The sequence below is a fragment of the Suncus etruscus genome, chromosome 5 (assembly GCF_024139225.1).
Source record: "Suncus etruscus isolate mSunEtr1 chromosome 5, mSunEtr1.pri.cur, whole genome shotgun sequence".
NCBI lineage: Eukaryota > Metazoa > Chordata > Mammalia > Eulipotyphla > Soricidae > Suncus > Suncus etruscus.
In genome coordinates, this window is record NC_064852.1 from 52,892,717 (window position 1) to 53,010,847 (window position 118,131).

General features: G+C 37.1%; 1 protein-coding gene, 1 non-coding gene and 1 pseudogene across 2 annotated transcripts; 1 reads left to right on the forward strand and 2 right to left on the reverse strand.

Annotated features, from left to right (window-relative positions):
• Positions 1 to 5,408: 5,408 nt before the first annotated feature.
• Positions 5,409 to 5,622, reverse strand: LOC126010382 (small nucleolar RNA U3). The gene has a single exon (XR_007496426.1). It is a non-coding gene; the product is annotated as a small nucleolar RNA U3 (small nucleolar RNA).
• Positions 5,623 to 44,399: 38,777 nt separating this feature from the next.
• Positions 44,400 to 87,167, forward strand: LOC126008584 (small nuclear ribonucleoprotein G-like; annotated as a pseudogene).
• Positions 87,168 to 88,043: 876 nt separating this feature from the next.
• Positions 88,044 to 93,450, reverse strand: LOC126008585 (ARL14 effector protein-like). The gene is made up of 2 exons (XM_049772850.1): positions 93,338 to 93,450; positions 88,044 to 88,558 (listed from the first exon to the last, which is right to left on the reverse strand). Exons 1-2 carry the CDS (start codon positions 93,448 to 93,450, stop codon positions 88,096 to 88,098), a joined length of 576 nt encoding a protein of 191 aa, XP_049628807.1. The 3' UTR covers positions 88,044 to 88,095.
• Between the last annotated feature and the right edge of the window lie 24,681 nt (positions 93,451 to 118,131).

A 118,131-nucleotide genomic window follows, 5' to 3' on the forward strand; every position in this document is an offset into this window, starting at 1 on the left:
TCGCATTAAATCTGTATAATGCCTTGGGGAGTATTGCCATTTTAATGATGTCAATCCTGCCAATCCATAAGCAGGGTATGTGTTTCCATTTCCACGTGTCCTCTCTTATTTCTTGGAGCAGAGTTTTATAGTTTTCTTTGTATAGGTTGTTCACAATTTTAGTCAAGTTGATTCCAAGACATTTGAGTTTGTGTGGCACTATTATGAATGGGGTTGTTTTCTTAATGTCCATTTCTTCCTTATTACTATTGGTGTATAGAAAGGCCATTAATTTTTGTGTGTTAATTTTGTAGTCTGCCACCTTGCTATATGAGTCTATTGTTTCTAGAAGCTTTCTGTAGAGTCTTTAGGGTTTTCTAAGTAGAATATCATGTCATCTGCAAACAGTGAAAGCTTGACTTCTTCCTTTCCTATCTGGATTCCCGTAATACCTTTTTCTTGCCTAATCGCTATAGCGAGTACTTCCAGTGCTATATTGAATAGGAGTGGTGAGAGAGGACAACCTTGTCTTGTGCCAGATTTAGAGGGAAGGCTTTTAGTTTTTCTCCATTGAGGACAATATTTTCTCTGGCTTGTGGTAGATGGCCTTAACTATATTCAGAAAGGTTCCTTCCATTCCCATCTTGCTGAGAGTTTTGATCAAGAATGAGTGTTGGACCTTATCAAATGCTTTCTCTGCATCTATTGATTTGACCATGTGATTTATATTTTTCTTGTTGTTGATGTTGTGTATTATGTTGATATATTTACAGATGTTAACCAGCCTTGCATTCCTTGGATGAAACCTACTTGATTGTACTGGATGATCTTCTTAATGAGGCATTGAATCCTATTTGACAGGATTTTGTTGAGGATCTTTGCATCTGTATTTATCAGCAATATTGGTCTGTAATTTTCTGTTTTGGTAACATCTCTGTCTGGTTTAGGTATCAAGGTAATGTTGTTTCGTAAAAGATATTTGAAAGTTTTCCTGTTTTTTCAATTTCATGAAAGAGTCTTGCCAGGATTGGTAGTAGTTCCTCTTGAAAGGGTTGAAAAAATTCATTAGTAAATCCATCTGGGCCTGGGCTTTTGTTTTGGGGCAGACATTTGCTTACTGTCTTAATTTCCTCAATAGTGATGGGTGTGTTTAGATCTGCTACATCCTCTTCATTCAACCGTGGAAGATTATAAGTGTCCAAGAATTTTTCATTTCTTCCAGGTTTTCATTTTTGGTGGCATAGTGTTTTTCAAATTAGTTTCTGATTACCCTTTGAATCTCTGCCATATCAGTAGTGATCTCTCCTTTTCATTCCTAATACGATTTATCAAGTTTCTCTCTCTTACTTTCTTTGTTAGTTTTGCCAGTGGTCTATCAATCTTGTTTATTTTTTCAAAGAACCAACTTCTGCTTTCGTTGATCTTTCGGATTGTTTTTTGAGTTTCCACTTCATTGATTTCTGCTCTCAGCTTTGTTATTTCCTTCTGCCTCCCTATTTTTTGGTCCTTTTGTTGAGCACTTTCTAATTCTATGAGCTGTATCATTAAACTATTCAGGTATGCCCCTTCTTCTTTCCTAATGTGTGCTTGCAAAGCTATTAGTTTTCCTCTCATTACTGCTTTTGCTATATCCCATAGGTTCTGATAGTTTGTGTCTCCATTGTCATTTGTTTTCAGGAAGGTTTTGATTTTCTCTTTGATTTCATCTCGGACCCACTGGTTATTCAGTATTAGGCTGTTTAACTTCCAGGTATTAAAGTTTTTCTTCTGTGTCCCTTTGTAGTTTACATATAAATTCAGGACTTTGTGGTCAGCAAAGGTAGCCTGCAAAATTTCTATCCTCTTGATATTATGGAGGTATGTTTTATGTGCTAACATGTAGTCTATCCTGGAGAATGTCCCATTAGAGAAAAATGTGTATCCAGGCTTCTGGGGGTGGAGTGTCCTGTATATATCTACTAGGCCTCTTTCTTACATTTCTCTGTTCAGGTCTAGTATATTCTTGTTGGGTTTCAGTCTGGTTGACCTGTCAAGTGTTGACAATACTATGTTGAGGTCTCCCACAATTATTGTGTTGTTATTGATATTATTTTTCAGATTTGTCAACAATTTCATTAAATATTTTGCTGGCCCCTCATTCGGTGCATATATGTTTAGGAGAGTGATTTCTTCCTGCTGTATGTATCCCTTGATTAATACAAAATGCCCATTTTTGTCCCTTACAACTTTCTTAAGTATAAAGTTTGAATCATCTGATATTAGTATGGCCACTCCAGCTTTTTTATGTGTGTTGTTTGCTTGGATGCTTTTTCTTCAGCCTTTTATTTTGAGTCTATGTTTGTTCTGACTATTCAGGTGCGTTTCTTGTAGGCAGCAGAATGTTGGATTGAGTTTTTTGATCCATTTAGCCGCTCTGTGTCTCTTAACTGGTGCATTTAGTCCATTGACATTGAGAGAAAGAATTGTCCTGGGAGTTAGTGCCATCTTTATATTGAAGTTTGGTGTGTCTGTTGGTCTGTCTTGTCTTAAAGCAGGACGTTCAGTTTTTCTTTTAAGAATGGTTTTGAGTCTGTAAATTTTCTGAGCTGTTGTTTGTCTGTGAAACCATGTATTGTTCCTTCAAACATGAAAGTGAGTTTTGCTGGGGGCAGTATTCTAGGCGAAGCATTTATTTCATTGAGTTTTGTCACTATGTCCCACCACTACCTTCTGGCCTTGAGTGTTTCCGGTGACAGGTCTGCAGTAAATCTCAAGGATGTTCCCTTGAATGTAATTTCTCTTTTATATCTTGCTGCTTGACAGCTTTCTTGCTGTCTCTATCTGTGGGATTCATCATTGTGACTAGGATGTGTCTTGGGGTGTTTTTTCTGGGGTCCGTTTTAGTTGGTACTCTTCGGGCATGCAGGATTGATTGCATGTATTCATTAGCTCTGGTAGTTTCTCTTTAATGATGTTCTTGACCATTGATTCTTCCTGGAGATTTTCTTCCTGGGTCTCTGGGACTCCAATGATTCTTAAGTTGTTTCTGTTGAGCTTATCATAGACTTCTATTTTCATCTGTTCCCATTCTTTGAGTAATTTTTCCATTGTTTGATCATTTTCTTTGAGGCTTTTTTCCAGTTTCTTCTGCTGTATGGAATTGTTATTCATCTCATCTTCCAGTGTACTAATTCTATCCTCAGCTGCTGTTAACCCATGGGAAAGCTCAACCATGTTTTTCTTCAATTCATCTACTGAGTTTTTCAGACTTGTTATTTGCCCTGAAATTTTAGTTTGGAGTTTTCTGATTTCTATCTTCATATTCTCTTGATTCTTATTATTTTTCTCATCTATATTTTGTTTGAGTTCTTTGAACATCTTCCATATTGCAACTCTAAACTCCTTTCTGAGAGACTGACTAGTTGGTTGGTCATGTTCAAGTCATCAGAGTTGCCATATTCCTTCTCTATGTTTGGTGCTGGCCTGCGTTGTTTCCCCATTGTCACACTTGTATTGTGGGTTTTTCTACGTGTTGTGGTTGTATTCATTGGCTAAATTATGTGCACGGTCGCGAAGTGAAGCAGAGCAGCCATGCTTCTCTGGCTCCTCCCTTTCTGGGCGTATCGGCTCACCTCCATGGCAGGCCATCCACAGATGAGCCACACACAGGATGAAATCAGGCCGAAAATGCAGCACAGCACAGAAGAGAAGCAGATAGAGGTGCTGGCATCTGAGATCCAGCAGAGTCTTCCTTCATTTTTCAGTTTGTCTAATGATTCATTGATATACTCATTTACAATTTGCTTATTAAAGAGATTCCTCACATTACTATCCACAGATATACTGGTGGTTATGTACATGTCTCACTTTTGTGTGGTTCTGAGTTCTATCTCTGGTACCACATTTTATAGGGGAGGGAAACCTACAAAGACTCAGTACTCAGGAGCCTGGGAACCTCACCTGGAACTTAGCAGAAAGTTCTAACAAGAAAATAAAGAGTATGAGAAAAATTAACTCAGAAATCACAAATTGGCTATAGCTAAAAGTCAACTGCATTACTATGTTCATTGCAGCACAATTAACAATTGACAGAATCTTGAAACAACCCAGATAACTGAGAACAAATGAGTGGATGGAATAGTATGCAGCTGTTAGAAAAAATAAAGTAATAAACTTTGCTTATGCATGAATAGCATAGGCAATCATACTGCGTGAAATGAGTCTGAGGGAGAGGAACAGATAGCACTCCTCTGTAGGATATTTAAAAAAAGGTATGATAATAACATCCAAAAAAATAATAGAAATGATGGGCAATAGTTGCAGTTAAGACTAAGACAGAACCACTATGACAATAATAGTTGAAAATAACTGCATAATAACTTGGAATTGAAAGGAAATAAAGTGATATGCATTATAACCCCTTCAATAACAGTATTGCAAACAACAAAATACCTAAAGGCAAAAGTAGATGGGAGGGAGACAGAAAGAGAAGAAAATTGTTTACCATAAAGGCAGACTGAGGGTGGAAAGTGAGAGGTTAACTGGGGATTTGGTAGTGGGAAATGAACACAAGTAAAGGAAGGGTGTTGGAATATTGTATGAACAAAACTCAACTATCAGCAACTTTTTTAACTCTGTTTCTCATGGTGAATAATAAAATTAAATATTTAAAAATGTATACAATAATGGCTGCCGATACTTCCCAGGTAGTCTGATCCTAGCTAACTCCTCTGTGGCATTCTCAGAAAGTGAGAGGGAGAGCAGTTCCCCTTTCTGAATAAACTATAGCAGCCAAGTGCCACACCCTATATCTCTGAGAGAAATGGCCAAGTTTCATGACTTAACCTTAGCAAACTTCCAAGCCACAAAATTTGTTTTCGATCTATAAATCTTGTACTAAGGAACTGTACAATACCTCAATATCTTAATAGTATGTCAGCCCAGTCGTATCACACAAAATTTGATAACTCAGTGAGCCTAGAATGCCACAGAAGACTCAACTAGAATCAATAACAGCCCACTAAACCCTTAGATATTGAGTTAGTAACACCGTGGAGAGATATAATAATCATTTCAAAATGACCTGCATTGATCTAAGTTTTGATCATTCCATTTGTCTTTGTGTTATAAAAAGCAATATGAAGTAAATGTTTCTGCATGGGGGAAGGCTATGGTGGTGGGTGGAAGATTGGGAACACTGGTGAAGGGAGGTCACGCTGGTGGTGAGATTGGTGTTTGAACACTCAAAGCTTGAAATGTCTGTAGTATGAATACCTTGGTAAATTGTAGTATTGTAATAAAAATTAGAATAAATATAAGAAATAAATGAAAACCCAGGACATAGCTGCATATTCCCTTTACATGGATTAAAAATATTAACATTGTTTACATAACCATTATACCCAAATCACTGACATGCCCATAAAAATTCCCACAATATTTTTTTCCAAACCACTCAGATTGCATCCTCTCCCTCTAACCCTTCCAAAGGAAGGGAAGTACTATCAACAATGACAAAAAGCAGTTGCAAAAACAACACCTAGAACTGGCTTCACTTTCAGGAGAGGATACTCTTGACTCCTCATGGTTTTGGGTGCACTACACAATCAGAAGAGAAACTTCTTTAGTCACATACTGTAGAATGATCCCTGAAAATATAGTCTGCCCACACCATTTTTTAAAGAACACAACCAGTTATTATTAAAAATTTATTAGAGTAGGGACCGGAGAGGTGGTGCTAGAGGTAAGGCGTCTGCCTTGCAAGCGCTAGCCTAGGACAGACAGAGGTTCGATCCTCCGGCATCCCATATGATCCCCACAAGCCAGGGGCAATTTCTGAGGGCATAGCCAGGAGTAACCCCTGAGAGTCAAATGGGTATGGCCTCCCAAAAAAATTATTAGAGTAACAAAACTTCCAGGCGAAACAGAAGATCAAAGACTTGTTTTTCCTCGCTTAAAAGGTCTTATTAAACTAAAAAAAAAAATGAGAGCCCAAAAACAAATCTTCAGGTATATTTACAGAAAATATTAAGACAGTTCTTTATGTACTGTTGTGGTGTTTCACCTTTTTCCCCTTCGTCTCTCAAACCAAGGATGAGGACTCCGCCCATTTCTTTTTTTCTTTTTTTTTCTCCAGGCTATTACTTTTCTCTTCTTCAAACAAAACCGCATAACTTGAATCTAGTCCCGCCTCCCAATTGGGGGGGGGGATAAGGGAGGTACCAAGACCAAATAGGTGTAAGACCACTAAGTAGTAAGCTAGGCACAGAGGGGACCACTTATTCTAGCAGCCCCGGGGGTAAGGGAAGAGGATATGGAAAGAAGGACGGGAACGGAGGTGGAGGGAGGACAATTCGGTGATGGGAATTCCCCTGATTTTATGTTAATATGTACCTAAAATATCATTGTCAATGATATGTAAGCCACTATGATTAAAATAAAAATTATATTTAATAAAAAAGAAAATATACACAAAGATATATTTAAAATTGATTAAAGGCTTTAAGGAGCCTGAGCAGTAGAACAGTGGGTAGGGTATTTACTTTGCATAAATCCAAGGTAGGTTTATCCCTTGCCTCCCGGAGCACTCCCTTGATATACATTCTTCTCCAAGATAGACTGCTATGAATATAGAAGTGAGTTACAAACAGAAATGGAGAAATAACTTTAACACCTGGAAATTATATAACTCACTACTGAATCAAAAGATTCCTAGGAACAAATGAGAGAGAAGACACAAATATTTATAATTAATGGAAGACAGCAAAAATCATATTAAGTGGAAATTTTTAACTTTGCAAGCATTCATCAAGAAGGAACAAAAAGCATACATAAATAATTAAATGCCATAGCTTTAAAAATTGGAAAATAACTGACAAAATGTACCAAAATAGGCAGGTGAAAGGAAATAATAAAATTTAAAGCAGAAATTAATTAAGTGAACAACCAAAAAACAATCCAAAATATCAATGAAACAAGAATGGGTTCTTTGAAATAATAAAAAAGATTGATAAACCAATAGTAAAACTCACAAAGAAAGGAAATGAAAGAAACTTCATAAACAGAATCAGAAATGAAAAAGGAAATGTCACTAAAGATGCTACAAAAATTCAAATGGTAATAAAAGATTAATTTGAGAATCTTTATGCCACAAAACAAAAGAACCTGGACGAAATGGAAAATTTTTTGGACTCCTATAGTCTCTCAAGGTTAAACCAAGTTGATCTGGAATACCAGAACTGACATATCAGTATTGAGGAACTTTAAATGGTAATCAAAAGGCTTTCCAAAAACAAAAGAAAGAAACAAACAGAAAACAAACAGAAGATTTCACAAGTGAATACAAAAAGTGAATTCCTTTAAACCTTTAAAGAGGATAAAGAGGACCTACTGTCAATTCTTTTTGAGCTCTTCCAGAAAATTGAAGAAACAGAAACATTCCCAAATAGATTCTGTGAGATTAACATCACTCTGATACCAAAAGCAGACAGAGACACCACACAAAAAAGAGAGAATTACAGACCTATATCTTTGATGGACATAGATGCAAAAAATTCTCAAGAAAATGCTACCAAATAGAATCCAACTATTCACCAAGAAACTTAAACACTATGATCAAATAAAATTTATTCCAAGAATGCAAGGATGGTTTTACATACACACATCTATCAATATTATACACCATATCAATAAAAAAACAAAAATCATATAATCATATTGATAGACTCTGAGAAAGCATTTGACAAGTTCCAGCATTTATTCATGATAAAAAAAAAAAGATGGGAATTGAAGGAAATTTCCTCAATATTTTAAAAGCCATTTACACAAACCCATTGCAAGTATTATATTCAATGAGATAAAACAAAAAGCCTTTTCTCTAAGATCTTGCACAAAACAAGTTTACCCGCCCCACCACTACCACTTCTACTCAATATATACCAGAATAATTTGCCATAGCAATTAGACAAGAAAAATATATCAAGGGCATCTACATAGGAAAAGAAAGAGTGACGCTCTCGCTGTTTGCAGATGACATGATATCTAGACAATTATAAAGACTACAAAAAAGCTTCTAGAAACTAGTAAAGTATCAGACTCCAAAGTTAATATGCAAAAATCCGTGGCTTTACTATACACAAATAATAAAAGGGAAGGAAACAATATTTAAAAGGATATCCCATTCACAATTGAACTTCAGAAAATCAAGTACCTTGGAGTAAATTTAACTAGGAAAGTGGAAGACCTATACAAAGAAAACTACAAAACACTGCTTCAAGAAATAAAAGAGGATACAAGGAAATGGAAACATATACCCTACTCATGAATCAAGAGGATCAACATAATCAAAATGGCAATACTTCTTGAACCATTGTACATATTTAATGCAATCCCTATAAAATTCTCATAATATTTTTCAAAGAAGTGGATCAGATGCTTCTGAAATTCATATGGAGTAAAAATATTCACAAATAGCTAAAGTAAACCTTGACAAACCACTTTTCCCAACTTTAAGTTGTACTACAAATCAGTAGTCATTCAAACATGGCATGGTACTGGAATAAGACAGACCCTCAGATAAATGGGAAAGAGTTGAATATTCAGAGTTGGACCCATTGGTTTACAATCAATTAATCTTTGAAAAAGGAGCAAGATATATAAAGTGATGCAATGAAAGCTTCTTCAACAAGTGGTATTGGGAAAACGGGTCAACTGCTTACAAAAAAGTGAACTCAAACCTCACTTTATTTTTATTTAATTTTTTTTATTTATTTTGGGTTTTGGGCCACACCTGGTGACACTCAGGGATTACACCTGGCTATGTGCTCAGAAATTGCTCCTGGTTCAGGGGACCATATGGGATGCCAGAGATTGAACTGATGTTCCTCCTGGTTCAGCCACATGCAAGGCAAATGCCCTACTGCTGTGCTATCACTCAGCCCCCTCAGACCTTGCTTTAATGTAATTTACAAAATCAAATCAAAATGGATTAGAGGCCTTTATATTAGACCTAAAATCATATGTACATAGTAGAAAATGTAGGCAGAATGTTCCATGACATTGACACTAAAGGAATCTTCAAAGATGAAATACCACTGGCCAAGCAAGTGGAAGAAAAAATGAAGAAAAAAAAATATAGGACTACATTTCCCCCCCCCCCCCCGTGCCTGCCAGGGGCGATTTCTGAGCACAGAGCCAGGTGTAACCTCTGAGCAGTGCCTGGTGTAAACCAAAAAAAAAAAAAAAAAAAAAAGAAAGAAAGAAAGAAAAAAAAGAAAGAGAAAGAATAGGACTAGATTAAACTGACAAGCATCTGTACCTTAAAGAAAACAGTAACATGGATACAAAGATTACCCACAGAATGGGAGAAATAATTCTCCTATACCCTTCAGATAAAGGGTTAATATCTAAGCTATATAAGACATTAATAGGACTTAGCAAGAAAAAATCTAACTCCATCCAAAAATGGAGAGAAGAAAGGAACAGACATTTCCTCAAAGAAGAAATACAAATGGACAAAAGAAACACAAAAAATGCTCCACACTATGGATCATCAGGGACATGCAAATCAAAATAACAATGAGATATCTTCTCACATCACAGAGACTGACACATATTACAAAGACCAATCGCAAGCTATGTTATCAATTATGTGAAAGAAAGTGACTATCACTCATTGCTAATAAGAATTCAGAATGGTTCAGCCTTTTGGGGAAAATAATGTGGATATTACTCAAAACACTAGATATTGCATTTCCATATAAACCAGCAATACCACTCCTTAAGAAATACAAAAAAAAACACAATACAAAATTCCGTCTGCATTCCAACATTCATAGCAGCATTATTTACAATAGTCAGAATAAGGAAACAACCCAGGTTCCCATGGACTAATGAGTATCTAAAGTAACAGTGGTACATATACACAATGAAATATTATGAAGCTGCTAAGAAAATGAAGTCATGAAATTTGTTATACATGGATGGATATGAATATCAGGCAGAGATGCAGAAATTGTGTTCAAAAAATAGCCAGATTATCCCCTTCTTTAGAGCTTTTGTGTCTAGCTTGCAACCTAACATGCCACAGGATGTCTCTCTCATTGGGACTGGCCCTGCTGGACAGATGTCAAAGGTGTCTATTCAATTGGCTCTGTTGTAGTAATTATCTGTTGAGTCTGATACATTTTATATTTGATTTCAGGTCTAAGACAAAATTGTCAATTCCTGACAGAATTTTCAAATGATACCTTATTTCAGATAACTTTCAATTATCTTATTAAGTTTATATTTTTTCTGCTCTTTAATCTGACAATCCATGCTGTAGTGTTACAGATTTAGTACTGGTAACAGTAGAAGCAAATAAAATAAAAATTATTATTTTGACACATTGAAATAGATTAGTCATTTTTATTTAAAAAATGGAGCATTAGCGGCTGGAGCTGTGGTGCAGCAGTAGGGCATTTGCCTTACATGCAGCTGACCTAGGACGAACTGCGCTTTGATCCCCCAGCATCCCATATGGTCCCCCAAGCCAGGAGCAATTTCTGAGTGCATATCCAGGAGCAACCCCTGAGCATCACCTGGTCTGGACCAAAAAAAAAAAAAAAAACGAACAAAAAATGCATTATTATTTGATCAATTGTTCTCAACTATTTTTATTATATGTAAGTGAAGTTATATGTCATCATGCGTTTACCAAAACTTAATTTTGAAAAGATATACCAATCTCATTTATTTGCGCTTTTACATTTCTCCCAAGTTACTTTAAATTTAGAACAGTTATATAAGCAATTTGCTTCTGATTAAAGAAGTATCTTTTAAACATATAGCTGATTTTCTCCACTTATTTTTTCTGTAAAATATTCTTGAATCATTTAAATAAATTACCTCATTTAAATTGCACTGAATTAATCAAAAATTGCTGCCTAATTTTTGATGGTTTTCCACCGAAAGGAATTATATAAAACACTTGTAGACTTAAAAGTTATTTAAAATCATGTATATAAAACCTTGCAAACTATTCATTTTTTTTCTGCCCTGGTATCATATGATTCCTCTTTAAAAAATCTGGCTACATAATATTATTTTTTAAAAAATATGAATAAAACTGATAACTTTGTTAATAAGTGTATATAGTCATAATACTACTATAATTTGTGTTTATCTTAATGCATTGTGAGCCAAACTAATGGTTTTAATAGCTTTATAAAATAGTAAAATGTTAGTGAATTTTCAGACAAATGATGAATAATATTGTGACTGATACCTGTTTTCATTTGAGAAATTCTGTGCCTTTGGTGCCCAGAGCAATCACATGGTGTGTAGGACATTTGTTACTGACTGGGGTTCTTTTATTTTCCAGAAACAGTGGATTTATTTATAGCTTAAGTAATATCTTTATGTAAGCACCATGATTACAAACATGTTTGTAGCTGGGTTTAAGTTATGAAAAAAATAACACCCCCCTTCAACAATGCAACATTTCCACCACTAATGCCCCCATCTTCATCCTCCCCCACTCCTTGCCTGTATTCAAGACAGGCATTTTATTTCTCTCACTCATTACTATTGTCATGATAGTTGTTTGTGTAAATATTTCTCTAACTCACTATTCTTTGTGGTAATCTTCATATCATAGGCCAGTCCTTCCAGCCCTCATCTCTATTGTCTCTGGGTACTATTACAATAATGCCTTTTATTTTTCTTAAACCCCACAGATAAGTGAAACTATTTTGTGTTTATCTCTCTCCTTCTGACTTATTTTACACAGTATAATAGTTTTCATGTCCATTTACGTATAGGAAAATTTCATTACTTTATTTTCCTGATGGCTGCATAGTATTCCATTGTATATATGTACCTCAGTTTCTTTAACCACTCATCTGTTGTCAGGCATCTAGATTGTTTCCAGATTCTGGCCATTGTAAATAGAGCTACAATGAATATAGGTGTGCATAAGGCATTTTTGTACTGCATTTTTGTTTTCCTAGGTTATATATCCATAGGAGTGGCATAGTTGGATCATATGGGAGCTCAATTTCCGATTTCTGAGGCTCTCCATATTGTTTTTCATAAAGACTGTACTAGACAGCATTCCCACCAGCAGGGAATGAGAGTTCCTTTCTCCCCATATCCCCACCAGCAGTGATTGTTCTTGTTCTTTGTGATGTGTACCAATCTCTGGCATGAAATGGTACCACACTGTTGCTTTGGTTTGCATCTCCCTGATGACTAGTGATGTGGAGCATTTTTCCATATGCCTTTTGGCTATTTGTATTTCTTCTTTGAGGAAATGTCTGTTCAATTCCATCAAGTGTTGTTTTAATTTCATTTAAGGAGTCCTAGAGTTGGTATGAGGATGGTGAGGCCTTTCTCTGCTCAGCATGCCTCCTGCTGCCCCTTAAGCCCAAGAGTCTGAAAGCTGCAGGGTAACAGCAGAGAAACTTGCAAAGCAGTCAGGTGAAGTTCCAGGAGTCAGTCAGCTTTATTCCACAGTCCTATCTGCCATGTTCATTTTGCTTCTATGTTAAGCCTTTTCCTAACAGCTACTTTTCTACTCCTTCTGGCTCTCTCGGTCTCTATCTCCCTTTCAATTGTTTTTCCTTTTTTTTTTTTTTTTTTTTTTTTTTTTTGTGGTTTTTGGGTCACACCCGGCAGTGCTCAGGGGTTTTTCCTGGCTCCGTGCTCAGAAATTGCTCCTGGCATGCACGGGGGACCATATGGGACGCCGGGATTCAAACTGATGACCTTCTGCATGAAAGGTAAACGCCTTACCTCCATGCTATCTCTCCAGGCTTCCTTGCTGACTAACTCCCTGTGTTGATACTACTGTTGCTGCTGCTTCATTGCTGATGCTCAACCGATAATGTTGAATCTGATGCTAAATTGCTATACTGAATCTAATGCTGAATCTCTGTTGACTCTCGCTGTTGATTCTCTCTTCTGCTCCACTTCTCTCTCTAACTCCCCTTCTTATCCGCTCTCTCCCCCAGTCAGCCCCTTCTCCTGCCCATTTCAGGGGGGGCAGTTCTGTTCATTCAGGTGAGATAAATAAGAAGTTGGGGGAGGAGATACCCACAAAGTACACCCCTCCCACAGCACAGCTTGGGAAGGCATGACAGCAGAAAGCATCCCCTTAGGGAATGTCATCAAAGGTAGGCTGTATTCATCCATGAATGATGGAGCCTGATTCCTTCCATGTGCTTTGGCACAGGGAAGCCATTTGAACTTTTGCCTCTGCTCTAATGTGTAAAGCTGCTGTCAAGCACCACACCCAGAACAGATTGAGAAGACAGGACAGCAGACAACATCCCCTGAGGGCACATCATCATGGGTAGGCTGTCTATAGAAGGAACCTATCACCAACCCTCCCCCAACTCATCTCTAGCTCAGTCCACAAGCAGGCTGAATCTGAAGCTTTGCAGAGTCAGACGAGATGAGGGAGAGACAGGGCAGGCAAAATCAGGATTCCACTAACAGAAATCTTGGAAACTCTGAGCATCCCTTAGAAACATGATATTAGCATGTAGTTTGGGGGAATCAGGTGTGTTAGGGGCACAACCCAGATAATAACCAATTTTGCCGTAATTTAGGAAACCACAAACTGCAGTTGTTTGGATTCCATACTATTATTTTTATTGAATACTTATCTGGTCTGTATTATTCTTTTAATCTTATTTTATTATTATAATTATTTGGTTTGGGGGGGTTACACTTGTCAGTGCTCCAGGGTTACTCCCGGTTCTGCACTCTATTCACTACTAATGAGACAGAAGGACCATAATATAATGCCAGGATCTAACCTGGGTTATTCTCTATACAAGTGTGGTATCCACTATATAATCTCTGTGGCCTCTCTCATAAGCTTTATTTTTTAAATAATATCTTTATTTAAGTACCATGATTACAAACATGTTTGTAGTTGGGTTTCAGTTATTAAAAAAAAAAAAGAACAACCCCCTTCACCAGTGCAACATTCCCACAACCAATGCTCCCAATCTCCCTCCTACAACACCCTCTCCCTAAATTCAAAACAGGCATACGACTTATATCAATAGCATTGTCATGATAGTCTCTAGCTGAACTCACCACTCTTTGTGATAAGATTTATATCATGGCTGGTCCTTCCAGCCCTCATCTCTATCAGCTCTGATTGTTCATACAATAATTTTTTTTCTTAAATCCCATATATGAGTGCACATATAAAGCCGTATGTTCTATTGCCAGAAGTATATGTGTGTGTGTGTGTGTGTGTGAGAGAGAGAGAGAGAGAGAGAGAGAGAGAGAGAGAGAGAGAGAGATACAGAAAGAAACAGAGACAAAGACAGAGAGAACTTGTCTAATATCTAAACTGCTATTCTGGGGCCAGATTGATAGTGCAGTGGGTTGGGGATTTGCCTTGCACACAGCCCCACACAGCCCACCAAAATTTGATCTCAGATGGTCCCCTGAGCCCACTTGCAAGTGAGTCATACGCACAGTCAGGAGTCACACCTAAGCATTACTAGTTGTGACCGAAAACAAAATAAATAAATACATAAACTTGCTGTTCTGTGAAGCCAGAGAAATAGTAGAGAGGCTAAGATCTTGCCTTGTATGTGGGGCATAGCTGAGTGTAACCCACCATGATCAAATCACCATGGTCAAAAAATAATTGCTCTTCTGGCATTTCTTCAAATCATCTTATTTAGTAGTTAAAATGATAATTATTTGCAGTTTGTATAAGGAAAAGCATAGTTTAAGAAAACATAAAATAAAACCATGCACTTTATTCATAAGTTGCTTTGTCACACAAGTATCTCAATGGTTATTTTTTAGAAATGTCAATTCAATTCACCTCCCTATTTCTGCTCTTTCATTTTTCCTCTGATCAAACATTCTGTTCTTTCTTCACCTAGAAAGTAACTGCTTTCAAAGACATTCCTCCAATACACATCATATATTACAGATCTATCACAAATATCTTACAATATTATTACATATATATTACATGTATATATTATATTACAGATATATCTATGATATAATGGAATTCCAGGCCCATAAATAATCACACTTGTAAAATATTGTCATCTAACATAAATTTTACAGATGATAAATTCAAAAGAGGAATGTGGCATGATGGACTGCAAGCTTAAGTGTAGTTGCCAATTACTTCATGTGGTAACCTGTTTCATTCTAAAAGTACTTATCAAATGTTGTTTGTATTCTCAAACTTTGAAAATAAATAGCTGAAAGTAATAAAAAATTCTCTTCAATTCCAGATATGTTTTATATATTGGCAAAAGACCAAGTGACAAAATCTAAATTATTTCAAATATTTGAAATTTGTATTTGAATAGTGTATTATGATTTAACATACTGAAGGTGACACAAGGACATCAGTGAAGTGTTTGCACTTTGCCATGATGCCATGATGAGGTTTGCACTTTGCCAAGATCTACATAGACAACGCTACAAATGTTAACATTATTATAAGTATATGACATAAACTATAATCAAATTTAATGAGACATAATAAGAGCTTATTATTCCATATATTAAACCTTGAATGTCACATTATTCTTTCAGTATAGATGGAGAAAGAAGATAGGATCCAGTCAGTTCTGAGACCATATTTAATAAGATTACAAATGTATAAATATTTAGAGACAAACAACTTAAATTTTTAACTTGTTAGAAAATTAATCTTTTATTTAGCAATAAAATTTATTATTATTTTTATATGAAATATCATGATTCCTTGGTCTACTATTACCAGGAAATATAAGAGAAAAATCTAATTTATAATGTGTTCTGTGATTAATTTTGTATTCTCACTGGCAAGATAACTACATGTGAGTTTAACTATACAGTGTTACAAAAACTAAGTTTTCTATCTAGATTCTCTTAGGGTTTGTCATTAATGTAATAACCTACAGAGGCTTATGAATTTATGATTCTAGCATGCCTACCTTTATTTTATAGATTCTGGCTCTCTAAGTTTGCTTTCACTACTGATATTACTTCCCCTCTTCATATTTTAAAGTCTTGATTATCAGATTCTGATTAATGCTTCCCTAGATAAACTTAAAAGCATAACTGTCCATCTCAAAGTAAAATATCTGTAACAGTCTCTGGCATTCTCTGACTCATGCATATACTTTCACAGTCACTAAGTTGCTAAGCATGTCAAATTTTTCAGAAAGACAATAATTAAATTCTAGGTATTTCTTGTGCCTTGTGTGTGGTAATATTATCTCTGTATCTTGATTCTGATGTATCAATCCATCATTAATCACAGTGTTAGTAAGAACAAAATACAAGTGCCTTAGGAAAGTTAAAGGAGAAAAAATACATGCCAAAATATACAATATAAAATGTACAGTACTGTCTATGGATAACTCTGATAAAAATTCCTGTTTTGTAGTCACTCCTTAAAGATTTTAAACCAATTAAATTCAATGCAAAATGATGACACATGATATATATTCAATTAATATTTATGTATAACATTTCATTAGATAGAATTTGGTAAAACATGGGGAAATAAATTTTTATTAAAATTATGTTCTGGATTTTTTTTTGGGGGGTCACAACTGTCAGTGCCAAGGATTACTCCTGGCTCTGCTCTTAGAGATCATTCCTGGCTATGCTCAGGGACCATATGGGATGCCAGGATTCAAACCCGAGTGTGCTACTTACAAGGCAAATGCCCTACCACAGTGCTTTTACTCCAACCCCTAAAATTATATTCTCATTTGATATAATTATAGTAAGTTCCTCATGAAAAACTGAACTCAGTTTAATCTATACTTTGATTTACTGATTTATATTGAAATTATCTTTACTCATGAATTTATTATACTTCCTTATCCCTTTATTGTAGACTGGAATTATCTTCCTGAGTTATTCTTTATTTATACTTTCTAGCAGCTCATTAATAAATTTAAGTAGCACTATGAGAAAAATTTTAAAATACTAAGGTATAAATATTTTCATAGTGCTCATAATCATGCCCATAGTTAATAACTTTCAAATATAAACTATCATTTACATGTTAACTATTTAAATTATTTTAATAAAAATATAACTAATAGACTGGACTTAGCATTTTTATTAAAGTTTGTTACTTAAGTAAATTTTAAAAATTATATCCTGGGGTTTTCTGATAAGTTAAAATACAATTTACATATGAATTCTTAGAAATTATTATGAATACTTTAAACAAACAGATAATTAGTCATTATATAGACATTGACATTTATGTAAACATGTTAATATCAAGTAAAAAATCATGCTGCTTATAGAAAAATAATTTAATTTTTTCCTTATCTATGATTTAAGGTTTCACAGGTAGTATGAATAAACTCTATCCTAAAATTTTCTCCTGGAGGCTGATAGGGTAATTGCCTTTTATGCTTAGCCTACCTAGGCTCAGTCCTCGGCAAGCCAAATGGTCCCCAAAGAGCCATCAAGATTAATTGCTGAGTTCATAGCCAGAAGTAAGCTTTGAATAGCACCAGATGTGATTCCCAAAACAGAAAAACTAATCAGTAAATAAATATTTCCTCCATTAGTGCTATGCTAAGTGACATGATTCAGGAAGAAAACAAATACTAAAAACATCATTAATATGTGGCATGTAAAAAATAGGCAAAAAATAGAAGTATTCAATGAGTACAAACTGTAAGACATTACCAAAAGAACAGAAGCCTGACTGAGGCTATGAGAGGAAGCAGTAAGGAACCTCAGGACATTGGTGGAGGCATATTGACAATCTGAGTTGATTGTGAAGCATTGTAAGCATAAAACAACAATATTGGGCCCGGAGAGATAGCACAGCGGTGTTTGCCTTGCAAGCAGCCTATCCAGGACCAAAGGTTGTTGGTTCGAATTCCGGTGTCTCATATGGTCCCCCGTGCCTGCCAGAAGCTATTTCTGAGCAGACGGCCAGGAGTAACCCCTGAGCATCGCCAGGTGTGACCCAAAACAAACAAACAAAAAAAAAAAACAATATTAATCCTATGTAAACTGTGATATCTCAAAAACATTTACCTGCAAAAAAAAGGAGAAATTATTAAACCAATCTACTATATCTCAAGATAAAACCATTCTTTTTAGTTACAAATCATTTGAAAATTTTCTGTGTGGTAGCTATTATATTTCTTTAGGCTTAATAAACACTCTATATTTGTAACTTTCCACTTGAAATTCTTTCTTATTTATTTATTTAATTTTTTTTTTTTTTGGTTTTTCAGGCCACACCCGTTTGATGCTCGGGGGTTATTCCTGGCTAAGTGCTCAGAAATTCCTGGCTTGGGGGGGACCCTATCGGACACCAAGGGATTGAACCATGGTCCCTCTTTGACTAGCGCTTGCAAGGCAGACAGACACCTTGCCTCTAACGCCACCTCGCTGGCCCCAATCCACTTGAAATTCTTATTAAGATCAGTAACAATTCCCACAATCAGAACTGAGTTTTAAATTATGATCCTCTGAGTATTCCATGTTTTGGAAACTATATAGTGGCACTATTAGAGACTTTGCTAGGTATTTTTTTCCTTTCCAGAAAATCTATTATTTACCATTTCACAAACATTTTTGAACATTCTGTACCTCCTTCACTAATTATTGTACTCCAGACATATAAAATCACTAATGTCTAATAAGGCTTTCATTCTGGTCCAACATTTATTAGCTGTAAGTCAAATGGTAGTTTGTAAAAGTTTAACTACTAACATAACTTAATTTTCTAGATTTCAACAGCATTGAGAATTATGTCGGTAATAGTAAATACAATGAAATATTACTGTAGCAATACATTGCAACTTTCAAGCTCCAGAACATAATATAGTCAGATCAAAATAATCTCTGAGTGGAGGGAAGAGAAATCACACAAGGGTTATAATGCTTGCTATGGTCCTTGAGCATTGCCAATAATAATCATTGAGAACAGAGCTAGGAGTAAGTCTGGAAAAACACTGAGTGTGCCCTAACATTTCTCACCAAATATTTGGGGTGAGGAGATAATTCAATAGGTGTAGGGCATACTTTCATACTATCTCCAGTACCACATGCCCCCTGAATATCACTAGAGAACACACCAAGTCAAGGTTAGATTAAGCTGAGTACTGCAGAACATTAACTTCCTCATTCCACTAAGTTTTTGTTGAAGAATGAATGATAAACTGATTTTATACTACTCTATGGCAAATGTTGATTCCTCCTTAGATAATTAATCAATGACCTACCATAAGTATTGCTTATGGTGTTAACATAAAAACTAGAGAAAGGTGAGAATGAGGGGGTATTTCTTCCACAAATTTCCCCTAATCCTAATTTTGATCTCACAAGATTACCATAGATTACTTTATAAAAATCAAGTCCTCTGTAGTATCCATTTCTTTAAAGTTGAGGTGAGGGATCATAGGTCCTCTATACTTGAATATTTCCCTTGTTTATAGGAAAAATAAATTCATCTTTATGACAGGATATATGCTATAATTTGAAGCAAAATTCCAGAGAAGTTAGATTTCTGCTGTCCCACAGAAACTGGTATATAGTGATATCTTTCTTGATAATTATGTTCTGAAAGGATATTTCTCAGGTTTTTAAAAAAGTTCTGAAATATGCAAACTCTCCCCAGGGAAGGCCCTAATATCGCTCTGGCACCAACTTGCTCCAGGGTAGGTTTATATGACACCCTAACAACAAGAAAGCAGCAACAACTTGATAGAAGGGCAGGTTGCCCTACCTCACAACCTAACAATGAGTTGAAATCAGAAGATGCTCGCTCCATTCTAGAATTTGTCAAAAACCAATATCTCTAATTATGGAAGACTGACAACAAAAACAACCATCACTGACCAGAACTTTTCCTGGGACCATAAAGAAAGACCTTGGAGTTTGACAACTAACATGCCCAGAGTCTAGTTGGTCTTATGACAGTATGCTTCAAGGGTAGAGACACCCTGTATATCTTAGGTCAACAGAATTTTCTTTCTAATTTCCCAAGCATTTACTGTGCCTATGCAAGATTAAAAAAAAAAAGCCACATTTGCCCTCTCCTTTTTTCTTCTTTTAATTGTATTTATAGCATCTAGACAGGGGAACCCACCTTTTTTATATAGAACCATAGAACATGAATCATTTTGTTTTACCTCATATTTCTTTGTCCTCCTACAAACTGAGAAAAGAAAAAAAAAGTGGATAGGATCCATTGGCCAAGTGGCCTCAGGAGCATTGAGTGGAAATAAAAAATGGTCAGATCTAAATACCCAAAGTAAAGTCAATGACAATAGAATCAAGAGATCCAAATTATAGCAAGCTAAACACAAAATGGACTTCTTGCACTAGCAGTCCAGGGGGGCTAGGATGGAGGTAAGGGGAACTATGGTGGATCTAGGTCAACACTGGTGGTGGAAATATCCCTTACTCACTGTCACTATGTGTCTGAAATACAACTGTAATTTTTGTAGTATTTGTTTACATTGGCTTCAATAAAAAATTTTTTTTAAATGAAGAAAGTTCTGAGATGTAAACCTTAATACATTTCAGAATCAGTGAAAGAATTCTCAATGTTGATTTCTTTCTGAAAATCTAGGAAAATTCTATAAGAAAACATTAATAATCACTTGGACTAAGTGAGAGGTAGGTCAGAGGCTCAAAAGCAGAAAAAGCAGATCTAAAGTTTAATCAAGCTGAAGATACCACAGAGTGGTTTTGCTGATGATAATTTAGTCATAAGGAAAGTACAACGGAGCTCTCAAGAGAGCGTAATACATAAATTTCATGTACATGCCAATAAAAATGTTCAGATGTTCAGGAAGTCTGAAGCATATAATGTGAGAGCTAGAACTTTGAGAGATAATCCATAGTATTTAGAAATGGACAGTATTAGCATTACCTTAGAATATAATTTTGTCAGTTAATCAAAGGGTAATTTTAAAAACTAATGAAGGCAAAATGTATAACTTAGAAGCAAACCAGAAAAATAATAATATTGCTTCCTGTGTTGGAGAACATGTTATTAATAAAAGTATGGCTAAACAATATAAGTGATTGTGTATAAACTGTATCTGAATGTAATAGTTAAAAGATTATCAATGACCTATTAGAGTAGTAGAAAAAGAAATGAAGTCCAGTGTGTTGGGTCTTTCTTTGAATAGAACTTCCTCAACTTCTGGCTTAAAAAAAAATCTGATAGAAACGTGTATTTTTTTTTGTTTTTGTTTTTTGTTTTTGTTTTTGTTTTGTCTTAACTATGAGCAAGGAGAAGAGTATGTTGAGTACACAATACACAATTCGGCTACCCATAAGTCAACATTTTGGTCTATTCTAAAACTCAAGATAAGTAAAAACTCTTAGAAATATGTAAGGTATTTCCAGACAGAAGAATAAGAGCAGATATGTGAGTAACTTCTTTTACAGGTAGAAAGACTTTTAACAGTATTTTATAAATTTGAAAAATTTTATGTTGAAAACTATAGTCAAAATAAGAACATTTAAACATGACATCTCTATTATTATATGAATAATTTATAGTGAATAAATGACTAAATTTAGACTTAATTAAATCTAGCAAGGTCCATATGCTACATAAATCACTGTTTTAAGATTTAATATATTGAAAGAGTAGTAAAAACTACAGTGCAAATATATAAAGCAAACACAATAGAGAGGCTGGGCTGGGACCAGAACACTCCACATGCCAGGATTTCGTGGGCTTTTGACTGGTATGATGGGGGCTCTGGGCAGGACAGCTAGCCATAGGACCCTGGGCTGACCACTTTGTCCAGGAGAGCATGATTCCCCCCACACCAGGCGGGTCTTCAGGGCCACGCCTGGTTAATCGGGCCCTGGGGGGAGGGGGTGAGAAATACTTCCTAGGCATCCAAAAACCACAGAGGCTCGGCTGGGACCAGAACACCCCACATGCCAGGATTTCGTGGGCTTTTGACTGGTATGATGGGGGCTCTGGGCAGGACAGCTAGCCATAAGACCCTGGGCTGACCACTTTGTCCAGGAGAGCATGATTCCCCCCACACCAGGCGGGTCTTCAGGGCCACGCCTGGTTAATCGGGCCTTGGGGGGAGGGGGGGAGAAATTCCTCCCTAGGCATCCAAAAACTACAGAGGCTTGGCTGGGCCCAGAACACTCCGAATGCCAGGATTTCTTGGTGTGTTTGCCTGGTATGTTGGGGGCTCTGGAAAGGACAGCTAGCCATAGGACCCCTGGGCTGACCACTTAGTCCAGGGGAACAAGATTCCCCCACACCAGGCGGGTCTTCAGGCCACGCCTGGTTAATCGGGCCTTGGGGGGAGGGGGTGAGAAATTCCTCCCTAGGCATCCAAAAAACTACAGAGGCTTGGCTGGGCCCAGAACACTCCGAATGCCAGGATTTCTTGGTGTGTTTGCCTGGTATGTTGGGGGCTCTGGGCAGGACAGCTAGCCATAGGACCCCTGGGCTGACCACTTAGTCCAGGGGAACAAGATTCCCCCACACCAGGCGGGTCTTCAGGGCCACGCCTGGTTAATCGGGCCCTGGGGGGAGGGGGTGAGAAATCCTTCCTAGGCATCCAAAAACCACAGAGGCTCGGCTGGGACCAGAACACTCCACATGCCAGGATTTCGTGGGCTTTTGACTGGTATGATGGGGGCTCTGGGCAGGACAGCTAGCCATAGGACCCTGGGCTGACCACTTTGTCCAGGAGAGCATGATTCCCCCCACACCAGGCGGGTCTTCAGGGCCACGCCTGGTTAATCGGGCCTTGGGGGGAGGGGGTGAGAAATTCCTCCCTAGGCATCCAAAAACTACAGAGGCTTGGCTGGGCCCAGAACACTCTGAATGCCAGGATTTCTTGGTGTGTTTGCCTGGTATGTTGGGGGCTCTGGAAAGGACAGCTAGCCATAGGACCCCTGGGCTGACCACTTAGTCCAGGGGAACAAGATTCCCCCACACCAGGCGGGTCTTCAGGGCCACGCCTGGTTAATCGGGCCTTGGGGGGAGGGGGTGAGAAATTCCTCCCTAGGCATCCAAAAACTACAGAGGCTTGGCTGGGCCCAGAACACTCCGAATGCCAGGATTTCTTGGTGTGTTTGCCTGGTATGTTGGGGGCTCTGGGCAGGACAGCTAGCCATAGGACCCCTGGGCTGACCACTTAGTCCAGGGGAACAAGATTCCCCCACACCAGGCAGGTCTTCAGGGCCACGCCTGGTTAATCGGGCCCTGGGGGCAGGGGGTGAGTAATCCTTCCTAGGCATCCAAAAACCACAGAGGCTCGGCTGGGACCAGAACACCCCACATGCCAGGATTTCGTGGGCTTTTGACTGGTATGATGGGGGCTCTGGGCAGGACAGCTAGCCATAGGACCCTGGGCTGACCACTTTGTCCAGGAGAGCATGATTCCCCCCACACCAGGCGGGTCTTCAGGGCCACGCCTGGTTAATCGGGCCTTGGGGGGAGGGGGTGAGAAATTCCTCCCTAGGCATCCAAAAACTACAGAACCGCGCGGGGGCTTATGCCCCCGCGCGTACTTCATGTATTTCATGTATTCAGAATATCCCTTATTCTTATGTTATGTTTTCCGTATACAGAATGTTTATTTTGTATTCTCCCCTTTCCCACACCCCTACAAAGCTCTTTTTTACTCCTTAACTCTCTAACCCCTTCTCAAACATCACTAATCTAGTTTTCTCTTTTTAACTTCAGTAGTGTAGAATCGTAATCAAAGTCCAAAGCTGTGCATTGCGTATGACAACCCCAAACTGTTTCAAGATACATAAAATGGACACGTATTTCTTTAGAATATTTTGTGTTTTTTCTCTGACAGCTATAATTCTTACTAAATGTTGTCTTATACAGTGATGATTCTAACCACTTTTTATTTTCTCTTTTTGAGCTGTTTAACAAGGAATTTTGGTGGAAGAGTCCCCCAGTTTAATGCTTATGATTGAATCATGTCAATGGAATCATTGTAATTGTTCTTATGGCCCCCATATGCGCCAATAACACCATGTGGCATTGCTTCTTATTTGCATAGGCACATTAAAATGGGAAAATAGTATAAATACAAATAAGATCCTATCTAATAGAGATTAGAACACACAAACCTTGTAGTGCAAAGGGACCTTACACCCTGAACATTGACATAACGACCTGGCACAGACCTCAGAAGAAAGGGCATATTCCATTCTCCCCTGAACCAGGAAAGCCATCCACGAAACATCCAGGCTGGTCTATAACATCACCTGGAAGCAATCCTCTAACATGGAAGACCTACACTGCTCAGACTTCGACCTGCTCAAAAGAGACTTCCCTTAACACTGAGAAGACTTAACAACAACAACGACCGGCTTACAGGACAGGGCTCCCTGCATTGCCCTTTGATTGTGAGGTGAAAGGAGAGGATGCTCCACGTCCTGACTTCAATGTAAGATATGCAGATTCCAGGATCTTTAATACAGAAACATGATACCAACAACAGAGACTGTGTGAAAAATAAAAGTGTGTTGGCACTACAGACAATGTATTGGATTGGACGATCTAGCTTGCTTGGAGCCTAGACTTGGTCTTGTGCCAGGAAACTTCAGGGGTCTGGTCTCTTTGTACTTAGGCCAAGGTTATTTCTTTCCATGTTCCTCATATTTTGGTGGGCCTATGCAAACAACAATTGCCACTCTAATACCATTCTTACTGTGCTCCTTTGACTCTAATCCTTAAAAAGAACTCACTTAAAATTTGAGGTTAACTTAAGCTAATATGCATGTATATGGAAATGTAAGAAAATACTATGCCTGTAATGTTTAAGGAGTTACGTAAGTTTTATGGCTTTAGATTGCCTTGTGTACTGTTAAGAAATATTATAATGTGTTACAATCTGGGGACTTGAGGGACAAAGTAATTGTACATGGATTCTGTCTTATTTATCTTAATGTTCTTTGGCTGAAATTTCAAAGTTAATATATCAGCAAGGGGACTTCTGAGAATTATGTTATGGGTGATTGTCCTTCCACTGTAACTTTACCTTGTCCTCTTACTTTGCACCCTTGTTCTCATAATTAAAAATAAAAATTTAAAAAAAAAAAAAAAAAAAGCAAACACAATAGCACAGCAGTAGGGCATTTGCCTTGCACAGAGCTGATCCAGGGCAGACCTGGTTGGATCCCTGTCCCATATGGTAACCACTAGCCAGGAGCAATTTCTGAGTGCATAGCCAGAGTTACTCCTGAGTATCACTAGGTGTGACCCAAAAACCAATAACAAAAAAAAAAAATCTACAGTGCAAATGTACATACTTTGGTTACCAGAAATAATTTTATAACATAATTTATGTATAGGTTATTATAATTTTAAATTATATGGAAAAATATGATCCAACATAGATAAAGATTTTAGAAATATAAAAATTTCATTATTTTTAAACTTCCACATTATTTTTTTTTCATCTTAAAATATGTGTGTTAGATTTATTTGATATAAAAACACTATTAAATTTGGATTACTCATTTATATACTTATATTTCCAGGTCAGTCTAATCACACCATCCTTTTGTATACAAGGCAAACACCCTGCCTCCATTCTATCTCTCAGGCCCCAATTTTTTTTTTTTTTTGGTTTTTGGTGAATAAAGTTTTTTCAAGGTGAAGGTTAGGTTGAATACGTGTTCATTTGGTGCTTTGAACATGTTGTTCCCTTCTTTTCTTTTTTTTTTTTTTAATTTTTATTTTGATCATAGTGGTTTACATAGTGTTGACAATAATATTTTAGGTACATATTTACATAAAATCAGGGGGGATTCCCATCACCAAATTGTCCTCCCTACACCTCCGTTTCTGTCCTACCTCCCATTTTCTCTTCCCTCACCCCAGGTCGGCTAGAATATGTGGTCCCCTCTGTATCTAACCCACAACTTAGTAGTCTTGCACCTGTTTGGTCTTGATGCCTCCCTTAGTTCCCCCTCTAACTGGAGGCAGGACTAGCTAGTTCAAGTTGCGTGGTTTTGTTTGAAAAAGAGAAAAGTAATAAACTGGGGTAAGGGTCTAATACCCCGAAACTGGGTGGAATCCTTCTAGAGGCTCTCATCATCGATTTGAGAGATGGAGAAAAAGAAGGTGAAACACTCCACCAGTACCAAAAGAAGTGTCAAATATCCAGTGAGGGCTTGAGCTATATCGATAAGCACCACAAAAAAAAAAAAAAAAACAGGCAAACAAACAAACAACAAAAAGCAAAACAAACAAAAACAAACAAACAAAAAAAAACACGCCATGGTCTTGAAATGAGAAACATGGCATAGCACATAACGAAAGAAAAGAAAGGAAGAGAAAATATAAGTATGATTGGGGACAATTTCAATAATCACTCCCAAACAGAGAAATCGACCAAAATAGATAGGTGAATAAAAATAATAATAACAATAATAAATGGAGGTAAAAAAAATATATAGATAATAACCAAGGTTTTGTGCTTTTTGTATTTTTATTTTTTCCCTCCTGCCCAGGCACAGTAAATATTGGGGTCATTCGAAAAGGAATTCACTTGGCCTAAGAGATATGGGGTTTCTCCGTCCTTGGAGCATACTGTCATGGGATCAACACTAGACTTTGCTCAGGAACCTTTACTCTCCCGGTGGTGTTTTTTTTTTTTTTTTTTTTTTTGGTGTGTGGAAGACTTCTGTTCTGTGTTTAGAGGTCTCAGTATCTGCACAGATCCTGAGGTGGGACTTATGATGAAGTCAGTCTTTGTGGTTCTAGAGGTTCTGTTACCTCCGTGTCATTTTAATCCATCTTCTGTGGTTGGTGATCTTGGTCTTTGCACTGATCCTAGGGTGGCACCTAGGATAGCGTCTTTCTTTGTGCTTCCAAAAGTCCCGTTCCGTTACAATTTTCTCTGCCGGACCTTTGGGACTGGGGATCCTGATTATTGTGCAGGTCATAGTTCAAACCCTAAACTAGGGCTTTTTTTTTTTTTTTTTTTTTTTTTTTGGTCCCAAGATGTATACCGTCTGGTCGTAGTTCTAGCAGCCAGTCAACTATAAATCACGATCTTGGCTTTTGGACCTACCAAAGGGTGCCAAGACTTCTGGTTTTGTCTTGTCGTTAGCTGGTAAGGTAGGTTAATCTGCTCTAAGGTCAGGATGCTCGGATTTTCCTCATTGTCAGGAAATCATGTTAGAGTTGGCCCTTGTTGTTGACCCCGCAGTATTAAGGCTGTCCCGGCTGGGATTTGTTTCTTGCCGCTGTTGTGAGGAACTGTGTCGTTTCTATGTCTGGGATCCAGGGTTCAAGGCTGGATGAATGGTATCTAATCACCTGAGGTCTAAGTTGATTCCACATGACATATTTTCAAGGTAGGAGATATCCCTGTATTGTAAACAACTATGAGTTCCCATCTCTAGTAGACAAGAGCTCTTTTTTTTTATATGTAAGATTTCCCCTTTATTTGGTGTGCCTTTGCAGGGGGAAGTGGTGCTACATTATAATGTCTGTGTATTTGTGGGTGGACAGAGGGGATAACAGAAACAGGTCACATACCCAAAAGCGAGGAGAAAAAAAAAAAGGAAACAAAAATGTATGCGCTCACAAATGTATATGTAGGACAAACATTTAAAAAATAAATTAATTAATTTAAAAAAAATTAAAAAAAAATTTAAGGTGAGTTAGTGAGGTTTTTAAAGGACCAAAGTGGTGCAAAAGACTACCTTACATTTGGGGGAGAGTAGGTAAAGAGGTGGTGTATTACCAGTCTTATGCCAATGTTGGAGGTACAGTTTTTCCCATTGTCTTTTGGGTGTTTCTTGTGGTGTGTGGGTTCCCAGGCATCTTCCTATCCCACCCCCTGACCTTCTTCAGATTGGTAAAAATTTGCGGCAGGGAGGTCTTGGAAGAGTTCTTGCGTTGGGGATACTTTTGGACCTAGGTCCGGTTTCAAGAAACAGTCCACGTTAGGGGGAGTTGGTAGGGAAGGCCGCACAGCATGAGTCCGCAGGGAGTTGGCTATCTTTTCTTGCAGGAGACGAGGTGTGGGTTTGACTGGGTGTCCCCTCGCCTGGATGCTGGGTACTGTTTCGTTGGGTAGGAGGTCGGTCTTGATGCCTAATAGATTGAGGATTGAGGGTGAAGAGTTTTAATATGGTGGGAGATCTGGATGGAATTGAGGGGTGAAGGGATAGTTGGATTTCCAGAGGGGAGACAGGGGAAGGTATATGGGAGGGGTATGCAGGGAGAGAAAAGAGAAAATACCTTAGAAAGAAAAGGAGAAGAGAAAGGGGAAAAAGTAAAGAGAAGAATAGAATTAAAAAAAAAAAGTAGTGAGAAGAGAGGAGAGAATAGCAAGGGAATGCTGGTTAGGTTGAATGTGTTCGAAGAATAGAGCCTGTAGTTTAAGTCTGTACATCGCAGGCACTGCTTCGGTGGTCTGACTGGTCACGTGCTTCAATTCCTAAAAGAAGGTATAACCTAGAGATAAAGTATATGTTAGAGAGTTTTCTCGTGGCCCTCTCGTAGTGCATGCTATGTATGGTATCTCGTGTGGTATCCCGAGTTACCATCTTAGTTTGTCCGCCCTTTGTATCCAAGGGCGCCTGTGGGCAGAAAAGCTGAGAGGTTATTTAAAATATAGTAAGATAAAGGCATTAAAACATAGTGTTATGGTATGTTGCCATTGCAGTCGTGATTTCCCTTGGTGTTCTATACTTGTGTTCCTGTATACGAACTCTAAGGGATTATTGTGGGCCTTTGTTTTGGAAGTCTGAATACATACCTGTTCTCTTAATGCTGTTGTTTCTGTTGTTGCTGTTTTCTTTGTGGTATAATGTGTTGTCAAGTGTTTGTGTTGCTCCTTTTTCATGAATTTTGGACACTGCTCCCACGTATATGTTGAGTGTTACAGTGTTCGAAGTTTCTACCCTGTTAAACCCTGTTATTTGATTGTTAGGTATTAGTTGTGTTTAAACTATATGTTCTAGGTGTTTCAGAATAGTGCCACCATTCTGTGTTTATCTTTTGTCTTCTGACTTACTTCATTTAACATAACATGATCTAAGTCCATCCATGTTGCTGCAAAGTCTGTGATTGTATCGTTTCTGACTGCCATGTAATATTCCATTGTGTATATGTACCACATCTTAATGATCCATTCATCTGTTGTTGGACATCGAGGTTGGTTCCACGATTTGGCTATTATACTGAGTGCTGCGATAAATAGTGGGGTGCATACGTATTTTGGAATGAATGCCCTTCCATCTTGTGGGTATATGCCTAGGAGAGCAATTGCTGGGTCAAATGGCAGCTCAATTCTGAGTTCTTTGAGCACTCTCCAGACTTTCCTCCATAGGTGTTGGACTAGGGGGCATTCCCACCAGCAGTGGATGAGAGTTCCTTTCATACCGCATCCCCGCCAACAAAGGTTGTTTCCATTACTTTTGATGTGAGCCATCCTCACTGGTGTAAGGTGGTATCTCATTGTTGTCTTGATTTGGATCTCCCTGATGATGAGTGAAGGTGAGCATGTTTTCATGTGTTTGTTGGCCATCCTTCTGTCTTCCTCAGAGAAGTGTCTATTCATTTCATCTCCCCATTTTTTATGGCTTTATTTGGTTTTGAGGGTCTCAGCTTTCTGAGTGCTTTGTATGTTCTAGATATCAGGCCTTTATCTGATATGTCGAGTGAAAAGATTTTTTCCCATTCTGTTAGCTGTCTTCTTGCATTAAGTAGGGTTTGTTTTGCCATGCAGAAGCTTTTTAGTTTGATGTAGTCCCATTTGTTTATATTACATGCTAAAGTTCTTGCCATTGGTGCTCCACTCTCAAAGACCTTTTTGATATATAGGTCTTCGAGTGTTCTGCCTATTTTATTCTCGATAAACTTTATAGATTCGGGTCTGATTTCAAGGTCTTTGATCCATTTTGAGTTGACTTTTGTATAAGGGGTGAGATATGGGTCGATTTTCACTTTCTTACATGTGGTTTTCCAGTTGTACCAACACCATTTGTTGAATAGGCTTTCTTTGTTCCATTTCAGATTCTTGCCTCTTTTATCAAATATTAGTTGGCTGTATATCTGGGGGTTTATGTCTGGGAATTCTGTTCTGACCCACTGGTCTGAGGTCCTGTCTCTGTTTCAGTACCATGCTGTTTTAATTACTATGGCTTTATAGTATAGTTTCAAGTTAGGTAAGGAGATGCCTCCCAGCTTCTTGTTTTTCAATATGTGTTTGGCTATCCTGGCTCTTTTGTGGTTCCAGATGAATTTTGTGATTGATTGTTCTATTTCTTTAAAGAATTGTGTCTGGATTTGGATAGGGATTGCATTAAATCTATATAGAAGTTTGGGTAAGATAGTCATTTTGACTATGTTAATTCTACCTATCCATGAGCATGGGATGTTCTTCCATTTCTTTAGATCGTCTTCAATTTCTTTCTGAAGTGTTTTGCAGTTTTCCTGGTATAGGTCTTTCACTTCTCTTGTAAGGTTGATTCCTAGATACTTGATATTTTTTGATACTATCTTGAATGGAATTGTATTTTTAATCTCTCTCTCCTCAACTTCATTGTTTGTATATAGAAACGCTACTGTCTTTTGTGTATTTACTTTGTATCCAGCCACTTTGCTGTATTGGTTGATTGTTTCTAGGAGTTTTACTGTGGACTCTTTAGGGTTTTTGATGTAGATCATCATATCGTCAGCAAATAGAGATAGCTTGTGTTCCTCTTTCCCTACTTGAATTCCTTTGATTCCCTTCTCTTGTCGGATTGCTATTGCTAGGACTTCTAAGGTTATATTGAATAAGAGTGGAGAGAGTGGACAGCCTTGTCTAGTTCCTGACCTTAGTGGGAATGCTTCTAGTTTCTCACCATTAAGTATAATGTTGGCTATAGGCTTTTCATATATAGCTGTAACTATCTTGAGGAAGGTTCCTTCTAATCCTATTTTGCTGAGTGTCTTTAGCATGAAAGGATGTTGGATTTTGTCAAACGCCTTCTCTGCGTCTTTTGATATGATCATGTGGTTTTTGTCTTTCATGTTGTTGATGTGATGTATCATGTTGATTGATTTGCGTATGTTGAACCAACCTTGCATTCCTGGTATGAATCCCACTTGGTCGTGATGAATGATCTTTTTGATGAAGTGTTGGATTCGGTTTGCTAAGATTTTGTTGAGAATTTTTGCATCTATGTTCATTAGTGAGATTGGTCTGTAGTTTTCTTTCTTGGTGGTGTCTTTGCCTTCTTTGGGAATGAGTGTGATATTAGCCTCATAAAAGGAGTTGGGGAGGATTCCTGTTTTTTCTATGGTTTGGAAAAGCCTATGGAAAAGTGGTAGTAAGTCTTCTTGAAATGTTTGATAGAATTCACCTGTAAATCCATCTGGGCCTGGGCTTTTGTTCTTAGGGAGTTTTTTAATTACATCTTCAATTTCCTCTGAGGTGATTGGACTGTTTAGACTTTCTAGATCTTCCTTTTCCAGACTGGGAAGAGGGTGTTTGTCCAAGAATCTGTCGATTTCTACTGGGTTCTCTAGCCTAGTTGAGTATAGTTGTTCATAATATGATCTCATGATATGTTGTATTTCTTGGGGTTCTGTTGTAATCTCTCCCCTTTCATTTGTGATCCTACTGATTTGGGTGTTTTCCCTCTTTTTTTTGGTGAGTTTTGCCAATGGTTTGTCTATCTTGTTTATTTTTTCGAAAAACCAACTCCTGGTCTCATTGATTTTTTGTATTGTTTTCTTAGTTTCGATGTTGTTTATTTCTGCTCTGGTTTTTATTATTTCTTGCCTTCTGGTTGTGGTTGGATTTCTCTGTTGCTGTTGCTCCAATTCTTTGAGGTGATCTTTTAAACTGTTGGTTTTGTTATTTTCCTGTTTCTTGACATAGGCCTGTATTGCTATGAGTTTCCCCCTAATTACTGCTTTTGCTGTGTCCCATAAATTTTGACATGTTGTCTCTTCATTGTCATTTGTCTCAAGGAATCTTTTTATTTCTTCCTTGAGTTGTTCTTTGATCCAGGTGTTGTTGAGCAGCATGTTATTTAATCTCCAGGTATTAGTTTTTCTCCATTGCTTCTTCTTGATATCAATTTTAACCTCTGTTGCATAGTGATCTGAAAGGGTACTTCTAATGATCCTTACCTTTGTGGCCTTATATAGGTTGGCTTTGTATCCTAAGACATGGTCTATTCTGGAGAAGGTTCCATGTGGGTTTGAGAAGAATGTGTATTCTGCTTTCTGGAGATGGAGGGCCCTATATAAGTCTCTTAGCCCTAAATCTTCTAATTTTTCATTTAGAGCTCTTATTTCTTTGCTATTTTTCTGTTTGGTGGATCTGTCCAGTGGTGATAGTGGAGTATTCAGGTCCCCTACTATTATCACATTTCCCTTCATGTGTTTCTCCAGGTTTGCCAGTAGTTGCCTCACATATTTTGCTGACTCTAGATTAGGTGCATATATATTGACCAGGGTTAGTGTTTCTTGATCTAATGTTCCCCTGATCAGTAAGTAGTGACCCTCTTTGTCTCTGATCACTTTCTTGAGGTTGAATACAATTTGGTCTGATATAAGAATTGCTGTCCCTGCTCTTTTTTGTTTTCCATTGGCCTGGATGATTACTTTCCATCCTTTTATTCTAAGCCTGTGCTTATCCTGTAACTGTAGGTGTGTTTCTTGTAGACAGCAGAAGTCCGGTTTATTTTTCCTAACCCAGTTCTCTACTATGTGTCTTTTAATTGGAGAGTTTAGTCCGTTAACATTTAGGGAAATTATTGATAGAGAGGACTGTTGTGCAGTTGTATTGTGTGGGGTGGTTGTTGTTACAATCGGGGGTTTGGATTGTGTAATTCGTCTCTGAGTAAGTCGCTTAGGATCGGCTTAGTTTGCACAAATAGTTCAAGTTCATTCATATTTGAGAATGTTTTTAGTCTGCCCTCCCATATGAATGATAGTTTTGCTGGGTATTGGACCCTGGGTTGGAAATTTCTTTCATTCAGTCGTTTAAATATGTCATTCCACTGTCTTCTTGCTTGAATTATTTCAAATGGGAGATCTGGTTTGATTCTTATGTCTTTTCCTTTGTACTTGAGGTTTTTTTTCTCCCTTATTGCTTTCAGGAGTTCCTCTTTCTCTTTGTTTTTTGCCATTTGGATTATTATGTGTCTTGGTGTGGGTTTATTAGGGTCTATTTTATTAGGGACTCTCTTGACTTCCTGGATTTGTCCTGAATTGTCTTTCCAGAGGGTGGGAAAGTTCTCTGTTATTATCTCCCTGACTACCTGTTCTTCCCCCTTCCCTATTTCCTCCCCTTCTGGTATACCCACAATTCTTAGATTGTTTCTTTTGTCTTTGTTCATTAGATATTGGATTTTTCCTTCCAGTGCTTTGCCTTTTATTTCTTTGTTGGTCTCTTGATCATTTTTTGATTGCAGTTTTCCTTCGAGTTCTTCGAAGTGCTTCTCCAACTCTGTGTTTCTGCTCGTAAGGCTTGTTACTTTGTCTTTTAAATTCTTCACTTCTTTTTGTATGGAATCTCTCATGTTCTTTGACATTTCTTCTTTAATTTGGCTGATTCTTTCATCCATGGCTTTCTTATACTCGGTTGCTAGGGTTTCTTTCATCTGTTTTAGTAATTCTTGCATTTCCTTCCTCATGACCGCTTTTAGGTCTTCTTCCCATGGATCTGTGCGTTCTGGTGGACTTGGAAACTTAATAGGGTTTGTCATGTTGTCTCCAGATATTAGGGATCTTCTTGATTTACGCATAATTCTTTGTATTTAATGGTGTGTTTTGGAGTGCTGTGGCTTCTAATTTCGGCCTGCTTTGGTCCCCTTCCTGAAGGTGTTTCTAGAGGGTGCTGTTGGCTGGGCTTGTTGAACCTAGCTCTTTCTCCTCCCCTTTGCTACCTAGAGTTCAGCCTTCCTGCAGTGGATATTATAGCTTTTCTACTCCTTATTTCTGTCAGCGGTGCAGTTCCACTCCTGGCCACACTGGTTGCTGGCGCTATTGAGCCTAGCTCCCAATCCCCCCTCCTTTCTCTGGGAGTCAATGGAGCTCTGCCCCCTCCAAGTTTCCCTTGAAGGAGTTCCCTCAGTCCGACCCTTCAGGCTCTGCCCTCGCCCTTGGGGAGTCCCTGGTCCACTCCAGGGTCCAGGGGGGTGGACTGCTCTAGGTCACCTGCGAGTCCAGAAGGCTGGCCCTATCTCCCCCCGTCTATTCGGGTTGCTCAAGTTGCCATTCCAGGTGCCCACCCGGGGGAAGGGACTTACCCAAATCACTCTCGCAGGCGCTCGTGGTCCCTGGGGGATGTGCTGGGCTAGGCTCCCGCGTGAGGCAGCAGGGACTCACCCAGGCCTCCCAGGCCGGCGTCTGGGGTCTCCGGGGGATGTGGCGGGCTAGGCGCCCGTGTGAAAGGGCAAGGACCCGCGCAGGCCTCCCGGGCCGGCGTCTGGAGTCTCCGCGGGATGTGGCAGGCTAGGCGCCCGTGTAAAGGAGCAGGGACCTGCGCAGGCCTTTCGGGCCGGCGTCTGGGGTCTCCGGGAGATGTGCCCGGCTAGGCGCCTGTGTGAAAGGGCAGGGACCCGCGCAGGCCTCCCAGGCCGGCGTCTGGAGTCTCCGTGGGATGTGGCGGGCTAGGCGCTCGTGTGAAAGGGCAGGGACCCGCGCAGGCCTCCCGGGCCAGCGTCTGGGGTCTCCGGGGGATGTGGCGGGCTAGGCGCCCGTGTGAAAGGGCAAGGACCCGCGCAGGCCTCCCGGGCCAGCGTCTGGGGTCTCCGGGGGATGTGGCGGGCTAGGCGCCCGTGTGAAAGGGCAAGGACCCGCGCAGGCCTCCTGGGCCGGCGTCTGGGGTCTCCGGGGGATGTGGCGGGCTAGGCGCCCGTGTGAAAGGGCAGGGACCCGCGCAGGCCTCCCGGGCCGGCGTCTGGAGTCTCCGCGGGATGAAACTTCCACATTATTATCAAAATTTATAGTATTTTTCTTGATGTCACTCAAATTTGATTTATCTCAAATAATCTAATAAAATATTAAGTCATATATTTCTCTTTTTAACAACACTTAGCAAAAAAATAAGAATGAAGGAAAGGGGCCAAATTATATAAAGGTAAAGTCCTTGCCTTGAGAGACAAAACACTATCTATCCCTGACCCAGTTCAAATTTCACCAACCACATATGTGTTGATCCACAGCAGAGATCACTTCTGAGCATGCAGCTAGGAATAGACCCTACACGTACTGGCTACAGCCATACAGCTCAAAAAATACAACTTTAAGAGCTTAAAATGTACTTAAAGCCGAGATGAAGCTCAGTCATGGCATGCCTCAGGCATATTAAACTCTTAGTTCAAGCGTCAACACCACCAAACAATAAATAGTAATAAATTAAGTAATGCATAATGAATAAATAAATAGCATTAATATTACTTTTATGCCAAGTTAAATTTCTCTTTATTCAATCAAGCTCTCAATATTAGTTGTGTTGAGTTCAAATATTCCATATTGAGTTATTATTATACCTGTTCTATTTATCTTTTCTCCTGCCCACTAAGCCTATCAAGATGTAAATTGCTTTCTTTGACTAAAAGTACAGCAGGAGCAGAGCCTGGCTTCTTTTCACACAAAGCCACCAACAGATATGTTAACAGCTGCTCTTGGGGTCTGTGCACGTAATGGAAATTTCAGAACCAAGCAGGAGCCACAGTATCTCTGTCTGCAAAGCTGGAATCATTTAACAGTAGGTGACACTTTGGCAATGTATAATTAAAGGTCTTGTTTTAGCAAAATTACACACTGTGAAGCATATAATAAAAGAGGGGGGAAAGGTAACAAGCATGAATGTACAATTTAGATGTGGCAGAAATAAGCACAGCAAGGGGTTTGGCAATTTTGGCTGTGGTTCCTGAGGTCAGATTTAGAAAAACAAATCACTATATGCTTCAACCTTATTCAGGTGATGAATGGATCAATAATTAAATTTTTTCTTTTTTTCTTATCCTGCTAATTGTAACTAGAGGAAATCATAGACAGGTCCCAAAACTGCCAACCAAGAGACTAATATTTAATTTGGATGCTGGAATCACTTTTCCAAAGTAGATAAGGGAATGAAATCAGAGAATTTAAGTAATTCAGGCTTGCATTATTCTAAAAAGCTCAAATTCATAAGATGTAATTGATTTTAAAAACAAAATAGCTTTGGTTCAATGTCACTAAAATACTCTATCATATTTCCTTTAGAATCAACTTTTAAAATATTCTTCACCATCTTTTTTATTGAGTATTTTGTTGTTGTTTCAGTTGTTTCCAAACTCCCTTTCTGTCATTGTGTTGTTAATGTTGTTATGGCCAGGAATCATTACTACCACTAGACTATGATAGTCACATGTTTTTATATATGTTACTGACCAAAGGTCTCCTACGAGGTTGTGGTGCTTGAAGCTGACAATCCTTTCATTATCTCATTTGCACAAATACTCACCTGAGAACATACACATTATTGGTTGGCTGATTGGTTGGCTGTTTAAAGTAGAATGGGTTACAATTCCTGTTTGATTTTTTTCAATATACTGTTTGATATTTGCAAGGCTTCACCTGAGGAAGATATGTTACCTGATTAAGCATCTATTTTTTTTTACTTTAGAAAATTCTTAGAGAGGGGCTAAACAATGAATTGTGTAAACCAAGCTCCAGATGTGAATTGAAACGTGTTTATGTATCTACCATGCCTTCAGAGAAATGCTTGAAATAAATAGGCTTACATATTTTAATATGTATTATATTCAAAATGAATTTTCTAATTAAAGTATTTCAAAGTTAGGGGCTTGAGTGATATAGCACAGTGGGTAGGACATTTGCCTTGCACAATGCTGACCTGGTTTTAATCCCCAGCACCCCATGTGGTTTCCCCCAAGCCTTCCTTGACGATTTCTGAGTGCAGAGCCAAGAGTAACTGATTAGCACAACCAGGTGTGGCCCAAAAAACCCAATTTTTTTTCAAATTTTAATTGATGTACCATGTTTAACAATGCTGTTAATAACAGAGTTGCATGCATACAATGTTATACCACCACATTCACACCAGAATGTCAACTGTTTTACAGAAATGTCCCATGGTCCTTCACACCCACTCCATCTGCCTTCTCAGCCTTAAGCTCAAGTTTGGAGAGGAAGAGGTCTGAAATCATTGTTTTATGAAAGTATATATGAAGCTTTAATAAGTATTTCTTTTTTATTGTATCTTTAAAATATGACTTATAGTTCTTTCACAGTTGTATTTGACGTACATAGTGACAATGAATTAGGGTCATTCCGCCACCAGTGTTGACCTTTCTCCTCCACTGTAACCAGCATGCATTCCATACCTCTACCCTTAGCCCCCTAGACTGCTAATGCACAGGTCTCTTTTGTGTATAGCTTGGGTCTCTTGATTCTATTGTCATTAACTTTGATTTGGGTATTTAGGTTTGACCATTTTTTTTTATTTTTATTGTGGACAAAGTGAATTACAAATCTTTCACAGTAATATTTAAGGTACATAGTGACAAAAAATCAGGGGCATTCCCACGACCAGTGATGTACTCCCTCCACCCCTGTTCCCAGTATGCATCCCATATCTCCCTCCTTTACCCCCCAGAATACTACTGTAACTGGTTTCCACTTGTACAGCTTTCTGTGAATTAGGCTGTTGTTGACTTTGGGTTTGATGTTCAGGTCTGATCACTTTTTATTTTCATGCGAGTGTCTGGACCTTGTACCATTCATTTTTCCTCCTCAATTTATGAGGCTGAACATGATAATTCAATCAATGTGGATCTGTTGGCAATATAAAAAAAGAAAAAGGAAAGCAAGAAAGCAAGCAAGACAGAAAAGAAAGAAAGAAAGAAAGAAAGAAAGAAAGAAAGAAAGAAAGAAAGAAAGAAAGAAAGAAAGAAAGAAAGAAAGAAAGAAAGAAAGAAAGAAAGAAAGAAAGAAAGAGAGAGAGAGAGAGAGAGAGAGAGAAAGAAAGAAGGAAGGAAGGAAGGAAGGAAGGGATCCTTAGGTATTAGAAGAGGGAAGGGAAAAAGAAGAAAAAAGCTAACAAAACAAAACAAAATAACAAAATACAACAAAGCAATAACAAAAAATACAAAAAATAACAACAAACAGAAAGAACAAACAAAAAGCCAAAGCCAGCAACTACAAAAAAAGACCCACCCACCCACCCCCCCAAAAAAAAACATAAAAAGGTTTGTCTCTTTCTTTTTTTTTTTTTTTTTTTTGCAAAGGCATAGTAAGTATTGAAAAAGTTAGAAAGGGAATTCCCTTGCCCTAAGAGATTTCAGGCTTCTCCACCCTTGAAGCATCCTGTCATGAGAACCACTACAAGCTCCACACACACTCTTTTTTACACCTGAAGGTCCTTTTATGGTGCCAGGCAGCTTTCCGCTCAGTTGAGGATGATATAATCAGGCCTCTCTAATTCGAGATTTTGGTATTTACACAGGTAATAGAATGAAGCCTAGGAATAGTCTTGCTTTATAGTTCTAGAAGTTCTGTTCCATCACTGTTGTAATCTGTCTTATCTAATTGGTCTTGGTTTTTGCACAGATCCTAGGACAAAGCCTGGGATAGAATTTTTAAAGTATGATTCCAGAAGTTCTATTCTATTGCAGTTGTCACAGTCAAACCTCTGGGATTGGAGATCATGGTTTTTGTCCTGATCCTAGGTCAAAGTCTAGGTTCTTTTTAATTGGTCCTAGGGTAAGTATTGCCCAGTCTTGGCTGTCAGTGTCAGTCTTCAGTAGTTGGTAATCTTGGTCTTTCCATAGGTCAAAGAATGACGTGTCTTCTAATTTCATCTTACCATTAGGATGTTCTGCTCTTGGCTCAAGTTACTGCCATTTCCTCTTTGTCAGGAAGTCATATCAAAACTGACCTAAGTTGGTATTAGAGAGATATTAAGATTTTCCCAGTGGGAGTTTGGTTCCTAGTGCTGTTGCAGGGAACAGTGTCAGTTTTATGTCTGAGGTCTAGGTCTCAGGATTGGACAGTTGCTACCAGGAGGTTTGATCATTTTTTATTTCCACTCAATGCTCCTGAGACAGCTTGGCCCCTGGATTCCATCCACTTTTTTTTTTCTCAGTTTGTAGGAAGACATAAAAATATGAGACAGAGGGCCCGGAGAGATAGCACAGCGGTGTTTGCCTTGCAAGCAGCCGATCCAGGACCAAAGGTGGTTGGTTCGAATCCCAGTGTCCCATATGGTCCCCCGTGCCTGCCAGGAGCTATTTCTGAGCAGACAGCCAGGAGAAACCCCTGAGCAACGCCGGGTGTGGCCCAAAAACCAAAAAAAAAAAAAAAAAAGAAATATGAGACAGAACAAGATGATTCAGGTTTTACGGTTCTGTAAAAAAAGAAGCTATAAATATAGATTAAATTAAATGAAGAAAAAAATAAAGAAGAAAATAAATTAAATTAAAAATAATAAATAAAAATGTCTTAATAATAAAGAGATATGTACATCAGAAAGCAAATATATTGAGTGTGTTTTACATGTAAGAGGCCTGGGTTTTATACCCATCACCACATGGTCATTAAATGCCATTGAGCACAGAGCCAGAAATAGCTGAGAATTGCCAGATGTGTTCCAAAAACAAAACAACTTTTGACTGTGTGGTTATTGACAACTAGGAAATAAAATTAAAATTAAAATTGTAATAATTCTAGATAGTATTAAGATGCATTTTGTGCCTACACATATTAAGTGCCAATAATGTATACTATTTTGAATGTTTAAACCATATAAAGTATAAACCATATAAACCCAAAATGTATTTTTCTAAACTAAAATAAAGGAATTGGCATGGAATTATGCACAAATATTTATTCATATGTACCAAGAAGTTATCTTAAATGTCTATCTCATTTTGGTCAATGGTCATAAGAAACATATATTTAAAAATGAAACTAAAAGTGACAGTGGAACTATGATGGTTTCAATTACATGGGAAATTTTTATGATATATTTTATTAAATATTTTCAAATTTTATGAAAAACTCACTTTGGTAAACGTTTGCTAGTTCTAGTTCTCTATTCAATACCACAATTTGTAAGAATCTGAGCCAACATGTTATCCTTGTATGTAACATATGTTGCAAATGACTCTTGGCTGACTTTGCTAAACAGTCAACAAAGTTAATGCCATACATTTTATTCGTTAGAAGAAAAAATAAATAATGCTTCCTGGGATGCTTGCTTTATGCTTTGGCACATGGAAGACATTTAAATGGCCTCTGCTCTGCTCCCTGCTCTGTTCCATGAAGCAGCCATGAAAAACTCAGCCAAAACAGCTCCTATATGTCAGCAGAAGAAGGCTGTTTTCACCTATAAAGGGCGAGCCTGATTCCTGCCATGGGCTTTGGCACAAGAGAGACATTTTAAATGCTCTTGTTCTCCTCCATGAGGCTTCCTTAAACCACCCCAGTCAAAACAGCTCCTGAAGAGGGAGGCTGACCCATACTTAGAGCTAGAGGAGTGCAGCTGATCTGTTTCTGTTTGCAGCTGCCCATATCTTCTAGCCAATTAAGCACTACACGTTGAAAACACCACACTACAAGCATGACAATGGAGAAACAACACAAGGCAACGCCATGCATAGAGAATGAAGATGGCAATTCTGATGACCCAAAAAGTGCCAACCACAGGGCCGGAGCAATAGCACAACAGTAAGGCATTTGCCTTGCATGCAATCAACACAAGAGAAACCCCAGTTCGAATCCCAGCATCCCATATATGGTCCCATGAGCCTTCCAGGAGTGACTTCTGAGCACAGAGCCAGAGTAACCTCTGAGTGCCGGAGGATAGTCATAAAACTCAAAGAAGACATGGTTGAGCTGAACAAATCACAAATAAGAATAAATAGGATGATAATATAGAAATTAGAAAACTCTAAACTGAAAAACAGTACTGAAAAAACTTGCTAGGAGAAATGAAAACTTCACTAAAAAAAAACTTTCCAACAGAGTAACAACAGCTGAGGACCCAATCAGTGAGCTGGAAGATGACATGCATAAAAATTACATACAACAAAAAAGAAAAGAGCCTTAAAGCAAATTATTAGACAATGGAAAAACTTCAAAGAATGACAACTGACAAAAATATAAGTATTTGATAAACTCAACAGAAACAACATAAGAATCATTGTAGTTTCAGAGACCCAGGAAGAAAATCCCCAGGAAGAATCAACAGTGAAGGACATCATTACAGAGAAACTTCCAGAGCTAAGACTGCAGGCAACTAAATACTGCATGCCCTAAGAGTAACAATTAAAAGAGACCTAAAGAAAAGGACACAAAGAAACATCCTAGACTTAATAACCGGTCCCACAGATAAAGATAGAATACTGAAAGCAGCAAGATCAAAAAAGGAAAATTACATTCAAAGGAGTGTCCTTAAGATTCACAGCAGACCTGCCACAAGAAACCCTCAAAGTGAGAAGATAGTGATGGGATATAGTGACAAAATTCAGTGAAATAAATGCTTCACCTTGTATAGTGCACCCAGCCAAACTCACTTTCAGGTTTGAGGAAAGTACATATAGTTTCACAATAAACAACAACTCAAAAACAGACTCAAAACCACCCTTAAAAGAAAAACTGAAAGGTTCTACATTAAGACAAGATAGACCAATTAACATTCCGAAGTCCTACATAAAGGTGACAATAAGACCCATGACAATTATATCTCTCAGGTCAGTGGACTAAATACACCAGTGAAGAGACACAGTATGGCAAAATAAATCAAAAAGCTGAATCCAACATTCTGCTGCCTACAAGCAACACATCTGAATAGTAAGAACAAAGACTCAAAATCAAAGGTTGGAAGATGATCATCCAAGCAAACAACTCCCTTAAAAAAAGCTGGAGTGGCCATATTAATATCAGATGACACAAATTTAGACGTAAAAAAGTTATGAATGACAAAGATGGACATTTCATAATAATCAAGAGATATGTACAACAGGAAGAAATCCCACTTTTAAACATATATGCACTCATTAAGGGACAGCAAAATATTTAATACAATTGTTGACAAATCTGAAAAAAGATATTAATAGCAAGACAACAATATTGGGAGACCTCAAGACTGAGCTGTCACTCTTTTATAGGTCAACCAGGCTGAAACCCAATAAAAATATACTAGTTCTGAAAGAAGAAATGTAAGAAAATGGACATGTATATATAGATATAGTGCACTCCAACCCCAGAAAACTGTATACACATTCTTCTCTGATGCACATGGGTCATTCTCCAGGATAGACCACATTCTGGCCCATAAAAGGTGCCTCCATAAAGTCAAGAGGATAGAAATTGTACAGACTACCTCCTCAGATCACAATGCACTAAAATTAGATGTGAACTACAAAGGGACACAAAAGAAAAATTTTAACACCTGGAAATTAAACAGCACACAATTGAACAACCAGTGGATCAGAGATTAAATAAAAGGGAAATCAAAAGATTCCTGGAAACAAGTGCAAATAAAGACACAAATCACCAGAATTTGTGGAACACAGCAAAAGTGGAGGAAGAAGGAGCCTATATAAATAACTTAATGGCACAGTTTATAAAATTAGAAAATGATGAACAAAATGAACCAAAAATAGATAGGCAGAAGAAATAACAAAGCTTAGAGCAATAACCAATGAAGTGGAAATCCAAAAAACAACCTAAAAGATCAAAAAAAGAAAAAGAAAAAGAAAAAATAAGCAACACTGATTAATCACTAGCAAATCTCACAAAAAAGGGGAGAAAGCAAAACTTAACAAACTGGATTGAAGTGAAAATGGAAAGATAACTACAGATACTACAGAGATTCAAAGGATAATTAGAGACTACGTTGAGAAACTTATGCCATAAAACATGAGAATCTAGAAGAAATGAATAAATTCTTGGTCTCTTATAAACTTCTACGGTTGAATCAGGATAATCTAACATATCTAAACAGACCCATTACCTTTGAGGAAATTAAAATGGTAATCAAAAGTTTTCCCAAAAACAAAAGCCCAGGCCCAGATGGTTTTACAAATTCTTTCAAACCTTTCAGGAGGAATTACTACTAATCCTTTTCAGGCTCTTTCAGGAAATTGAAGAAACAGAAATACTGCAAATAGTTTTTATGAAACTTACATCACATTGATACCAAAATCAGATTGAGATGTGCAAAACATAAATCTACAAAACCCTGATGAATACTGCTGCAAATATCCTCAACAAAATCCTGGCAAATAAGATCCAACACCTCATCAAGACCATGACCAAGTAAGTTTCATTCCAGGAATGCAATGTTGGATTAACATACATAAATCAATCGGTATAATACACCATATCAAAAAAGTGAAAAATAAAAACCATATGATGATGATATCAATAGGTGCAGAGAAAGCATTCAATAAGTTCCAACACCCATTCATGATGAAAATAAATCTCAACAAAATGAGAATGAAAGCAACTTTTCTCAAAATAGTCAAGGCCATCTATCATAAAACAATACCAAATATCATTCTCAATAGAGATAACTAAAATCCTTTCCTCTAAAATCTGATACAAGACAAGTCTGCCCATTCTTGTGACTCGTATTTAACATAGTACTGGAAATATTTGCCATAGGAATTAGGCGAGAAAAGGATATCAGGTATCCAGATAGAAAAGGAAGAAGTCAAGCTCTCACTGTTTGCAGATGACATACTATATTTAGAAAACTCTAGACTCTACCAAAAAGCTACTAGAAACATTAGATTCATATAGAAACAAAACTAAGACTACAAAACTAAGATTTTCAACAAACTTGCCACAAGAGAACCTCAAGGCCCAAATTTAGTGGTGGCATATAATGACAAAACTCAACAAAAAGAATGTTGTGCCTTGAATACTTGACCCAGCCAGACTCACATTCAGGTTTGAGGGAAGTATACATAGCTTCATAGATAAACAACAGCTCAGAAACTTTCCAGATTAAAAACTAGCCTTAGAAGAAAAACTGAAAAATCTGCTTTAAGACAGATAGACCAACAGGCACAAAAGAGATAACAATAAATCCCATGACAATTATCTCTCTCAATGACAATGGACTAAATGCACCAGTCAAAAGACAGAGTGGCAAAATAAATCAAAAAGCTGAATCCAATATTCTGCTGCCTACAAGCAACAGTGAATAGTCAGAACAAAAATAGACTCAAAATCAAAGGTAAGAGGACAATCATCCAAGAAAACAACTCCCTTAATAAAGCTGGAGTGGCCATATTAATATTGTATGACATAAAATTTAGAGTTAAAAAAGTTTTGAGTGACAAAGATGGATGTATCATAATAATTAAGGGATATGTACAACAGGAAGAAATCACACTTCTAAACATATGTGCACCCAATGAGGGACCAGCAAAATACTTGACAATTGATGACAAATCTAAAAGAATATATCAATAGTAACACAGTAACAATGGGAGACCTCAACATTGCCCTGTCAACCCTTGGTAGGTCAACCAGGCTGAAATTTAACATGAATATACTAGTTTTGAAAGGAGAAATGGAAGAAAGTGGCCTTGTAGTGGCACAAAGAATAAGTCACTCATTTATTGTTAGGCACCTGGGTTGTTTACCAATTCTGACTATTGTAAAGAGTGGTACAATGAATAGGTGTGCAGAGATCATTTTGCATTCCATTTTTGTGTTCTTAGGGTATACTTCTAGGAGTGATATTGCTGGATCATATGGGAGCTCAATTTCCAGTTTTTTGAGGAATCTTCATATTGTTTTCCAGAAAGTCTGTACAAGAAGATATTACCATCAGCTGTAAATAAGAGTTCCTTTATCCCCATATCCACACTAGCACTGATAGTTCTTAAATATAATATTATATTATTATGATAAAAGGTTAAAACAAAGAAAGAATATTTAATAATGTATTATTCTTTAATGATAAGTTAGGTACTATTATGTTAGATTTTAACAATGGTTCTTTGCTTTGGTTCTTTCCTAATGCATATCAGCTTTATTCTTTAGCATGAGAAGTTTGCCATTTTAACCCATATGCTGTGCTAATTTAAATCATTTCAAAGATAGTTAAGAAAATATGTCATCATATCTATGCACATTATAACCCATGTGAATTATAATTCATTTCTTATATGACTTTGAATGTTCTTTTTTTTATTAATTTTTTATTTTTTAATTATGACAACAAAAATGCAAAGAAAGAGGACAGGGTAAAGTTACAGTGGAAGCCCAATCACCCATAAACAGAATTCTCGGTAGTCCCATCGATGATATCCCAGCCTTGAACTTTCAGCCAAAGAACATTAATAGAAACAAAACTGAACCCCTGTACAATACAATTACTTTGTCCCTCAAATCCCCAGTTGTAGTACATACTATTTCTTAGCAGCACACAATATAATCTAAAGGCATTAGACTTATGTAACTCCTTAAACATTGAGGGCAAAGTACATTTCTCTAGTTCCATGCACATGCTAACTAGTTTAAGTTAACATCCAAAGTTTTAGTGGCTTGTTTTTCTTAAGGATTGGAGTCAAGGGATCATAGTAAAAAAAGGTATTAAAGTGGCATTTGTTTGCATAGGCCCACCAAAACATAAGGGACATGGAAAGACAAATTATGGTCTGAATACAAGGAGTCCTTACCCCTGAAGTTTCCTGGCACAGGACTGATTCTAGGCTCCAGGCAAATTAGTTTGTCCAATTCAAGTCATCATCTGTAGTGGCAATACACCTCTTTCCTCACATAGTCTCTGTTGTTGGTATCATGCTTCTGTATTAAAGATCCTGGAGTCTGCATATCCCATATTGCAGTCAGGATGGTGCAGCGCATCCTCTCGTTTCACCTCACACTTAAGGGGGACTAGAGAGAACCATGTCCTGTAGAGCAGGTCATTGTTACTGTCAAGTCTTCTCAGTGTAAACGGAAGTCTCTTTTTAAGAGGTCGATGTCAGACCCTTGGTAGTGTCTTTCCTGGTAGAGGACTGCTTCCAGCTGTTGCTGTAAAAGACCTTGGATGTTTCGTAGTTAGCTTGCCTGGTTCCGGCGTGAATGGAGGATGCCCATTCTTCTGAGGCCTGTGCCAGGTCATTATATCAATGTTCAGGGTGTAAGGTACATTGTACTGAAATTTATTAGATAAGAACTTATCTGTATGTATGGTGTTTTCCCAGTTTAATGTGTCTATGCAAACAAGAATCAATGCCGTGGGGGGGTTATTGGTGCATCTGGAGGCAATAGGAACAAGACCAGCAATTTCCATGACATAGTTCAATCATAGGCATCAAACTGAGGGACAGTTCCACTAACAATCCTTACTGAACAGCTTACAAAGAAAAGACAGATGAAAAGTGAATAGAAGCATCATGGTAGAAGAATATATAGAGAGTTACATCAGCTAAAGAAAATACCCATATAATATTCAAAAGATATATGTGTTCAATTTATGTCCTTCTAAATAGTTCTGGGATTTGTTAGATATACTGTATGTCTTAGGTCAGAGATTAGAACTATGTGTTACTGAAGTTAAGAAGGGTAAATCTGGGGTACTGATGGTTGGAAGGAGCGCCCCCGCGCGGTTTGCAAAATGTAGACTGGTATGAAATTACCAGTGATAGACTGAGTATAGCTAAGTAGCTATCTGCCACCCACCAAATCGAACTCCACCCCCTAAGCCCCACCCTAGGCCATTGTCCCGGCCGGGCCTGGGAGTGGGGAAAACCCCGGGTGCCCCATCAACTCCTGCCTGGAACCCACCTGGAGATCCGGAGGAATGGGGGAGAGGGGGGTCGGGTGACCCAGATCCGATCCCCCCTACCCTAGGCTGGACCACGAGGCAGCTGGCCAATGGGGGGGCCTGCCAGCTGCCCCTCCATGCCGGCTAAAAATCCTGCTCCGGGAAGGGAGAGACACCCTCCCAAGCCCGGAGTTCAGGGATTTGCTCCCCGCCCCAGGCCATTGTCCCAGCCGGGCCTGGGAGTGGGGAAAACCCCGGGTGCCCCATCAACTCCTGCCTGGAACCCACCTGGAGATCCGGAGGAATGGGGGAGGACTTTGAATGTTCTAAGGGGAAAAATGTCATTTTTAAGTTTGTGTGCCAAGAAAATAAATTATTTTCTAAAAAAAAAAAATAAGTAAGTAAATAAAAGCACCAAAACTGTATTTTGGATAGTCTTTAAAAGGCTTATTCTCGAGTAAAATTAGAAACTTTTAACTATTACTAAATTTTTTTCATTCCAATGTGTTATGTATATAACTAAAGCAAATTAACTAGTCCCAAATGACAAAACTAACACCTAGACTCAGTGAAAACTATTGTGATTTCAAGAGGGAAGAAAGAATTAGGATAAGAGTAAAGAGCAAAGTGGTGTTTGGCACTGAAAATTTGTTGGCAAGCACCTGTCTTAAATATTTAAAGCAAGACCTTTAAAATTCTATAATGTTACTAATCAATTTCAAATGCATATAAGTTTACTCTGTAGGGAAAACAAACAAATGGTAAGAAATTGAAGGGATACAATAAGCATTCTCTACAAAATATTGTGTTATAGAGGTCAGCAAGTAAATAATTGAAAATATATAGCCTCTGACAAGCCAAACTCTAAGATAACACAAAACAGAATTAAATTGCCTCTATAAATATATTAAGAGGGATGAAGAAAGAAAATATTTTTAAATTTTATTTTATAAATTAAATTTTATTTTATTGAAACCATTGTGATCTACAAAGTCCTTCATAGTTGAATTTCAGATACACAGTGAATCAGGGCCATTCCATCGGTGTCGACCTCCCTCCACCAATTATCCCATAGTGCATCCAAATCACCACCCTTTGTCCCCTGGCCTGCCAGGATAACAGGCCCATTTTAAGTTTGGTTTGTTAAAGTTTAGGTCTCTTGATTCTATTGTCATTGACTTTGACTTGAATTTTTAATTATGTCCTTACTTTACAGAAAAATTTTTTCTACTGCTTAGCAAATTTCTTTTCGTTTTGGCTTGGGAGTCACACCTGTCAGTGCTCAGAAGGCTATTTCCAGCACAGTACTCAGAGGCATTTCCTGGCTGTGCTTGAGGCAACCTGCTGTGCCAAAGAGCAAACTGATGTTTGCTACCCCTTTAAACTATCCCCTAACCCCTAGTGGAAAATAAAAAGGTTCTTTTTCCTGCAAGTAAATCTAGAAGAAATCTTGGGTAAATCAGGCAAGTTTTCAAAAACAGACACACACACACACACACACACACACACACACACACAGGAACCACTTCCACATTTCACAGATGCCACACACCCAACATCATTGCTTCACGACTAATCTCAGTATAGATGCAAATTGATGAAAAAAACTCAACAAAAAACATAGGTTTCGGGATTAAAACTCTGGTGTGTTTTTGAAATGAGAGTGGGCAGCTTTGCTCCACACCCTCGTACTGCTGGAAGTCACAGTAGCCACAGCCACATCCCAAGCCACAGCCATATGAAACCATGACCCAGTTCTAAAGATCCTAGAGCACAGAGCCAGATAAGACATCTCCAAATTCCACAATACCAACAGCCCATTAGGTACATACTAAATTAAATGAAGAAATATAATAGAACTCAACCAAGCTCAATAAACAAAAAACTAGAAGGCTCAGCTAGCAAGAAATAGCAGAGTTAAACTTCAAATATTTATCATATTGATTCTATTGTGATAACAATTTGTCACAAATTTTCTTTCAGTAAAAATTTTTATGATCCATTAGCCATTTATTTATAACATATAAATTAAATTATGTTGTACTTGCTAAGGGGGCAGAATTGGGCATGTGGGTGGGAAACTGGAAAAAATAATGTAGGAAAGATCATACTGGTGGTGAAATTGATGTTGGAACATCAAATACCAGACCATTTTTGTAAAACACAGTGTTTAAGTACTAAAAAATAGACAAAATATTTAACTAGGATTTATTATAGCCATTAGAACAAATATCTAGCATGTCCCTAACATTGGGTTTAATTTCAGAATCATCACACTGTCTTCCAAGCTCCATTTGGTGTAGCACTGAAGGTTCCAACATCTCCAATGTTTATTTGATAATCGCCAGAACCTCAGGGACTGGCAGATTTGCATCTTTGTAGCCTTACATTGAACTGAAGGTTATCTGATCATGAAATCCTGATGGGTTTCCATGTTAGTCTCCTGAACACAACTTGGGAGAACTCTCCCAGATCCTGCCAAATAAATGAGTATGTGCAAGTGAGGTTCTTCTGTATGTACTGTTTGAAAAGCTGGAAGATATTAGTTACCAAAAACGTTGAAAAATATATGAAAAGGGGGCCGGAGAGAGAGCACAGCGGTGTTTGCCTTGCAAGCAGCCGATCCAGGACCTAAGGTGGTTGGTTTGAATCCCAGAATTCATATGGTCCCCCGTGCCTGCCAGGAGCGATTTCTGAATGTAGAGCCAGGAGTAACCACTGAGTACCGCTGGGTGTGGCCCAAAAACAAAAAAAAAAAAAAGAAAGAAAGAAAGAAAGAAAGAAAGAAAGAAGGAAGGAAGGAAGGAAGGAAGGAAGGAAGGAAGGAAGGAAGGAAGGAAGGAAGGAAGGAAGGAAGGAAGGAAGGAAGGAAGGGAAGGAAGGAAGGAAGAAGGAAGGAAAGAAAGAAAGAAAGAAAGAGAAGAAGAAAGAAAGAAAGAAAGAAGAAGAAAAAAGAAAGAAAGAAGAAAGAAAAAAGAAAAGAAAGAAAGAAGAAAAGAAAGAAAGAAAAGAAGAAAGAAGAAAGAAAGAAAGAAAGAAGAAAGAAAGAAGAAAGAAAGAAAGAAAGAAGAAGAAAGAAAGAAAGAAAGAAAGAAAGAAAGAAAGAAGAAAGAAAGAAGAAAAAGAAAGAAGAAGAAAGAAAGAAAGAAAGAAAGAAAGAAAGAAAGAAAGAGAAAGAAGAAGAAAGAAAGAAAGAAAGAAGAAAGAAAGAAAGAAAGAGAAAGAAAGAAAGAAAGAAAGAAAGAAAAGAAAGAAAGAAAAAGAAGAAAGAAAGAAAGAAAGAAAGAAAGAGAAAAGAAAGAAAGAAAGCAGGAAGGAAGGAAGGAAGGAAGGAAGGAAGGAAGGAAGGAAGGAAGGAAGGAAGGAAGGAAGGAAGGAAGGAAGGAAGGAAGGAAGGAAGGAAAATATATGAAAATGATGACATCAAAGTACTTTTTAATCATGGTTAGAAATGACAATAAGAAATGAGTGACTATACCTTGAGAAGATATATGCCATAGGTCTTTTAAAAGTATACATTACTAAAGAATAGTTTACATACAATAAAGTTCACAACTGTGCATGCAATGAAATTAAGCATAGACCACTTCTATCTTTGCCATTAATAACCTCACCTCTAACCCATTTTCTGATATTCTCACTTGTCTGTCCTATAACACCATACCTTCTTTCAAGGAGTTCACATAGTTGGAACCATAAAATACACCTTTATGTATATTTAGATACTCTCACTCAACAAAATGTTGGTAAGATATAAAAATATCTATTTTTTCTTCTGAGCTTATTTCTACTTACTGTATTTTAATTCAGTTGTTGTTAAAGAATATTTCTTTTTATATAATGACTAATAAATATTATTCACATACAGGAGTGCCTGTAGATATATTTTGTTTCTCTGTGTACATATTCAGGAATAAAACTATTAGGTCACCTTTCTAGTTTCTGTGTACACAAGAGAAATGAGAACATAGCAGAAACAAAGCTCTTCATGCTAATATTTGTATCAGTACTTATTCACTTTATTCATTATTTACATATTAATATTAATTTGTATTATACTAATAAATACTGAATATTAATGGGTGATAGATCTTCTCTTTTCAGGTTAAGGGAATCTTTGATTTCATAAGCAAGCATCCTACTCAATTCTGGGGAAGCAATGTGACTGATAAAATAGAGATGGAGTGCTACTTCTTTCTGAGGTTTTCTAAGTATTAACCCAGGCTCTAAGATAAATGACCTTAGAGTGGTATATACCATTGGGATAAAAGAAGAACTAATTGATAGTTATGATGATGGGAAAACACAATGAATACTCATTAATGTAACTATTCTGTTTTCATGTAGTAACACTATCAATGAGAGTGGCTGCTGGCACAAATATTTAGTTGTGACGTAAGCATGAGGACCTTATTAGAACTTGTTAGCCACAATAGGTTGGCCCAGGGAAATAGATGTGCTAGAAGGGATGACAGTGACACAAACAACAAAAAGGTCAAAATAAAAGAATATGTCAGAACATTGTACCTTGATAAAAATGAAGAAATAACTAGAGAAAAATGTTCTATCCTACTTCTGAAGCTCCCCAAAATAAAACTTTTTATAGAAGGATAATACATGTTGTGTGAGTTTTGGAAATTTATTTTGATCTTATGACTAAAAAAGTTCATATGTTCTGATTTTTGTTGTCACTTATTATGAAGACAGAATTCGTTTTGGTTAATGTAAGTACCTCTATACACTTGGAGATTTTAATAACCTTATAGATATATATATATAAACAAATAAACACAGGATATGTTTTTATTGAGTAAACCTATAAATTTATTTAGCTTTGGAAGCTCAAAAAATACTGCAAAAGCTTATTGTAATTTTTCTGCAATGCAGATTGAATTATATGAGGCCATATTTATTTATTTAATTAAAATATTATTTCCTTTTCTTTTACACTCCATTATATTAAATTAAACTGTTACCATGTCAGATTTCTCAAGTACTTAAACTATAACAATTGCTTATTATTTTAGTAGGATTAAAGTCAGAGTATCAGAAGACAGACATTAGAGTTATAAATTTTGAGTAGGTCTTACCATGCTATTACACCCACAAGGAAACTGAGAATAAGCAATCTATTCCCAGGAGTATCTGAACTGGCATGCTAAATTATAGCTATAGACTGTTAAAAGAACATGGTTTCGTCCTTTCTATTTAAGCAGGTATAATTTAATTTTAATTTTGGCTTTATCCTGTCATATAAAGATCACCATGACTTAAAATGCTACTGTCTTCCCTGTAATTATAATTGGTACATTCGAAATCACAAAACTATAACAAAGAGCATCCTTCTACATGATTCCATAGAATATAGATATCATTGGACATAAAGGCTTACATACCACCCTCAATCTGTCATGAATAACTAAAAATAATCTTCTAATATGTGGCTGCTATAATAATTTGTAGAATCAAGGTTGTTGTTTCCTGTTTTTTGTTTAGTTTGGTTTGGTTTTCTGTTTTATTCTGGCATGAGAACTGGCCCAAAAATTTTCCTTAATACAAAGAAACTTTTTTCTAGTTTCTTGCCAGAACTAATTATTCACAGATATTTGAAATATACTTAAAACTTTCTCTTCTATTTATTCTAGTTTCTTTCCCACTTATGTTTCTCAAATATCTTTTTAGTTTATAACAAGAAAATAAGACTATGCCATGATCATCTTATATATATCCAAAAATGTCATGGATATCATATAAATTATTAGTACCTGTATCTTTAAGTTTAGAAGTTTTCATTCACATCTCTGTATCTATTGAAAGTATATATAACACTATATCTGATTTATTAATTGTATTTCTGATTATTGTTATTTCCTATTGTTTTTTATGAGGAAAAAATGAAGTTTCTAATAATATGTTGAAGAAAACTAAAGGAAATACATTTTGAGTTCCAAATATCACAGGTAGGTTATGCAAATGAAACAATGCAAGTCTCGATATCAATGTTGGAGATATAGTCAGATTGTGTGTGTGTGTGTGTGTGTGTGTGTGTGTGTGTGTGTGTTGGGGCCACACATGGTTATATTCAAGTCTATTCTTGTATTCAAGTCTGTATTCCTAGCTCTGTGTTCAGAGTTTACCCCTGGAAGTGCTTGGGGAAACATATGCAGAAACTAGGAATAAATGTTCCTTTGCCATTTCCTGGGTCCTACATAATCAGACCTTTGAGGAGGAAGATTTATGAAAAACATAACATCCAAATATTCTCCTATAGAGTAAGCAGGATAATTCACTATTCACTATTGTGAGTAGTTTTTTGTCCAAAATAAAGTTTGTGGGCCAGAGAGATAGTACAGCAGGTAGGGTGCTTGCCTTGCACATGACCAGCTGGGGTTCTATCCCCCACATTGGCATTGATCTCCATATAGTTTCCCAAACCCACCAGAAATGATTTCTGAGTATAGCTAAGAGTAAGTCCTGGCATAGATGGGTGTGCCCAAAAGATAAATAAAATAAAGTGTGCTAAAATATATTTGATTAAATGAATATGCCCTATGCAGTTTTATCACCTTGATGAGAATAAAGGCTAGTTATCTCATTTGCAATGAATTATTTCACTTTAGAAATAAAATAATTGTGAATTCTAGCATGCTTACAAAATCTTGAGTAAAAAGAACAAACCTCACTAACCCTAAAGGGGTGTGTAAAAACTTGATTTGTACAACCCCAACTCCTTTATCATTTTCAACATCACTAAAATAAACTCTTTTCTCACCATAACGAATACTTGACTAAGTACCTAGGTACCTACATACTATGTAGGTACCTTGTTCCTCTAAGGCCTCCATATATTGGTAGATACAGCTGCATTTCTATCTTTCAAGTTCCATCCAAATCACGTACTTTCATTCCTAAATCATATCTCTAAAGATTCTTTTGTATAAGTCAGAGTGAATACAGTCTTTCTCCCCACTTTTTACTCTTACAGCTTCCTAACAGGGCTTTCTAAACATTTTTCACTCATTACCATTTTGCCAGAAATGCAACACAGATGAGCACTGTCAAAAATACCTTGAATTGGGCCCGGAGAGATAGCACAGCGGCGTTTGCCTTGCAAGCAGCTGATCCAGGACCAAAGGTGGTTGGTTCGAATCCCTGTATCCCATATGATCCCCAGTGCCTGCTAGGAGCTATTTCTGAGCAGACAGCCAGGAGTAACCCCTGAGCACCGCCGGGTGTGGCCCAAAAACAAAAAAAAAAAAAAAAAAAAAACAAAAAAAAAAAACCTTGAATTGATTTATATGCTAATTTTGAGTAAAAGTTTAATTGTTGTGCATTCAGAAACCATTTACTATTGACATATTTTTTGTTATTTCCCCATATTCAGTTATCCATATGGGGTTGCAATTACAGGATAAAAAAGTAGATCCTAGGGCAGGAGAAAACAGTACAGCAGATACAGCAGGTACAGAGATAGTTGTTTTGCACACAGTCAACCAAGGTTTGATCATAGTCTTGCACAGAGTCAACCAGGGTTTCATCCCCAGCATCTGTTATGGTCCCCTGAGCCCATCAGGAATAATAGCTGAATACAGAGCCAGGAGTAAACCTGAGCACCACTGGGTGTGCTCCCCCACCGAAAAATGAAAGAAAATAAATTAGATTCTAGACAATGGTTTACCTCAGAACTTGTATTATAGTGTAACAAATTCATTGAACTATACCTCTCTCAGTATGTCAAAGAAACTTTGGATACAAAGCTGGATTTTATTTTGTGTCATGATTTTCAGCACTTCACATACTCCTGACAGTATAGACAATCAGAAACTACTTGCTAAACAATATAACAGAGACTTAATTATAACACTGAGGCTGCATTGGCTGTACACATAAAATTAAAAATACAGAAAAAAACTATCTTCTGATGAAAAGCTTAAATTTGTATTATACCAATCTGGGATCAATATGGAGAAGTATTATTTGATTCAAAATGTTACTGAGATTAGGGCCCGGAGAGATAGCACAGCGGCGTTTGCCTTGCAAGCAGCTGATCCAGGACCAAAGGTGATTGGTTCGAATCCCGGTGTCCCACATGGTCCCCCATGCCTGCCAAGAGCTATTTCTGAGCAGATAGCCAGGAGAAACCCCTGAGCACCACCGGGTGTGACCCAAAAACAAAAACAAAAACATGTTACTGAGATTAGCTATTAAATTTAGATGATGAGTGTCATGATCTAATACGTGATTAGATACGTTGTGACATCATGAAGAAAGAAATGGAGATTCGAGATTTTACAATGATGTTACATAATAAAAAATCTACATAGAAAAGAATTTATGGGGCCGGAGAGATAGCATGGAGGTAGGGCGTTTGCCTTGCATACAGAATGACAGTGGTTCAAATCCCGGCATCCCATATGGTCCCCCGAGCCTGCCAGGAGTGATTTCTGAGTGTATAGCCAGGAGTAACCCCTGACCACTGCCGGGTGTAACAAAAAATAAACCCCCCCAAAAAAAAGAATTTATTACATTTTTATTTTCTTCCAGCTTTTGATAATCAAATGACTGAAGCTACATGGTACCTTGGGATTATTTTTCCTTTAGAATTCAGTTGAAATTCCTATGTTGTATAACTTATTTAATTTAACTTCAAAATGTGAAGTAACTGTTAACTCATAATTTAAAATGATGAATTATAAATGTAATATTTAAACTAATCCTACAATATTTAATAGTTAATTGAAAATAAATAATTTCTCTCTCTTTCTTTGTTAGGTTTGCCAGTGGTCTATCAATCTTGTTTATTTTTTCAAAGAACCAACTTCTGCTTTCGTTGATCTTTCGGATTGTTTTTTGGGTTTCCACTTCGTTGATTTCTGCTCTCAGCTTTGTTATTTCCTTCTGTCTCCATATTTTTGGGTCCTTTTGTTGAGCACTTTCTAATTCTATTAGCTGTGTCATAAAGCTACTCAGGTAAGCTCCTTCTTCCTTCCTGATGTGTGCTTGCAAAGCTATAAATTTTCCTCTCAGTACTGCTTTTGCTGTGTCCCATAAGTTCTGATAGTTTGTGTCTTTATTGTCATTTGTTTCCAGGAACCTTTTGATTTCCTCCTTGATTTCATCTCGGACCCACTGGTTATTCAGTATAAGGCTGTTTAACTTCCAGTTGGAACAATAAACACCCAGAATAGCTAAAGCAATCATTGGGAAAAAGAATATGGGAGGAATTACTTTCCCCAACTTTAAACTTTACTACAAAGCAATAGTTATCAAAACAGCATGGTATTGGAATAAGGACAGGCCCTCAGGTCAGTGGAATAGGCTTGAATATTCAGAAAATGTTCCCCAGACATACAATCACCTAATTTTTGATAAAGGAGCAGGAAATCCTAAATGGAGCAGGGAAAGCCTCTTCAACAAGTGGTGTTGGCACAACTGGATAGCCACTTGCAAAAAATTGAATTTAGACCCCCAGCTAACATCATATACAAAGGTAAAATCCAAATGAATTAAAGACTTCGATATCAGACCCAAAACCATAAGATATATTGAACAACACATAGGCAAAACACTCCAGGACATTGAGACTACAGGTATCTTCAAGGAGGAAACTGCACTCTCCAAGCAAGTGAAAGCAGAGATTAACAGATGGGAATATATTAAGCTGAGAAGCTTCTGCACATCAAAGGAAATAGTGCCCAGGATACAAGAGCCACCCACTGAGTGGGAGAAACTATTCACCCAATACCCATCAGATAAGGGGCTAATCTCCAAAATATACAAGGCACTGACAGAACTTTACAAGGAAAAAACATCTAACCCCATCAAAAAATGGGGAAAAGAAATGAACAGACACTTTGACAAAGAAGAAATACACATGGCCAAAAGACACATGAAAAAATGTTCCACATCACTAATCATCAGGGAGATGCAAATCAAAACCACGATGAGATACCACCTCACACCCCAGAGAATGGCACACATCACAAAGAATGAGAATAAACAGTGTTGGCGGGGATGTGGAGAGAAAGGAACTCTTATCCACTGCTGGTGGGAATGCCATCTAGTTCAACCTTTATGGAAAGCAATATGGAGATTCCTCCAAAAACTGGAAATCGAGCTCCCATACGACCCAGCTATACCACTCCTAGGAATATACCCTAGGAACACAAAAATACAATACAAAAAACCCCTTCCTTACACCTATATTCATTGCAGCACTATTTACCATAGCAAGACTCTGGAAACAACCAAGATGCCCTTCAACAGACGAATGGCTAAAGAAACTGTGGTACATATACACAATGGAATATTATGCAGCTGTCAGGAGAGATGAAGTCATGAAATTTTCCTATATATGGATGTACACGGAATCTATTATGCTGAGTGAAATAAGTCAGAGAGAGAGAAAAACGCAGAATGGTCTCACTCATCTATGGGTTTTAAGAAAAAATGAAAGACATTCTTGCAATAATAATTTTCAGACACAAAAGAGAAAAGAGCTGGAAGTTCCAGCTCACCTCAGGAAGCTCACCACAAAGAGTGATGAGTTTAGTTAGAGAAATAACTACATTTTGAACTGTCCTAATAATGAGAATGTATGAGGGAAATGGAGAGCCTGTTTAGAGTACAGGCGGGGGTCGGGTGGGGAGGAGGGAAACTTGGGACATTGGTGATGGGAATGTTGCACTGGTGACGGGGGGTGTTCTTTACATGACTGAAACCCAAACACAATCATGTATGTAATCAAGGTGTTTAAATAAAAAAAAAGAAAGAAAGAAATTTGAATACAAATATGTAATGAATAAAATTAAAAATGCAATGATAACACCCCATGGATTTAAATTTAATCTGACACTCTTTAAAAAATCACACTAGAAACATCCAAAGCATAAATTCTGTATTTGATTACCTTAGTCTTTGTTATTTTTCAACAAAGATTTAGACAGTATATTTTTGTTCATTTTGTGTTGAGCTGTTTTTATTATTCTGTGTTCAAACTAATCTGGAAGTTAACAAGTCAGCTTTATTTTTTAGCAATAAAAATATTTTTATTTTTTAATTATGATTTTGTGGATTTTTATTATGTTTTATTATTATTACTTGAGATAATTCTATTTTTATATCAGTTTCTGACTTCATGTAATATTCTACCACACTGACATTTTTCTAATTATATTTCTCCTATTAAAATATATTCAAAGAATATAATCTACAGCAAATATTCAAACACTAGAAAATACTATAGTATAATATTTTATATCATTTGAGTAATGTAACATTTAGATCTAGTAGAATTAACAGCACTACATAAAATGATGTGTCAATATTGTCAGTTTCAATGTTTATTTTTCTTCCAAAATCTTGTAATTTCTTAGAATACCATTTAAAGTATTTGAATAAAGTATAATGTGTTAAAAAAAGAAAGAAAATAAATAATTTCAAATAAAATAATATCATTAAACTTATAATATTTTTCCTAGAAAACAATAAATTCATATACCTGAAATTTTATTTAAAGGTATTTTGACTTCCATAAAACTAAAATAGCTTTATTTTTAGAAAACTAAAATAAAATTATAAAACTTTTGTGTGTCAGTGATCATTTATTTGTACAATATTTGTAGAAAAATAGAGACAAACTTCAGTAGCTGATAAATTAACACATAGCTTAGAATGTCACAGGAAAAGTATTATCAACTATCAACTCTCAAAGTTGAAATTTAGAATACTTAAAAGTAATATATATTTAAACAATGATCTATAGATAGTTTAATTATTTATAGATAGTTTAATTAACTATAGATAGTTTAATTAATAAGCCTATGTTCTCAAAGATCAATTGATCTGAAAATAACCAAGATGTCCTTCAACAGATGATGGCTAAAGAAACTGTGGTATATATATGCAATGGAATATTATGCAGCTGTCAGGAGAGATGAAGTCATGAAATTTTTTACTATGTATTAAAATAGATATATTTTCCAAGATCATAAACAGAATATTAAAGACTATACATAGTAAAAAATTAATCACTGTAAAATTAAATGTGTAACCCAAAGTCATTAATCCTTATTACAAATACTAAGAACTTCATTTAATGCCTAGAAACTGGGAAAACCTCCCAACTCGGACGCACCAGCCCAATCTCTTTTATTTGATTAATTTTTTAAATGTTTTTTACTATATTTACTTATTTTTCTTTTCTCCTCTCTCTTATCTTTTGCTCTCCCTTCCTCTCTTTCATAAGCTATACCTAAGCTAATTATTTATCTTTTTTTTTGTGCCCAAACAGGGACTTAAATAATTATTCATCTTAATTCAACCAGTCTTTAAGAGCTTAGACCTATCCTATTAGGGTCAGACCTCTAACAACTCTTTAAGAATAGATCACTAATGTATGTCTAATGTGGGCAAGAGTAAATAGACAGAGGACTCCTCTCTGAGAGCCAAACCTAAATTGTAAACAATCTATGCATAGTGTATATTGCCCCTCCCGTATACTATCCCTCCTCCCCCCTTCAGAAATCCTACTATCCCTTCACCCCCAATCCCAATTCGAAATCCCTCATTACTAACGCTCTTTACTTTCAGTTCTTAACCCATTAGGTATCAAGATCAACCTCCTGCCCCAATAGGTCATCACCTAGCTCCCAAGCAAAGGACACCCTCTCAGCCCCACATCTTGTCCCCCAGCAAGAAACTACAACCAATACTCCTGCTGACTCATGCTCTGTTGCCCTCCTTCTCACCGCCCCCAAAATGTGGACTGTTGCTTGATACCAGATTCAGTTCCAGAAGGACCCCCAGTGAAAGAATTCTACCTGAGCCCTTTCTGCCGCAAATCATTTCTCAAACTTAACAAGACCAGAGTGTGTGATGAAAATGTGCCCTGGATTCCACACACTCCCCACAAGAATATCTTCAAAAGACAATGGTGAAGCCTATATTTCCTTTATATGTTTAATACCTCTATAATACTACCTCTTAACCTGTTTATCCCCAAATGTAAGGTAGTCTCCTGCATCACTTTTTTCCCTTAATTACTTTTAAAAATAATTTTTATTTATTTTTTCCTTTATATATGTGTGTGTGTGTGTATATTCTTTGTTGTTGTTGTTTGGTTTTTGTTTTCTTCTCTTCCTTAACTTCACTGTTTTGGTTCTGTTTGGTACAAAAACCAACAAGAAAAAGTCTTGCCTGGAATAAAAGTTTAGGTCAAAACCAGGGCACAGAGATGATGGAGCCTGGCACTTTCACCCCCACATGCACCAGCAATATAATATAGCAGCATTTCTTTTTGCAAAGGCATACTAAAAAAGGGGAGGGGGGAATTTCACATATAGAAATAAACTCTTATCTACTAGGGATAAGAATTCATGAATTTTACAATACAGGGGCACCTCCCACGTTGAATATATGTCAATTGGCCCCAACTTAGACTCAAGTGATTAGACAGTGATAGTCCAACCCCGAACCCTAAATCTCAGACATAGAACCGACACAGTTCTCCTCAACAGCTCCAGGAATCAAACTCCCTCTGGGACATTCTTAATATTGCTTTGACACCAGCATGTGCCAGTTTTGATATAACATCCTGACAACGAGGAAATGGCAACAACTTGAGCTAAAAGCAGGTTGTCTTATCTCACCACCTAACAATAAGATGAAATCAGAAGACACATCATCCTTTGATCTGTGCAAAAGCCAAGATCGCTAAATACAGAAGACTGACTGTGACAACCATGACTGGGCAGAATTTATCCTGGGACCAATAAGAAAGACCAGTAAGAAAGACCCTGGTTTAGGCTTTGGCCTACAATCTGTACAATAACCAAATATAAAAGTGACTTATGCAATCATATGTGTTGAATGAATAGAGACTGACTATAAATCTGAAGAGGTAAATTGAGAGAGAGAGAGAGAGAGAGAGAGAGAGAGAGAGAGAGAGAGATGTGTCTGTATGAGTGTGTGTGTGTGTGTGTGTGTGTGTGTGTGTGTGTGTGTGTGTGTGAGCAGCAAGAAAGAGCAAGAGAGAGTAGAAAGCCCATCAGTATTATACCATTCACAATACAACTGTGAGGGTCAAGAGATAATACAGGAGATAAAGCTATAGCATTGCATGTTGCCAATTTAGCTACAAATAAGAGTCGTTCCCTAGCACTGTATATACAGTCCCCCAAACACCACCAGATGTGAATCTCTGAATACAGAATCAGGAGAAATCTGAGCAATGTAGGATATGACCACAAAACAAAAGAAAAACTAACACAATACAGCAGTGATATATAGTAAGAAATATTTTACATTAAAATTAATAATAAAATACTGGAAAAAAGCAAAGTGTAAAGAAATTTTCATAAACAATAGATATGTCACTATATTTTATGCCTAAGTCTCATAACATGAAAAAAAGATGAATGCAGTAATAAAAGTCTTGGGGATATACAGTCTCAACTCTGGGATCCTCCTTTTCAGCTTCCTGATTTTGTAGAAAGGAGTAAGAAATAAACATACTGATATAAATATGACACATGTTCTTGAAAATTCCACTATTTTATTCCACTATTTTATTCTTTAGTCAGCTATTACCTCTAAAGACCAGAGGTGCAGTACAGTAGGCAAAGTGCTTGCCTTGCATTGCTGACCCAGGTTCAACCCCACCACAACATTTGGTCACCTAATCATCCAGAGTGATCGGGTCCCAGAGCATAAAGCCTGTAATAAGCCTGAACATGGCTGGGTATAGCCAAAAAAAAAAAAAAAATTACCTCAGACTTTTCACCAAGGGCCATAAGTTTAGAGTGTAATTTTGAAATTCTCCATTTCTCTTAGAACTAATTTTCCTTTAAGTGTGATTTTTGAGCATGAATACATTCTATTGTGGTACTATGACAATATATATCATAATATATATATATATATCAAAGCACAGACTCTTCTCTATATAAATTGCAATCTCAACCAAATATTGTATTTTGCTCTTCACATAATGTAAAAAAAATAAGAATTAAAGGTAGAAACTCCAGGAACATTTGAGCTAGGAAGGACATTTTACAGATTGCAAAATATCTCCTTACATCATATTAAATGTGAAGATAATGAATTTAATTACCTTTAGTGTCACAACTTAGTCATGTTAAGCTCTTTAACTTTTTAATGCAAGTATTTTCATGTATTGAACATGATGATGGAAATTTATTTCTAGAAGATGAACAAAAATTTCAAGTAATGTAATGTATCTTTTAGCTCTCATGCCATTTATTCTTAATCTAAACTTTTTTTTTTTTTTTTGTATTTTTGGGCCACACTCATTTGATGCTCAGGGGTTACTCCTGGCTAAGCGCTCAGAAATTGCCCCTGGCTTGGGGGGACCATATGGGAAACCGGGGGATCGAACCACGGTCCTTCCTTGGCTAGTGCTTGCGCTTGCAAGGCAGACACCTTACCTCTAGCGCCACCTCTCCAGCCCCTAATCTAAACTTTTTAAGTCCTAATTTAACTACAGAATAAAATTTGTGTTTGATAGAATGAAGCAAGTTTTTGAAAATCTTATATTTAGGAGTTATAAAAAAACAATGTTGAGAAGAATAAAGATACACAGACTACATTAACACCTCTTTTGGAAGGGGTTTATTTAAGACAGTAATAAAGGAACTGAGTTGGATAACAAGCAACTGATAATTAGAGTTTGAAGGTAGTCAATCTTGAAAAAGAAAACTGCAGCTTGTATAACTCATCTAAGCAGAAAAAAATATCTTCACTTCAAATTGTATCGTTAGGTGTCAAAAATGGCAAAAGTTGATCCTTTTGCTCCTTACAGAACTTAACATCGTTAAGAAAACAGTCAAAATAAGAAGCTAATATCGAAAATATACAAGGTATTGACAGAACTTAACAAGAAAAAACATCTAACCCCATCAAAAAATGGGGAGAAGAAATAAACAGACACTCCCTCTAAGAAGAAATACAAATGGCCAAAAGACACATAAAAAAAATGCTCCACATTACTAATCATCAGGGAGAGTGCAAAATAACATATTACCAATTATTTATTATTTATACAGTATACTATGTCCTACAAAGCTCTATTTTTTACTGTTTTCTCTTTACTTCAGAGATTTTGCTTTTGCAAAGTTTGTCTGCAGCTGATTCTGAAACATACCAACCTTATAACTTGTTCAGGATGCATGGAATGCCTTACCAGTGCTTCTTCCACACCTTCTATTTCTCTCATTGTAATCAAGTTTCTGCTAATATTGCCTTTTCATGCTTCTGATCAGACACTATTATTACTCATTTTTTTCTTTGTATTTTATATCTACAGCATTAACCAACACCTGATATCACTTTATACTCCAAAATTTTGCTTGTACACTGTAGCAAGATAAAAAAAGATTACCCTCTCATGTTCAAGATGTACATATATTAACACTCAGAACATATAATCTTACAACATAAATAGAATACTGAAAATATCATAAAGTTAATATTTGTAGAGTTTAAAATTGTCTTGGATTGCATATGATATATTTGAAATATAAAATAAAATAGAGTCCTTACAAAACTAGAAAGTGTCACTATAATAGAAGTTATTATAATTGAAAGATTGGAGTAAGAGGTCAGAGGCTAAAGAATGCATATAGGTTCTAAAAACTGAAAAAGGTGAAGAAATAGTCCAGAAGATTTCAGATAAAAATACTAAGAAAAAAACAGTTTAATTTTATTTTAGACTTTTTATAACCAAAACTATAATAAAACTAATCTGTATTTTAAACCATTAGATATGTAGTAACTTGTAAAATTCATAAGAAATTTCTTTCTACCTCTCACCAGAATATAAATACAAAAAACTTACAACTCAATCTTGTTTAGTACTTTATATTATTATATAGAATACTATGTGCACAAGGACGGTGATAACTAAACCATTTTATAAATATGCCTGGCATTAAAATTCATAAATATAGGGGCTGGAGCAGTGGCACAAGCGATAAGGCATCTGCCTTTCCTGCACTAGCCTAGGATGGACTGCTATTCCTTCTCCCGGCCATCCCAGATGGTCCCCCAAGCCAGGAGAAATTTCTGAGCGCATAGCCAGGAGTAACCCCTGAGCACCATCAGGTGTGGCCCCCCTCCAAAAAAAAAAAAAAACAAAAAAAATCATAAATATAGACTCTGGGGTCAGAAAGATAGTATGGAGGTGAGGCATTTGCCTTGCAAACATAAGGATGGTGGTTCAAATCCTGGCATCCCATATGGTCCCCCAAGCCTGCCAGGAGCAATATCTGAGCCTAGAGCCAGGAATGACCCCTGAGAGCTGCCGGGTGTGACCCAAAAACTAAAAAATAGAAAATATATATATATATAGACTCTAACAATACCAAATACACAGATATATATAATATATGCAACATACAACCCACATACATAAATGGAAATATACATTCCTCTTGGTTGATTAAATATAGCATATTCACATTTTGTAAGAACAACTAATTAAATATATTACTTTTCATAAATTTATAATTTATGGACTATATATACAGTATGTATTTTATATTATCACTGAACTATATTGTACTGTATGCACCATGTTAATATGTTAACCAAAAAGGTGAATTACATGTATACAGATGTCTCATGTTCCAATGAAATTAAAATGAAGTAGCATCACTATTAAATAGTAATATATATTACTACTAATGAAGGGAAGAGGGGAGGAGAAAAGAAAGAGAGAGAGTACAGTGGGTAAGGCAGTTCCAGTTCCCATCACCTTATATGGTTTCTTGAACCCCCTGCCTCCAGAAGTGAGCCTTGATTGTAGAGCCAGGAGTAAGCTCGTATAGCCAGGTGTTGAAAAATTAATAAATAATAATAATAATAATAATAATAACATAGTAATCATACTAAAGAGCTAGAAAAATAGTAGAATTGGTAGGACACTTGCCCTGCATGTGGCCAACCTGTATTCCATCCCCAGAATTCCATATGGTACCCCCCCAGCCCACCAAAAGTATTCCCTGTGGACAGAACCAGGAGTGAGACCTGAGCACCTTCAAACGTGGCCTAAAACCAAACAAAAAAAAAAGAGAAATGGGAAGAAGAAAAAGGCCTTTGGCAACTTGGCTCAGCAATAGTAATTTCATTTGACCTTTAGGGAGAAACAGTGAATAACCATGCTTTAGGGCTTAGCAGAGAAATGCTTTATTACTTAATTAAGCTGATATTTGTCAGCCCTATGCGTGAGCAAGTTTACTACGGGAATCAACCAGGAGTTCAGCTGACCACCTTAGATTGTCCTAAAAGCTATCTAAGATGGTATCCTGGTAACTCTGATGTTTTATTCAAATCAGAAGCCTTATAAGAGAGTCCAACTTTAGAATTTAAAGTTAGAATGTGATGAATAATTTGTTTGTAATTACAATTAAAAAACCATTATAGAATTCATTCGGATGCTTATATCAATAAGTGTATATCAATCACTGTAGTTCTTTGTGCACTAAATTTAAAATAAAGATAAACTTCAGCTTCTCAAATTACCTGCCCTAGGCAGGAGTGGGGGGCTAGGGGTGGGAGGGAAATGAGAAACATCAGCAGCAGGAAGGGTGCACTGGTGAAGGATGGTGTACATTCTATGACTGAAACGCAACTACAGTTTTATAACCATGGTGCTTAAATAAAGCAATAAATTCCTTACCTACACTAATTATGAGATATTCCAGTCCTCCAATGTACTCACTATTAAAATAGAATAGCAAATGTTGAAAATTTACATAGAAACCGATCAGCAGTGTTCATTTTTAGAATAGTTAGGATTCCAAATAGAGATCCTTGGGAGCTGCAATCTGCTATTTTTATGTTTGAAAGAAAAGCTATTCATTCAAAAAGTAGAACTGAGAAAACACAAAGCAATCATTCTTTTTAAATTTCCTGGTCAATATATAACTGTTATGTGTGCTTTATTTTAGGTTAAAACCATTGATGGATGATTAAAATCTATTTGTTTGTATATACCATTCTAAGCAAGCCAGTGAAAACTCAGAATTTATTCTCAACATCTAAAATAGATTAAACTACCATTTATCCAAGCCATTGCCAAGAAACCTGAATCACAGAACAGTTAATTAAGTATCTTGAGAAATATAATTGGATCTTAAACCTGATTTAGCATTTAGTTGGATTCAAGTAATCTCCAACTTTACTCAAGGTCACTTTACTTGGTGGACACCTCAACAATCCCTGGGGTGGCAGCTACTCTGAGTGACACTCATCTGGTGGTGTGAGGTGACAGTAGTTAGACCAGATGATGCTGAGTTGATCAAATCTGCTATTGCTGAATGTTTCCAGGGTCCTATCTAGAGGTTCTGAGTTGAGCAAAAGACACTATTCACTAGGGATCAAGCTCAGAGTCCCATAAAAACCAGCTCCATACCTTGAGCTTTTTCCTGAACACATCAAAGTTAGTTTTAAAACTTAAATCTAGGAGGCTGGAGAAATAGTACATACAGTGTGTAGGGTGTGTAGGGTACTTACCATGTACATACTGACCTGGGTTTGTTCCTGGACCCTAGTGGTCCTCTGAGCCCCACCAAGAGTGATTCCCTGAGTTCAGAGACAGGAGTAAGTCTGGCTAAATATGATATGAAACATTGCATAATATAGCCCCAAGACAAAAAAAAAAAAAACAAATAAAAAGGACAAAACTGAAACTTCTCTCATTTCCACTTACCAATAAGTTATTTCTAAATGGGGTTGTTTTCTTAATGTCCATTTCTTCCTTATTACTATTGGTGTATAGAAAGGCCATTGATTTTTGTGTGTTAATTTTGTAGCCTGCCACCTTGCTATATGAGTCTATTGTTTCTAGAAGCTTTCTGTAGAGTCTTTAGGGTTTTCTAAGTAGAGTATCATGTCATCTGCAAACAATGAGAGCTTGATTTCTTCCTTTCCTATCTGGATTCCCTTGATATCTTTTTCTTGCCTAATCACTATAGCAAGTACTTCCAGTGCTATGTTCAATAGGAGTGGTGAGAGAGGACAGCCTTGTCTGGTGCCAGAATTTAGAGGAAAGGTTTTCAGTTTTTCTCCATTGAGGACAATATTTGCCTCTGGCTTGTGGTAGATGGCCTTAACTATATTGAGAAAGGCTCCTTCCATTCCCATCTTGCTGAGAATTTTGATCAAGAATGGGTGTTGGACCTTATCAAATGCTTTCTCTGCGTCTATTTATATGATCATGTGATTTCTATTTTCTTGTTGTTTATGTTGTGTATTATGTTGATAGATTTATGGATGTTAACGAGCCTTGCATTCCTGGGATGAAACCTACTTGATTGTAGTGGATGATCTTCTTAATGAGACATTGAATCCTATTTGCCAAGATTTTGTTGAGAATCTTTGCATCTGTATTCATCAGCGATATTGGTCTGTAATTTTCTTTTTTTGGTAGCATCTCTGTCTGGTTTAGGTAGCAAGGTGATGTTGGCTTCATAAAAGTTATTTGGAAGTGTTCCTGTTTTTTTGATTTCATGAAAGAGTCTTGCCAGGATTGGTAGAAGTTCCTCTTGAAAGGGTTGAAAAAATTCATTAGTAAATCCATCTGGGCCTGGACTTTTGTTTTTGGGCAGACATTTGATTACTGTCTTAATTTCCTCAATAGTGATGTGTGTGTTTTGATATGCTACATCCTCTTCCTTCAACCGTGGAATATTATAAGAGTCCAAAATTTTATTCATTTCTTCCAGGTTTTTATTTTTAGTTGCATAGAGTTTCTCAAAGTAGTTTCTGATTACCCTTTGAATTTCTTCTATATCAGTAGTGATCTCTCCTTTTTCATTCCTAATAAGAGTTATCAAGTTTCTCTCTCTCTCTTTCTTTGTTAGTTTTGCCAGTGGTCTACCAATCTTGTTTATTTTTTCAAAGAACCAACTTCTGCTTTCCTTGATTTTTGGATTGTTTTCGGGTACACTTCATTGATTTCTGCTCTCAGCTTTGTTATTTTCTTCTGTCTCAACCCCACTCACAATAGTGCCACACAAACTCAATTATCTTGGAATCAACTTGACTAAAAATGTGAAGGACCTATACTAAGAAAACTATAAAACTCTGCTCCAAAAAATAAGAGAGGACACACGGAAATGGAAACACATACCCTGCTCATGGATTGACAGGATTGACATCATTAAAATGGCAATACTCCCCAAAGCATTGTACAGATTTAATGTGATCCCTCTAAAGATACCCATGACATTCTTCAAAGAAGTGGATCAGACACTTTTGAAATTCATTTGGAACAATAAACACCCTAGAATAGCTAAAGCAATCATTGGGGGAAAATATGGGAGGAATTACTTTCCCAAACTTTAAACTGTACTACAAAGCAATAGTTATCAAAACAGCATGGTATTGGAATAAAGACAAGCCCTCAGATCAGTGGAATAGGCTTGAATATTCAGAGAATGTTCCCCAGACATACAATCACCTAATTTTTGATAAAGGAGCAAGAAATTCTAAACGGAGCAAAGAAAGCCTCTTCAACAAGTGGTGTTGGCACAACTGACTAGCCACTTGCAAAAAATTGAACTTAGACCCCCAGCTAACATCATGTACGAAGGTTAAATCCAAATGGATTAAAGACCTCGATATCAGACTCGAAACCATAAGATATATAGAACAATATGTAGGTAAAACACTCCAGGACATTGAGACTAAAGGCATCTTTAAGGAAGAAACTGCACTCTCCAAGCAAGTGAAAGCAGAGATTAACAGATGGGAATATATTAAACTGAGAAACTTCTGCACCTCAAAAGAAATAGTGCCCAGGATACAAGAGTCCCCCACTGATTGGGAGAAACTATTCACCCAATACCCATCAGATAAGGGGCTAATCTCCAAAATATTCAAGGCACTGACAGAACTTTACAAGAAAAAAACATCTAATCCCATCAAAAAATGGGGAGAAGAAATGAACAGACACTTTGACAAAGAAGAATTACAAATGGCCAAGAGACAAATGAAAAAATGCTCCACATCACTAATCATCAGGGAGATGCAAACAAAAAACTATGAGGTACCACCTCACACCCCAGAGATTGGCACACATCACAAAGAATGAGAATAAGCATTGTTGGTGGGGTTGTGGAGAGAAAGTAACTGTTATCCACTGCTGGTGGAAATGCCATCTAGTTCAACATTTATGGAAAGCGATATGAAGATTCCTCCAAAAACTGGAAATTGAGCTCCCATACGACCCAGCTATACCACTCCTAGGAATATACCCTAGGAACACAAAAATACAATACAAAAACCCCTTTCTTAAACCTATATTCATTGCAGCACTATTTACCATAGCAAGACTCTGGAAACAGCCAAGATTCTCTTCAACCGATGAATGGCTAAAGAAACTGTGGTACATATACACAATGGAATATTATGCAGCTGTCAGGAGAGATGAAGTCATGAAATTTTCCTATACATGGATGTGCACGGAATCTATTATGCTGAGTGAAATAAGTCAGAGAGAGAGAGAAAAACGCAGAATGGTCTCACTCATCTATGGGTTTTAAGAAAAATGAAAGACATTCTTGCAATAATAATTTTCAGACACAAAAGAGAAAAGAGCTGGAAGTTCCAGCTCACCTCAGGAAGCTCACCACAAAGAGTGATGAGTTTAGTTAGGGAAATAACTACATTTTGAACTGTCCTAATAATGAGAATGTATGAGGGAAATTGAAAGCCTGTCTAGAGTACAGGCGAGGGTCGGGTGGAGAGAAGGGAGATTTGGGACATCGGTGATGGGAATGTTGCACTGGTGATGGATGATGTTCTTTACATGACTGAAACCCAAACACAATCATGTATGTAATCAAGGTATTTAAATAAAATATAAAAAAGAAAAAAGAAAAAAATGAAAGACATACTTGCAATAATAATTTTCAGACACAAAAGAGAAAAGAGCTGGAAGTTACAGCTCACCTCATGAAGCTCACCACAAACAGGGATGAGTTTAATTAGAGAAATAACTACTTTTGAACTATCCTAATAATTATAATGTATGAGGGAAATAGAAAACCTGTCTAGAGTACAGGCGGGGGTTGGGTGGGGAGGAGGGAGATTTGGGACATTGGTGATTGGAATGTTGCACTGGTGATGGGTGGTGTTCTTTACATGACTGAAACCCAAACACAATCATGTATGTAATAAAATTGTTTAAATAAAAATTTTTTTTTAAAATGGGCCTGGAGAGATAGCACAGCAGTGTTTGCCTTGCAAAGAGCTGATTCAGGACCAAAGGTGGTTGGTTCGAATCCAGGTGTCCCGTATTGTCCCCAGTGCCTGCCAGGAGCTATTTCTGAGCAGACAGCCAGGAGTAACTCCTGAGCACTGCCGGGTGTGGCCCAAAAACAAAAACAAAAAAAATTTAAAGTTATTTCTAATACTAGTAACAATTTTTTAATTTTTCTTCTACTTATCTATAGATAAATTAAATATTAGATTTAAATGTTCATGTTGTAATTGTTCTTCCAATGGAGTTAGAAGACATTTTGCTTTATGTTTTCTTTTTAGATTTTTCTGAGAAAGCACTAGCTAATGCCAAGTTAACCAATTAGACATTTATCTCTTTTAATTTTTTGTTTTTGTTTGTTTGTTTTGGGACCACACCAGGAAGTACCCAGGGCTTATTCCTAGATCTGCCATTAGGGATCACTCCCGGCTAACTCAGAGTACTGAATATGGGATGCCAGAGATTGAACCTGGGTCAGCCAGGTGCAAGGCAAGCATATTAATTACTACATACTACATACATACTACTACATCTCTCTGAATCCTAAACATTTAACTTTAATAAATACATTTTAAGACACAATAAAGATATAGGTTTATATATATATATTTCAGTACATGTTTATATATAGCTTAATTACCTAGACAGAGTGAAGTCAGCAAATATTGTAGTGAGAGGAAAATGCTGTAAGTTTTTTGGCAGTGATAAGTTTGAGAGGTAACTTGTGGTAGAGCACAGGCCTCATATGTGTTAATTTCTAAATTTGATCTTTGGCACCATACACACAGAAAACAAATGTTACCACAACAAAACTTTCAAAGTCACCTTTTTTACATATTCTTAAAATGAACTAAAAGTCTTGAAACAATATAGAACAGAAATTTAGGAGAAAGCATGTAAATTCTCCTTTAATGCAATTGGCCCTCCATTGTTTTTTTATTTCCATTTTCCTCTCCTGAGATTGTTAAAAACAAAAACAAAAACAAAAAATAACTAAGAGATCTAGAATAGTTTAAACCAGCCATCTTATTCGTGAGAAAGCAAAAGAATTGGTATGTGTCTCAAAACCAAATTCCTGAGGAACTGTTTTTAAATTACCTACCTAGTAGTCCTTTGAAAAAATCTTATTGCATGGCTTTTTCTGTAGCCCCAGAAAATGTTCTAATACCAACAACCTTTCCCTAGGAGTATTTAATGAAAAAAATAATTTTGCATTAAATCTGTGTGAGACAGCAACATGACTTAGGAGAAAATACATAGTTATAAAAACCACTTTAAAAATCTTTGAAAAATAAGGTGATAACATGTGAAAACCTTTGACATCATCTCAGATGCCTATAAGGCCACCCACCACACAAGTCTATTATAAGCATAACTGTGCAGCAGCTAATAGAACGTTAGTTTAGGCTCTGAGACCTCACATTTGGCTAACCTTCAAGACTTGATTAAATGAGAAAGAAAGTCTCTGCTGTCTGGCTGAAGGAGATAAAAGCTGAGAGAAGGAATAAAGAATTTGCCATAGAGGCATGCTGGGGAAGGGAGGGAAACTGGAGATAATGGTGGAGGGAAGTAGTCACTGGAGAAGGAATTGTTGTTGAAACATTGCATGACTGAAACTAAATTATAAATAACTTTGAAATTTTGAATTTTATGGTGATTCAATTTGAAAAATATGTATTTTCTGGTCCCACACCCAGAGAAGCTGGTCGTTACTCCAGTCACAATGCAGGGAGTAGCTCTTAGTGGTGCTAATAGACCATGCTGTGACAAACCCAGGACTCCTACAGGCAAAATATACATGCCATCCCTAAAGAAAAAAGTCCTCCAAACTGTACATATATGTCCATAGCAAATAAACTTATTGTTAAAATAAATTTTCATAAATCTAGTTTAGTCATTATCTAATCATTACACAAACAGACTGTAGACTTTGGTAGACACAGATAACAAGGATTTAAATTTCAAGGCTAAGGAGAGCTCAAAGGGCTAGAACCAAATTTGATCCTTGACACCACATGCCCCAGCCCAGCCTCTAGACCCCCAAGCACAATGGGTGTAACAGCCCTGAAGCCCTTTGTGCATCACTGGAGAGATTTTTAAAATAATAATAAAAATTCAAATGTTACAGAATGTATTTCGGAATATCATTGAGCTATAAGCAATAGTGCCCAACAAAATCAATAGCAACAAATAACTAAAAAGCAAAAGAAAAAATCTTAATCTCAGGATATTATAACCTCTTTGTTTGTTTTGTTTGGGGACAGCCACATAGCTCCTCAATACTTACTTCTGACTCTGCGCTCATGTACTTCTGTACCCCTGGTAGAGCTCAAAGCCCATATGTGGCAGCTGGGATAGAATACAGGTTAGCCTTTTGCCCTACTTGCTATACTAGTGCTCTAGACCTAGAAAAAAAACCAAAAATTTATAAAGCATGTAAAATATATTAATATTAAAAACTCATAAAGACATTTTAAGTAGTTAGCTATAACTGTTTTTATGAATTTGTACTTTTCAGATAAAAAATTTTATTTACTATTTTAAATATGTTTGAAGAGCTCAAAGATATAATATTCAAAGAACTAAGAGCAAGTGTGACAACAATGGCTTGCCAATTAGACAATATTAAATGAGAATTAATAGAAAGTAAAGTAATAAAGATATCAATTGTAATTTTGAGTAACAAAAGAAAAATTAAAGGTTTACTTGAGATCAATAGTAAGTTTCATATAGCATAGGAAATAAGGGATGGTCCCAAGAGACTAAGGCAGAGTGACAGCAGGGTCCTCTTTGTAACTAAGCACCATCCATTTCTGCACCAAGGAAAGTATCCTAAGAAGATCATTATGGCTCTGTGGCAGTGCATTTTGTTCACAATAGAAAAACAACACAGAACTCCACCACATTTAGTGCATGAAGATGGTAGCTCTAAAACTCAATCAGTATCAGTCAGCTATATGATATCTCTGGCAAGGGCTTTAGAGAGATGAAATGTTGAGAATGGTCTTAAAGAATTAAATGTTGAGGATGAACTTAAAGAAATCATTGAAGAGACAACCAGTAAGACTGAAGAGTACATGACAGCAGAAGTGAGAAAACATCAAACAGAAATAACAGAACTAAAAAACTTGGTAGATAAAATGAAAAGATCACTGGAATGCCTTACTAACAGTAACAATGAACTCTAAGATGAGCTGCATAACAATTCTAGACAACATCAAAAGATGGAGAAAAGACAAAGTAAATAAACAGAAATGATAAGAATCCCAAATAAAATAAAATAAAACTCTTGGATGAATTCAAGAGGAACAATATAAGAATCATTGGGGTTCCAGAGAGCCAGGAAGACAATGCCAATGAAGAATCAGCAGTCAAAGATATCATTGCTGAAAAGTTTCCAAATCTGGAGAGTGTATGTATCCACATCATGAATTCCTGCTAAGAAAAGATACAAATAAATATATTTCATAAAACATCTTAATAAGAAATATAAAAACATAAACAAACATAAAATAGTAAAAGCAAGATCAAGAAGTAAATCACATAAAAGAGGAATATTCTTAAGACTTACAGCATATTCTCCAGGCCTTCCTGGTGGCAGCCCAGGTGGCCAGACAAGGTAGGTGTCGGGGGGGTCCCTCCTGGATGGGGTCCCAAGCTTTCTCCTGCCTCCGGCCTCCAGGCCTTCCTGGGGTGGCAGCCCAGGCAGCCAGAAATGGTGGGTCCAAATTGAGGGTGCTTAGAGCTGCTCGTTTTGACTAAGGCAGTCTCTGGCAATTTTTACCAGCCTACATGTTTAAAACCGCACGGGGGCTATCGCCCCCTGTGCGCACTGTTTATGTTTATAGCATATCCTATCCTTAAGTTATGTTTTGTGTATGTAGAATATCCATCTGGTAGTCTGCCCTTTCGCATACCCCTGTATAGCTCATTTTAACTCCTTAACTCTATCACCCCCAACCATCAGTACACCCCATTTACCCTCTTTAACTTCAGTACTGCACTGTCCTAATCACACACCAAAGTGGTACACTAGATTTAACAACCCACAACTATTTTAAAAGACTTATAATGGACACAGATTGCTTTTGAATATTTTATGTCTATTTTCTTTGACACCTATAACTCTTACTAAATATTCCCTTATACAGTAAAGATTTTCCCCACTTTTATTCTTTTCTTCTCTCTGTGAGCTGTTCAATAAGGAATATTCGGTGAAGGAATTCCTCAGTGTAATGCTTATGTTTAACCATGTCATGGGGATTTTTGGACTTGTTCTTTCAGCCCCCATATGGGCCTATAATGCCATGAGGCATTTTTCCTTGTTTGCATAGGAACATTAAAATGTGATAATACTATACATACAAATAAGTTCTTGTCTAATAGAGGTAGGAACACAGAAATCTTGTAGAGCAATGGGTGCTTACACCCTGAACATTGACATAATGACCTGGCACAGGCCCCAGAAGAATGGGCATTCTCCATTCACCCCTGAACCAAGGAAGCTAACTACAAAACATCCAAGGTCATTTATAACATCATCTGGAAACAATCCTCTACCAGGGAAGACCCTACCATTGCTCTGACATTGACCTGCTCAAAAGAGACTTCCCTCAATACTAAGAAGACTTGACAACAATGACTTGCTTACAGGACAGGGCTCCCTGCATTGCCCTTTGATTGTGAGGTGAAACTAGAGGATGCTCTACACCATCCTGACTTCAATTTAGGATATGCAGATTCCAGGATCTTTAATACAGAAACATGATACCAACAACAGAGACTGTGTGAAAAATAAAAGTGTAATGGCACTACAGCCAATGACTTGGATTGGATAAACTAGTTTGCCTGGAGCCTAGAATTGGTCTTATGCCAGAAAACTTCAGGGGGAGGGTCTCCTTGTATTTAGGCCAAGGCTTTTCCTTTCCATGTCCCTCATATTTTAGTGGGCTTACGCAAATAATAATTGCCACTCTAACACCGTTTTTACTGTGCTCCTTTGACTCTAATCCCTAGGAAAAACAACCCACTTAAATTTTGAGGTTAACTTAAAACTAATATGCATGTACATGGAAATGTAAAAAAGTACTTTGGCTTCAATGTTTAAGGAGTTACATAAGTTTTATGGCTTTAGATTACTTTGTGTGCTGCTAAGAATTATTATTTATTACAATCTGGGGACTTGTGGGACAAAATAATTGTACAAGGGTTCTGTTTTATTTTTCTTAATTTTCTTTGACTGAAAGTTCAAAGTTTGGATATCAGCAAGGGGATTTCTGAGAATTCTGTTTAAGGGTGATTGTCCTTCCTCTGTAACTTTATTTTGTCCTCTTTCTTTGTATCTTTGTTCTCATAATTAAAAATAAATTTATTATAAAAAAAAGACTTACAGCATATTTACCAAAGAAAACCCTCCAGGCACAAAGACAGTAGTGAGATATAATTTAAAAAAAAAACCTCATGACAATTATGTCCACTGTCTTAAGTTAGATTGTTTATTTTCCCCACTTTTTATATTTTTTTCGCATTGTGAACTGTTCAATAAGGAATTTTGGTGAAAGAGTCCCTCAGTTTAATGTTTATGTTTGAACCAGGTCACGGGATTGTTGGACTTGTTCTTGCAACCCTGTTATGATAATGCCAGATGGCAATATTCCTTGTTTGCATGGGCACATTAAAATGGAAAATACTATACATACAAATAAGTTCTTATCTACTAGAGATAGGAACACACAAATCTTGTGGTGCAATGGAACTTTACACCCTGAACATTGACATGATGACCTGGCACAGGCCTCAGAGTTTTGGGCATTTTCCAGTTACCCCTGAACCAGGGAAGCCATCTATGAAACATCCAAAGTTGTCTATGACATCACCTGGAAGCAATCCTCTACCAGGGAAGACCCTACTGACATCGAATTACTCAAAAGAGTCTTCCCTTAATACTGAGAAGATTTTTTTTTTTTTTGGTTTTTCGGCCACACCCGTTTGATGCTCAGGGGTTACTCCTGGCTAAGCGCTCAGAAATTGCCCCTGGCTTGGGGGGACCATATGGGACGCCGGGGGATCGAACCGCGGTCCTGATCCTTGGCTAGCGCTTGCAAGGCAGACACCTTACCTCCAGCGCCACCTCGCCGGCCCCATACTGAGAAGATTTAAACAACAACAACGACCTGCATACTGGACAGGGATTTCTGCATTGCCCTTTAATTGTGAGTTGAAATTAGACACCGCTTTCCACCATCCTGACTTCAATGTAGGATATACAGATTCCAGGATCTTCATTATAGAAACATGATACCAACAACAGAGACTGTGAAAAATATAACTGTATGGGCACTACAAACAATGACCTGGAATGGACAAACTAGTTTGCCTGGAGCCTAGAAATGGTCTTATGTCAGGAAACTTCAGGGGGAGGGTCTCCTTGTACTTAGGCCAAAGTTTTTCCTTTCCATGACCCCCATACTTTGGTTGTCCCATGCAAATGATAATTGCCACTCTAACATTGTTTTTACAGTGCTCATTTGACTCTAAATCTTTAAGAAACCACTAATAAAAATATCTGTAACTGCAACAAAAAGAAAGAAAATATAGTAATTAAGACCTAGCAATAACTTGTAATGCTTAATCCATTGTAATGCTTGTAATGCTTAACTTGTCATGCTTAATTCAGTTCAAGTTAAACTCTTGCTAAAGTTCTGATACCACCCTAGGGTGGGGGCAGAATGCCAGCTCACACCCTAGGGTAGGGCACAATCACTGATCAGGGTAGGGTCAGTAACATAATAATCCCATAAAATATTAGATATAAATATACATGTATATATAGGGTACTAATACCCAAATACAATAGATAAAAGCCAACGGGACCAGTTCATGATAGGAACCTGTAGTGTACCTATCTGAGACCCTGGATCTAGGTGTAGCTACCTGAGACACACCCATTTCTGGGAGGAGTCTTGAGAACTGAATATTAGGTGTAACCTTACCTGCAAGACCCCGCCCATTCCTGGGAGGGGTCTTGGAAAAGGTAGATAAACCTTGGAGCTAGGGAATTCGGGCCTTTCGGCCCTGCTGAGCTCTCTGGCTTCTGGGTCTCTGCCTCTTTTGGTCTTGGACCAGGATGGAGGCCAATGGGAAGATGGCTGAAAGGGTTAAGACGCAGGGCTAGCGAAGTATGGCTGTGCTTGAAAGGCTATGAGATAGGCCACACACATGTGGTGAATAGGGCATGAATAAAGCTAATGGTTCCTGATGTCTGCCTGTGAGTGAGTTCAATACCCGTCGCTTTCCTGGGCCTGGGACCCGCCGGCTGGATGGGGGTTGCAGAGCCACGTGGCCTGGGATGGCAGAGAAGAATCTCTCCATCCACTTCAATCCATCACCATCCAGCACCATCGTTATTTATTTAATTCAACAGGAACCTTGAACTGGTCCACAAAGAGTGGGGGAGTATACTTAAGACAAAGTGACCACTATCACATTGATAGTTAGAAAAGATCATTCTTACCAATAACTGGGTGAAAAAAGAGGTAAAGTGATATGCATGATACCCTTTCGGTAACAATATTGCAGACCATGATGATAGAAAAAAGAGAAAAACATTGTTTGCCATAGAGGCATGTTGGGGACTGACTTGTTTGAGGCCATTTTGCTATTCTTTCTGCCATAATCCAGCCTTTCACCTAAAGGCTACATGCAGTCTTGCTGTAAGTTCTTGGGCCAAAGAGAAAGGAAAATGCAGCTGCAAAGTATAATTAATCTTTTAGCCCGGAGGAGAGCAACACAGCCCAGTACCATTCCCAGAAAAGAGGCCTTACTCCCTTAACCATATCCCTGAGTTTACAAGACATTCATTATTGTGTATATGCTACATTGTCTGTTCAAGATCACTGAGGCAAGCACATCTTGCACCACCTCCTGATAGTCAAGCAATTAGGAATGCAGCTAGAAGGTCACAAGATGTTTCCATGGATACTGCAAGAAGTATTGCCCACTTGCCTTATTTGGAATAATGAAGTAATTTTCATGCCAAAAGTGTGATTGACATCACCCTTGTACTGCCCCCTTCTCCTTCTCTATATAAGAAGGAGCTGTAGCCAAATAAAGTTGCCCTTGAGCAGTGAGACATTGCCTTGGGTCTTTATTATTAACCTCTCTCAGATTTTTTACAGTGTGGTTGTGCTTCTACCCAGCAAAATAGGAGTGCGGTTGTCTGAGAAGTCTTCCCAGCTAATTCCTGCTGGCCGGGCCCCCCTGGGGGGCTTCAGGACCCCGCAGAGGCAAATTGTGGGGGGTTGTAAATGGGGACATTGATGGTTTGAAATAGGTACTGATGAGAGGATGGATGTTGAAACATCCATATAACTGAAACTTAATTATTGACAGCTTTGTGACTATCCCAGTGATTCAACTAAAACGTATTAATTAAAAAGGCTCAAAAAAGAAAATTGGAATGTATTAATATGATCCTCTATGGGGTACAAAAAAAGCAAGAATAAAAAAAATGTGACATTGGTGGGACAACCATGTTTGTATCCCTGTTATGTTTGTATACCAGCTTAATAGTAATCCCAGAAAGGAGGAGATAGAGAGATTAGTAAAGATATCAGTGAGGAATATGTTCTACATTTGAGATTGTGGGTATAATGTCTTCCTTGCATGAGATCAACCTGGGTTCCAACCCTTGCACTTTGTACCACACTTACAGGATTAATCCCTGAGAATGCAGAGCCAGGAGCATGAAGGAGCACCTCTGAGTGTAGTCCCAAAATAAAACCAAAAAGCTTTTAGAAACAATGGCTAAATATAATTCAGAACATTTAAGAAACTTAAACAAATTAAATGAAGATAATATTTTTGTTTGTTAGTTTTGGAGCATACCTGTCTGTGCACAAAGCTTACTCCTCACTCTGAACTCAGGAATTATTCCTGGCGATGCTCAGGGAACCATGTGGGATGCTGACCTTGGACGGACCTCGGCTCAATTTCCTGGTGTCCTATATGGCCCCCAAGCCGGAAGTAATTTCTGAGCACATAGCCAGGAGTAACCCCTGAGCATCACCGGGTATGGCCCAAAAAAAACAAAAATAAAATAAAATAAAATGAATTGTACAGAAAAAGAAGCAAAATTGAAATAATACACTCAAGATCATGTATTGAATAAATGTCATGTGGTTTTATACTAAGAATTTATCATAAAAAGACAACACACATTTTAAAAAGTGGAAAATGGAAGACAAAATACTAATATAATTTTAAAAATAGAACTAGGAAAAATGTGTTGCGATTATGATTTGACCTTGGACTAGTCATCAAACAATAGTTCTCTCAATTTTCTCATCTGAAAAATAAAATCTATACTTATTTATAGTTTGTTTTATATATGATGTAAGTACATTTCATGAACATAATATTAATAAACTAGGGGCCAGAGAGATAGCATGAGGTAAGGCGTTTGCCTTTCAGGCAGAAGGTCATTGGTTCAAATCCTGGCATCCCATATGGTCTCCCGAGCCTGCCAGGAGCGATTTCTGAGTGTAGAGCCAGGAGTAACCCCTGAGCACTGCTTGGGTATGACCAAAAACCATAACCAAAACCAAAAAAAATCAAAGGTCTTAAGATCTAGATCATGCCTTTGTAATAGAAACACTTCAGAGAAATGTCTCTCAAAGTTGCTGCAATATTAATCGTTCTGTGGAAAGAAAAGGAAACGAACCTGTTACAGAAAGCTGCAGATGACCTCTGTGTGTGCTAAATGCACTGTATTCTGAACTGGCTTGCATAAAATCTATGCCTCTGATGTACATCAAAGGCAGGTAAGTTTAAAGATAAGAACCTCACCCTGAGGCACTTTTGACACATAAAGTGGAATGAATGTCACAAAAAATTAAAATATGACTGAAGTAACATTATTTGGATGACCAAATAAGACTTCATTCTCCATACTATATTCTCAATGACAAGATTTTTGCATTTGTTTAAAGATAAAAGTGCTGTTTTAAGAAGATAAATTTGTACTCAGATTTATCTATTGAAGTAACAATTTAGACTGAGAAGCACTTCAGAGCCCTAAGGATTCAGCAGTGATAAGCCAATTTTTCTTGATTCTCTCACTAACATGGTACATCAAAGAAACTAGATGGTATCTCCTACATTGGTGCACAGGTAATAGACCTATAGAACCTGAATCCTAACATGCCCATAAATTAGTTAATGCTACTCTGGTCAAAGTGTAGAAATCCCTGAAAAATATTAAATTACATAATTAATCACAGATGGAGAATATTTATGGAAGTTCATAGCTTCAGGTCAGAGTGGTACATGCCTTACATGTCCAAGACTTTGAATTCAAACCCTGAAACTCACATAGCCCTGGTGATAGGTCCAGCTCTGTTGGTGCCCAACTCTATAAAAGCTCAAGCAGCATTGGGCCTTAGCATCTGTCCTGTAAACTTAGAATCAATGGAAGTGTGCCCTAAGCTCTCTGAGCACTGTTTGTGAGCCCTCATCACCCCAAAATTAATGTTTTTCTATTTGTGAAGACTGAGACACGCATAGAGAGAAGTAGAAGAGGGATGATGATAACCTAAAAAAAGATATAACCACAATGACTGAAACTAAGGAATGAGTTTACCAATTATCACAAAGAAATTTAAGTAATTCTGAGGCAAATGAAGGAATTTTAGAATATATATTTTCTTGTGTAAAATGTTTTATTTTTTAATAATTGCAATATATCTTAATGCAAATATATATAAGAGAAAATAACTCAAGATATTTTGAGTTATCCATTAGTGATGGGAGTCATTCAAATCTATAAACAAAAACATGATACCTATGATAAATCTATGTGACTTTATGGGTGTAAAATTAAAACACTGACCTATTTTGAATTTAATAAAAATATTTCCAGGGAATTTTCTTTCAACTTCAAAAAATTTAGGAATAAATTTGGCGAATTCATGGGAATTACTACTACTGTTGGTGGACTAAGAGAGGAAATTCTATAGATAGAAAAAATGCTATAAACATTTTATTAAAATTTTAAACCTATACTTTTCTGCATTAACCTACATACTTTTATCAAATTTATTTAATTTCCACAGGAAATAATTATAAAATTACTACATAATAAATAAAAGATATGTTCTCACAATCATTCAGTTGTACTGTTTTTCAACGTGCTACTCTATTCTATATGAAATATATTTTCTTTAAAATAGATAGGAGCTTTTCATTTGAAAAATGTAGCACTATATTTCTCATACCAATATAGAATAAAATTACAGTAACAGTCTGTTTTCTTCACACTAGCATTTTTAATTCTTATTACTTTTCTATATCATATGCCAAATGTAACTTTTTCATGAGAACTTTTCATTGACTTATTTATTTACAACATTATATTTTAAGGCTACAGCTTCACATCTTCATGTGTGTGTTATTGTCACCATCCCACCACTAAATTTACGCTGCTATTCCATCACCAAAAAGACCCATGTTCATTTTTTTCCTCACCTCCACCCCAATCTCCTTTAGTAATAAATATAATTTGTTTTGGTTTGGTTTGGTTTCTTCAGCAATGCCCAGACGTTACTCTTGGCTCTTTATTCAGGAATTTCTTTGGGTAGTACTCTAGGGACTATATGGGATCCTGGGGATCCAATTTAGGTTAGCTACATGCAAGGCAGCTTTTCCCCACTGTACTGTATCTCCAGCCCTGTGGCAATTACCATAGTTCTTATGAAATCTAGATGCTTGCTTTGTTGCATCTTATCCTTTTATTTGATTTGAATGATTAATAGTATTTTGTGAATCAAACAAATTAGGCAATTATCCCCTTATTTATTATATTTAGCACAGTCATCTCAAGATTCACCCATTTTATATCCAAAGAAATGATTTTATATTTTTAAAGCTACTTGAGAATGCAATATATTCCTTATTTAACTGTCTTTGTTTTTGTTTCATTTTAGTCAAAATAAACTACTCCAAGCAGTGTTCAGGGCTTATTCCTGGCTGTCAGCTCAAGGATCACTACTGGTGGACTGAGGGACTAGATGGGGTGCTGGGAATTGAACACAGGTCAGCCACATGCAAGAGAAATACGTACCTGCTATATCACTCTATCCAGGCAAAATTGCTACTATTGAAAGAAATTTAGAGAAATCTGTAGGTAAAGATGGAAAGAAAAATGTTTTCAAGAGAGAACATGGGCAGAAAGAAAAGAAAGAAAACCTGTGCATCATCTTTGATAGACATTTAAGATGATTCAATGATTTGAGTCCTGGAATAATGTTATTTTTTGAACATAGAGATAATAAAAATTATTTTCCTTGAAAATGAATCATTATCTTTTCCACAAGTTATACTATTAACACCTGTTTTATTTCTTTAGGAAATCATCATTAGATAAATTTATTTATCACATTCACTTTTATTTACTTTTACCTGCCACTTTATGATAGAATATAAAATATATAAAATGCTGAAAAAAAGGAAAACTACAGATTAATATTCCTGATGAACACACATACAAAGATCCTCAACAAAATTCTAGCAAATAGGGGGCCGGGCGGTGGCGCTGGAGGTAAGGTGCCTGCCTTGCCTGCACTAGCCTAGGACGGACTGCGGTTCGATCCCCCGGCGTCCCATATGGTCCCCCAAGAAGCCAGGAGCAACTTCTGAGCGCATAGCCAGGAGTAACCCCTGAGCGTCACAGGGTGTGGCCCAAAAACCAAAAAAAAAAAAAAAAAAAAAAAATTCTAGCAAATAGAATCCAAAGCCTCATCAAGAAGGTCATACACCAGGACCAATTAGGTTTCATTCCAGAAATTAAAGGATAGGTATTACAACATATCAAAATACAACGTATCAAAAAAGAAAAAGGAAAACCATATGATTACATCAATAGATGCAGACAAAGCATTTGATAATATCCAAAACCTGGTTTTGCTTTGTGGCCACGTGCATCTTCTAGCCAATGAACTCCATCATAACACCTAGAAAAAAAACACAAGCGTGAAAATGAGGAAACAATGCAGGCCAACACCCGGCATAGAGAAAGAAGATGGCAACTCTGATGATCCTAAAAGTGCCAACCAACCTAATTAGCCTCTCAGAGTAGAAATTTAGAGAAGAAATATGGAGGCTCCTCGTAGTAATCAAAGAAAGCATAGATCGAGCTGAACGATACACAAATAAGAATTACAAAGATATGAAGATAGAAATTAGAAAACCCAAAACTGTAACAACAGGTCTGAAAAAACTCAGCAGGTAAAAAGAAAAACTTCAATGGAAAATCTTTCAAACAGAATACCCGCTTCTCAGAACCGAGTCAGTGAGCTGGAAGATGAGATGCTTATAACTCCATACAACAGAAGATATTGGAAAGAGCCTTAAAGCAGAAGTTCCTCCTTGAAGATGCCTTTAGACTCAATGTCACAGAGTGTTTTACCTACATATTCTAAATACTGATGGTTCCGGGTTTGATCAAAGTCTTTAATCCATTTTTGTTTGACTTTGTGCATGATGTTAGATGTTAGATGGAGGTCTGAGTTTGCTTTTTTGCATGTGGCAAAAATACCACTGTTGAAAAGGCTTTCATTGCTCCATTTTGCATTTCTTGTCCCTTTATCAAAGATTAATTGATTGTATGTCTGGAGAACATTCTCTGAATACTCAATTCTATACCACTAACCTGAGGGTCTGTCTTTATTCCAATACTATTTTAATGACTCTTGCTTTGTAATACAATTTAAAGTTGGGGAAAGTGAGGCCTCCATATTCCTTGCCTAAGGGTTACTATAGCTATTCATGGGTGATTATTGTTCCAAATGAATTTCATGAACATTTGATCTACTTCTTTAAAGAATGTCATGGTTACCCTTAGAAGGATTGCATTAATTCTGTATAATGTTTTGAGGAGTATTTCCATTTTAATATTGTTAATTCTCCCAATCCATGAGCATGGTATATGTCTTTATTTCCTTGTATCCTCTTTTAATTCTTGAAACAGAGTTGTGTAGTTTTCTTTGTACAGTTCCTTCACCTCTTTAGTTAAGCTGACTCCAAGATATTTGAGTTTGTGTGACACTAATATGAATTGAATTGGTTTTTTAATGTCCATTTCTTTTCTATCATAATTGATGTATAATTGATTTTTGCATGCTAAATTTGTAAGTATTAACATAATTAAAATGGCAAATATTCCCCAAAGCAATGTACAGATTTAATGCAATACATCTAAGCATATCCATGACATTCTTCAAAAAAGTGGATCAAACACTTTCTGATATTAATTTGATGCAATAAACACCCAGGAATAGTTAAACAACCCTTAGAAAAAGAAGGCATCTCTTTTCCCAATTTTAAACTGCACTATAAGCAATAGTCATTAAAACAGCATGGTATTTGAATAAAGACAAACATTCAGATCGATGGGATTGATTTGAGTATTCAGAAATTGTCCCCAGACATGCAATCAATTTATCTTTGATAAAGGGGCAAGAAATGCAAAATGGAGCAAGGAAAGTTACTTCAACAAATAGTGTTGGAACAACTTGTCAGCAACATGCAAAAAAGTAACTCAGACCTCCATGTAACTCCATGCACAAAGTACAAATGCAAAGGGATTAAAGAACTTGATATTAGACCCGTAACCATAAGGTATAGTATAATAACCATTTAGAACTGTAAGGTAGAAAAACATGTAGGTAAATCACTCCATGTCATTGCAACTAAGGGCATCTTTAAGAAGGAAATAACACTGTCCAAACAAGAGGAAGCAGACATAAATGGGACTATATTAAGCTGAGAAACTTCTGCACCTCAAAAGAAACAGTGACTAGGATACAAAGGCCACCCATGGAAGATGAGAAACTAAAACATCTCAGATAAGGGGATAATATATAAGATATACAAGGTACTGATAAAACTTAACAAGAAAAAAATCTAACCTCATCAAAAATGGAAAGAAAATGAATATACACTTCCTCAAAGAAGAAATACAAATGGCCAAAGGCACATGGAAAAAATGTTGCACATCACTAATCATCAGGGAGATGCATATCAGAATAACTATGTGGTACCATCCCATGCCACAGACAGTGGCACACATCACAAAATACAAGAATAATCAGTGCTGGTGGGGATGTGGTGAGAAAGGAACTTGCATTCACTGCTGGGTTCAGCCTTTATGGAAAACAATATGGAGATATCTTAAAAAACTGAAAATTGAGCACCATATGATCCAGCTATTTCACTTCTAGGGATACAACCTAGGAACACAAGAATACAATACAAAAGTGCCCTCCGTATGCCTATGTTCATTGCAGCTCTACTCACAATAGCCAGACTCTGGAAACAATCAAGATGCCCTTCAACAGATGAATGGCTAAAGAAGTTGTAGTACATATATACAATGAAACACTATGCAGCTTTCAGGAAAAATGAAGTCAGGAAATTTTCCTTTACATAGATATATATACATGGAATCTATTATGCTGAGTGAAATAAGTCACAGGGAGAGAGATAAGCACAGAATGGTCTCACTCGTGTGCGATTTAAGAAAAAAGAAAGTATGGTAACAATACCAAGAGATAATAGAGATGAGGTTTGAAAGGATCAGCCCATGCTTACCACAAAGAGTGGTGAGTGCAGTTAGAAAAATAACTAAACCAACAACTATCATGATAATGGTAGTGAGTGAGATAAATAGAATGCCTGTCTTGACAACAGACAGGGTATGGGGGAGAAGGAGAATGGGGCATTGGTAGTGAGAAGGTTGCACTGGTGAAAGGTGGTGTTCTTTTTTATGACTGAAACCCAACTACAAACATGTTTATATTCATGGTACTTACATAAATATATTTAGAAAATAGATAATAAGGGCCATAGCCATAGTACAGCAGTAGGACTTTTGCCTAGCAGGTGGCCAACCCTAAGCAGACCCAGTTTCTATTCCTGGCATCTAGTTTGGTTCCGTGATCTTGCCAGGAACTATTTCTGAGTACAGAGCCATTAGTAACCCCTGAGTGCCTGGGTGTATCCCAAAAACTAAAAAAGAAATTATAATAAGAAAAATTTAAAAATCCCTATAGCTGTTTATTGTTACTGAAAGACAATGACAATTTAAAATAAATTGTTTAAAAGCCATTGTCTTCTTCAGTGAAGAATTACCATACTAATATGAGAATAAGTACATTCTCTAAAAATTTCTGGTCAAATCCAGATATCAAATTGAAGAAAACAAATAATTTCCCAAAAAATTTATTGAATATAATATGTTTATGGAATTTTTATGGAAATAAAGTGAGTCATATAGTCATATAAATAACTATTAAGGACTGGAGAGGTAGTATAGGTATTAAGACACTTATTTACACACAACCACCTCTATACTTTAGTTCCCCAACCATCAACACAGTGACCTTTAAGAACAGAGTCAGGAGTAAGCCCTGGAATAATCCTCCTCCCATCCTTCTCAAAAAAAGTTCATAGATTCAGTTCCTGGTGGAACAAAAAGATCCAGCTAATATTAAAACAAAACTTTGAAATAGTAATTAAGAAGATAAAATCTTGAAGCTAATGGGATTTACTAACACAGCAAAAAAGAAGTTAGAAAATGATAATATATTGCTGATAAAATGAATTAATTGCAATGATTTAAATGGAAAGAAGAGAAAATTTTATATTAATAAAAATTCAATGTACACATGAATAAAAGTACTTTTCACATTTATCACTGTAACTGATATGTATAAAGCTTATAATTTTAGAGAAATTATTTTATTTTATATTTATCTTTGTAAGTTTCTTTTCGTTTCAGAGACAATGGGTCAAGTATTTGGTATCAAATAAACCAAGTAAAGAAAACAAAAAGTGGTGATTATCACATTTTTTAAAGAAGCATGCTTTTGCTCATCGTGAAGGCTTCTCTGATCTCTCCGAGTAGACATCATAAGCAATGCTCATCTCCTGGAGTTAAAAAAAAAATCAACAAATAAGAAGTTATTGTTGAAATTAAATGGAAGCATATATGTCCAAAAATAGTAAAAGGATTTGATGTTCATATAAATTTTGTGATAGATGAATGTGTATATATGGCAACAAGTGGACAAAAGTATAATAATAAAATGGTGGTAATAGGAGAAAATAGTATCATCATGTTAGATGCCTTGGAATAAGTATAAACAGCGGTTGTTTAGAAGTCAAATGCTTTTACTTGTTCTCTATTTTGCAATTTTTCACTGATATAAAATTGAGTTATTTACATATTCTTGAATGTTTTTCTTAAATAATTTTTCTATAGTCAAAAAATACCATGCTTTCAAATTCATGTATTTTTCAACACAAAAATCCCCAGGAGGTTTTAAATATATATTAAGCTGTATACCCATTTTACTTAAATTAAAAGCAATAATACACAATAAAATATTAAAAGGTTAGCTTAAGAGTATGTTTACTTTGGAGTTAGCAGGAGTGATACGCAGGAGACTGAATAAGTAATATAATAAGCAAATTTATTTTTCTGCAAGAAAAACTTGTTTCAGAGACTAGAAATATTCAAGTGTGAATTTAAACTTTAAAAAATGTGAGACTGAAGAGATAGCACAGAGGTGATATGTACCTGACCCTGGTACTGCATGGCCTCCCAAACTTCCCCAGGGCCCTCATGGCTCCGAATACTATTGTGTCCTCAGGCCCTTGCACTGAACCATATGGTCCAGTTGCGAGAGAACTACAAGGGTGGTAGTTTATCATGAACCCCTGAAAAAAAAATAAAGAGAAGAAACTGCACAAAAATCTAAGTTACAAGACAAATTAACTTAAAGTATTTACATTAAGAAATCTTAAAACAGTAAAGAAAAGTGTGCTTAATAGAAGGCCTAAGCCCAGAGAGTTGTCAAGAACAGAAGTAAAAACCTATTTGTAACTATACTTTCAGGTCAAGTGAAGAGATCTGAAGTCACAGAAAGAAACCTCCAGAATTCCAGGGCTCCAGAGAACATAGGTCAGCACTTCCCCCTCCCTCAATCCAGAACTCCTCAAGAGGAAAAAGACATGAACTTGAGTGTGTTGGAGCAGGGAGCTATGGGGTGTGGAGGAGCAGTCCTACTCTGGGACACTGAAGGGCAGGATACTGACGACATCCCCGGACTCATCAACCATGTCATCATATACCCAGCACCGGTTGTTGCGGCAAACAGGCCCACACTTCATGGAGTTGCACTTGGGGCAGGGGTAGAAGCAGCCCAGGCAGTTCTGATCCAGACAATCACACAGGTCTACGCCATTGCAGATCAGCTTGCCATTCTCGTCATATTTCCTCTTGGGTTTGTTTTTCTCAGGAAAATACTCATTCTTCTTTGACATCTGTGCTTTCTTTTTCAGTTTTCTGGGTACAAGATCAAAGTCGGTCATCTGCGGTCCAGGGTTTTCAAATGACAGGTTTTTTAACTGTCGCTGAATTTGCGATTGCTTCTGCCTGAGTTGAGAGCTTTTCTCAGGAGAATTCTCATCTGTTTCCTTCTCTTGCAGGGAACTCTGTTGATCTGATGGTTCACTGCTTGTTGATCTGATGGTTCACTCTGTTGATCTGATGGTTCACTCTGTTGATCTGATGGTTCACTCTGTTGATCTGATGGTTCACTCTGTTGATCTGATGGCTTGCTCATTTTTTTGGATAACTTGAGGAAATGTCCTCTACACGGTTGACTTCAAGGGATGGCGCCAGAGGCCGTTAACCTCCCGAGTTGCCTCTCCCGCGATGTCCGATGCCAACAGGGACGTTCACTGGCAAGGGGTCATGGGTCAGCGCGTGGTCAGGGATTAGGACGCCTCAGAGGTGCTTCCGGAGGGGGGTGCTCCCTCCGGCCCACTTCCTGCCCTCTGTATGTGTTCATTGCAGCTCTACTCACAATAGTCAGACTCTGGAAACAATCAAGATGCCCTTCAACAGATGAATGGCTAAAGAAGTTGTAGTACATATACACAATGAAACACTATGCAGCTTTCAGGAAAAATGAAGTCAGGAAATTTACCAGGCGTGGCCCTGAGGACCAGCTTTAGAGAAACTTTGATACATAAGATACAATGGACAATTCTGCATAGGGTAGCCTCCTACATGGGTAGGCCTCATTAACACATTGTTTACTACTCCAGACTCGAAACCTAAGTGCATCCTAAGTGCTCCAACCATTATCTCACCCTGAAACCTTCATTTAGCAAGGCCAACCCCATCACTGACAAAATGCCTAGAAACTGGGAAAACCTCCCAACTCTGACACACTGACCCAATCTTTTTTATTTAATTGATTAAATTTTTAAAATTTATTTTTAATATATTTACCTATTTTTTTGTTCTCCACTTCCTTATATTCTTTTCTCCCATCTTCTCTTTCTTAAGCTATACCTAAGCTGGGCCCGGAGAGATAGCACAGTGGCGTTTGCCTTGCAAGCAGCCGATCCAGAACCAAAGGTGGTTGGTTCGAATCCTGGTGTCCCATATGGTCCCCTGTGCCTGCCAGGAGCTATTTCTGAGCAGACAGCCAGGAGTAACCCCTGAGCAACGCCAGGTGTGGCCCAAAAAACCAAAAATAAAAAATAAAAAAAAAAAAGTTACACCTAAGCTAATTCTTTATCTTAATTCAACCAGTCCTTAAGAGCTCAGACCCATCCTATTTGGGTCAGACCTCTAACAACACCTTAAAAATAGATCTCTAATGTATGTCTTTATGTGGGCATGAATATATGTAGAGAGGACTCCTCTATGAGAGACAAATCTAAATGTAAACAATCCATGCCTATAGCCCCTCCTATATATTATCCTTCCTACCCACTTTCAAAAATCCTACTATCCCTTCACCCCCAATCCCAATCTGAAATCCTACCTTACTAATGCTCTTTACCCTCAGTTCTTAACCCATTAGGTTATCAAGACTAACCTCCTCCCCCAGTAAGCCATCACCCAGCTCCCAAGTGAAGGGACACCCACTCAACCCCACATCTCATCCCCAGCAAGAAACTACAACCAACATTCCTGCTGACTCATGCTCTTGGCCCTCCTTCTCATCCTCAAATGTGGACTTTTGCTTGATACCAGATTCAGCTCCCGAAGGACCTCCAATGCAAGAACTCTACATGAGTCATTTCTGCTGCAAATCATTTCTGAAACTCAACAAGACCAGGGTGTGTGATGAAATTGTGACCTGGATTCCATCCCCCACAAGAATATCTCAAAAGACAATGAGGAAGCCTGTATTTCCTTTATAAGTTTAAGACTTCTATAATACTACCTCTTAACCTATTTATGTAGACTTTCTTAAAAAGTCTACAATAGCATATTAACATACTAAGTACATATTTTGTGCTACAACTATGGTAAAATTTTTTTAAATCAGAACAATAAATAGAAACAAATACTTCATGGATTTTAATATGCATGCTGCTATGAATAGCAGTATGCATACATTTTTTTAATAAATGTTTTATGTCCAGGGATAGATACCCAAAAGCAGGATTGATAAGTCATATTGTAGCTCAATTTTGAGTTTAGTAAGAACCCCAGGAGTTGGATCAGGCAGCATTCCCACCAGCAATGGAGAAGAGTTCCTTTATCACTACATCCTCGCCAACAGAGATTGTTTCAAGTATTTTTGATATATGCCATCCTCACTGGTGTAAGATATCTTATTGTTTTCTTGATTTGGATTTCCCTACAGATAAGTGATGATGAACATGCTTTCATGTGTCTTTTATTCCTCCTCTGAAAAGTGCCTGTTCATCTCTTCCCATTTTTGATGGGGTTTTTGGGTTTTGTGGAGTTAAACTTTGTGAGTACTTTGTATATCATAGAAATCAACTCTTTATCTGATGTGTTGAGTGCAGAATATTTCTCCTAATCAGTTGCCTTCTAATTTTAGTTCGTGTTACTTTTTGCAATATAGAAACTTTTTAGTTAGATATATTCCCATTTATTTATGTTGGATGCTATATCTCTTGCCATTGGCATCCTGTCATTGAAGTCTTCTTTGAGGTCCAAGCCTTGGAGTGTTCCACCTATGCTTTTCTCAATGAACTTTATGGACTTCAGTCTAATCTCAAGATCTTTAATCCACTTTGAATTGACTTTTGTGTAAGGTGTGAGATATAGATCAGTCATTAAATCTTTACATATAGTTATCCAATTGTTCCAACACTGTTTGCTGAAGATACTGTCTTTTTTCCAGTTCATATTATTGGATCCTTTGTCAAGATTAGTTGACCATATGCTTGGGGGGTTGTCACTGGATATTCTATTCTGACCTATTGGTCTAAAAATCTGTCTTTGGTCCAATAACATGCTGTTTTGATCACTATGGCTTTGTAGTAGAGCTTCAAATTAGGTAATGATATTCCTCCCAGTTTCTTGTTTTTCAGTGTTGATTTGGCTATCCTAGGTCTTTTATGGTTCCATATGAATTTTATAATTGTTCTAAGTTCTTGAAGAAGTTTGTCTAAATTTGAATAGGGATTGCACTGAATATATATAGTAGTTTAGGTAAAATGGTCATTTTGATTATATTGATTCTTCCAATCCAAGTAATAGTACAGCAGATAGGATATTTGCCTTGCATGCAATCAGCCCAAGCACTGCAGTGGTAAGCATAGTCCTTGCCAGGAGTGATTTGTGAGCCAGAAGGAGGCCCTGAGGACTCCTGGGTATGCCCCAAAACCAAACAAAATATTTCGCTTATATATCTATTATGATATTTATTTAAGTTTTCATGTAATGATGCATTTATGTCTTCAGTGAATGTTTTGCTACCTACCAGGTTATACATGTTTACCATGTGCCCCCTACTGGTTTGTAAATTCCTTTAAATTGTGTTTATTATTTCATCAGTGTCTGAAAAATATTTGGTGAAAATGTATATAATATTTTGCTTTCTGGCTTTAAAATAAGCAAATTATAAAAATGTAACTTTGGGAGATGTTTTTATGACTACAGAAAGATTGGTTAGGCAATCAGATTATGAGTAGTTTTATAAACTATGTTAGAGTGCTTTGCTTAAAAATATTTTGAGGTTAAATTTTAAAATAAACTCAATTATGAGCAATTTTATCTGTGTGGGAGGGGAACTGTATTATGAACAATTTTGTAACTATGATGTTTAAATTTTTTTAAATGAAGAAAAAACATATTTTTGAGGGCTGGAGTACAGCAAGTAGGGCACTTGCCTCACCAAAAAACAAACTGAGTTCAGTCCCATCCCCAGTATCCCTATGCCTGCCAGGAGTTATTCTTATAAGACCCAAAGCCCAAAGATTAATTAAATGTTTGGAAACACCAAGTATATTTTCAAATAACTTCTTGTTGAAGTTTTATTGCATTACAATATTATATAGGTTTGAGGCATGTGTTACCAAAAATCAATCAGTGCATTCTTTTTCTCCCAATTTGCATACCTGTCTCCTCTGCTCTAACCAGGATTGCAACATCCCCTGGAATTCTTTTCCCTTCATACTGTTCTAACTCTGATAGCTGTGTTTCACTCGCAACTCACAAAAGCAGGTAATCCTCAAGATTTTTTTCTCATGTGCATGTATACTGATATGGAATTGCTATATATATTAACATAATATGTATTATATACTATATACAATATATACTTTATACATAAATATATAGTGTTATATATTATTATAGCCTTATAACATAATGCTATTTTATGTATGTTTTACTACAAAGTTAAACTTAATCTGATACAGAAAACCTGCTTTCCCCATTTCTCTAAAATTTATGGCACAAAGAGTCCCATGCTTTACAAAATGCATATCAATTTCTTAGTTGTAGACAATATTAGATACAAGAGACAAGAAAAAGGCTATTACAGTTGGCATTACTCTATGTTTTTTCCTTTCATGGAACATTGCTCAAAGGAGGTCGAAATGCTTTGTTTCAAGAGGTAATAGGATCATATTGGTATCTTTTAACTCGTACCCTCAACTAAAATTTCCCTCCAACTATTCTTATTCAAGGGATATGTATAAATATTTAACTTATGTAATTCTTAAATACTAATATTAAAAGTAACATTATACATTTATTTAAGCAGAACCAGAAAACTTTCATTATCATTTTCAATATTTATTATGTTTACAGATTCTTTAGGATTCCTAATAGCAAGTACATCTTCCAGAGGTTACAAAATCTGTTTGATTATTGCTTTCCAGTCATCCAACTGCAACCCCATACATGACAAATACAAGACATAAAACTCTCATTAGCAATGCATGAACAGCAGGTAACCAAACAATAGGCAAGACTGGAATAAATGCATGTGATTTTCTCTTCAGTGAATGATATCCTTACCTTGGGGCTTTGCCTCTCCAAGTGGTGTCAGACATGGCAGTGCCAAGTGATTGATGTGAGTCTTCACACCGAGTCACTGCTTCCAAATCCTGAATTTGTATAACCACGATCATTTTTTTACCTGTCATTTATCTTAATTTTGGTCACTTGAACTTAATAGAATAATTATGTTCTCCTAAAACTCCTGTTCACTAGTGTGTCAAAAATTGTCCCCAGGTGAGGCACTAAAGAAACAAGTGAATTATTCTTTAAATTTATCTCTCAGATATTAAAATCTTACCCTATTTTTATTGTCTGAAAAACATTGTTTCTTATAGTTTTTCCAATTACATATGTGTGTACACACTTAAGGAAACTAGTACAAATTTCTTTATTATGAACAAAAACAGAGGGTGATTATCCTTCTAACAGAATCAGCTATTGGCTCACATTTAAGTGACAAAAATACTGTACATGGTAGTATAACTAGTTGTTACTTAAATAGAAAAGGTTGTTAAATAGAACTAGAGAAAAAAAGTAAGAGCTTATAACGCAGATTATATGCTGATTGGTATCATAATAAATTATAAATGCAGTATATTTTTAGACAATTTCTTAAAAAGTAATAGGCATTCCATCTTGTTTCCAAATTTCTGTTAATTAGAGCTGAACTTTAATAGAGTGAAAATAAGAGGATAAAAGAGAAGCAGGTTTTGGCTAGCTCCTTACAACATGGTGATTGGAGATGGTGGAGTCAATGAAAACAGCCCAAGTATTGAATGGGATTTTTGGCCAGGTAAGAAAGCAACAAAGGGCCTGGAGAGATAGCACAGCGGCGTTTGCCTTGCAAGCAGCCAATCCAGGACCAAAGGTGGTTGGTTCGAATCCTGGTGTCCCATATGGTCCCCCGTGCCTGCCAGGAGCTATTTCTGAGCAGACAGCCAGGAGTAACCCCTGAGCACTGCCGGGTGTGGCCCAAAAACAGAAAGAAAGAAAGAAAGAAAGAAAGAAAGAAAGAAAGAAAGAAAGAAAGAAAGAAAGAAAGAAAGAAAGAAAGAAAGAAAGAGAAAGAAAGAAAGAAAGAAAGAAAGAAAGAAAGAAAGAAAGAAAGAAAGAAGAAAGAAAGAAAGAAAGAAAGAAAGAAAGAAAGAAAGAAAGAAAGAGAAAGAGAAGAGAAAGAAAGAAAGAAAGAAAGAAAGAAAGAAAGAAAGAAAGAAAGAAAGAAAGAAAGAAAGAAAGAAAGAAAGAAAGAAAGAAAGAAAGAAAGAAAGAAAGAAAGAAGGAAGGAAGGAAGGAAGGAAGGAAGGAAGGAAGGAGAAAGAAAGAAGAAAGAAAGAAAGAAAGAAGAAAGAAAGAAAGAAAGAAAGAAAGAAAGAAAGAAAGAAAGAAAGAAAGAAAGAAAGAAAGAAAGAAAGAAAGAAAGAAAGAAAGGAAGGAAGGAAGGAAGGAAGGAAGGAAGGAAGGAAGGAAGGAAGGAAGGAAGGAAGGAAGAAAGAAAGAAAGAAAGAAAGAAAGAAAGAAAGAAAGAAAGAAAGAAAGAAAGAAAAAGAAAGAAAGAAAGAAAGAAAGAAAGAAAGAAAGAAAGAAAGAAAGAAAGAAAGAAAGAAAGAAAGAAAGAAAGAAAGAAAGAAAGAAAGACAAACAGCAACAAAGACCAGAGACATAGCAAGATGAGTTGGACATTTGCTTTGCATGTGGAAGACCCAGTTTTATCCACAGCATCCCATAAGGTCCACCAAGCCCACCAAGAGTGATTCCTGAGTGTAGAGCTGGAGTAAGCCCTGAATGGGTGTGACCCTGAAACAAACAAGCAAACCAAAAAAAGAAAAAAGAAAAAAAACATGCACACCAGAAAAGAAAAATAAAAGAGTGAGAAAGAAAAAAGAAAGAGAAGGAAAGAAAGAAGCAAAGTGACGGAAGGAAGGAAGGAAGGAAGGAAGGAAGGAAGGAAGGAAGGAAGGAAGGAAGGAAGGAAGGAAGGAAGGAAGGAAGGAAGGAAGGAAGGAAGGAAGGAAGAAGGAAGGAAGGAAGAAGGAAGGAAGGAAGGAAGGAAGAAGGAAGGAAGGAAGGAAGGAAGGAAGGAAGGAAGGAAGGAAGGAAGGAAGGAAGGAAGGAAGGAAGAAGGAAGGAAGGAAGAACTAATATGCATGTGCTCCTTTGGCCCATACACATGGTCCTGCATGCACACGTCTTTCTCATCTCCCTCCAATATGTGTACTTTTCTACTTTCATGCTAGGTATATATCTGTACTCTCGACCTTTGGATAAGCCTAAACTCTCCCTGAGCTTCTTACTCTTTCTTTTATTTTCTTTCTTTCTTTCTTTCTTTCTTTCTTTCTTTCTTTCTTTCTTTCTTTCTTTCTTTCTTTCTTTCTTTCTTTCTTTTTTTCTTTCCTTTCTTTCTTTTTCTTTTCTTTTTCTTTCTCTTTCTTTCTTTTTTTTTCCTTTTTTTTCTTTTTCTTTTTTCTTTTTTTTTGTTTTTGATTTTGGGCCACACCCGCCGGTGCTCAGAGGTTACTCCTGGCTGTCTGCTCAGAAATAGCTCCTTGCAGGCACGGGGGACCATATGGGACACCAGGATTCGAACCAACCACCTTAGGTCCTAGATCGGCTGCTTGCAAGGCAAACGCTGATGTGCTATCTCTCCGGGCCCTCCTTTCTTTCTTTCTCTTTCTTTTTCTTTTTCTTTCTTATCCTCTTCCTCACCTTCCTCAGTACCTCAGAATAAAATATATTTTACTCTAAAGAAAGATATTAAAGAAAAAATCAAAATAACTAATCCCCCAAAACATACATATTCCTTAATTCTATCCTTCTAGATAATCTTATAAAGTGGATACAGAATGAAATCCTATACTTTTTTAAGCTTTCAAGAAGAACTTGGAAACTAAGATTATATACAAGGCATCAGAATTTTTTTGGTCTAAGAAGGGGAGATGAGATTAGATACAAGGTCCAAAGAATTTAACAGACATAGTACAACATGTAGTTATATCTTCAATGTACATTAAATTGTACCTTCAAACCTCCACAGCCACAATCTTTAGGCTTAGAAAACCTAAGCTTAGGCTCAGGCATGAAAGAACAACTAACATGATGTAGAAATTTGAGAAACCTCACCTGTCACTGGAAATCCAAACAAATGCCCAATCCACTGTACTACCACTCTTGCTACAAAACCAAAGATTTTAATGTATTAATCCTGTTCACTGGGCTGAAAAAAGACTTAGGCATTTTAGCATAACACAGTGGTTGTTGCTGCTCATGACATGAGCTGAATGTAGCCATTCTTGGTGTGATCCCTATCCAACATGTTTTCAGTCTCTGGTCTTCTTACCAGGTTAGAACCTGATAGGAACGTGTAGGTCCACCCCACGTGACACGTCACTGCTAGAGTGCAAGGTGGAAAACATTTTTATTAAGCTCAGCTTTGTACTTGAACTCATTGGGAAAAAAAATAAGGCTTGTTTAATCCAACAAAGGCTATGGTAACTTTAGCTCAACAGAGTCACAACCTTAGCCCCCACCTCCAGAGTCAAGATGCTATTTGATTTCATTAGATTGTCCCTAGAAATATTAAAAAAAAAAATGTCCATCACTACTGCTTGTCAAGGATATTCAAATTAAGATAACATCACATACTAATAAATATATATCATAAAAACTTGAAACAACCTGTGTTGCAGGGATGTGGCAAAAATAAGCTCATCTATTACTAGTGAGAATGTTATCTGATCTACCTTCATGAGAAAGTTTGTATTTGTTTCAAAAAGGGATGATGGAGCTTTCTCGATTAACATGTTATCTACCTCCAATATACAAAAGCATTTATTCTAAGGAGAATAAGCACACCAACCATTTATTGCAGCATAGAGTATAATGTCTATGATATGGAATCAACCCAAGTGTCCAATGACAAATGAATGGATTGTAACGATGCAGCATATATTCACAATGGAAAACTATGCAACCACAAGGAATGATGAGATCATGCAATTCACTGAAACTTGGATGGAACTGGAGGATATCAATTTAAGTGAAGTAAGTCAGAGGAAGAATTTCAAATACATTCACTTACCTGTGGTTATAAAATAACATGGCAAGGGAACATTAGGTACTCAAGTGAAACAAACTCTTGGTTCTAGGTTACAGTAAATTAAGGATCAGGATAGAGAGAAATAAAGGGAAAGATGAGTCTGAGGTAAAAGGAACAACACTGTAAACCAGTAAAAATGCAATAAAAAGCTTCAATTTATACAACCCTTAATCACAAAGTATTTATAGGCTCATCAAATTGGACTTATTAGATGCCAACATTAAAATGAATTGTAATTGTATATGTGTAGTTTTAAGAAGCATTGGCTACTATAGCAAGCAGTCTTTTTTTTGGGGGGGGCACACCTGCTGACACTCAGGGGTTACTCCTGGCTATGCGCTCAGAAATCATTTCTGGCTTAGGGGACCATATGGGAGGCTGGGGGATCGAACCACAGTCTGTCCTATGCTAGCGAAGGCAAGGCAGATAGATGCCTTGCCCCTTGCACCACCGCACCAGCCCCTACAGCAAGCAGTCTTTACATTGAAGCCAAAAGGATAAGGAATGAGAAGTAATATGTAGGTGGGGGCTCATTTAGATATTATGATAGGATTAGAACTTTGGTGTAGGATACAACGAGGCTTATACACATACACAGATGCAAAGAGTACTCCTGAAATTTTATAGTACTGTGAACTAATGATAAATTCATAAAAAAAAAAAAACTTACGCAAATTTTAAAGGCATTGAGCCAATGTCTTTCAAAAAAAGTGCTTGCTGAACAAAGGGCTAATTAATGGCAGGGTTTAGATATAAAGGTAAGTAATCTTTAATTTAGCAATGACTTTCAACTAGGTGTGATTTTACTCCTCTGGGCTATTTAACATATAATCTGGAATGATGGTTATGGCTGTGCTACTGTAGAGAAGAGAGTTACTAATGCCATCTAGTGGCAGATTCCTGGCATTCAGCAGCAGCCTTCAGTAGCCTTCATCTCAATGCACAAGCTATTTTTCCATCAACAACTCATTTAAACTACAGAGCAGAAATATCAAGACTGTGGATGTTAAGTAACTCATTTATACCAATATATTTGCTATACATAATAATAGTAGATTAGTAATATTTTCTATTTTAACATGCAAAAAACAATGTTCATAAAATATTCCACAATTAATATACCAGATATGTTAACCTTTTTAAAAGCATATTAAATCTACAGAAGACAATTAAAATAACTTAATAAAGTTCATAAAATATATTTCTATATTTTGTTGTTATAGAGTAAATAATAGATATCAATTTATTCAATTTCTGATCAAAGTAACTTTTCCCTTTTGGAAAGCAAAAATCACTTTTAAGAACCTATCAAACTCAGGGCTGGAAAGATAGGACACTATCTTAAATAGGGCACTTTCCTTGCGTACAACTGAACTGGGTTCAATTTCCAGCACCCCATGTGTTGTTCCTCCAGGCCAAGTAAGAAGGACTGAGCCTAGAGCAAAGACCAGGAGCAAATCCTAAGCACCAAAAGACAAACAAATAAAACTTATAAAACTCTAATTGATTGCTCAATTGTGTGTTCTTCCCAAAAATTAGGCATATCTTTCTGCAGAATACAAAAAATGCAGATGTAGATTTTACACTCAGCAGATAAATTGTAAACTCAAATTAAACTCATTAAATTGTAGACTCAAATAGTACGTTTATGCTTGTAGCATTTTAAGGCCTAGATGATCAATTTTATAATTTTATGATAAATTTTATAAAGTTATCATGTAGGCTACAATTTATTATAAAGATACCTAAATATATATAATATAAATATATAATATATATAAATGTAATATAAATGTGCCTAAAACAGGAAATTCAAATAAATTCACTGAAAAATCATCTCCATTAGTTGCTATATTTTCACTTACTATGTATGTTCCTTGAAACTAATTTCTGGGAATTCTAAAGAATTAGTTAAATACAGAATGACCAACTCATCATCAATTTTTAAACCTATTTCTAAGTCAATAGTACTAATTTCTTTCCTATAAGATATAGTTGGCCCCCAGCTATCACTTGATCATGTTAATCAAGTATGTATATTCAGAGAATCACTGGATCTATATTTAATATATCATTAAGGGTCTTCTCAAAGGTATTATTGCTTTTCAGTGTTAGCAAACACATTAGGTATTATTTCTCTTTCTAAGGTGATATGAGAATAACTTTGTCATACTAGTTTTGAAATATAAAGTTACTTGTGACTTTTCCAAAATTCCCAATCAGTGGACACAAGGCTAAGTAAAAAGAACTTGTGTTTTTTTCACCCCATAATAAGGTACCAAAAATTGCCTAATATAAGACACAAACCTAAAACCTTGATGAAGAGAATTTTTAACAGAAATGGACAAGGGAACATAATCCAGGGAGAAGACAGCAGAAAGAATCACTTCATTGAACAAGTAGAGAGCCAGAACAGACTTCCACGGTTTGACACTTTACCCTGGAGATCTAAAAGGAAAGATGCATAAAACATCAAGCTCGTTTGTCCCAAGAACCTACATTGACATCACTGGAATAAGGCCCAAGGAGCTATATGATGTATGCAAGGGCCATAATTGCCAGAGGGTGCATTTTAGTGACCTCCTAACCTTGCTGACAGAAGCACTGGTAAATTCCATATCAAAATTCCTAGGCCCTGAAGGTGCAGAGAGATAATTATTGAGTCCTAACTCTAGGCAAACAATTCATTCATCCTTTACCAGACCCTACATAACTAGTATCAAACAAGTCACAATTTTAGGAAGAAAAGGAAAAAGGAGGCAAACTGAAGTCCTTGCCAATCTGCAAGGGAACTCCTATTGTGTCTCCTTACTAGCATAAAATCAGCCAGACTCTGCTCCCTGACAGCCTGAGTGCACATTCCACTCCCAGAAGGACCTAAAACCTCAGCATCATCTCAACCCACTTCGGCTCAGGATCCTGAGTTTGTATGTATGACGGGGACACTTTAGCAGTGCCTACTATTTAAAACAACTAGAAACCTCTCTTACTGCATAAATTCACTCAATCTGAACCATTAATATTATAGATGGGAGAAATAGCAATAGCACAATGGGTAGGACACTTGATTTGCACACAACCTACCCAGGTTCAATTCCCTATCTCACTGAATGCAGACCCAAGAGTAAGCCCTGAAGACTGCCAAATGTGCCCTTGTCAAAAAATAAACAAACAAACAAACAAAAAACCAAGACTAAAAAATATCTAATTGCCAAAAGACCAAATACCACATAGAAAAAAGGCAACACAATATCTCTGAATGTTAATAAAATAAATCCCCACATAAAAAGATACATATTGACTGAATTCTTCAGAAAACAAAACCCAACTTCCAACATCAAAAGAATAAATTTTGAAACAATAAATAAGATGACAAATCTTTAACTGGACTCAGGAAGAAAATATAGAAAAAAATCATATGAGGGGCTGGAGCAGTGGCACAAGCAGTAGGACATTTGCCTTGTACTCACTAACCTAGGCCAGTCTGCGATTTGATCCCCTGTTGTCCCATATGGTCCCTCAAGCCAGGAGCGATTTTTGAGCACATAGCCAGGAGTAACCCATGAGTGTCAACAGGTGTGGCCCAAAATAATAAATAAATAAAAATAAAATAAGAAAAAATCATATGAGAAATTAAAGGAGAGAAATTACAAAAGAACCCTGTGGTTCTAGGAAAATACATTTCTAGTAGATTTCAGTGGAGATTTTTTTGGATTTTAGTGGAAGGAATAAGTCACTCCAGTTCCTCAGTCATAGAAGGCAGAAGTTGGGGAGTCTGATTCCTAGTGCAGTCTAAGTAACTGTGTCTCCTACTAGAATAGCTAAGCTCCCATTCAGTCATCTTCAGAGAAAGCTTCAGTATTAGAAAAAAATGTGTTTACTCAGACCTGAGAGATAGTACAGCAGGTAGGCACCTCACTTGTACTCAGACACATCCCATATGACCTCCTGAGCACCCTCAAGAGTAATTCCTGAGTACAGAGCCAGAAGTAACCCCTGAATATCACCAAGTGTGACCCCCAAACAGACCAAAATTTGCTAATTAATTTTATTGGAAGTTTCAATAAATTTCAGTATCAGGAATAAATTACCCTAGGTCCTCAGTTGTAGGAGACAGAAGGTGGACAGTCTGATTGCTAGTACAGTTCAAGGAACTACATATTCTTCCACAGTAGCTAAGTTCCAGCTTTTATTAGTTCCACTGAACTAATAGGAAAGTGAGTTGACAATGGGTTTCAGTGGATTTTTTTTTTCAATGAAAGGAGTAAGTGATCCTAGTTCCTTAGCCAAAAGTGGGTTGGGGATCTGGCTCCTAAAACAGCTCAAGAAACTGCATCTTCTACCAGACTGGCTAAGTTAAGTGGCTAAGTGGCTCCAGTTCACTCTTTCTTAGAGAAGACCACAGATTTAGGGAAGTGCATTTGCAGTACATTTCAATGAAAAGTTTCTTTCACTGGATGAAATAAGTGGCCCTAATTTCTCAGCCATAGAAGGCAGAAGGTGGTGAGTCTTCTAGAAGACTGACTTCTAGAAATGGTCAAGGGAATGTGTTTCCTGCCAGTGGCTAAGCTCCAGCTTACACCTTAAAGAAAACTGAGGCTATATGGAAATGTTTCTGTCAATGATTTCAATAAAGACCTTAGTGGATTTCCATGGAAGAAATAAGAAATCTTAGTTTCTTCAGCCGTAGGAGGCAGAAGGTAAAACTTTGGCTCCTGGTACAGTTAAAAGAACTATATATATATACTGCCAGAGTGGCAACATTCTTCTTAAAGGAGGATCATCCTTCTTAAAGAAAACTGGGGAAAACGTCTCTCTAGAAGTGCATTTGCAATGAATTTCCGTGGAGCTTTCAAGGATTACAATGGAAGAAATAAGCGACCCTTGATTATCAGCTCAAAGAGTTATAAGGTGGGATTCTGACTCCTGGTACAGTTCAAAGAAGTGCACTATTGCCCGAGTGGTTAAGCACCAGCTCACTTTAGAGGAAACTATAGCTCCAAGGACTGCAGTTACAGTTAAGTACGTTAACAATACATTTCAATGAAAGTTTCATTCAAAGGATTTCAATGGAATTAATAAGACAGTATTTCCTCAGCCTTGGGTGGTAAAAGTTGGCAATTTGGTTCCTACAGTTTAAGAGACTTCATGTATTGCCAGAATGGCTAAGCTCCAGCTTTCTCCTTGTGTTTTTGGTAGGTTTGTTGTTGTTGTTTTGTTTGTTTGTTTGGGGGCTACACAGGGCAGTGTCAGAACTTACTATTGGCTCTGTGCTCAGGAATCATTCCCAGTAGTGCTCCAGAAACATACAGGTGCCAGGGATCAAATCCTACTCACTGTACTTACTATCTTCCCAGCCCCAAGTTTTTTTTTTCCTTTTAAAAGAGAACAGCTGTTACAGAAAGGTGTTTTTGCAGTGGATATCAATGGAGGGTTCTTTACTAGTTGAATAGTAACCCTACTTCTTCAGCTGTAGCAGGCAGAAGATAGAGAGGCTGCCTCCAAGTACAGTTTAAAAAGCTGTCTACTTTCAGAGTGACTATGCTCTAGATCACTCTTTCTTAAAGAAAACAGGGAGTATGTGAAAATATATTTTCAAAGGATTTCATGAGGTTTTCATTTCCAGTGATTTCCAATGGAAGATATGACTCTAATTCCTCAGCTATAGGAAATAAGAGGCGAACAATCCAGTTCCTAGCATAGTTAAAGGAACTGCTTCTCTGACTGAGCGGCTAAGCTCCAGCTCAACTCCTCAGAGAAAACTGCTGTCTTAATGTTAAAACTTCTTTTACTAGCCCAGTGAAACTAATGGGCATTTGGCATGTACTGCTCATGAGCTGAAACAGGTGAATCAGAACAGTGTAAGGTAGAATGTGACACTGATTAATGAGAAGGAACTTGTTTCTTAACTTCTTGTGCCATTTAGTGAATTTTTTTTTATTTTTATTTTTTTGGTTTTTGGGTCACACCCTTCAGCGCTCAGGGGTTACTGCTGGCTCTGTGCTCAGAAGTCACTCCTGGCAGGCTCGGGGGACCATATGGGATGCCGGGATTCAAACTGACCTTCTGCATGCAAGGCAAATGCTTTACCTCCATGCTATCTCACCAGCCTCTAGTGAATCTTTTTTTGAAATACTGTATTTTCCGGCGTATTTTGGGCGTATAAGATGACCCCCTAATTTTACAGTTAAAACATAGGTGTAGGCCTATATTTGCTGTATAAGACAGAATGTTCCTGTGCTGCAACTGTATGTACCACAGTGAGCCATTCACAACAAGCAAAGGTCCAAAGGTTATACTGTAATAGACGTCCTCTCTGACTCTGGCCAATATGAGCAGGCTTTTTACACTGTAGATTCGGGTACAGAACACTGTATAATTTGCATGCATAAAATGCCTGCTTGGATTGGCTGATTAGAGAGGCAGTCCGAGCAGCCTGGCAGTGATTGGTGCAGGATCGAGTTGGAAATTCGTTTTGTGGCAATATTCAGACAATTTTCGTTTAGCGGTATATTGAAACTTTTTTCAGGATATACTCGGCATATAAGATGACCCCTGATTTTCGGTTGACTTTTTTTTTTTTGTTTCAAAAGTCATCTTATACGCCGGAAAATACGGTAAGTTAGACAGGAGAGCACCAGAGTATGTGGCTCTCCATGACCCTCCAGCTCGAATTCTTTGTGGCAGGATAAGGGAGGAAGGTTTGATGCTCAGCCCACACCACAGAAAGGGTGCCCTGTCACTGCCCGCATTCTTTTTTTGTGATGAGAAAAATCTTCCCAAAGATAGCAGAGGGTATCAGAGGGATGGAGGAAAAACAATGCTTTAATATGCCGGCAGGCTCAGCTCAATTCACAACAGTTAAGCGCCAAGTTAAGTCAAATAAGCCTTTTTAATACAACATACCGTAACTGAGTAAGATACCATAATCATGGCAGCTTTATGACAGATAGCTTGACATTCATCTTAGCGTCCCATTGCCGCAGTTGAGAATCTGGTTATCTGCAGTTTTCAGTAACCTGGTCCCTTCCTGTTGCAGTTAATCACTTCTACAGTGAGATCTTACCCATTATTAATTTTCTAGCTTCCATCACACTTATATTATAGGTGATAGATAGGTAGATACCAGGTTCTAGGTGCTCTGTTGGACTGAATTAGTCACCAGAAAAATATATTACAAGGTCATATTTTTGATCGCAGGTTATCCTGGGCTTGGATAATGTCTGACACTGCATGTCCTTGGCTGTTTCAGAGTTCCTTTCCACTGTGAGACAACTGTGGAGGGGGAGCATGGCCACTGGCTCAAAAGGAGGAACCAGACCAGGATCTGGCACTGGGCTGGACCAATGTCTCCGTCTGCCAGAAGGTCTGTAGTGACGGGGTCAGGCCCCCCTCCACAGCTCCAGGGATATGGAAAACCTTATTATAATAGTTTCCTGTGCTTAGCCTCAATGGAGCCTCATAGACAAAAGGCATAATAGGTACTTGCAAGGCCATTGATTTCTGTAAAGTCAAGTCCTATCTGCTTACTATCATTAAGACCTTGGCCCATGTTCAAGAAAAAGCTGACCTGGATTGTAAATGTAAATGGGTCAAGGAGTTAGCTCAGATCCTGGGATTTTCCTCTCACATCTTTCTTACCTTAGCAAGTTCCTCAAGACACAGTTAATGAACTTTCTATTTTTCAAAAACTGAAACAGAGAAAACACACACACATACATGCATGCATCATATAGATACACACATACACATAAGCATTCACACCCACACATGTATATCACACACCATTTTCTTTTTAAAAAAAAAATCTTTATTTAAGCACCATGATTACAAGCATGATTGCAGTTGGGTTTCAGTCATAAACAGAACACTCCCCCCTTCACCAGTGCAACATTCCCACCACCAATGCCCCCCTTCCCCACCCACCTGTATTTAAGACAGGCATTCTATATCTCTCATTCTTTAACATTGTTATGCTAGTTGTTGTGTAGTTATTTCCCTAACAGCATTCACCACTTCTTTTTTTTTTAATAATTTTTATTGTGACCAAAGTGAATTACAAATCTTTCATAGTAACAGTAATGTTTAAAGTACATGGTGACAATAAATCAGGGCCATTCCCACCACCAGTGTTGTCCTCCCTCCACCCCTATTCCCAGCATGCATCACCTATCTCCCTTTCTTGGTCCCTCCACCACTAGTATTAACTGCTCCTCTCTGTGTATATAGCTTGTTGTAGATTGGGTATTGATTTTGTTGACATTGACTTTGGGTTTGGTGTTTGAGTCTGATCAGTTTTTATTTCCACTCAATGTTCATATGACTGTTTGGTCTTGGTACCCACCATTTTCCCCCTCAATTCATGAGGTGGAACAAGATGATTCATGTTATTTGGTTCTATGAGAAAAAAATAAAAACAACAACAACAACAACAACAACAATAAAAACCTGGGAGGATTCCTTCTAGAGTTTATAAATATCGATTTAAAAAAAGAAAGGGAAAAAGAAACAAAACAAAACAAAAACAAAGAAAAAAATAAAATCAGCATCTACAAAAAAAAAAGGAAAAAGGCACCTAGCTACTAAAAACAATCACCATCATATGATAACTACAAGAATAAAAGTAAATTTAAAAAAATGAAATAATAAAAAAGAAGAAAAAGAAAGAATAAATAAAAAAGAGAAGAAAGCTTTTTTTTTTTTTTTTTGCATAGGCACAGTAAGTATTGGAGAAATTAGACAAGGAATTCCCTTGGCCTAACTTGATAAAGGGTTTCTCCACCCTTGAAGCATACTGCCATGGGAACTACTACAGGCTCCATACACGCTCATTTTCACACCCCAAGGTCATTTTATGGTGCCAGGAAACTTTCTGCTCAATTGTGGATGATAGCATCAGGCCTCTAGCTAGAGATCTTGGTGTTTGCGTAGGTCATAGGGTGAAGTCTAAGATAAAGTCTTTCTTTATGGTTCTAGAAGTTCTGTTCCATCACTGTTGTTGTAATCAGTCTTTTGTAATTAGTGGTCTTGGTTTTTGCTCAGATCTGAGGACAAAGCCTAGGATAGAGTCTTTCAGTATGATTCCAGAAGTTCCGCTCAGCCGCAGTTGTAAAAGTCAGTCTTCAGTAGTTAGCAATCTTGGTTTTTTGCACAGAGGAAAGGATGACATATCTTCTGATTTCATCAGTCCATTAGGTGATGAGATAGGGCACTCCTCTGTTAGATCAAGTTGTTGTTTCCTAGAGTCAGATGTCAAATCAAAACTGGTGCAAGTTGGTGCCAGAGCAGTATTAAGAATTTCTCAGGGAGGCATTTGATTTCTGGTATCTGGGGTTCTGGATTAAATGGTTGCTGTCAAATCATATGGAGTCTAATTTGGGTCCACATGACACATGCTCAGGGTGGGAGGTGCTCCTGTATTATAAAATGCGTGGGTTCTTATCACTAGTAGATAAGAGCTTGTTTCTATGCATAGGATTTCCCCTTTTTTAGAGTGCTTATGCAAAAGGGAATGGTGTCATATTATATTGCCAGTGCATTTAGGGGTAAGAATGACAGGCTACACAATCTCTGTGCCCTGGTTTTGACCTGTGCTTTTATCCCAGGCAAGACTTTTTCTTGTAGGATTTTGTGCCAACCAGAGCCAAAGTAGGTGAGGTTAAGAGAAAAAAAATTATATATATATATGAAATAAATAAAAAATTTGAAAAATGTAATTAAAGAGAATAAGTGGTGGAGGAAGCTACCTTTACATTTGGGAATAAACTGACTAGGAGGTATTATAGAGTTATTAAACATACAAATGAAATATAAGCATCCCCATTAAGTCTTTTGAGATACTTTTGGGGGGACTCCAGGGCACATTTTCATCCCACACTGTGGTCCTGTTGAGTTTGAGAAATAATTTGCAGCAGTAAGGGATCAGGTACTGTCCTTGAGCTGGTGGTCCTTCTGGAGCTGAGTCTGGTAACATGTGACATCCCACATTTCAGGAGGTTGGGTGAAGAGAAGGGCCACATAGCATGAGTCAGCAGGACTATTGGTTATAGTTTCTTCCTGGGGCTTGAGATTTGGGATTCTGAGGGTATCCTTTTACTTTGGGATCTGGGTGATGGTTCATTGGAGAAGGAGGCCAATCTCAATATCTAATGGGTTAAGAACTGAGGGTAAAGAGGATTAAATAAGGAGGGATAATGGCTCAGTATTAGGGGATGAGAGGATAGAAGGATGTCTGAAGGGGGGAGAGGGATAATATATAAGAGGGGCTATATACACTGTAGGCATGGATTGTTTACAATTTAGGTTTGGCAATCAGAGAGGAGTCCCTGTCTACAAACTTATGCCCACACATAGACAGACATTAAAGATCTATTCTTAAGTTGTTGATGGAAGCCTGACCCTCATAGAATGGGTCTGAGCTTTTAAGAAATACTTGAATTAAGAAAAATAATCAATCAGGGGCCGGAGAGATAGCATGGAGGTAAGGTGTTTGCCTTTTATGCAGAAGGTCATTGGTTCGAAACCCGGCATCCCATATGGTCCCCCAAACCTGCTGGGAGCGATTTCTGAGCGTGGAGCCAGGAGTAACCCTGAGCACTGCTGGATGTGACCCAAAAACAAAAAAAAAAAAGAAAAGAAAAGAAAAGAAAAAGAAAAAGAAAAAAAAGAAAGAAAAGAAAAGAAGGAAGGAAGGAAGGAAGGAAGGAAGGAAGAAAGAAAGAAAGAAAGAAAGAAAGAAAGAAAGAAAGAAAGAAAGAAAGAAAGAAAGAAAGAAAGAAAGAAAGAAAGAAAGAAAGAAAGAAGAAAGAAAGAAAGAAGGAAATAAGGAAGGAAGGAAGGAAGGAAGGAAGGAAGAAGGAAGGAAGGAAGGAAGGAAGAAGGAAGGAAGGAAGAAGAAAGAAAGAAAGAAAGAAAGAAAGAAAGAAGAAAGAAAGAAAGAAAGAAAGAAGAAAGAAAGAAAGAAAGAAAGAAAGAAAGAAAGAAAGAAAGAAAGAAAGAATCAGCTAAGATATAGATTAGGAAAGAAAAAACAGGAAAACAGAAGAGAGAAAAGAAAGACAAGTGAATACAGTAAAAATTAGTTAAAAAATAAATTGGGAAATCCAAAGAGATAGCATGAAAGTAGGATGTTTGCCTTGCATGCAGAAGGATGATGGTTCAAATCCTGGCATCCCATATGGTCCCCTGAGCCTGCCAGGAGCAACCCCTGAGCACTGCCAGGTGTGACCCCCCCCAAAAAAATAAATGAATTGGCCCAGTGTGTCGGAGTTGAAAGATTTTCCAATTTCTAGGCACTTCATCAATGATGGGGATGGGCTTTGATAAGTGAAGGATTCAGGGTTAGATAGTCATTGGAGCACATTAGGAGAAGGATAGTTTTTGTATCTAGAGTACTAAGTAATATGGTAGACAGGACTATAAGAGGTGGCTACCCTATGTACTGTCCGCCACATCTTATGCATTGAGGTTCCTTTACTAAAGAGAAACTGTCAGTTTGTGATTTATTTAAGATAGATTGAATTGATGAGAAAGAAGGAGGAGGGAGAGAAGGAAAGAAGAGAAAAAGGAGGAAAAAAAAGAAAAAAGGAGATGGTAGTTTGCAGAAACATATTCAATGAGTGGGACCTGTAACGTAAGTCTGTGGTGTGTCATTGACTGTTTTGGTGGTCTGAATGATTATATGCTTTAGGTCCTAATAGAGGACATAAAACAAAAGGAGATGGGTAAATTGGACATTTTTATCAAGAGATTGTCATAATGAGCACTGTATATGGTATCTAGTAAAACTGAGCATGGAGGCATAAAATTAGGGTGTCCACCCTATGTTTCCAAGAACAACTGTGGACAAAGAAGCTGAAGGGTTATTTTGTGCCTTATACAATTAAGGCTTTAGAACATATTGCTAGTAATCACTGCAGCAGGAGTCCCTGGCCTCTGTGGAAAAATACATTAGGATATTATTATCTGTAGTTAGAGGGTGATTGCTTACCTATTCCCTCTAAACTACTGTTTCCATTGTTGCTGGTATCTTTATGGTACAATAGATAGTCAAGGCTTTGTATTACCCCTCTTTTGCTTGATTTGAGACTTCTCCTTGTTATATGCTGACACCTATGATGTTTGGAGTTCCTGCTCTTTAGATCATTGTGCTTTTTCATGGAATATTATATGTATATATATTATATATTCTAAGTACCTCAGATAAGTGCTATCATTCTGTATTTATCTTTCTTCTCACTTACTTCATTTAACATAATGTTTTCAAGATCCATCCATGTTGCTGTGAAGTCCATAATTGTATCATTTCTGACTGCTATGTAATATTCCTTTGTGTATAAGTAACACATCTTCATTATCCACTCATCTGTTGCTGGACATCGAGGTTGATTCCAAATTTTGACTATTGTGCTGAGAGCTGCAATAAATAGTGGAATGCACATACTTTGGGATGAATGTCCTTCTGTGTTGGGGATAGATACCCAGGAGTGTGATTGCTGAGTCATATGTCAACTTAATTCTGATTTTACTGAGCACCCTCCATTCTGTTTTCCATTGGAATTGGTCCAGGCAGAATTCCCACCAGCAGTGAATGAGAGTTCCTTTCTTAACACATCCCCACCAACAGAGATTGATTCCGTTATTTTTTATGTGTACCATCCTCACTGGTGCTAGTTGGTACCTCATTGCTGTCTTGATTTGGATTTCCCTAATGATGAGTGATGGTGAGCATGTTTTCATGTGTCCATTGGCCATCTTTCGGTCTTCCTCAGAGAAGTGTCTATTCATTTCTTTTCATTTTTCTATGGCTTTAATAGATTTTGGGGGGCTCACCTTTCTGAGTGCTTTGTATATTCTAGTTATCAGCCCTTTATCTGACGTGTTGAGTGCAAAAAAAAAAATTTCCCATTCTGTTAACTGTCTTCTAGTTTTAACTAGGGTTTCTTTTGCCATGCAGAAACTTTTTAGTTTGAGGTAGTCCCATTTATTTAGGTTTGATGCTAAAATTCTTGCCATTGAAATTCTATCCTCAAAGACTTTTTTGATATATACGTCTTGAAGTGTTCTGCCTATTTTTTTCTTAATAAACTTTATAGATTCGGGTCTGATTTCAAGGTCTTTAATCCATTTTGAGTTTACTTTTGTGTAAAGTGTGAGGTATGGATCAATCTTTAATTTCTTACAGGTATCCACACACAACAAACTAACAAACTAAGCTTGAGTGGCAAAAACTGGGGGTGAGGATGAGAGATAAACAATTTTCAGGATAGGGCCGGAGTGATAGCACAGCAATAGGGTGTTTGCCTTGCACGCATCTGACCCTGGATGAACCCAGGTCTGATCCCAGGCATCCCATATTGTCCCCCAAGCCTGTCAGGAGCAGTTTCTGAGTGGAGAGCCAGGAGTAACCCCTGAGCGCTGCCGGGTATGCCCCCCCCCAAGAAAAAATTTCCAAGGATAAAAGAAAAGTTGCTGAGTTGATATATGTTATCTTGGGGGGGGGTGTTGGGGCACACCCAGTGATACTCAGGGGTTAATCCTGGCTATGTGCTCAGAAATCACCCCTGACTTGGGGGACTATATGCGACTTCGGGGATCAAACTAAGGTCCATCCTGGGTCAGCTGCATGCAAGGTAAATGCCCTGCCGCTGAATTATCACTCCGGCCCCTATGTTATCTTTTTAAAATAAATTTATGGGGGTCACACCTGCCTGTGCTGAGGATTTGAAGCGATGTTTGGCCCTAGCCACATGCAAAGCAAGTTCTTTAATCTCTCTACTATCTCTGATGCTGGGTCTGCTCATTATCTTGAATGTAGTTATTTCCTTTTGTTAAAATGTTCATTTTACAACTTTAGTATATGTCTTCCTCTTACATTAGTTAAACCTCAATTAGGCTGTTTCTAAAAAGGACACAACATACACACCACACAGCAGTCTATCCTGCCATCTCCATCTGACTTTATCCTCCTGGTCACAGAAGAAGCCTGACTGGGGCTGGCTTTGTGATCTTGGCCTCTTTTGTTGCAACAAAGTATGTATGATGCTATATACCCTACAGGGTGCCAGAGATGGAACCCAGGTCACCATATACAAGGCATGCACTTACCTGCTGTACCATTCTCCAGTCTTTTCCCTCTCTTGATTTGGGTCTATTTTTACTTTAATTTTAAATTATATATAGCCAAATCTGTCCATTTTTCTTCTTATTGTAATTTGTAATCTAGCTTAGATAAATTGACAAACAGGACATAAGTACACTTATATTAAAAAATTAACATTGAAAGTATTGAGTTCATGCCTTACATGTTCCAAATTCAATTCCATGTCCCCTACTGTATTGCCAGGTATAATCCTGGTGATACCCAAGCACTGCTGAATATGAGCATCAGACAGCTAGCATCACTGGGAGTATCACAGGGTTTACCTGGAAACTATTGGAGAGGCCCTGACAAAAATTCAAAACTTTATATATTAGATATATACTTTTAAAATGTTAAATAGGATTTTAATATGGAGAACCACCTTTTCAGTCAAGATTTTTAATTTAATCATTACAGAACTAAATTAGGAGTATAATAGTAAGTATATTAATTGCCTATGACATTTTTAACATGCAAATTTTCTGTTGTATTTTTGGGCCACACCCAGTGATGCTCAGGGGTTACTCCTAGCTATTTGCTCAGAAATTGCTCCTGACTTGGGGGACCATAAGGGACACCAGGGGCCAAACTGCGATCCGTCCTAAGCAAGTGTGGGCATGGCAATGCCTTACTGCTTGCGCCACACTTGGGCCCCCCTACATGCAAATTTCAATAATCATTTTCTTTTTCCTTGTTTGTTCTGATTTTATTTACTGAGAGATACTATTTTTTGTTTTGGGGACATACCCAGCAATGCTCAGAAGTTATTCCTGGCTCTACCCTCAAGAATTATTCCTGGAGGTTCTCAGGGGGCCATATGGGATTTCAGGGTTGGCCACATACAAGATAAGTGCCCTACATGCTGTACTACGACCCCAGGCCCTGAAATATTATTTTGTATCTATAGATTCTAGTAACAATTTGTAGTTTTTAATTTTAATGTCTTTCATACTTCTATATTTTTTTGTTTTACAAAAGTATTGATTTATGATAGATTCTAAGTTTTGAAAAAATAACCCTTGATGACAGATAATTTGAGAAGCAAACTAGAGAGCTAACTAATTTTGATTTCCAGCTGTCTGTTGCATGTATAGAATACATTAATTTTTGCATGTGGACCTCATTAAATCACTAGTTCTTGATGCTTTTTGAATGCATCCTATATAAATGACCATCTATTGAAAACAGTCTACTTACTTTTGAGCATGTCTGACTTTTCTTTTTCTTATTTTTTGCACAGGCAAAAATATTAAAGAAAAATATTAAAGAATTTTACCCTATACTAAAGAAAAATAAAAAATAAAGAAATAAAATGAATGAAAAAAATAAAGAATGAAAAATAAAGAATGAAAATCCTTGCTGTGTTTTCAAACTCAGTAACAATAAATCTTTCTTTTTTTTTTTTTTTTTTTGGTTTTTGGATCACACCTGGCAATGCTCAAGGGTTATTCCTGGCTCTACGCTGAGAAATCACACCCAGCAGGCTCGAGGGACCATATGGGATGCCGGGATTTCAACCAGCGACCTTCCGCATGTAAGGCAAATGCCTTAGCGCTGTGCTATCTCTCCGGCCCCAACAATAAGTCTTTCAACATCAGTTTAGCCCTAGTTTTAAATTTATGTCATTGTTTCAAGTTAGGGAAATTCCATTTCATTATACCTCTACTTTGCTCAAAGTGTTGTTTTAAAATAGATATTAGGTGGGATGGAGCAGTAGTACAGCAGTTAGGGCATTTGCCTTGCACACAACCAAACTGGGTTTGATCCCTGGAATCTCATGTGGTCCCCTGAACTCACCAGGAGTAATTCCTGAATGTAGAGCAAGGAGTAACCCCACTTTTCTGTATCTATAGATATAATTGTGTTAAATCCTAAATATTCCCTTTCACATCCCAATGTCACACCAATAGGATATCACTACATTAACAATGGAGTATAGGAGAAAGAGGTGCAGGTCATAGTTTGAGGAAGAACACATAGGAGACATTCAGAATGTCTTCTTGATGAAAGTTTTGCTCTTTTTGTACCTCTTTGATTATATTTCTTCTTGATCAGAGCTTTGCTTTTTGTACCTTATTTGGTTTTTTTTTTTTTTTTTTTTTTTTTTGGCTCTTCAAATCACACCCAGTGATGCACAAGAAAACTTTCTGGAAAATTGCTCTGGAGTTGCTTCTGGGAGTTATTCAAGGATCATGTGGTGGGTCTCTCAAATGAAAAGCATATACTCAGCCCTGACCCAAGAAAACTATTTCACTTTATATGGGAAAAGTAGGGATTGAGGGACTAGAATACACTTGGCATTGCTCAGGGATCACTTTTGGTGTTACTAAATTTTAGGAGTAAATGAACAGTAAATTGAACTTGGGCTAACACATGCAAGGAAATGAAGCTTTAAGTAACACTGCCCATTATTGTCTGTTTCATAATGTATTGGCAATACATTATTCATAATATTCCTTTTTTTTGGGGGGGGGTCACACCCGGCAGCGCTCAAGGGTTATTCCTGGCTCCATGCTCAGAAATCGCTCCTGGCAGGCTCTGGAGACCATATGGGATGCCGGGATTCGAACCATCCTTCTGCATGCAAAGCAAATGCCTTACCTCCAGCTATCTCTCCAGCCCCAATATTCCCTTTTATTGAACAATGTATCTCATTCCTGATTCTCATATTGTACCTTCTCTTTCTCATCTACATACCTAAAGCTTCATTAATGTTATTGTCTCAAGAACCAACTTTTTATGAATTTTTTAAGGAACCATATTTTTAACTTTTATTTTCTCCCTCAGTTTTCTATTTGATTTTTCTGTTCTTGTCATTACTTCCTTTCATTTATTTTGGCTTTATTTTTCTAGTGTAAGCAGCTTTGGTCATAGATTTTATTTTATATTTTATGATAGTTTAGGTAGTTATGGTATTAATATACACATGCACTATACCCCATCACCACCCATGTGCCCATGACCTTCTAGTACTGCCTCCATGCCTTGTCTAGTCTGCTCTTCTTTCTTGCACTGCCCTTCCCACCACTGCTTTGGAAATTGGTTTTGTATCCAATGACAATGACTGTCATTGTTCAGTACTGTCTATGCTTGTTTTGACCCTGTATAATTTGAACACTTTACTTATGTAAACATTTAATGCTAAACATTTTCTATCCCATTTCCTTTTAAGGGACTCTTTTCAAGTAACTCTCCCATCTCTATGCCATCTCCCCACACCATCAATTTTTCTCTTCCCATATCTTTCTCCTTAATATTAACATGCTGTTAAAGAGCTATATTATAGAAAAATTAAGAGAAAAGTACCCTCTTGCAACCACATCTTCCTGAGGCAATCATGCTATTTCTGTCCTACAATTATATAATTGTTTACCTATATTTTATAAGTTGTGTTTACTTCTTTCTCTTGTCTCCTACAATCCGCTCTATTTGAGTATTCGCCATATATATATTTATTTATATATATACACATATATATAATATAGTCTTTATCAAGGTCACTAGCCCATTCCATATCTATGTATGTAAAAATCAATTCTTATCTGCATTTGTCTATACTGAATGCCTTCTCAGTTACCATATTTTATCAGATTTCCCTTCATTTCTTCGAGATGACTTGGCCTTCTCATTCTAACATGTCCTTAGTCACCACCATTTCCTCTTGATCTAGATATATCCATTACCTGATGCCATTCATCTACTCCTAAAATTTTAAGTATTATCTTACATATTCAAGATTTCCATTATTTCATTCTTTATAGTTCATTTTTCACTTAATTGAAGATAATATTTATTATTTTAACTTTTTTAAATTAGTTTTTGGGCCACATCATACCCCTCAGCATTCAGGAGTTACTACTTGCTCTTCACTCAGAAATTATGCCTGGAAGGCTTGGGGAACCCTATGGATGCCTTGGGTCAATTTTGGGTCATGAGCAAAGTAAATGCCCTAACCATTGTGCTATCGCTACAGACCTTTCCTTATTATTTGAATTTGAGCAGTTTAGGTTTATGTCCCCAAAGGACAAAGAGCCCCACATCTTTTTCTTTTCTTTCCTTTTAAAACACTGACTTGCAATTGGTATATGAATGCTATTAGTTTCACATCTATAAAGGCAATATATTTCTATCACTTTAAAGTCTAAGAGTTAAATGTCCTGTGTACAGTAAGACCTGTGCAAATACTGTAAACTCCATCTCTAATTTTGCTCATGCACTAAAAAAACTGCTAAATATAAACAGAATTTACAGATACCACTTACACATTATGAATCATGAAAAGCCAGGGCATGTTCAGGTCTCAAATATATTAGGGTATATGTTAAGCTTTCATTCTTTCTACTGAGACCATGAATGAGTGGTTCCTTCTAGCAAGCATTTTCAATGAGTTAAAGTACATATTGTTTCTGTTAGAAGTGTTTCATGTGTTGAGGCTGGTCTTGAGAAAGAATCCCCATTCTGATTAAATACCAAACAAGAATGAAACCAGAGTGGCCAGAGTGGTGGCGTAAGCAGTAGGGCATTTGCCTTGCATGTGCTAACCTAGGACGAACCGTGTAGTTTCTCTGTACCAAACTGTTTCTGAACACACATAAATAAGTCTCATCAGTTTTAAAACTGGGTAACAAAGATCTCCTGTGAAAAAGTCTGAGTACTGGGGCCAGAGCAGTGGCTCTAGAAGTAAGGTGTCTGCCTTGCGAGCACTAGCCTAGGACGAACAGTTTCATCCCCCAACATCTCAAATGGTCCCCCTAAGCCAGGAGTGATTTCTGAGCGCACAGCCAGGAGTAACCCCTGAGCATCCATGGGTGTGCCCCCCCAAAAAAAACAAAAAATGTCTGAGCATTGACAGGTCATAAATAACAGAATATAGAGTGTTTTATAAGAGAAAAGACTGTAGTAATAGCCCACTATAATGTCCCTAATAGTTACTGTGCCTATGCAGGGGGAAAAGAAAAAAAAAAATAAAAAGCACAAAAAAATCCTTTTATCCACTTATATATTTAATTATTGATTTTTTTTGACTTTTTTATTTTGGTGTAGATATTGAAGTTGATGTCTCCAATTTTATTTTATTTTATCTCTTTCTTTTTGCACTCCAGCATGGTTTGATTTCAGGAGTGAGACTATTGTGTGGTGCTTGTCTTTATTGCTGCAGTGCTCACTGGATATTTTATTTGATATTTCTTTCTGTATTGTTGCGGTGTTTCAGTTACCTTTTTCCTGTCCTCTCTCAAACTGAGATTGAAAGCCTCTAGAAGGACTCTGCCTATTTTCAGCCTATTTGATTTTTTTACCTCATTCTATTGCTTTTTCTTCCTTCAAACAAAACCACATAACTCGAGCTATCTAGCTCTGCCTCTCAAATAGAGGGGGAAACAAGGGAGGGTACCAGGACCAAACAGATGTATGATCACTAGTAGTAAGCTAGACACAGGGGACCACTAACTCTAGCAGCCCAGGGGATGGTGGTGGGGATATGGGTTGCAGGAAGGAAACGGTGGGGAGGGAGGAAAAATTTGGTGATGGGAATTCCCCTGATTCAATGTTAATATGTACCCAAAATACTACTGTGAAAGATATGTAAGCCAATATGGTCAAATAAAAATTAAAATAAAAAAGTGTAGTAATAGATACTTAAATTCACACTATTTCAAAGGAGAAACAAGAAAAATGAGTACTGCCAAACAATCTTTTTATTGTTCACTGAAAATACAAGTCTGTAGAGCCGATTGCATTATGATTTGAATGCAAGGTCTCATATCGCAAGTACATACAACATAACAATATAACATCTAAAATGTTACACATGTTACATATAAATATCTCGTCTAACAATGTCTTTTGTCAAATGAGAAATGTAAACATTGCAATCATATACAAAATGTTCTAAGCAAAGTACTTGAAAAGAGCTGGAGAGATTGAAAAGGACTGGGTCCTTGGGGGAGCAGGTGGGTACACTGGTGTTGGGTATGGTATTGGAATTACTTGCGTAATTAACAGTAAACAGTAAAGCATTAATTATAAAAACCACCATTAACTTTAAATCACAGAATCTTAATCAGTAAAATAAAATTTATATATAGCAACATCTACTTTGGCTACTCATAGTCAGGAATATGAGAACAGAAAAAAAATAGCTAACAAAAAGCAAGCGCTCTTAAGGAGCGCTCCCAGGGACAGTCAGGCCAGTGCTGACCACTTATCGCCATCTGCTGACTAGGTTGAGGTCTGTGGGAAAAAAGTAGGTTGGAGGGAGCTTCTGCCACAAGCTCTGCCCTTGGCCCTGCAGGTAAGAACATCTAACATTTCAAATGTGAGTCTGCCATTATCAGTCAGCAGTGAAAATAAAATGAGAATAAAATGACAGATTTCCTGATATCAGAAAGCATATGTTCCTACTTGAAAAGGTCTAGAACCTGGGTTTTAGAAATCAGGGAATGCTATTACTATAACATTAAAAGAATTACTACAGAAACATTTTGTGTATTCTCAGATCAAAAAAATAAGTAACCAATAATAAAATAATACCAGATGGGAAAGTCCTACTGAAGGACAGAGGGGGTAGTCTGTATTAAC

Coding starts and splice junctions, on each gene's coding strand:
- LOC126008585 (XM_049772850.1), bottom strand. CDS start 93,450: ATGATCGTGGTTATACAAATTCAGGATTTGGAAGCAGTGACTCGGTGT. Junction 88,559..93,337: donor TGGAGAGGCAAAGCCCCAAG/GTAAGGATATCA, acceptor GTGAACCATCAG/ATCAACAAGCAGTGAACCAT.